Raw genomic sequence first — 144,179 nt, 5'->3', positions numbered from 1 at the left:
AGACAGCTTCTGGTCTCTCAGCTCCTCTGACGGACGATGACAATGACGATGGCAATGAGGATGACAATGACAACATATTTAGTGACTGTCTAAGTACTTTTAGTGATGAGAATGATAATTTTTTCAGTGACCTTGACAGTGAAAGTGACACAGACAGCCAAACAGACAACTTCAATGATCTGCCAGAAGAACTGGCTCAATGGGCAGTACAATGTAGAATGACACAAAATGCAGTTGACAGCCTTCTTACCATTTTAAGGAAACACATCCCCACCCTTCCAAAATGTGCAAGAACCTTGCTGAAAATATCACATTCATTCAGTGTCAAAAAAATTGGTGGTGGGGAATATGTACATTTTGGAATTTTGGATCATCTGTCAGGCAACGAACAGGGACTACTGTCACAAAATGACAGTGTCATGCTCCAGGTCAATGTAGATGGGCTGCCACTATTTAAAAGCTCTGCAACACAGTTATGGCCGATTCTGGGCAAATTCCCCTTTGAAAAGGAGCCTTTTTTAATTGGGGTTTTTTGTGGAGACAGCAAACCACATGATGCCAATCAATACCTCCAAGATTTTGTGGAAGAGGTTGCCCAGCTGGAACAAGGGTTCACTGTTGGTGGGAGGTTGTTCCACCTGTTGGTAGAATGCTTCATCTGTGATGCACCAGCGAGATCCTTCATCAAGCAAACTAAAGGGCATGGAGGGTACAATGGGTGTGATCGCTGTGTTCAGGAGGGATCTTACCTGAAACATAAAATGACATTCCCCGAGACATGCTGTAGGCGCCGAACAGACGAGTCCTTTGCAGAACAGCTTGATGAGGATCATCATAAAGACCGCTCTCAACTTTGACCTTGGGAATGGTGACACAATTTATTCTCGACTATATGCATTTAGTTTGTCTTGGTGTCATGTGGAAGATGCTAAATTTCTGGGTCAAAGGGGACCTCAAGTACAGAATTGGTTATCGAAGTGTCAGAGCCATCTCCGAAAAACTGCTTGCTTGATACTACTTGCTGCTCTGATACATAAGTTAGTATTAATCAATTGTTTTATTTTGTTTGCTCTTTTCTTTTGAGACTATTAAATAATTCTGTTATTACTATTCAGTGTAAAATATACAATTACAAATGTTACAAATAACATTTTTAATTTAAAGTTTATATGTTTTATTAACTGTATTTTACCTTTCCTCAAACATAAGATGGAATCCCCTTACTTCCATGTGGTGGACTTCTTGGGACGAGGAGAAGTCGAGGTCATCAGCAGTGTGTGGATGAGAGGAGAGGATACCTGCTTATGGCCACCTTATACTTACTATACTATACAAAACCGCATAAGCAGGGCACAACTCAACCACGAGGAACCAGGACCTGAATGGGTGACATATAAAGTGCGCTCACTGTACAAAACAAGTAAGTCAGTGGGGAAATGTAAATATTGTCAATTGTATTTTATGTGAATTTCAGTCTAGATGACAATTCCAGATTTCTCTGATCATGGAGCTGCGTTAGCTAACTCACTGTTTGTTATGTGGATATACAAACTTCACCATGTTAACACTTACATGAGGGTGAGTAGATGATGACCAGATGTTTATATTTGGGTGAATTGTTCCCTTATGACAATCCTCGATTTTTCCCAGAGTAGGGCTATTCTAAATTACTTCATTTTGTTATTTTGGTTGGTTTGGCATCATCAGTTACTTTTTACTCCTTATTGACCTTTAGAATGGACTATCAAAATTGTACTTTCTCGTATTTAGAGTGAATATCACTTTCAATCACAGGCCGATCAATCCTGCATCCCTAATAGCTAAGCATAACATTTAACTACAAGAAAGACATGTAGGATCACAATCCAAACATGACAAAGGCTAAAATGTTAAAGGCAAAGAAATCAAATTTGCATCCAAAATGATTGTCTTTTTAAACTAAATAGAAAATTAATGTGTAACAATGCAATTAAACTTTACATTTTCATTGCTTCAATCTTTCTCAGGTTGCAGTTTACTGACTGATGTGACCGTATGTCTTCATTTTTGGTTTGAACAGCTGGATCAAAAGTTACCAGCAGCTTCTCCTTTCCTCTAAGTCTGCTGGTTGCAGGTTTTATCTGTTATTCAAATCCAGTGCAGAGTATAATTTAAGAAACTTATTTTGCCAAGCAATCAATGATGACTGTTCTAAAATACCAAGTAAGATAATAACCCCAACACATCAATTAAGTGCAGAGTGAAATTCTCAAACAGTTTATAGCCTATCATCCTAAAACAGGCTCGTAAGGCCTGTTGTAACTCATTATTCCAATTTAAATTGAATAGAAATATCTTCCACAAAACAACAAAAAAAAAACAAAACATTAACCTGAAATGTCTTCACACACATTCAGGCCTGCAGACACAGTAATCTCTAGTTGATTTACAGGGGTATTCAACTGTGTGCCATGGAGGACCAACTGCATGCAGGTTTTCATTCCAACCAAAGACTACACCAAGTGATTTCACAGATTAGTTCCTTGGCTCTGGTTCAAGAGGAATCTGGAAGATTCAGCTAATCAGTGAATCACATGGTGTAGTCTTTGATTGGAATGAAAACCTGCATACACTTATGGAGATTTTTTCCTATCTTTATGCAAGAGCGTGGTCTTTCAATTTGAGAGCATGACTTATTGATTTCACGTTCAGATTTTGTAATGCTTTCCTTCAAACCTTGCCCTCGCACTCAAATATGTCCTGCTTGCACTTAGATTTGCTCTGCTTCTGCTCAAACTGTATGCTTGCACTCAGATATAATGTTGCTTGCACAGATTTTCTGCGCTCCAGCTTCAGCCCTTCTCCTCGCACTCAGGCTGCTTCTGTGCGCTCGTGAAACTTCTGCTCTCGGATTTCTGCTCTGCTCTCGGATTTTTTTGTGCAACAACCCTGTCAAAATTCCCCAACCAATAGAATGCCAGGTGTAGTGTTGACCAATGAAATGATCCCTGCCTCGTTGCGGGCGCGTTCGCTTTACTTCTTAGAGCGTCCCGTACGGGCGGTTACTGTTTAACCGGGTTCATCTACTCCCGCCCTCCGGGGCTTTATTAAATACGACTTTTGGAATAAAAGGACAGTTAATGTATATACCAGCACCCGTACTTTTTCTTTTACTATAATAGCTACATAAAATAGTAGCCGTGTAGCACACCGGCCTCCCGTCGGTGTGCTAGAGGAGAAAACAACGTCACCTTCATGACTCAGGAGCGGGAGTCTCGCGGATCGCTGGCCAATATGGACCGCCAAAGTCAAGGACCTCAAGTAAGTTTTTTATTTTAATGGTGCTATTACTTCCTTCAAATTGAATTGGTTAAGTCATATTTGCGGCACAAGAATGCATCCATGATAATATGCGTAAACACGTCCCCACAATTTAATTTAAGGATTTCCTCAGCTTTAACAGTAACAGACCCCTCCTTGTTCAACTGGAAAGCTAGTGCTTAATGTCTGCAATGTAACTGATTTAATTGTAGATATGTTACAGATATGAATATGATACCTGCAAGTGGGGACGTGTTTACCGTATTTCCAATATGTGAAACCTTTCTGATAGAGCAGAGTTTGACACAGCAACGGTAAACATCATTTGAAGAGAAGGATATATACACAACACACCAATTGCGTTTTTAAAATGTAGTTGCTCAGTGAATTTACTTTTGTTTTCTACTGTCTTAATGTGTCAGCTGGTTACTTTTGCTGTTGGTACTTTCCCCATTCCTAAACACTAAAATACAGGAAAAAAAGAAACACGGCGGTGTCCATTTTGTTGTTAGTTGCCTAGCAACAATGTTCCCATAACGTACAACACTTGAAAGCCAAGCATTTACCCGTTTAGAATAGAACATTTTACATCAACTTAATTTCTGGGAACAAGTGGAGCAATGACATATAATATTGACTTATTATTATAGATAGTATTTTATCAGTTAATTATAAGTTTAGATGGCATATTGATCCTGATGTTCCCTGATGGGAATTCCCCTGATTCCCTTTTTTTTTTGCCTTCCAAATAGATTTCTAGTGATTTGTTTGATGTTTGGTCGCTGTTCTAGTGATAAAAACTACAAGATCAAATTTGGACTCTCTTGGGCTGAGGTGTGGCATTTGCAACACCTTGCCATGTCTAACTGACTGACCCCCATGGCTGTGCATAGGGTTGCGCAATATGCTTGAAATCAATATTGTGATACTCATAAGATTTTTTTCAATATCATTATGTATCATGTTATGGCTCATGTATGCAAAATCGCATAATAATAATAATCTAATGTTGATCCCATTGAACCACAGTTTTTAGAGACAAAAATTTGCTCGTTATCAATTTAACCCAGATACTCGTCAGAAACAGACTGTTTTCAGACAAACCATGCCAAGGAGCCGTTTCAGAGAAAACCTGTGAGAATGTATTTTCTGTGGGTTGGATGAGCAGAGAGAGATGCTTAAACGCACATTCCAAGAATTCCATGCAGTACATTCACAATGATAGAACAATCCAATACCTTATATAGTTTGTTGCTGTTTATCATTTACTTTTTGCCGTCTTGTTTCTCAAGCGCATTTGGCAATGTGCCTGTAATATTTTATATAATCAAGTAATTGCACTAAATCCAGTTACTGGAATTCTTGGAATGCGCTTTTACGCAGCACTCATCTCACATTTCCTGTAGCCTACCTTACAGTGTTTAATGTCAAATATTCATACTATGAAAAACTACTTGTACTGGTTAACTGGGAACTGGCGCGCTGCAGGGTGTCTGGTAAGAACTTGAACCTAATTGTAAAATGAGATGAGTAACACTGAGCTAGGGTTGATTCAGTTAGGTTTATTTGCATTTGCCCTTGGATGTCTGTTACAACATGAATGATGGAGATTTCGGATGGTTACTGGGATTTATTGTTGGCAGACGATTGATATGGTTCTGAAAGTCAGACATAGAAATAGTCCATATATTACAATGCCTGTTAAATTAACATAAACATTATACCAAATAATAATGATAATTACAATCAAATAATAACGATTCTTATAATGGGCATTGACAGCTGTGCACTACTGACTCAGAAACCGAACACCAAATTTCTCACAAGAAATAAAGAAGCATCACTGACTTATTCCCTAAGGAAGTGTGACTCCCACAGTTTAATGTCTTGAGTCGCCATCTAGTGGCCAAAAAAATGTACCGTCTGTAAGGTCTCCTAGGGAATATATGCACGTGGATTAATTGGTAAACTAGCGTCAATATTAATTAACTTGTATCAGTGGATAGAACGGGTCAAATGTAGACATGGGATATAACAAAAAAAAGACCTAACTTTACACATTACAACATGCACATACTTAGCAAGGCATGTAAATGCACTAACATGAATTTGGATACTTAAATGACCTGCAACTAGAAATACAGTGCTAGCCAACATTACATTATATTACAGAGGTTTAAACAATATACAATGGCGATTTTCATCAAATTAGCACAGCTAAAAATGTATATGCATAATAAATGAAATATTTATGATGCAGAACTTCCGTTTTGTCATTTACACACAAGTCCCAACAATATGGCAACTATAGCAACTACCGACTTTGGTCAGGCCGGATTAGACTAAGGCAAACAGTGTGCCCTCAATGAAAAAAAACTCCGCTTGACTGTTCTCTCACGTGTCGGTGCATGCGCACGTTGGCCAATCAGACGCAAGATAACTTAAGTACCTAATAATTATTCTGTCCTACTATATTTATAACAATTACCAGTATAACTATTATCACACATCACACCATAACTAATTAAATGATTGGACATTGGGGCCTTTTCTACACTTATGTTACTTTGAATCCAAGGATATTTATTAAGAAACCAGTTGATGGTGAGGTTAAATGTGTATGTGTGCGGTTCTGAAATATATGCAAATTGACAAGAAATGTACATTACACATCATTATAATTACACAATTACAGGTAATGGTATTTCTATCCATAATATTTACATTACTCTATATGATGAAGACAGGCATCATTAACGTAATGCCTCAACATCTGGACTGGCGCCAGGCCTTCTACAGGTTGCATACTGTATGCATAGGTTCTATCACCAGTGTTGGGGAAAGTTACTTTTGAAACTAACTAGTTCATTTACTTTGTTACTTGCCCTAAATAGTAATTAGTTACGTTACTAAGTTAGGCTTTATTAAAAGTAACGTGTTAGAGTACTTTCACATTACCCATGTAAAATCATGCCTTTAAAATAGGCTACGTCTTCTGCTGATGTCATCACTCTTAATGTACAGAAATCATCACTAATCATCACGTCTGGGACAGCCTTCAGTAACAATCTACCGTTGTAAAGAAAACATCAAGGTAGTTACCTGGTTCCACAGTAAATACTCAGTGGGGGCTTGGACCGCCTTTCTGCCGTCACTGCATCACAACCGCAGGTGATTTTGACTTTATCAACACTGTGAAACATGGCTCAGTGTTCCTATCTATAAAAAAGCCTAATCTGAGAAAAAATATGCTATCGACACAGAGCTGTTGATGTTAAGAGGCGCATCAACCGGTGAATATCAAACTTCAAACTAACTTCACCTGGTGATCAACAGAGCCTTAACTGATCCGGTCTGGTCTCACAAAAAACGGCAGACTGCGCTCACAAGCGCTTTCAATTCAGATCTTCAGGTTAGATAGTGAAAGCTGAACTTACAGTTAACAGTAATGTTCTGATCCTTCTCTTCGATCAGTTCAAAGTAATGTGAATATTTCCAAGTTCTGCAGTTTATTGTTGTGTCCATTCTGAAAGCAAGTCCCTACAAGCCTCCACCGCACCGCCAGCCTGCTGCAGTCTGCTTTTTAATAACATCATGTAGCATACATTTTTTTAAATTTGCACTAACTAAACATTTAACCATTTGAAAGAAAACTAAAAGTAGCGAAATGTAACTTTGAGAAAGTAACTAATAACTGATTACATAAATTTAAAAACTAACCCTTAAATTCCTCGTTACCACAAAAAAGTAATCTAACGCATTAGATTACTTAAGTAAAGTAATGTGTTACCCCCAACACTGTCTATCACCCAAATATACTGTAAAGTTATTAAATAACTATGACTTACATTCCAAAGTAGAATAGCACTAAATATCAGACCTAGAAAGGGGATAAAGTCCGTTCAAAGCCGCTTGTCTCCCGTCTGCAACAACTGCAGTACAAGCAGAGATGGGCAAAGATCAAAATGTATCTTGTTACAAAATACAAGATACCCCTCAAATAAATGTATCAAAATAAAATACAAAATACTTGAGCCAGGAAATGCATGAAGATAAAATACATGTATTTTGTATTTTCAAAATACAGGAAAATACATTTGTAACATTGGGCATTCAGAATTTGTACAAAATGGCAGAACATTCATATTTTTATAATGTACACAAGGCTCACCACACCTCTAAGGGGCCTATAAGGGACTTCACAGAAGATGAACTTGATTACGGAAATACTGTGAGTAGTGTGGGCTTACAAAATCACTGTGAGAGTGTGTCTAAGTGTATTGTTCTTCATTTTAAGATGTATTTACATGAATTTTTTTTATGTTTTATGAATCATGGAGAAAGTATTTTGAGTATTTTGAAAATACAAAATTACTCCACTCTAAAGTATCTTGTTACAAATTACATTTGAATTTTTTCAGCCCTGTCAAATTACAAAATACTCAAAAGTAATTGAAATACATATTTCAAATAGTAACAGAAATACTGCCCATCTCTGAGTGCAAGTAATGAGTGCGAGTGCTCAATACAGCAATACTGAGCGCTGATTGGTCATACCTTAATTGTCTGCAATTAAGCCTGGGAGGGACACTCAATTAGAAGCCGGTTGCCATTGACGCTGCAAAGCAGTTTATTTATTTTTTACTTGCATTCAAACGTCAGTCACATTTGCTGATCGCCATGGCGGTATGTGTTAATAATATTACAACAAAACACATAGACAGCTTCATAGGCCTACCCTCTACCCTGCACAGCAATCATTAGGGAAGATTTCGGCCTTTTATCAATAACACAAATGAAAAGTAGGTCTACAACCTCTTGCTGCCATAAACTTTTTTCGGCTTTCATCCTTTCTAAGGTAGGCTACTGGTATTTTGATACGGGGCTCTCTCTCTCTCTCTCTCAGTGCATGAGGTTGGCCTAGATGCGCTGTCTCTTGGAGCGAGACCAAATTAATGATTCGTAATTGATATGTTATTCGATAGCCTAATTTTTATACAAGTAATATTCATACTGGTTTAAATAAACAATTTGATAGTATTTCCCATCTTTGCTGAGCAAGAGTTTTGTGCGAAAGGAATTAAAGGCCTGTCCCATATAGACGCCTGTCCCAAATACAGGCCGGTTGAGTTCAGTGTTTGAAGCAAATAAAAGCCTGGGCTATTAATTGAAGTTTCACGGTATATAATGTACCCGAAGGTCCCGGTACTGCCACCAAAATGGCATAGCGATTAAAAGTCGCTAAGAAAAGTATAATTATTTACATTTTTGACATGAGCGTTATGCTGTTTTGAAAACAGGGGGACTGGGTTTTCATAATCTGTAAACCAAATGTGTTTTAGTCCAAATTATGTCTGATTAGAAAGAGTTTGAATAATGTTGTGAAAGTATAAGCTTTGTAAATACAAGGGCCAATTGCGTTCAAAGGCACTGGGATAATTTTCTCGTCACTCTACAACGTGTGTGGTATCAAACGAAACTAGAGACTCCCATCTTTCCAACTACACCAAATGCATCACAATCCGAACAACACCCGCTAGCCTCAGGGAGTCACACTGACACAAATCTATATTTTGCCCTATTACTTCACCAAAGACTCCTGTTATTTTGGCCAAAAACGCCAGACTTTAGTTACTCACCCTCCTGTCGTCAATTCCCAGCCACTGACATAGTCCGCCATTGCAACTTGTGTCAGGGCAAGCAAAAGTGCAGCCTCATGCAGAAAGCCTATATGGTGAACTCATGGTCTTCATCGCCATCTGCTGGCTGTATCGAAGCACCCAAACTTTATAAATAGCCCTGCGTCACTCTCTGTTCCTGATCCAACATCATTACAATTTTTCTCGTTTTTTTTTTTTTTTTTTTTACATTTTTGTTATTTGTAACATGGCTAAAAGTTCTTTTTAGCTTTTCTATGATAGTTAGACTAAAAGTTTTTACTTCTGCAATTAAAATACTGGAGGCAAAAATGTGCTATTTGATTCGATTATTGTTTATTGATTCTATACAGTGCTTAATCATGGAACATAATGACGCATGAGAAAAATATGTTGTACTGTGTTCAGACAGCCTTCAGTAATGGAAATAAATTGTATTTTGAAGTAAAATTCCAAGTAAACAGGCAGAAAACCCATTTGGCACACTTTGGATATGCAAATGAATGACCGCCTGAGTATATCTTTAGAAATTGTATAAATTGTTGTATTATTTTGTCATCACATTTACAGTTACAGTTTTAGTCAAGGAGTAGGACAACACATTCAGTTGCATAATTATCCATGGGAGCTTGGTTATAATGGTGATATTGCCTTTGAAAATCAGATTATATACTAGGATGAGGATGAAAATATTTTTTCCTTTATTCCATCTCCATTTACTCTGGAATGGTAATAGATATAGGTTTACATAGGTTTACTTAGAATGGATTCATATTCCCTAGCTTTTTACCTATCAAAGGAGGCCAGAACCATGTACCGTCTGTTGTGTTGCAGGAAGCAAACTGCAAAAATGTATTTACAGTCCTCATTTGTCTTTTTTCAGATGTTTCACGGGAGAACGTAATACTTTAGCGAGGGAACGCAAAACCTTTATGAGGGAATGCAAATGTGTTTATTTTTTTTCTCCATCTATTTTTTTTCTCCTCCTACTTATGTTTAGCCCCGCGACAGCAGCGGCTCTATGGATGGCATTGCCGGTCGGTCGGTCGGTCGCTTTGTTCACCACTTTATGGGTCACGTGGCCCGCAGGGAGTTAGACTGCAGACTGCAGGTACAGTTTAAATAAATAGCTGTGAGTGGCGTCCACTGCATTCACAGATGGCTCATGGTCCAGGCTATTCTACTAACTAATTTGAACATAGCACCTGTACAATTATAGGTAATTCCATCAATTGTATCAGGCCAATCTAATATACAGTATACTATTTATTCAATGGTTAGATTGAATACTTGATTCTTATTGTCTGAGAAATGTGCATTATTTTTCCATATTGCTCTATATGCCTGACTAATCATCATTCTAAATCAAAGGAACATTTGTGATACTAAAATAAACAAAATGTTAGCCCCACCACTGAAAATCCAAAATGACTGAGCAAAGACAAATAGTAGATGACAGCGAAAAATGATTTTTTTTATGTACTGTGAAGTTGTTGAACTCTTTGGCATGGCAAACCAAGCTTTATCAACTGAACTAAACTGAAAGTGTTGCAGCAATTGGCCCATCAAGTCTATATGCTAACGCTAGATGTGTTTGGAGTTGCTAGTATTTGCTGGAAATATATATATATATATATATTTATTTTTTTTTTAACCCAAACACTAACCCTAACCCTAACCCTAATCTAACCCTAACATAAACCCTAACCCTAACCCTAACCTGTATTGGTTTTAACCAAAAAATTCCAACTGACTCCCCCCCAATTCACTTAATAGGACTAAATTTCATTCCTACTAAAGGAAGCAACAAATACATTATTGAACAAAGTAGATGGGATATTCAACAATATCATAGGAGATTAAAATTGGCAACATATTTTCAAAATGAACGAGATTCATCACCACCGCCGTTCACTCCCAAATCAGACTACTCCACAGCCATGGCCGCCCCCCCGCCCTTACAGCAGAGACTCCCTCACAGCCACCTGCTGCCATACCACCACAACCAATTACCACAACCACTACGGCAACCATGACGGAGGCAAGGGGTGATTGGTCACTCATGATGGAGGATGAGGAGGTGGATGTTGTCCCCCCCCGCCCTCGGGCTCAACTCTAAGGGCCTCTCCTAAAGAACAGAGGGCCCAAAGAAACCCGGTCAGGAGGCCTCAGCATCAGGCCTCTTCCACCCCTGATCCTGGGAGTGATACAAGCGAGGATGAGGCCTTTGCTCTCGCTGATTTGTCACCACAAGAGCTGGATGATTTGTTTCGGGACCCAGCACCGCCGAAGCCACAGGTCTCCCAACTTGCTGGTACTCTGACCCCGAGAAGCTCTAACAGACTCAAAACAACTGTTCGAAGCCGATTAAACCGCAGCTGCACACAAACAACACTACACACACTCTCCACACCATCCTCAGCACCACAAAGACCCACTAGACACATTAACACAAACAACAAGATGAAGAGCTGGGGGTTGACTGTGAGCAGGAAAGCACTGATCCTGGGTGACTCTAATTTAAGCAAACTCCCTCCTTTCACGTCACCGGACCTACAAATTGATAGCGACCCGGGAGCTACTTTCAGACACGCTGAGGCCATAATTACCAAAGCCATTTCTCTCACTGCAGTCGAGCTGGTCATCTTGTCGTTTGGCCTCAATAACAGACAACAGGATGTTAAACAGACAGCCATTAAACAACTACAGACTGGGGTCAGAGCAGCGAAGACTAAATTTCCACTGGCCGAAATCTGGGTGCCCATGATTAATTACTCCAAGTATCTCCCCTCGGGCGAACAGGGCAATTTGGCAGAATTGAACTCACATATCGCCAAATTTTACAAACACATACCAGCATTGCCAGTTGATCGTTTTGAAACAGAACGAGACAACATACACTGGACCCCACAGACTGGTCGACACATACTACAACACTGGGATGACCATGTAAACTAAGTTTCCCCATAAGCCTGCCTCAACAGGAGGGGTGTAAAAATGTATTGGTTTTAACCAAAAAATTCCAACTGACTCCCCCCCAATTCACTCTTCTTAATAGAGGACTAAATTTCATTCCTACTAAAGGAAGCAATAAACACATTATTGAACAAAGTAGATGGGATATTCAACAATATCATGGGAGATTGAAATTGGCAACATATTTTCAAAATAAACGAGATTCATCACCACCGCCGTTCACTCCCAAATCAGACTGGACCCCTCCTAATAGCAAACTGCCCACCGAAATCAATACTCTTATCCAGCAGGACATCAATCATTTTGATTCCAACTTTCGGATTAGTCGCATGCAGCCGAACCTCAGTCCACAGGAGGCCAGAGCCTTAAAAGAGCTCAGCGACAACAAACAACTTATCATTAAACCAGCAGATAAGGGTAGTGCAGTTGTTATTTTGGATAGAGAACAATATCTCTGGGAAGGATACAGGCAGTTAAATGATAAAAACTATTACTCCAAATTGAATAAGCCCATCTACTTTGATACAATACCACTGCTAGAGAAAATAGTTCAGAAATTGTATGAGAAAAAATTCATTAATGCCAAGCAAAAGACCTATTTACTGGGCAGCTCTGAACCCAGGGCCAGATTATTTTACATGTTACCAAAAATTCACAAGGATCCTACCAAGTGGAGTAAACCTCATGTAATCCCCCCTGGCAGACCGATAGTATCTGACTGTGATAGTGAAACTTACTACACAGCCGAGTTCCTCGATTACTACCTCAATCCTCTCTCAATGGGACACCCCAGTTACATTAAGGATACGTATGATTTTGTGGATAAAATCAAAAAACTCCACATCCCTCAAAATGCTATTTTATTCACCATGGACATTGATAGTCTATATACAAATATTGACATCAAGGAAGGCATACAAGCCATAAAAAATATGTTCCAAAAATATCCTAATAAAAAGAGGCCAGATAAAGAATTAGTTCAATTATTAGAGATTAATTTGACTAGGAATGATTTTGAATTTAATGGTGAATTTTTCTTACAAATTAAAGGCACTGCTATGGGCAAGAAGTTTGCGCCAGCATATGCCAATATTTTTATGGCCGAATGGGAAACTTCTGCCTTGGCCTCCTGCAGTAAAAAACCTTCCCACTATTGTAGATATCTTGATGACATTTGGGGAGTGTGGCCCCATTCGAGAGAGGATTTTGAGATATTTTTAAACGCTCTGAACAACCATAACAACTCCATTAAACTCAAGTCAACCACTAGCTTGACCTCTGTGGATTTTCTGGATACCACCACATACAAGGGACCTAATTTTTTAACCACATCCACACTGGATATTAAGGTATTTTTTAAGGAGACAGACACTCATGCTCTGCTTCATAGAACTAGTTATCATCCCAAACACACATATGCTGGTCTGGTTAAATCCCAATTGTTGAGGTTTTATAGAATATGTACTCAGAAAGAGGATTTTAAACAAGCCACTAGGACACTGTTTGCAGCTTTGGCCACCAGAGGGTATCCTCGCTTTTTTTTGAGGAGATCTCTCAAAACCTTCCTGCAAACTAAGCCTCATATAGTGACTGATATATTGCCTTTTGTGACTACATACTCTCCATCTGCAGTTAAATTGGTCAGAGTGATTAAAAATAATTTCCAGAATGCCATTAGAGGAACAGATATTCTACAAGATCACAGGGTGATTGCAGCCTTCAGGAAAAATAGAAACCTGCAGGATCACCTTGTCAAAGCTAGAATCAAGACACTATCGACCCTAAAGGTCAGAGGCCATGGGGAATTTTTCAAGCACCAAACTTGGTTGCGCAGCAAACACAACAACAATGTTTTTGAGACGATAGATCGGGGGAGTCCTCATTCCAAAAATTGTGTATATTTAATTACTTGTGCCAAATGTGGACTACAATATGTTGGGGAAACTGGTAACACTATGCTGGTGAGATTCACCCAGCATAGATATAATATTACGAGAAATAAGGAGACACATACTCCATTAGTTAAACATTTCATATTACATGGCTGGCAGTCGGTCCAAGCCAAAGTCATACAGAGCAATCCCAGATGGAGCACAGCCCAGAGACAACGGGCTGAGAGACTCTGGATTGCTAAATTAGGTACTATTGACCCCAGGGGCCTAAATGAGAAATAGAATGGGCACGGTCTGGGCAGGGACATGGAGCCTGGGGCCCTCTTCCTTACCTTCTCCCTTGCCTAAACCCCACCTTTTCCCTTACCTAAACCCAACCTAACCCCAACCCCTAACCTTTGACAGTGTGGGCTTTGACCCACACTGTTGACCCCACACCCAGATGGGCAGTGGGTAACTTTTCTGCATCAAAATTGATTGCGCTATACTTTAAACTACAACTAACAAGGGGATGATTCCCTATTCCCAACACTTTAGCTTGAGTTAAGGTATAAGAGAGACTACTCCTGCTCTTGACCTCTAGGGGCCTGCACCTCACCCCTATTTTTGACCCTAGGCCCACATGGGCTGCGGGGAATTTTTCAGCATCAGATTGATTGCACAAATATCTCACACCACAACACACGAAATCCCAATTTCCCACTACAACACTGTTGTCAGTCAATTGGATATGAGAGAGGCCTAGGTGGGGGACTTGACTTGTCTCGGGGACTTGCAGTGATGGCCTGTGCATCTACCAAACTTCTTTTTCACCTAACCCTAACCCTGACCCTAACCCAGCTCCACCAGCTCCACCAGCTCAACCAGCTCCACCAGCTCAACCACCAGCTCCACCAGCTCAACCACCAGCTCAACCAGCAGCTCAACCAGCTCAACCAGCAGCTCAACCAGCTCCACCAGCTCAACCAGCTCCACCAGCTCAACCACCAGCTCCACCAGCTCAACCAGCAGCTCAACCAGCAGCTCAACCAGCTCCACCAGCTCCACCAGCTCCACCAGCACAGCACCGGTGCACCACCAATACACCACACCATATCTCTATTCCTTCTTGTAAGTGTTGGTGTTATGTTTTCCAAGATTTTGTGTTTGCTAAGCTGTGTAAGCTGTGTGTAAGCTGTTTAATTAGAAAATAACTTGATGTCTCAACAATAACTGCATGTGCAAAAACTAAATACAGTTTGTTATACACCTACTCAGAACTTAAATGAACTTTCAGTAAAATATCTTTCTCAAGACAGTTGTTTTCTTGAGCTAAATCATTGTAAAGATACTGCCGTAACCTTTACATATTTATAATGGTAAATGTGTTACCATTATGATATCTCTACAGTAAAGTTGCCGCCTATACAAAAACTGTGTGTTATACTATGTTTTACAGCAGCAGACCGACACATTGTGGCAACGCTGGAACATCTCAAAGGAGAGATGGCAGTAATCAAGCAGATGCTACTTCAGCTAACCAACCATTCTTCTGCAGTGTCCACTCTGCCAACAGGCATTTGTTTGCCTTTGAGCAGCATGGAAGATATTGAGGCTACAGAAAATGCTCTTCGGGACAAGACCTGCCTCAGTGGAATGGTACTATGTAGTTTTTTCAAACATAAAATTATTCTTAAATCACAAAAATAAGAATAACCAAATAATCATTTTTATATATTTTCTCTTTCTGTTTTTAGAAAAAATACTTGTCCAATGTAGGTGGCGTGGACACGGCATCAAATACCAGGCGTGTTTTGGCTCGTGTCTTCAAAACAGCTCTTGCACAACAGTTGTGCTGGCAGGGCTCTGGCCAGAAAAGGCCATTCAAAGAAATGAGAATATGCAAAGCTGTCACAGGTGTGTAATTTAGAGAATTCTATGGTGAAAGTTGTACTGGGTGTAACCATTCTTGTTAATTGTTGCAGTAAGGACAGAACAAGAGTTATCATATAGGTCATCAGATTCATTATACATCCATTGTAGAGTATAGAATCTTTGACATATTGATAATTATACCATGGTCTGGGTGAATACTTGATTCTGATTGGCTACAGGGTGTCCATTAATTCCTGATAATGGACACCTACTAAGTAGTTCCAGTGAAACTGTGTCTGTTCACCGTTCTAAATTAATGTGCTGGCTACATAGTATCAGCCTGTATCTAAAATGAGTAACCATAGCAACAGGGACGCAGTCAAAGCCTCCGTTTACAATTTAATTTGTTTGTGAAAATCTTGATATTGATTTGGAGACAATGACATAGCTGGATAGCTAGCTAGTCTTGTTGTTAAACATACTGTCAAATAATATTTACTGTTTGTCAACCGTACGCAATGTTGTTGACTTTGAATCTTTACTTTGGCAACCGTCCGACACGCTCCCGTCGTCCATTAATTCCTGATAATGGACACCTCATCGGGGATTATCCCTTACATAAATCAATCAATAAATGAATAGATGCACAAAGAAATTGCAAAATAATTGTCATTCAGTCGTGAATTAGGTACAGCCCACATGAGAAATGAAAAATGTGTGGCAATAACTAATAAAATGAATTAATGTATGAAAAATAAAAATAACAATATTTAATTAAGAAGTAATATTACCTACAGGTCATTTTATTTTCTGTGCCAAGTCAAGATTTTTGTTAGTTCATTTATTCATTGTCTTTGCATTTAATTATTGATTGATTTATTCATTTGTTTATTTCCCGATTTCATTCTGCATTTTCTCATTTATTAATTGATTGATTTATTGTCAGGATTTGTGATTCCATATTAGAGCCTTTTCAAGGCGTCTCACACACACAGACACACACACACACACACACCACATACGCACAAACTATGAGGAGATTCAAATTCCACAAACATCTGCAAATTATTGTGCCATTTAATTCTACAATTCCAAATTGAGTGCATGCATTATTTCTACAGTAAATGACTGGTAAAACACATGAGATATGTTTGTGCACTGAGATCTACCACACATTAGACTAATTGTTAATAACATTTTTCTGTCAACACAGATGCTGTAATCAAAAGCAGCCGATGAGAAGGTGATAAAAACATGGCTGAGAAATGCCAGGGACAGAGATGGTGGGAGGAGGAACAGAGATAAAAACAACACACAATAAATGAGTAGAAATGAGTAGTTTTAAAGGGTAACAATTTTGTTTTCCTGTCAGCATTGCCCATGAAAAGCCTAAAACCATCAATGTATTTGCCACAGTCTGAAGCTAATACTGTCTGTGCTACTGCAAGTTTGCCGCCTAGAAGTTATAAGTTACTATTGTTTTCAAAAATACATTAAAAACAGCTTTCAGACACATACTGCTGCCATGACTAACGTAACATATATCAACAACATAATGAAAACAGTGGGAGCCTATGACTTATGGGAGTTAGGACAAACCTGCAGTAGAACAGATAGTAGTAGCTTCTGACTGGCAAATACCTTGGTGGGTTAAGACTTTTCATAGACAATAATGGAGATATGAAAAAACTAATATTACACAAATGTTATCCTTTAAGCCCCTTTATCTCCCTCCTCACCCCTGATATTTGTTGTATAGTTTGTTTTAATGTTGGACCTATGTATTTGTTTAATTATTGAGTATCTTACTAGCCCTACCTTTGCCTACAATTTGTTGTATAAGTAGTTTATTTTGATATTTAACATGTTATGTATTTATTGTTTATTATTGAGTAGCTTACTAGCTTTACCACTGCTACCATTTAATGTCTGCTGGTGGATGCTGACTAGCTAGCTTATTTGACTTTGTTAAATGTTCTTCTATGATTATACTAATTACTACATGTCTCAAAGACACTTTTCATTTTACTTTCATTTAGCTACCGCAGTTTCATGAACTTGTATAAAGAGTGGACCAACATAACTTTAATTACACTAGTTATTCTCAAAGATAGCTACAGTACAGCCATAAATAATTATTTTGTGAAGTGCAGTATGCAGAGATTCAGAATAGGCATGCTGCCTGTGTGGAATAATGATTTGAGAACAATACATGCTATAGTCCATGAAATATTTAGATCAATATCTAGACTGCAAAGAATTATTGCTGTAGCTAGCATTATTGATAATATAATATGGTAGAAAGGAAAACAGTATTGTCCTTCGTCGTCATTTCTTTTTAATTATATTTTACAGTGAGATGGCAACACCAAACATGACCGGGCTGCTGGTACCTGGACAGAGTGAGTCTATAACTTGATTAATCAGAATATGTCCAAAATAACTCATTTTGTATTGTTTGTGTGCCCCTTAATATGAGAGAGAATAGGCCTACACGTACTATTCATGAAGCAGTAATGTGATATGTATCCATAGAGTTTTCAAATTATTGCCCTCAAAACTAGCAGAAATTAAAGTTAATATCAATTTCTTCCAATTTTGTCTTTGGGATAATGACTGTAATGAGGTGAAGTGGTGAAATGAACCTGTATAAGTCAATAGGTCTATAAAACAATGGACAACTGCAAATAAGTCTAACCATTTTCTTTGTACAGGAGTTCTACTCACAATGGGCCTCATTCACGAAACCTTTCTTAAATTGTTCTTACTTTTGTTCTTAAGAAACATGCCTACGCAAAACCAATGTGGGATTCATGAAGCATGCGCAGAGTCTCGATTTTTGCGTATTCCAGGTGTATCTGATGATGAATGCCACTTGTTCCTTAATTGGATGCGCGTGCCTGTTGATGCTGATTAGCATAGGTAGACGCCCTGGCAACTCCATAAAAGGTCCGCTGTCTGAAGGGTCGTGCGCAAATGGAAAACATTACTGGAGTGGTGGAGAATGGCAAACAGACCCAAGAAGAAAAATTCAAACTCTGAAATACAAGTGTTGTATTCGGGAGTGAGAGAAAAAAATATATATACTTTTTAAAAGTGTAAGCGGTGGAGTGACAGCAACTGAGAAAGAAAACATGGCAAGAAATTACTGATGCTGTCAATGCTGCAACATCAGAAACACACACCTTGAATTAAATTAAAAAGAAACCGTTTGACTTACAGTTAGAATCTAAAAAGCGAGGGCGATAGTCTAACTCCAAATAGATGCAGTTCATTAGCTCCAGGCGGAGGGCAGGGCGCTGTCAAAAGGATTGGGGGAATAATATGGAGACTGTGCTGTCAGGTGTCCAGTCATCAGCGGAGTTGGACACTGGTTTAATTCAAGCAGCATCTCCATCTGATGGTAAGCTCAGACTTTAGGCTTTATAATAATATTGCTGGTTTTGACTGTAGCTCTTGACAGGAGCTTTCTTCCTGCGGTGTCCAAACTCATCACAGCCTTCCAGCTCAGTATGCTGCGCTCGCTCTGTGGCGGAGCGAGTGCACGTATGATAATTATATGATCTCTGCTGAGGGGTCTGAAGGTTTATCAGGTGTGTCATTAGCAATGTGGTCAAGGCATAACCTCTATCACCTAGAGACAAACTAGTTAGTCTTGAGACTCTGGTTAATTTAACTTCCATTCAGTCCTATATGCACCGTGCGTCTCCAGCAGCACCTAGTCAAGACGCACGACGCCCTGCTGTTCTGCAGCACCAACGAGTCGCGGCTCCCTCCTGGACAGGGGAAACCACATGTAGTAGGTTTAGGTTGGCGTCACAAATTAATTGAATGTTTATGGTGTGTTATTGTTTGCGATTTAAATAGGGAAAGCGTTTGGAGACGGTGCTTTGATGTGCACAGTCTATTGCTCCTGTGGTAAGATAAGATAGAACTTTATTGATCAATAAATAATATAATAATATAATATGATAATATATATACAATACTAATTAATGACATTTTTTTAAACAGCATCTCACAGTCCCTTGAAGCCACAATCCAGAGTGGGTGAAGCTGCCACTTTAACTTGTGATGTGGGGGAAGGGTGATTTCAGTGTTCAGTGTGCTCCAAGTTTGGCCTACTCCTACTCTGGATTGTAACTTCAAAGAGCTTTTTTTTCTGCAGAAAAACAAACTCATTAATAAACCAGAGTGTTATTCTTTTTGTGATGATTCACTTCCTGTTGTTGCTTATTTTCAAATGTATACTGTTGTTATGACCCTGGGTCATAGTTTGTGTTTGGGTGTGTATTTGTGTTGTTTCTCCCTCCCTGCCTGAGGGTGGCGGTGTTCACCCCGTTTGTGTGTTCTCCCCAGAGTGTCGAGTTGCAGGTGGCGGCTGGTGATTGGACGGGAGGCTGATGGCGCCTACTTCAAAAAGGGCGTCTGTCCGATGCCGGCTCACTCCTTCTCCTTCCTGGCTCCCAACCAGACCGTGCTGTGTTCTGCCACATGAATGTTGTCTTGACCTAGTGTTGTAGACTGTCCTTGTTGTTAAATCTGTATATACCTTCTGAGAGAGCAGTCCCGGTAGCCGTAGGGGTGAGAAGCCTTTTTCTTTGTTTTCTTTTCTCTTGTTTATGTTAGGGAGGCAGGTAAGCTGCTTGTTTTTTTGTTTTCGCTTACTTAAGTTAGGTAAGTTAGTTATTTTTTTATTAGAGATCGTTCTATTTGTTATTTTGGCTGTGCTCCCCCCGACGCTTTTGGCTACCTTACTGAAGAGGTGTTTAATAAATCAATTCTGTTTGGACTGCACCTGCTGTGGCACTGGTCATCTTTGGGAGTGGGGAAAGAGGGGAGTCACTTTTGTGTTATGCTCGGTTTCCCCTAGGCCGGGCGTAACATAAATTGGGGGCTCGTCCGTTCTTTTCTCATGTTTCGTCGGGTAGGTTCGGTAGGTATTTTGACCTATTTTTGTTTCATAATTTTGGTTGACACTTTTTTCTTGAGTGACACTATGGATTTCGATTTGGACGGTTTTGCAAGAAATCCTAGTTTGCAGCAAGTGAATAAATGTAGAAAAGTGGATTTGATGCTCATTGCGAATTTGTTTAATGTGCAAGTGCCGGTAAATGCGAGGAAAGAGGAGCTGAGAGAGCTCGTGGTTGAGAAGCTGGAGGAGGGGGGTTTGCTTGAGGGTTCATCCACTCCAGAGGGAGAAGGGAAAAGTGACGTGGAGCTCCGAGGTCTAGTGCCGCCCGTCACTCCCACTACTCCCACAGATCCTCCTATTACGTCGGGGATGGCGGCTGAGGAGCTCCGGCTGGCTCTCCGCATTAAAGAAATGGAGGTGAGAAATCGGGAGTTGGAGGTGGAGGCTATGCACCTTAGGGTGAAGGCTTTAGAGCTGGAACGCCAGCCTAGTGTTGCTCCCCATTCACCTGTCATGCAGCAAACCCCGTACTCTCCCCGTGGAAGCTTCGATGTGAGCAGGCACATTGCACTGGTTCCACCTTTCAGGGAGTCTGAGGTGGACTCGTATTTCAACGCATTTGAGCGCATTGCAGCCACTTTGACTTGGCCAAAGGATGTTTGGTCATTATTGCTTCAGTGTAAATTGGTAGGGAAAGCTCAGGAGGTGTGTGCCACCCTCACAATTGAACAGAGCTTGGATTACGAGATTGTTAAGGCTACTGTGTTACGTGCATATGAATTGGTGCCTGAAGCATATAGACAAAAATTTAGAAAATGTGAAAAGAGTGTCAACCAGACTTATGTTGAGTTCGCGCGTGAGAAGGGAGTGCTTTTTGATAAATGGTGTCACGCCAGTAAAGCTAAGAATTTTGCGCAGCTGCGAGAGCTTGTGCTTCTGGAGGAGTTTAAAAAGTGTTTGCCAGAGCACATTGTTGTGTATTTGAACGAACAAAAGGTTGCGTCTCTGGCTGGAGCTGCTGTTCTGGCAGATGAGTTTGCTTTAACTCACAAGAGTGTTTTTCCATCTCCCGTGCGTCGCGAATCCCCGGTACGTGACAATAGAAGAACGCGTTCACCAAGAGTTTCTCGGGGCAACTTTTCCCCCGGGGGTGAAAACCGTGCGTGCTTTTACTGTCATGAACCTGGCCACCTCATTGCAGTTTGTCCTGTGTTACAAAAAAAAGAACAGATGAAGGGTAAAGGGCCCTCTGCTGTTAGTCTGATTCAGTGTGGGCCAGTCGCTAGCCAACCTGAACTTTTGACAGCAACCTTGCCAACAAAAGAAATTGACGATGATTTTAAGCCTTTCGTTACGCAGGGTTTTGTTTCTCTGACTGACAATGAGGTGGACAGGGTTCCCGTTACTATTCTGCGAGATACCGGTGCAAAGTATTCTGTGGCTCGATGTGGTGTCCTGCTTTTTTCCGACCAGTCGTACTGTGGTTCAGACTTATTGGTGTGGGGAATTAAACTGAGTGTTTTACGCGTGCCGCTTCACACAGTTATTTTCTCCTCCTCCTTTGTGTCTGGTACAGTGCGAGTTGGTGTGCGTGATCAGCTACCTGTTGCAGGAGTAGATTTCATCCTCGGGAATGATTTGGCTGGTGAGAAAGTGTTTCCTACTCCCGAGGTCACTGAAATTCCCACTGCTGATGTGTGTGTTGTTGCTCCCGCTGCGCTCGATTTACCTCCCGTTTTTCCGGCGTGCGTCGTGACGCGTGCCCAGGCTCGTAAGCTTGGTGATTTAGTGGACCTTTCCGATTGTTTTTTGAACGCGTCTGATGATCCGGTCAGCCCCTCTTCTGAACCTGAAAGTGTGCCTGTTACTGTGGATGTGTTGCCTAATAATATGGATTTGTGTTTGGCAATAGATAAGGATCAGCTTATCCAGGCTCAGCAGTCAGATGGTACATTGGCTGCATGTTTGTCTGCAGCTCAGGAACAGAGAAATACTTCACAGCCAGTGTCTTATCTGTTTGATGAAGGTGTGTTGTTGCGTAAATGGTCGCCTGTGTCTGGGATGGAATGTGATGTGGTCTCCCAGGTTGTTGTGCCGAAAGAGTTCCGGCTCCAAGTGTTAAGTTTAGCTCACGATCACAGTCTGTCCGGCCATTTGGGGATCAAGAAAACATATCGTCGGGTGCTCCGATATTTTTTCTGGCCAGGGTTAAAATCCGATGTCACCAAATTTTGTCGATCTTGCCATGTTTGCCAAATTACTGGAAAACCAAACCAGGTTATTCCTCCGGCTCCTTTACATCCGATCCCGGTAATTGGCGAACCTTTTGAGCATGTCATAATAGACTGTGTCGGTCCCTTGCCAAAAACCAAGACTGGTCACCAGTACCTGCTTACCATCATGTGCGCAGCCACACGTTTTCCTGAGGCTGTCCCGTGTCAGGGCGCACTGGAGAGATTTCATCAGACGTTGAAGTCCATGCTTCGAAAGTATTGTGCTGGGTCAAACAGGGAGTGGGATGAGGGTCTGCCACTGCTTCTGTTTGCCATTCGTGAAACCATACAGGAGTCTCTTGGGTTTAGTCCGGCTGAGTTGGTTTTTGGGCACACTGTGCGCGGCCCGCTACGTTTGCTGCGGGAGAGGTGGCTTGCAGACAAACCCAGCCCCGCGCACAGCATTTTAGACTATGTGAGTTCATTCAGGGAGAGGTTGCACACGGCTTGTGAGCTGGCACGCAGTTCCCTTTCCGCTGCACAGTCTAAAATGAAGAAACAGTATGATAAGAAAACACTCAGTCGCAATTTTCAATCAGGTGACCGTGTTTTGGTTCTGTTACCTATTGTTGGGTCCAGCCTCCAGGCAAAGTTTTGTGGTCCTTACGAGGTTGAGCGCAAATTGAGTGACACAGACTACGTAGTTAGTACGCCGGATAGGAGGAAAAAGTCCCGTGTGTGTCACATCAATATGTTGAAGCCATATTTTGTTCGTGAAACCTCCGAGGTGCCAACTGTAAACTCTGTGCCATGTGTCTCTCCTGTGGCGACTGTTGTGTCACCATCGTACAGTCCCGAGGAGGACGGGTTGCGTGGGCAGCCTGTTTCAGTTCCATGTGCGCGAGTAGAGAATTCAAAAATTCTGAAAAACCTGGAGGAACATTTGTCGTATTTGTCTGAGTCGGCCAAAAGTGATGTTTGCCATCTTATTCGTTGTCACGCACCGTTATTTGGTGATAAGCCCACTCAAACTACAGTGTTGCAGCATGATGTAGATGTTGGTGACCATAAGCCCATTAAACAGCACGCATACCGCGTCAATCCGGTAAAAAGGGCTGCAATGCAAAAGGAGGTTGAGTATCTCCTGGAAAATGGCTTTGCTGTGCCAAGTTCCAGCCCGTGGAGCTCACCCTCGCTTTTGGTTCCGAAATCGGATGAAACGCCTCGTTTTTGTAATGACTTCCGTAAAGTGAATGCCGTTACTAAGCCAGACTCATTTCCTCTGCCACGTATGGATGATTGTATAGATCGTGTCGGGTCAGCCAAGTACGTCACTAAGTTAGACCTATTGAAGGGTTACTGGCAGGTGCCCCTTACACCTTGTGCATCTGAGGTCTCAGCTTTTGTTACTCCTGACCATTTCTTACAGTATACCGTTATGCCATTTGGGTTAAGAAATGCTCCTGCCACTTTCCAACGGTTAATGAATACAGTTCTTTCTGGTGTCAAAAACTGTGAGGCGTACTTGGATGACATTGTGGTGTATTCTTCCAGCTGGTCAGAGCATGTAGACAGTTTGCGGGAAGTATTCAGTCGTTTAAAGGGTGCTTCTTTGACTTTGAATCTGGCTAAATGTGAGTTTGGTAAGGCTGTAGTCACTTACTTAGGAAAACAAGTAGGCCAGGGGCAGGTGCGCCCTGTTGGCCAAAGTCCAGGCCATCCTGGATTTTCCTGTGCCAGAAACACGGCGGCAACTCCGCAGGTTTCTGGGAATGTGTGGCTATTATCGAGGGTTCTGTAAAAATTTTGCTAGTGTAGTTGCGCCCCTAACTAGCTTGGTAAGCCCCTCCAGCCAATTTGGCTGGACTGCTGTGTGTCAGGACTCATTTGATTCTGCCAAGGCTCTTCTATGCAGCGCGCCTGTACTGGCTGCACCTGATTTTGCACGTCCCTTTAAGTTGGAGGTAGATGCCAGTGCTTATGGTATGTATATATATATATGTATATATATATATATATATATATGTATATATATATATATGTATATATATATATTTATTTATTTTTTTTATTTTTATTTTTACAATATTTGTGGTCATCACACTGTCCACTCATATTTTACTGTTCTTCCTCATTCCTTTCCCTCTTTACCTTCTCCTCCCTTGGCCTTTCCTTCCTCCCCCTCCACTCTTTTTCCCCAGCCTTACCACCCTGTGGTGGTGTTCTCTCTTCTCCATGTTGGATGTAGCTGTTCCAGATTGAACTATTGGAAACTTTTTATTTTACTTTCATGCCAGCAAGTGGGTATCATTTTTAATCTCAATGTACAGTATATCTTGTAAATATTATATTCATTAAAAATCACCAATAACAAGTACTATAGGTGTGCAATTTTCTTAGAATCTAGGCCCAGCTGATATGAATCTTTTGTACATATATACTCCATCGAGCTAGGATTAGAGTCCAGGTACACTGGAGTCTGGTAGTTTAAATGGTTACGAATGGGCTAGCGATAACATTGGAGTGAAATGTATGTTGACAGCAATGACTGTTTCAGAAATGGTCTGAGACAAAACATTGAAACGTAAAACATAGGTATTTATTGTTAAACACTAGACATATTTTATGACTGAAAAGGAGAGGAAACAGTCCAAGATAATCGAGAATAAAGAGACTAGGCTTTGCAAAGTTAATATGAGCTCGTAGTTTTCAAAGAGTAGGGGTCACAGCAGAGGTTCAAATTGGAGATGATTGAACAGTGTGTCTTATTGGCTCCGCACAGGCTGAGGATGGATAGATGGGTAAACTTGTAAGAGCTCAACTCCACCGAGGACAGGAGATCTCTGGAACACAAGAGAGCTGAGTATTAGCAAAAGCAAGGAGAAAGATTATACCAGTGTACAATAAGCTGTGACAGGGGAAGAGTTACAATATTAAGTTGATTTTCAATATAAGGTTAGGCACTCTTTTTAGGCCAAAAATAGCAACACGTGAGCTTCAAAGTACATGGCACACTTACTTGCAAGTTTGTAAGAATGCCTTCATGTAATGGCTATGTATAAAATGTAAGATTAACAGAGGGAGATGCACTACCCATGCATGACAGCACTTTGATTTATAATGTGGCATTCTTAAATGGCAAAGGATAAATATATTCACTGAATTACAGGTGGAAATGGTTAGACAGAGGGTGAGATCAAACTCATCAGTCAAGCAATAACCACAGCAGAGTGGAGTGACACAGCATTAGAATTAGGCTTGATGGATCCATAAGAGTCTCGGGTTTACAACCATGCAAAATATAAGCAGCTCCAAAACTGTTGAGAGGTCACAGTATGCAGGAAATGGGCTACCATTATTAAATACAATAACATTATATAATAAAATATATATTAAAAAAATGTGGAAGTAACTGACAATCCCATCTTTGTAAAATATTGCTTTGTTTAAACTCCAAACTGCATTGTACTGTCATGAAATATACATAACGTTAGTTGTTGCGGCTGAAGCAGCTGAAAGCTTTGAATCAGCCCACTGTAGCTACATAACGCAGACGCAAACTGGATAACAGTAGCTGCCAGGCTGTAATCAATGTATGAACCATGTCACATTGAAAATGCTCAACATTAAGTTGAAAATAAATCTCCTCACCTGGTTAGCATGAGTAAAACCAGAGCCACAGGCTGCCTGGCTGGTGATGCTGCGTAGCATGAACTTCACTCCCTGTAAGAAACACAAGATAACGCTCAACACACAATAAACACGAGTGGAGCACAAATCACAAATGCAGAGTTTAGTCTATGATCTAGCGAACCTTTCTATCTTTAACTAAGTTAACTTGCCTAACCTTAGTCCATGGATGTGTTAACGTTAGCTGACTCCGTATCGTTATGCTAACCGTTATTACCATTACTAACGTTAGCTTAGCTCAACTTTATCCAGACTGAATCGCTTCACGTCGGATTTATACAAATAAAGCGAGATCAAGAATGTTACACTGTTCTTGAATAAACGATAGGACCATACCTGGATCAGTTAGCCCTTGACTCGAACGACGGTTTCCCCAAAGAGCCGGCGTGTGCTACAGCAAAAGTCACCCAGAACCAGGGGTTAAAGTGGGCCCGAACGATCCGGAACGGCGTTCCGGCACCTTCGATTAATAAGTAAATAAATCTGATTGGCAGTTTCATACATAATAATGTCAAGCGAGTTCACAGGGCTGCCAACTCTCACGCACTGACCGTGAGACTCACACAATTGACATTTTTCACACGCTCTCACGCCACAAGTCCATTTTCTCACGCAGTGAAAAACAAATTCATAACTGATAACGTTGCGGCGCAAAAAGAGACACTGACAGCGCACGAGACGAGACAGAGCAGCACCGTGCAGCAGCGAGTTATTCAGACCATCTGAATAGCGAGAAATATACACAAATCTATTATATTGTCATTTATTCCCATGCATGGTGCTCAGAGTAATCTCAGTCAGCGGCTCTTCTGCGTCTCTCCCTCTCCTCTCGCGCCGTGCGCACGCAGACAGAAGTGAGAGTGAGTTACTATGGTTACGGACGCTCTGTGTCTGTCGCTCTGAAACTTTCTCGTGATTCCCATTAATAGGTTTTTAGGTTAGTATGCCTATGCAAAATCATGAATGTAAGCACCTCAATGCTGAAATCTAGTAATATAACATAATTTTACATTTTTGGTTAACATTATACAGGATTGCTGTTTCTTGACTTAATCCAAGAGTTTAGGTGGTGTAGAAATGCAGGAAATTTTAAATTACTATTACTATTACTAACAGGGTTGCTGTTTCTTGACTTAATCCAAGAGTTTAGGTGGTGTAGAAATGCAGGAAATTTTAAATTACTATTTTTTTCATACCCCCCCCCCCCCAACAAGCTGCCGGTGCTCATGAACGCGCTGTCGTCACGTTCGCTACGAGAACGCGAAGGCTCGTTCATGTGGGATAGGCGGGGCCAAGAAAAACACTACTGCGCACGTGCTGTGGACATGGAAGTAGGAGTCGTAGAAACTTTTTCGGCGTATGCGCTGGGTGAGCAACTTTCATTGGAATGAATGGGCCGCCATCTTTGAATGCCTCATCCATCGTTTAATACATCCATAGTCCCAACTGACAGAAAAAAAAACGTGTTGCAGGCACGAAAGATACTTCCAATTGAAATACATTAGTTTGAAAGTCTGAGAGCTGAGTGTCACGAAAAAAATTGAAAAATCGTGTCCATGAACACAAATCAATAGATTAAATTACATGACTATTTCACGAACTGCCGTGAGACCGGGTTGGGTCAGCATCATGTCTCCCTTCTCTGTGACACTGTACATATTAAAGACAGTCATTATGCTGTTTTATTTTATTTGAATTAATTCAGAGTAGGCCTGTTTGACTCAAAGATAACAGCTCCGTCTTCTTAATAACTTTCTAAATCTGAAAAAATCCTCTTACAAAAGTTTAATAGGTTATTTACAATTTTAAAATTAAATGAATAATGTTGACCCTGAATTAATATTACTGTAAGTATTGAGGGGCTGAGGAATATGAATTTTTTCCTTCTCTCTCTGCTCACAGCCGCCCCTCCCCCACCAAACTGTTCGTTCCACACTCCTGTGAGGCGCCAAACCGGACAAAAGCTGAGCGAAAATTGCGAGAGGAAACGAATGTACGTGAGAGATGTTGAAGGACTGTTCAGGTGCGTGAGAGAGAACGAGTTACCGCGCGAGAGAGGTTGAAGGACCGTTTAGTTATTGTGAAGGGTGGAACAGCTGAACCTTAGCCATGAAGTGCCTCTGTTTACTCATTCTTCTTTTTCACATGATACAATGCAATGATTTGCAGCAGTATTTCACTGAAATTAAAACCTGTGTGCTGTTTGCTGAAGAGAGTGTGCAAACACGCAATTATAATGATCTTGAGCACAGCCATCGTTTCTTGCAGCAACACATTGAAATGCTGTCAACAATTTTTGACCACCTGCTGCAGAATCAGGTAAGGCAGTAAAGCCTCTTGATAACAGGCTTGTCATTTGAACCAGCTGTATTGGAGCAGGAAAAGATCTAACCCGCTCCTTTGTTAATCCGTGTATCATTTGTTCTTTTCATATTCAATTCAAAATCGGAAAATGAAAAAACGATTCGTTATTTCGTTATTCATTTATGAATCCAACACAAAAAAACTAATAACGGCTTGTTTTTCGTACTTCGATTTTATGCTCAAGTCAAAAATAGGAAATGAAAAAACGGGCCTTGGATTTTGATATTTAATGTGTCCGATTTGTGTGACCGGGAAGTTACTGACTTCTTCGTGTGTTGCACTTGATAGCCTAACTTCACAGCAAATACACTTGGGCGATGGTGCTACCTTATTTAATGTAATGAATATGAGCTTGAACATCAATACAAGTGTTTTGTTTTTTTCAACAAAGTATTTTGGAAAATGTCACGTTAAAAGTCTCCACTTGTGTTAACATAAACTTTTACAAGAAACAGGAAGTATAATGTTGCCATGGATACAGTGAGTTAGACTGTGGGCAGCAACGTGAGCCCCGTTTTATATTTGTTTACATTTTGGAAAATGAAGTTCGCCGAATTAACTATTAACAGTTCATTTTTTGCTGTGTACCATTGGATGTACTGACAACTATCACTGAATACTTTGATACTGAAGAAATCTTAAAAACCGGAGGATTCTCAGGCAAGTTCTGAAGCGTTCCCATTCCTGTCCCAGTACACGCATACAGTGAGTTATACTGTGTGCTGCAAATTGAGCCTCGTTTTTTATTTTCCAAAATACTTTGTTGAAAAAAAACACTTATGTTGATGGTCAAGCTCATATTCATTACATTAAATCAGGTACCGCCATTGCCCAAGTGTATCTGCTGAAGTTTATCAAGTGCAACACACGAAGAAGTCAGTAACTTCCTGGTCACACAAATCACACATTAAATATCAAAATCAAATTCGGTCTGTGGCCCGTTTTTTTCATTTCCTATTTTTGACTTGAGCATAAAATCGAAAGTATGAAAAACAAGCCGTTATTTGTTTTTTGTGTTGGATTCATAAATGAATAATGAAATAACAAATTGTTTTTTTAATTTTCCGATTTTGGATTCCCTATTGAATATGAAAAGTACGAATGATACACGGATTCTTTGTGCCCACCTTTTAAAATGATTTCTGTGGCTTTTGGCTGTTGAACTTAAGGCTAATGTCACCAACATTGTTTAGCATTCCAATGACAGTTTAAAGAATGTTTTTTCTATATAACCGTTGGCAACCTCTCTGGTCCTTAAAAAGAAATTACTAAATGGCTGTAACATCCCTCTTTAACAGTGGAATTGGTTGTGCATCCATGAAATAGATCTATATCAACAACAATGAAGAGGCAGGCCGATATAGGCCTGGAGTGACACAACTCTGTATTACACATTGCAGGAGGAACAAGTGCAGATGCCATCGTTGCCCTGACTGACCTCCAAAACTCCCTCACGGAAATATATAGTGAGATTGATATACTTCTCCCACCCCCAGTCATGTCAATGATTCAGCTGCGTCTTACCAGAACCCATGGAAGACCAAGGTGGTAGATGTTTATTATATATATATTTTTTAATAATGTAAGACTTTATAAGAAATAGCTTCTGACTCTACAAGAACAAATTTGTCTACAATTACCTACACCAGTCAATGTAGTCTTCTGTGATAGTATGTGAATAAATGGACTTGCCTATACTGTGTTGTTCATTCCCTAATATTTTCTAGGGAAATGCATGAAATATAACTTTTTATAACATATATCTGAGTTGGATTTCTACATACAGTATGTACTTATGATAAATGGTCAACTGTAGCTGAATTTTAAACCAACACTATAAAAAGGGGGTAAGGTAATATTGTGGAGTGCCATCTGTCATAATTCTTTATAGTTCTTTGCAGGGTGTCAATTGCGATGTGTTTGCATACACATGCAGGTATGATCTCACCCAGGATCAGATAATGCAACTGAGAGAGGCAGGCATGTCATGGACATCAATCTCTTTTTGGCTGGGGGTCAGAACTCGTACAATGAGAAGACGACATGAAGTCAGACTGGGTGACAATTGCGACACCATTTCTGATGAACACCTTGACGCCCTCATTAGAACCATTATTGCTCAAATGCTGGTGTTACACTTTGTCCAAGGTGAGGATACACATCCTTGCTATATAATAGACATTTGATTTCACCAGTCTATGACTTTTCCCCATTGATTACACTACTACAGCAATTGCATAAATTAGAAAGCTAACACATCTATAATGCCATAGGAAGCCTTCGAAGTAGAGGACTTTCTGTACAAAGACGACGCGTGAGGGAACGCTTAGCCACAGTTGACCCTGTAGGCACAATGATCCGAAGAAGACATGCAATCAGGAGAAGAGTGTACAATGTTAGAGGACCCAATCATCTCTGGTGAGTTTCAGGCCTTAATGTGAAATCACCGTAGTCTTGGTTTCTGTGGAGCCCTTTGTAGTTTACAAAAGCAACATCATCCATAAGTAAACCTAAAGAACAGAACAATTTGTGTAAAATGCAAATGTAAACCTTACTGGTGACAAATTAATGAACAAGTGTGTTTTCAGCAAGAAAAGAAAAAACTTCAAAACAGATTTAGTTAGATAACAATATACATAAGATTTTCTTAATATGTCCATTTAAATACAGTACACTATTGTATATGTGTTAAACAGTTAAGGTCTGTTAGATTTACTAACTGGATCCATCCTTTGCCTAGGCACATTGACTCCAACCATAAATTATGGGTCGAAGTGTCCACAATCAAAGGATTGAGCGTCTGTGGGCAGGTGTTAATAGAGTTGTGTCTGATTTTTATAGACAACTTTTCCAGTATATGGAGCAGACAGGGATCCTAGATTACACAAATGAAGCACACATATGGGCTTTACACTATGTGTTCTTGGAGTGAATTCAGCGATCTGCAAATGAATTTGTTAAACAGTGGAATCACCATCCCTTAAGTTCAGCCCAATCTTCATTACCATCGGCACTCTGGCACACAGGCATGCTTTCGCAATCTGATTTGGCTGATGTAATGCAAGTAGAAATTGACGAGTATGGTGTTGATTATGGTATTCCTGTTACTGAGAATAATTCTGTTGGTATTAATGTTCCTGAAAGCAACTTCATAGTCAACGCTGAACAACTGGCAGAATTACGACATCACTGCAACCCATCTCTTAATGATGGCAACTTTGGCATCAATCATTTCATGTATGTCCTTGATTTTCTGTCAAGAATGTAATAGGCCTACATTTGTAAATTTACCCCACCCCCACCTCCCAAGTAGATTTTTCTGTGTAAGGAAAAATAATTTCTGCTGAAATGTACTCATAACTTTTTGCTCCTCAACTATTCAGCAGAATATGATACAAACAGTCAACATGGTTTGGAAACATGGTTTGAAGTGACCTGTGTGTGTGTGTGTGTGTCCAGAAAGAAGAGCTCCCCTCTCCTATGAGGACATGCTAATATTCTGGAGCGGCGCTGATGCGGTTCCCCCACTTGGCTTCTCCCAGCAACTGGTGGTCATGTTTTATGACCAGGAGAGAGCCAGCAAGCGGCTGCCATATGCCTCCACATGCCCATTGACCCTCTACCTGCCCAGAGGTGTCTTGAACGAGGAAGATCTCACGGACATCCTCGTTGAGGCAGTTAGAGGGTCAATGGGCTTTGGAAAGGTCTAAGAAGATAACATGCATGCCAGAATACACACACACACCTCCTCTCACACGTTTCACCTCCTCTCGTGTTTCACCTCTGCTGTAGTGAGGAGAGGAGCACCACACTGATATCTGTCTGCAAGTGGTTTTCAGCTATAGATGAGGAATTACCTCTAGTCTGAACCAAGTTCAAGTTCACTGGCTGTACGAGACCCATATTCACATATACAGATGCACATTCACTGCACTGCTTACACACACACACACACACACACACACACAACCATATCCAGTCTAATCCATAAGTTTGATAATAATATAAATAAAGTGCCCAAACTGGCAAATTGTGTGTTCTTGTTCTTTAACGTTGCTCTGTGGAATTAATTAATTAACCTGGAATTATTCATAAGGGAACTGAAATCTGTTGTGGCAAGGAGACACGTTACCTGAACCTTACTGTGCGTTCACACCAAACGCGAAGCGAATCTTCACCTCGCGTTACTCCCGCAAGTTTGACCGCGGGTCAAACTTGATATTAAACGCCGGGAAAGCCAGCTGTGTTTTGCTAATTGGGGCTAATGCTTGTGCTAACTTGGTTCATAGTAAAGTACAACCGATAGCTGGAATAAAGTAACACACACATATTTTCAGAACTTACCTGGTAGTCCAACTTCCTCGCTGACTTTTCTCCAAGCCTTCTCCTTTTTGTTACGGTCTCTGTATGCCAGGAGACTTGTGTCATACAGCTCCGGGAGCTCACACACGGCTACTATTAGCGTATCCTCCATTTTGTGATTCAACGTCAAGACATCAGGATGTCAGTGACGTTGGGAGAATCTCAACGCTGATAGGCTTTCGCGACACAGCGTCACGCGAATTTTCCGCTCAAGTTGAAAAATTTCAACTCTAGCGAATACGCGGCTGAGGCGAATGTCGGTGGCTGGAGTGTGACTTCGTTTTTTTTTTTTTATCTTGACCCTCCCCGGAGCTACAAATATTTTTCCTTGAGCCTCCCTGAGTGACTGGGGGAAAATACATGACCCTCCCTCCACCATAAATAACCATATTTTATTATATTCACACCAAAGGTAGGTAGTTTGGAGAAAATAAAAAGCAAAGGCTGACCTTTTCCAACCATATGTGGATTGTCAAATTATGAATTGATATAATAAAATTAGAACTGATGACTTTTTAAATATTATTATTTAGAATATCATAGGCCCTGATGGTTCCCCTCGCCAACGTAGCCAACGTGCACTCTGGGTATGACAGCCGCTGAGAATCTGAAACGCAATGAAAGATAAACGTGGAATTTGGGGCCTCATGTATAAAAGACTGTGTAGATTTCATACTGAAAGATGGCGTACTCACAAAACTTGAGAAATACGTACGCACAGAAATTTTTGGATGTATAAAACCGTGCGATTCTAAAAAGTACATCTACTTACTCAAGTTGTAAGTTTTGCCTCAAAAGTGGAATAAATGGGATATTAGAAATAGATTTACATTATGGGGTAAAATGGGCATTTCTCAATGAATGGCCAACACGCTCAGCAGCTTGAACTTGAGCATTTCTTAGATTTTTCATTAACACTCTTTTTTTATAACCAAGGTTGCTTTTACTCTAAAATTGTGTGACCACTTTTTTTGTTTATAATGTGTATAAAACGGCATCAGCAACAGGGTACCGGAGGAAATGAAACCAAATGCTAGATCACAATGCCTGTCAATTAAAAATAAATGTATTATAATAAAATGTTTTATAAAAAATAAATAAAAGTGCAAAATAATACATACAACATAAAGTGCAGAGAAAAAAAAATAGGCAATACAATTACTTCAGATAACAAAAACCCTGCATTGAGCAAACAGTACAATATTACTCTCTGTCAACAAAAAAAAGACTTAGGCAGATATTGCCCTGTATGCAAACTGTAAACCAGTACTGTAAACTGCTCTCTATAAGATTTATTTCTTTTTGAACATCAGGCCCTGCAAACTGTAACCTGGTACTGTAAACCGGTACTGTAACCAGTGCTGTAAACGGTACTGTAAACTGGTACTGTAACGAGTACTGTAAACTGGTACTGCAAACTGGTACTGCAAACTGGTCTCTATAAGACTCATTTCTTTTTGAACATCAGGCCCCTGTTCCTTACAAAATCTCTTATGTTTTGAACAGTTCTTTCTCTCAAAACAGGGTCCTCAGCAAGCTTACACTGCTCACACTCCAACTTTGTTGCAAGGTGTCCCTTTGAAATGTGTGCTTTGAAGTGTTTCATGACAGCATCAACTTCATTTTTGCTCCACGGCCTTTTCACAGATCTTCTTGGGTTGACCTCTGCCGATCACAAGAACATATTTTCCTTGTTTAGATTGTGAAGACAACCATTATAAGTTTAGTTTAGATTCAATTTAGATTCAAAACTTTCTTGGAATAACTTTTAATGCACTCAAATGTAGCATGTATGGGTTATTGAGTATGTTATATACCAAAGTTACATATACTTAAGTTAAACTAAAATCAGTATAAAAACAGAAAGCATTATGATGACACCATGATGTACTAACTTGAACTGTACTAATAGTATTCTGTAAATATTCTTTCAATAACTCCTGTTAATTAACTTAAGGTTGTAACACAGTATACTTTTCAAAAATATAATTTGAAACTAATAAAATTCTAAATTGTACAAAAACTGAAAGCATCTGAAAAAAGAAGACTAAAACCGAATTCTTCAGAGTTCAATAGAAAGAGGCTCAAAAGTAGTGTTACTTAGTCAATACTACGTAAGTGTATTTTCAATAAGTTTGCTTCCAATTTATGTATTTATATACAGGAAGTATATTTTTGGAGAACAAACTTTGGAATTGCTTCTTAGATATTAAATTCGTAGTTGGGGGCATTAGTAATTAGGGAGGGGGACTACTACTGTGTTCCCTGACTTGCCAGCAATGTATGGTGGGTATGAGAAAGGAGTTTCAAAGTTGCAATAAAAAGTGCATTCATAGCTAATGTTTAGTAATCAAACTTTTACTTTGTTTTCATATATTCTATACAAATGTAACGTTCACCACTGTGCAGCATGACACAGGTTCCAAATTATTGGTTTAAGGGAGTAAAGTGTTAGCTGACTGACACTGATTTCAAGACTGCAAGATTATCACGATTTTCTCGGATAACGAGTTTCAACCAACTAAAGTTGCGTGAAAGTTTCACCGTGTAAAGCCAGCCTAAGGGTTCCTGGCAGTTGGTCTCGAGATAAGCATGTCTGGCAATACGGGAGTCAGTATATCCCCATAGTGAGACACCGAAACGAATGTTTGAAAGAGAACTTTAGGTTACCTTCTCAGTAACCCCGGTTCTCTGATAACATGAGTGAGGTGTCTCACCAGACCACCCTCCTTGCGTAAGCGAGGAAGAGGTGCGCTTATTTTGAATGACAAGTGACACTCCGTCAGCCCGTTATAAAGGGAAAGGGATGTCCCACCCCTGACGTGAGTGTCACGACTGCCAGCCAATCCTGGCTGGAGTTTGATATAAAAAGCTTCTGAGGATCACGCAGAGGGCGTTCCCCATAGTGAGACACCTCACTCATGTTATCAGAGAACCGGGGTTACTGAGAAGGTAACCTAAAGGTTTATTTTGCCAGACTTTTACAAGGTTATGTGTTGATGGTTAACTTCGCAAGCAGCACCAATAAAAGCTCTTGGGTTATACTATGTTGATCTTCCTGTCTTATTTCCTTTGACAACTGTAAACTGTCTACCCTCAATATTTTATGTGTAGTACTACATTAACTCATTAAGTGCAGAGGGTGACAAAGTGGCCATTGACACAGAGATGCGCTACTAGAGAGAGATGGAAGGATGCACCTGGAGGCGCATCCTTCCATTGAAGTGAATGGAGCTCAAAGCGTCTTTCTTTAGCAGCACATCTGTGTGAATGGCCACCTTGTCACTCTTTGCACTGAATGAGTTAAAGGTTGGCTGCTGCCCAGCACAGGTAATCAACTTTCTAAGAACAGAGGGGTGTAGTACGAGGCTGGCTAACTGAGTTAGCTGGCTATCTTGTGCTGACTAAAACCTGGAACCCTCCAAATCTGGAACATGGACTGAAGGAAAAAACACTGTTAGAAAACACAGAAGATCATAGTTTCTCTGTTATCTCTCTACCTACAATACAGACAGTCGTGGGACTCTGGACAAAATCATATCTGACAATAAAAATATTCTCAGATTTGGGTCCGAGAGACAAAATCTCATCAGATGGGGGTCTGTGGCTCTAATGTGGACTAAACTAGGGTCCTTGATATGAAAAAGGTTGAGAATCAGTGATATAAACTCAAAGCAAACAATGCTGCAGTAAACCCTGAAATTGCTGACAACACTAATCATTCTGCCCAGAAAAATATTGAGCAAGGGCCGGTCTCACAAAAAGTGGTTGTTCTCTCTCAGCTATTGGAATGTCCGGTGCATTAAATTCTGCAGGCTCCTCAGTGTCCTGCAACCAAGCATCCAAAAAGTCATCTTGCAATGCACACAAATTGTGCAGGACACAGCAGCTGCTGACAATAGTGGGGGCCTTCGAGATGTCAACTTCCAATTTCTTCAATAAACACCTCCATCTCCCCTTCAACCCGTCCGAAGGCACATTCTACTGTCATTTGCGCGCGGCTCAGTCTGTAGTTGAAGTGCCTCTCTTCTCTGTTGAGATGTCCCTTCATCAGCCAGGTCAATAGAGGATATGCAGGGTCACCAAGAAGCATAAGGGGCACCTGTGTACCTTCAATTTCCCGTGTATTCTACATGGAAAGACAAAGATGTTTAAAGGTATAGACTTTGTGCACAATATTAGGAACAGGGTTTTTTTTCCGCTTAACTGACACACCACTCATCTTACCAGTGAAAGAATATTATTCTGCACTTACAATAACACTGCACCACTGTAATAAAATACACACTTACTATATATAACATTTAAGTTTTATTCCCTATTCTGCCACCAGGAGACAGAAGTATCTGTGTTAGGCAGCACATTGTAAATTATTCATCCTCTAAATACTGTTTAAACCATTCACCATTTGCATCTGTATTACACGAGTGAAAATTGTGCTTTCTTGCACCAATTACACCAGTGAGTAGAAAATGTTATTTGTTAATTGCTATATGTTATTTTATGTTAGTTATTTGTAAAACATAGACTACCTGTTTATTGTTAAGTTTTAAAGTGGAGGAAAAAATAATTTGTAGTGTAGTTGCTTAATTATTGCGTACAGTATTTGAGAAAATTGTTGGATTTTCCCTTGAGAAAGGACAATTTCACGTTCTTGTTAACCATTCAGTTTTGATACAAATTAAAGTTTTGGATTCAGTGATAGCATTATATCTGTTCAATAGTGAAATGAATCCTGAAAAACACTAATTGCCTAGTAATTGTGCTTGCAGTGTAGAACTGATATGTATCTGCAAGCAAAACATTTTATGTGAAGAATAATGCATAGGTAAACTTGTGTAAACTTGTGAATAGTAGGCTAAAAGGTTTTTAAAAATGTCTCACCGGTGGGAAAAGGTTGCCACTCTCTGCCAGCTCAAACAAGGTAGAGTTTCGGAGTACTCTTGCATCATGGACACTGCCGGGCTAACCCACGTTGATGTTTGTAAATCTGTAGATGAAAAATACATCAACAGAATGATGACTACGTACTGGGACATGCCTGCATGAGAGAATAACAAATTGACAGATTATTGATATTTACAGCCGGGGGATTTGGGTTGTGTGGGTACCAGACTTATATTACTCACCGAGAGAGATGATCCACTACAGCTTGCAATATAATTGAGTAGCTCCCTTTGCGGTTGTAATAGTCCTTTGCATTATTGCTAGGAGGAGTAATTGGGATATGGGATCCATCCACCGATCCACAGCACTGAGGGAAGCCCCATCTCTCTTCAAAGCCGTCCACGATGTCCTGCAGTTTTCCCCCCTTAGGCAGACTTATGAATTGGCTTTGTAATGTCCGTATAGCAACGCACACCTCCCAAACACAGAAATGTACAGTTGCTTTACCTATTCCAAACAACTAAGACAGGGTTCTGAAGTCAGTGCTGCTTGCTAGGTACCAAATAGCAACAGCAACCCTCTTCAACTGCATGGTTTGGCGTAAATGCGTTTACCGTTTGTCTAAAAGCGGTCGAAGTTTTCTACAGAGGATATCAAAAGTGTCACGTCACATGTCGAAAATGTGCGAGCCACTGGTCATCTGTGAATGAGCGCTATTGTCTCCCACCAATGCTCAGATCGCGGTCTAACCCATATCGCTCTTCGGGGTCTTGTGGCTATCACAGCAGCGGCGAAAGCCACTGCTTTTCCAACATTCTTCCTTTTTCGTCTTGTCCTGCGCTCTTTTGCAAGTCGCAAATGACTTTGTCCTGTCAATCTCAACAGTTGGAATAGCCCGTACATGTATATTAGTTCTTGAAACTTTGTTGTTTTCTTAGCTAGCCCGTGCTAAACAAATCTGGCGCTTGTCTGGCGACAGACTGACGTAATAACTGCGCGGGGCCCTTTGACCTTCTAGCAGAAGTGACGTAGGCAGTAACGAAATCTGAACACAAGTGGTCAGCTGGACACCTTGGAGACGCATGATAAACACAGGTGGAAACGGCGATGTGTCTCGGCTGTCCACTTGTGATCCGATCGCCCAAGACGCATTTTAAAACCAAGTGTAAACAGGGTCTGAGACCCTTTGAGACTCCAGCCTGGATAAAATCAAGTCTTTTGATTTTTAAATTTTTTTTTTTTTACTTTGTCGTAATAAAAAGGACAACGTAAGCCGAGTAGCTTGTTGAAAGTTGTTGAAAAGTTTAACATCTCTCAGCTTTTGAAAGCGCTCCGCTCTGCCGAAAAACATGCCGGCTGCGGCGCTTTACGGGAGCGGCCGCCTTTTGTGCGCCTTGTGACCACTTTACTTTTAATGAGAAAAGGGCGCTGGCAGTTGGGGAAAAAACGCTATGTGTGAAGGAAGCAACATGATCTCACACAAATACGTGAAATGAACACGAACTCTAAAACGACGATTTTCGTTCTATGGACACGTAATATGGGAAAATAACGTTTGGCCACCATGAACTGAATTACATTCCCCCGCAACAAATTTAAATATGTTCCTCCGCCACAAATTTAAATACGTCCCAAAGGTTGGTTAACGGTTAAATTTAGGCAAGTAAAGCAAGTTTGGTTAGGGTTATGGTTATGGTTAGGTAAGTAAAACAACCTGGTTAAGGTTAGGGAAATTGTTTGGTCATGGTTAAATAAGAAAAGTGTTCGGTAAAAGATTTAATTTGACTTACGGTTGAAATGTACTTTGAAAACGCTGGGAATCGACCTCTACCCCCTTACTGGCCACCGTGCTGGTTGTCACATTACTACCTGTTTATAGTTGTGTCTCCTTCACTTAAAGGCTAACGCCGGTGTTTTTTAATGCATTGCTTACTGTCAACAAATCCTATGAAAATAACAAAATCAACAATGCGTTTGCTCTACTCCCGTTACTTTCCGACTTCCCACGTTCCCTTTTTAGCCTTCAAACCGGAAGTCATTGGCTCCAGTTGTAAGCTAAAAACCTTTAAATACAGCTCACAAAGACATAGTTTCAATTTTAAAAATTGCTAACTGTTACCACGAAAAGTCAGACTGTTGTAGTTATTACCAAATCAAATTCAAATGGGAACAAATTCTTCATTACGCCGGGGACTATTTTCAGTGCTACGGAACTACTTTCCTGCGATTGCAAACGTGTTTACGGGCGGCTTATTAAGTTGTTAGAGGAAAAAGTCGGCCGGCCCGCTGCATCACAATGATGAAATATGCTGCCAGAGCAACGGCATGGCTCTTTGACGTTTTTTTAATACAATGGAGTTCTATGGCTGCTGGGACATGGCTTCATTGGGCACCGGCTACATGGACGAGACTTGTTGACAAAACAAAATCATTGCTGATTTTATTATCATGGGATTTGTTGTTGTTGTTTGTTGTTTTTCTGTGAGATCAGTCTGGCCTTAGACTTCCGTTTAGGTATTGCACAGTAGCTGTTATATGCACTTGAGCTTTTTTTTTTTTATAAAGGGCAAGGATCTTTCCTATTTGATTCAGCAGGGGTGTTTTTATTTTATGTAAGGAAAGTTGTGGCACAGTTTGGTAACCAAAAGAAAAAAAAACACTCTAGAAATGGCATGGTTTGAGATATTAATACCAAATCTTTACCAAAGGTAGTAAGTACATTCAGGAACCAGAAACAAGCGTTGTTTTCCTCCCTAGCTGTTGTGGCTCATCAGGAAAACAATCTACAACTTGATTTTAGTTGTCTGTTTTTATTATTATTTATTTATTTATTTTTTACATTTTATGTACTTAAGTTGTTGAAAACAAGACTAGGTAGACCTAGTGCAAGCCGGGCCTCCTCTTGGCTTTCGTACCCTAGTACAATACGTGTGCTGTACTGCCCTCTGCATTGTAGTGATATACTATAAGTGTGGTGGCCTGCACAAACCCTTCACATGGTGAAAATTTGACATGTTTAATTTGTGATATGTTGATTTTGAGTTTTTTAATCTGTTATGTCTCTAAAGGTAAAAAGTGAGAAAAATGGCTTTATACATTCCAAAACATTCAATTTTCTCCAGTGGCGTTCCACCAAGTTAGTCTACAGGAGAGTGTAAGGAAAATACACAACAGCACTGAAAATAAATCCAATATGATTTGTTTACCTCATTTGTTTAACATACTTGGTCACTTCTTTACAGCAATCTGAAATCATAGGATTGTCTTCAGTGTGTGTCTGTGGATGTCCTTTACACCTAGCAGTGCATTCTGGTAGAGCCACGGTGTGTTTCGAGAGACGGCGTGTCACGTTGGCCGCTCAGCATTTGCATATTGTTGAGGTCTGGGCTACTTTATGCAAATCAGGGGCACCCAGCGTGACTCGCCGCCTCTGGAAACTCCCGAAACTCGCGTACAAACTTTTCAACTAGCCGTTGTCGTTTATGTAAAATGAAGACAGATTCAGCAACTGCATGGCTTATTTCTCGCCTCAAATGTTTTCAGAAACACATTGCGGTGAACTAGCCGCCATGTTGTGTGACAGCGTTCGTTCAATCAGGTGCAGCAAAGAAGTGTAGATAGAGAGGCACGCCCATCCCGCGTGAGAAATGACACCTTGTGGAAACAACGCAATATCACGTATACCGCTGTAACTGTGTGACGCCACACCTCGACTTTCAACAATGGGTAGTCAGTCAGTCAGCTACTTTCACTCTTCTAGGCCGGTCCCAGAGGCCCGGCAATAAATATCACATACTGCATTTCTGTGAATTCTGAGTGCTTGGTCAATATGTTGCATTTCTCTGCTTTATAAAAAGCTTTGAACTATACTTGTACCATTTATATTTTTGGAGATAAAGTTTTTTTTTCAACACTAGTGAAAATAGGTGAAAATTGGCCTTATTTGCCACCGGGTTGGGTTAGATTACTTTGAAATGTAGTCAGTTACTGAATACAAGTGACATGGCAATATTAGTAATTAGTTACATAATCCACTGGATTATCAAAAATAAGTAATCTAATCAGAATATTTTTAGATTGCCAAATTTCACACAGTCAGACCTGTCAACTCTCCCGTTTTTCCCGGGTTTCTCCCGTATTTTCATCCCCTCTCCCGCTGTGCTCCCGTTTGGTAATTTTTCCCGTAAATCTCCCGTATTTCCCTTTTTTATTTTTACAGTTATACAGAATCCTAATTGGCCCAATCAAGTTGTTTCGGTTAGATCCATAGACTATTTAACTTGGGAGACTATTTTCCCTTTCCTGACCAGAAGTATGTTGGGAAACATCCATTTGTTGAACTAGTTAACCCAATCCTTTTTGCTCTGAGATTACAGCAGGGCAGGCAGTAAAGGCACCTGGTGATTAGATCTCTGGAACCGAGAGATGAAACCCCTTTCATAATGTAAAAATTATGGTTGGGTGGGGGTCCCGGAAAATCTCCCTTATTTTCAAAGCCCAACATTGACAGGTATGCACAGTCAGTCAGAACAGACCAAATATAAAAATATTATTTTAATGACATCAATAATAAAATAATATATAGATTACAACATTATATTATATATTAAGCTTACAAACTCAGTGTCAAAACGGCGAATTCAATTTCGCCGAAAAGTGACTAGTTTGCAGTTATTTATTGCACACATGTTCTCTGTGAGGGTGTAATGGCGTTCACGTGCAAGACCTAAGACGGGCAGTCACATAGAGAAGTGATTATGTTGAAAATTCAGTTTTTCATTGTGACTCTGACATTGCTGCAGTCATTAACAATTTGGCAAAAGGCAAATGGATGACTGCGGCACAAGACTCTTATGGAGGAACTTAAACCTTTAATGGCAGAGGTTATTGAGTGCCGGCATCTTTGCCATCGAAAGGAGGGTTTTATGCTGTGGAAGAATTTCTCCTTAGATAACCTGAGAAAGTACTTGGAACGTATGGTGCCATTCATGTTTCACATCCTCTGCACTATAACTGGAATGCAACCCACCCATGCCTGTGCTGCTGCTGCAATTGCACTTCGAGGGAGAAAATAATCTAACAGCCTTTGCCTACAACATAAATAGTGTACTGCAATATGGTGGTACCAAGAAGGCAGTCTTTGAAAGACTAAGCAAGATGGGGATTACCACAACACATGCTAATGCTGTCAATAAGCAACATCGAATGGCAAAACTGTGGAGAAGATCTACATAAATTGAAGATAGACACAGAAAAGCATGCCACACAAAGAGGGAGCACAGGAGAACAGACTACTCCAGCTTGCAGGGGAGGTTCTATTTTCACATTTGTCACAGTCAGATCTGTCAGATATGGGTGTAGGTCTTTTGGATATCACATCTTGTAGTGAAGTGGCATGACTGCAACACCAACCCTCCCATTGTCTTCCCCTCAACCCAAAACACCACACCACCCTCCTATTCTGTAATATATTTGACAATCTAGATTTCTTTGCACATGTGAACCACCAAACAACTAGCAACAGTAATAAATACATACACTGGACCCACCATGTTGCTGTGGAGGACAGAATCCCATGTCATCATCTGAGTGACAGAGTAGAAATCTGTAGACTCCCGCACACCGTCTTCACTTGCAAGAATTTATTAAATGACACAATGTTTCAGTCAAGCGACCTTCGTCAGGTATCTGAATAAACAATACAATGGGGCCTGTTTACATTGGGGAACAGGAAATAATAAATAAATATCCATTGCAACAATAGTAGTCAAGTATCAAGCGCTATTTATCCAAATGTGGAAAGAGAGCTAACTGGGTTATTTTGACCATCGGGATCACACAGCACCATGCAACCCAGCAGCTCCCAACTCAACAGGGAATTCTCCAATTCTGTCACCCAGTCTGCTCGACACAACACGCGCCAGTATTTCACTGCTATGAAATAACAATACTCCACTAACGTGAGCCGCCGAGTGCGAAACCATGGTCAAGCCAGCCGCCGTCTGAATTTCGTTGCGCCTAAAGTAGTGTAATTATGGTAAGGACGGCCTCTGAGCGAGGCGAAGGTCCTGAAAGATACATATACGCGTTTACTTTCATGTTCTTTCTGTGTTCTTTTATGAACATAATACTGACATCGGTTTGCATTGTACTTTTTCCTCATGTTTGACCTGTTTAAGTTTTATTTTGCCAATGGGTTATCAGATAAATCCTAAAGATTGCTGTTTCCGATGTCCTCTCTAACAGTATTAAAGTCGAGTCATCCCACTGTACCTGTTTGTGGAAATTGCAAAATAAAATAACCTCTTAGCTCTGTAGGCAGTCTGGTGTGTTTGTTTCATCTATTTTGGGCTTTGATGAAACATTTTTGCATTGTTTCGCAGACACTTCCAGTGCACCACACTTTATGGTGTCTTATTAAACTGTGATCAAATCTTACAAGAAAACAAAGCCAATCCGTTCACAATTGGCTTAGCATCATCTTTGTCAATCATTTGATTGGATAAGAGTACATTAATATGTTGTGGTTGGATGATGGATAACAGGGTGTTCAAGCTGTGGAAACTACTTGTATAGCACAGTTTTCTAAATGGTACGATTTCACAATGCAATGATTGCATTGTGAAATTATTATATCTGTAAATAATAAAATGTATAAGTAATGTGACACAACCAAGTACGCTTAACATAGGTTTGCACTTGGTCATCTTTCTTCTGTCAACTCAGTTTTAAGTGTGACATCCACAATTTTTTTAGTAGCTTAGTTAATAGTTGTTGTGGTTGCTAACTCCTAATCTCCTCTTCTATCATTGCATGAAATTTTGAAATATTTTTCTTAAAATCTTTGAAGAATCTCAGTTCAAATTAACCTCCAAGACAAAAAAAAAAGCACACATAAATTTATCTGAACTTTGACCTTTCACCAAACTAATTTCTCAATAGGTTAGTTCACCGTTGTCATGGCATCCGATTCCTAATGTCATATTCTATCACTGGTACAAATTTGGTAACATTTTAAGACATTTTAAGAATAAGACATTAGGAAGCGGATTAGGAACCTTAACATTTGATATGTTTTAAAAGCTGCATGCTGTCCTAACATTACGCTGCTACTAAGCTAACATTACTGAGCCAATTCCTCTTCCAAAGCATCAAGCTTTGAATTGAAGGTACAAAGGAACTAAGCTACTGACTTCCAGTAAAAGAAAATTAAGGATGAAGTATGAAGTATAAAATGGTATATTTATTAAAATGTAATTGAACATTGAATTTAATTGAACATAATTTAATAACATTTACTTTAACATCATAACTATTAACTACTATCGGGGCCGGATTAACCAATCACAGGGCCTATTGGGGCCCCCCCTCTCCCCAGTACACACCCACACACTTTAACTCAAGGTGCTAGGCTGTTCACAAACAATACAAACGTAAACCATTTACAGGTTAAAGTAATCTGAAACTAATTTTTACAAACTGCCATTCCTTCTATCTAGAGTGATAACATTTGTCCAACCCCAAGGCTAGCCTTAATTTTAGATGGTGGGGCTACCCTTTGTTTATATTTGGACTGCAGTTTGTGGCTTTAAGGAGATAAGGTGATAGGTGGCAGGAATGAAGACGAAAAAAATGGTTAAATGTTGAAATTTATTGAAAAGGTTTGACTATGACTGTACATAAAACCTGGTCACAAACATACAATCAATAGGTAGCACAAACAGGAATGCACGCGGGACTCAGAATCTTTTGGGGCCCCTGGTGGTCCAGGGCCCCGGGGCATGTGCCCTGCATTCCCGGTCGGTAATACAGGCATGACTCCTACAGCTATTGGCTACATTCAACATGGGGAGGAGAGAGAAAAGAGAGCGAGACAGACCATAGGTTGGTATGGCTGGAGTGGAAGAGTGGATGGGGAAGAGGGATAATGAAGGAAGAACAGTGAAAATATGAGTGAACAGTGTGATGAGTAAAAATGTTATTTTAAAAAATGAAATATTTATAAACCCTTTTAAATGTGACCAATTGTTAATCGTCACATAAAGAATTATTCCCTGGCCTATTTATGGGCTTGTTTTCTGAATAAATAAACCTCTGTAAAGTCACAATCTGGGGTTGGAAAAACTGTCAGGTCCACTTGGAACACTAAAGAAAAACTCACAAGCTTCAGAGGCAGTTTTACCTACTCCAGATGGTAGCTTTCAGGGACTGAGTGATGCTGTCTAAAAAAATATCATTTCCCAAAGGGGTGAAATGAACTCCATCACCCAGAAAGAGGCCAGGGCTGTCAAACTTTTAGGCGAGGATGATGTACCACGCTCCCACCAAAATCCCGGACAAAAGCACCCATCACACTGTTCACCCATGTTCTGGCCTTGTTGAGCCTCCTCGGTTTAGCAGCCCTCCACCGGCGTCTTTGAGAGATGGAAGAAAAGATGATCTTCATCCTCGGGAAGTGCTGGTGGAGGTCCCGCAGGTCCCACTTCATCGCTGCGACGAGCTCGACACCTTTGATCTTCCCCAGGTCGTTGCTGCCGCAGTGAATCAGCAGGACATCCGGGGCTGTTCTTCCTTCAAGGGACCGGTGGAAAAAGGGGAGAAGTTGATGCCACTTCAGTCCACCCCAGCCAAACCACTGGACCCGAGCATCCAGTCCAAGGTTGGTACCCATGGTCTGCCTCGCCCTCTCTTCCTCACGCCAGATGTAGCTGCTTCCAATCAGCCATACTTTTTTGGTCTGTGGATTAAAAATAATATTATGAAAGTTCCTACTACTGAGTTTACCTGATCAAATTGAGATTCCACACTTAAACATTTATCCTCTCTCATGAAGGGCAACACAGCAAATTTACAACAAATTATCCAACAATGATGCAGTCTTTTTGGTCAATACAATCTTTATAACTCTTTTACATTGAATGACACAGCTATAGAATCACTTTGTTGACGCCTCTCTCTCTCTCTCTCTCTCTCTCTCTCTCTCCCTCTCTCTGTGTGTGCCGCAGTGGTAGCCATCTCAAACTAGAAGATAATGAGAAAGGGCTTTAATACATTAATGTGTGCTTGTCTGCCTTTTTCTCCATCCATCTGTCTATAACTATTAATCTACAGTACTGGTGTTGCAGTGCAGATACTGATTTAAACATTTCATTGACTACTTTTACATGTATTGAACACCACATTATCTGTCAAGAACTCTCATACTGTATATGGGAACATTACATTAATTCAACCTTTACACAAGCTAATGGAAATATACAGTATATGCTATGTAAAATCAATGTCTGTGAGACATACCATCTACCATATAAAATATCCGTATTTAGAGTAATCCTAGTTAACAGTTTTAACAAGGCTTATGGCACGTAGGCTTTGCTAGCAGCTAAAGTTAGCATCCACATGAAGACCTTCTAACTCTCATAACATTAAGTCTTAAGTCTTTTTGTTTTGGTTGGAATTTTGTGAAAAAATATAATGAACACCATGCAGTGCACATTTTGTAGGCGACAGGTTTCTATGAACTAAAAATCCTACCTTTTTCGGTTCAAAGCAAGGAGGTTCTGTCTGGGAGCATTGGAGTCCAGTGTTACAGTAAGCAGGTGCCTGCAGGTGCACATCAAGTGGCCGCGGTGTGGGGGATGGGCATTGTGGCGCCAAGAGCCCCTTTATAGAGAGCCTAAGTCCCTCCCCTTCCGCTGTCCCCCATGGGACCTTATTTCGGAAAAAATATGTACGGTAGTCAACGGCGAGAGACAAATAATTGTTTGATCCCGTTTGAATTGTGCCATGACTTACACATATGATGTTTTGTCAATTTAAAAGATAATTTTGCAAGTCAAGAAAGTCGCAGTTTGTTGTAAAACAGTAAAGTAACGTTTAGTTTTGTGTGAAACCGCTCAGTGAACTACATCTCTCGTCTCGCACAATATACGTCACCAACACCAACATGGAACGAAACATAGGAAACACACAGGCATCGCGTTAACGTTAGCCCCCACTGTACTAAAACTATCCTAAACCAGTTTAAATCCATTCTTACTGTCTACCTTCCAGGTTGTGTATAATACTCCTGCTATCTGAGAGGGACTTAGCTTCAGCGGCTCTGGGTAGCTTGTGGAGAGAGGAAGTTACGTCACTTGCGCGACTTTTGGGTGTGTAGTCTTTCTAATTACGTATTTTTACAGTCTTATAGTTAAACAGTTTTACCACAAACTGCGACTTTCTTGACTTGCAAAATTATCTTTTAAATTGACAAAACATCATATGTGTAATTCATGGCACAATTCAAACGGGATCAAACAATTATTTGTCTCTCGCCGTTGACTACCGTACATATTTTTTCCGAAATAAGGTCCCATGGTGGTCCACCGGAAGGGGAGGGACTTAGGCTCTCTATAGAGACACTGCGGAGCGCGTCATACTTCGAAAGCCACGCCCACCGTGGGGGAAAACAATATCGTTAACAAATCGGCAAAAGCGGCGATCGGGAGGAAATCTTTTCAGATATGGACAGCCTGACAAGGATTTTCCTGTTTTCGAGTAGACAAGTCTGTCAAAGAATTATTTCGGCGCACTGCCTCCAACAGAGAGGGAAATGTACATTGAAAAAATGAACTTAATTGGCCTCCATCAATGTCCTTTTTCATTACTCCAATAAAGCTGGATAAATTCTCCCACACAGTGACCTGAAGTGAAATACTTCGAGATTTACCACTACTTAATTTAATCACCAGGTAAGATAATAAATTGACCTTGACCTAATTTCACTAAATATTTAAAAATCTGAAATACAGCTATGCTTTTCAGACTATAAGTTTGAGCGACGCTGACGTGACATTGGTTGTTAAAGTGGATTGTTGCTAAATTAACTATCTTACGTTAGCTAACAAGTCAGTGAGATTTCTCATGACTTTTGCACCCTGGACTGACAGAGACTACAGAGCAAAATATCCTGAGACCCACACATGAACACAACTCATCTGTTAAAAAGTGACAAGTGATGCCAAGATATGCTTCAGTTGCCACACTGGTCCAGGCATCAGCTGTGAGGGCAATCTTGTGTTTGGTTGCTTTTATGGCATCTTTAACACAAATGGGTGTTTCTTCATATTTTTGTTCCATCAGCGATGTGAAATGAGTTCGGGAAGGTGTAACCCGGATGAAATACTTGAACCATCTTCTTGAAGCCTTCATCTCCAACCATCGATAAAGGTCGCATGTCAACAACAAGCATGTTGAGGATGCTCTTGGTTAATTCTTCGGCCATCTGAGGGGTGTATGTGCCTCTCCTCAGCACAAACTCATCCACACACCTTTGTTTTTCACTACAAAGAAAGAGATAACACTTAGAAGTAATACAATATTACTTTGTTTCATTATAAATTATTTAATTCTAAGCAAATGTTTTAATATGAAATTAAATTTTGTATTGCTTTTCTGTTTTCTAATAATGATATATGTTTAAATTATATTTTTAGCACAATAAACATTAACGTGCAGCTGAGTCAAATTATTTTGTTTTGATCCTTCTGCCTTGCTCTCACACACATAAGAGTGTCCTGTGTAGCTCTGTAATTCTGCTTTTATGTTTATTGGAAGTAAGGACACTACCAGCTTAAGTTTGGCAAATTTGTCTTGACAATTCATGTTTTGACACTGTATCCCCAAAATAAATGCAATCTTCCTTAACACAATATACCCACATATTTGGTACAAGAATAGCCATTTGTACATAGATATGCATTATCAGGCATCTTTGCCATTGAGTGTAGTTAGGCTATTCTTTTGATGTTTAATTTACTGTTAGTTAGGGAGAAATGTCTTTCATTACTTACCCATGGTTCGGTCGGAGGACATGGCTCCAGGATGTTTAGGTTTCAGATGCTCGTGCATCGCACTAGTGCTGCCGTGGAAGGCCATTTCGATCTTGCACAGAGTACATTGTACTCTTTTGTTTGTTTTTTTGTTGAAGTCCTCCCGTACTTTTGAAAATGTTGTTCTGGACTTTTTAGACTCCTTGCTGCATTCCGCCATGTTTCATTGTTGTATTCTCACGTGTTCAGTTCAATTCAATGCACTGAAGCATTACAACACTAATGTTAGATACCACAGGTAATAACGTTACCTAACGTTAAAGTTTATAGGGCAACGGAAGGTATATAAATGAATGGCAGAGAGTGGGGCTCAGTGTGTGTGGGAGCAGTGCTCGGCTAGTGCAACACGTTTATCGGTTAAGTTACCTAAATCACCAACGTCACATACCACAGGTAATAACGTGACCTACCGTTAAGGTTTGCAGGACAGCAGAAGATGTGGATGTCTGTAAATTGACGGTGAAGAGTGTGGCTCTGTGTGTGAGATCCAATATGGCATTATCAGTGTATGGGACTGAATGCATTTAGCCTGTAGGCGGGAGGCCATCTCTTAGTCAAAGACGCCCTCTAGAGGCCATCTCACGAAGCGACATCTCACTAAGCGTCACCTGACTGACTGATTGAATGCATGACCGGAATTTGCCTCGTGATGCCCTCAGCTGCACCGTGGGAAAAACAAGGAACGTGAAGAAAGGTACTTTCAGGTCTTATTCTGTCAAATACAAAACAGAAAAACACTTCTCTTGTCATTTGGTGTTCAACTTAATGCAACCAAGATCTGTAGGTTCAACTGAGTGGTACAGTTGTGCATTTTGTAGATTATGCTATTCTGGTTTCTTAAACTATGGGTTTGGACCAGGTTGAAAACATAAAAAACCCTATAGGGATCTTTTAAATCAGCATTATCTGCATTGTATTTAATTGATGTAATATTACAATGTAGATATTTTAAACAATCTTTTTATACCATGTGAGCAAACACCAGACTCTGGGCTCCTTTGAAACAGGTCAACAGATTTTCTTGTAACGTTAGTCAGTTGTAGTCGTATTAGTTGCAGCAACCAATTAGTATTATTATTATTATAATTAGTAGTACTAATAGTATTCAAATGAGACCAGTTATACAGGTTTTAGTAGTACAAGTTCTATCATTATTATTATTCGTAGTAGTAGTAGCAGTAGTAGTACCAGAAGTAATAGTAGTAGCAGTACTGATGTGTAACTGGGTAATTCAGTATTGTGTCATTCAGCTGAAAATCTTTTGGGAATCAATGGGAATTATTGTTAGTTTTCTGAGTGTATAACATGTATATATAACCACACCATACTGTGTTTGGCCAAACAATATTCAAATTATATAAACACTAACAGAGTGTTATTTGTAGCAAACTGCACCCATACTACAAATGGCACAGGAACTTCTTGTTCAGGATGCACAGTTCTACCAAGAACTACCAATTTCAAAGGATAGGAATATACAGAAATGGTAATAATTAGTCAGATTATCAAATGATGTTGAAAGGCTAATGTTTTACTTGTGTTTGTAACTGCAGAGAGAGGATATCGGATCATATCAACGCCCACCATACAGCATACGTGCACACATATAACATACATACAGGGAACAGTAACAGTGTTACTTGCAGGTAACTGCACCCATAGCCACATGGCTATTCTACAGACTCTGGACAAGCTGTCAGACTGGCAAGAGACTTTTGCCAGGCTGACAGAGAGAGACGAGGTGCGAGAGCACACGTATCAGATCTTGTCGGAGAAGGTGGAATACGAGAGACAGCGCAGCGTGCAAGAGACCGCTGACCTCAAGCTCACCATCAAGGAGCAACATGACACCATCATGGAGCTCCGGACTGAGAACGCTGCTCTGAACAAATCTCAAGAGGCGGCTGCGGCCTTCAAGAAGAAGGCCAAAGAGATGATGGCTGAGCGCAAGAGGACCATTGAGGAGCAGTCTGCTACCATCAAGATGCTCCACAGTGTGATCGCCACTCTCCAGGCAGAAACACCAAGACCTGGACCGACAGAGCTGAAACAGAGGAAGAGGGAGGAGAGAAAGAGGGAGGAGAGGGAACGAGAGGAGAGGGAGAGGGAGGAGAGAGAGCAAGAGGCGAAGCAGAGGGAGGAAAAAGAGCGAGAAGTGAGGGAAAGGGAGGAGAGGAAGAGAAAGGCGAGAGAGAGAAAGGGGAGGAAGGAAGAACAGGAGAAGCTGGAGCTCGCTAAGAAACTGGAGGAAGAGCAGAGAGCTGGAGGAGAAGAGGAAGATTGAGGAGCAGCAAGCGAGAGAGGCCATGCTGGCGGAGAAGAAGAGAGAAGGGAAGGAAGAGGAGGAGAGAGAGAGGGAGGAGAGGAAGGGAGGAGAGAGAAAGGGAGGAGAGAGAGAGGGAGGAGAGGGCGAAGCCGGAGACAGAAGGCGAGAAGAGACTGAGGGAAGAGCAGAGGGAGAGGGAACAAAGAGCTCTTGAGGATGAAGAGATTACAAGGCAAGGCTACCTCGCAAGAATCAAGAGGTGGAACTTCAAGAGGAAGAAGAAGGCCAACACGGAAGATCTTCAATGGACCTACGTCATGGAGAATTTCAAATGCGATTGTGGCGGTAAGTCAGTTTACTTATTTTACAATATAAGAAGTAGAAGTACACTATGTCAGCGCTGTCTGCTGTAGATACATGGCTGTTTATCTTTTTAACTTGTATGTAAAGATTCTAAGATGTGACTTAACCTCTTGTTCTTTTTGTTTTTTGTAGACGCAATTTGCGATCGCCAAGTCGATACAGTGCGCATAGCGCTGGAGGATAGGGAGAAACTGCTGAAAAGAGAAGAGAAGAGGCAGAGGAAAGAGAACGAGTGGAGAGCAAAAATGATGGAGAAGGCACAGAAGAGGGTGAACTCATAAGGGAAAGAAATAGACCAATTAACCCCAGTTAATTGGTCCCCAGTTGAGTATTGGTTTCGCTTTCCAACAATTTTAGTTTAAAACTCGCTGCTAAATCTTTAGCTAAGTGTGTAATATTAAAGTAAGTAGTATGTTTCCACAGGCGCCTTAAGTTTCCGTTAGTTACATGACTAGATTACTAATGTTACCAGCCCAGCTAACCATCCAGCTACGTTAGGTAGCTAACCTAAGTTACTCTTGTCCGCTGTCAGAGGTCCAGTCTCCGTGCTTGTTATCGGCTGGTCCTCTTACAATGTCGAAAATGTCACCTGCTTAAATATTTGCTTCTGTGTTTAGGGAGCAAAGAACAAATGGGCCGTTTCATCCGTCTCAGGGCGGAGAATGACAGCCTCTTCCCGGGGGCCAAAAACTCTGCCAGCTACGGCTGGAGGTAACGTTAGGGCAGTACTAATGTAGTTAACAGTAATTGTCTTGGGTAGATGCTTCTATACAATATTGGTACCTCGTAACAAATGAAACTTTATAAATATATCAGTCAGTAATAATGAGTTACCTATACAAAGCACATGATAATTAAGATAGCCAGTAGATTGGGCATAAACCTTTTATTTTATAATTGATTGATTGATTTAATATCTGCTTCCTATTTTTTTTTTTTTACTTGTTTTCTCTCTGTGTGCTATAGGGTCATCCTGGAGAAAATGGGTCTGCAAGGGAAGGTGACTCCCTTGCAGGCCAAAAAGAAGTGGGACAACCTTAAAAAGAAATATAAAGTATGTAGCCTAGACTGATTCTAAGAAATGGTCAGTTGATGATGCTTAGAAAGTATGTAAGTATGTCAGTAGGTCTGTGTGTTATAATAGGTGGAGGGGCAGGTACAACCTCAAATCTACTTTAGGAATAGACTAGTAGATTTGTCATGCCTGTGTGACATTAGACAAGTATGATGCATTCCCACTTCCAAACAGAAAGGCTGTGATTTGGGGTCCTGGATACTGCCAATAAGTTGTATTTGCTTGTGAAGGTATTTAGCCTAGTTTTAGTCTATTCATTTAGTTCAACCCCAAAAATCATCAGTCTTTCAGTAGAGAATGTATCACAACCTCAGTTCATAAGGTAAGTCCAAAAAAGAGAATGACATGGGATTATAACAAGCCGTACAATTAATCAGAACATACCAACTGGAAAACTTATTTTGCCAAAATTTGTAGTGCCTAAAAAAATAAAAATGGTTGTTAAACTAAAACACCGCTTTCTCGTTTTGCACATTGTATAGTAACTTGAAAGCAATAATAATTGTTACAATCATGGAAGTTAATAAAGACATTATTGTAAATGTGCCTTGAAGTTGTGACATTGTTTGTTTTTGTCATGTTATGAAGATTATCCTCTATTTTAGGATTGCAAGTGTCCCGGGTCAGGAGAGGGAGTCAGCGGTGGGAAACCCACTGCTGCTACTTGGACCTGGTTTGTCCCCATGGATGAGGTGCTGGGACAGAGGCACTCCATTTCCCCCCCTGTTCTCATTGCCTCTATCCAAGAGGACAAACCAGGGCCAAGTGCAGCAGTGGAGGAGCAGGAGGAGGAAGGAGAGGCAGGGACATCTGAGGCAGGAGCATCTGAGCCAGGGCCACCAAAGCGAGCTAGGAGGGCAGACGACGAGTTGCTGGAGCTCATTAGGGAGGATATGAAGTTCCAGAGGGAGGCGGAGGAAAAGCGTGCAGAGGAGAGTAGGGCAAGAGCAGATCGCTTGTTGAAAAATTAATTGAAAAACAATGAACAAAAAAGTATGAATTCTGTTGTTAAATATTTTTATTTAAAATAAATTGTTTATTTTATTTACACAGCACAACATGCAATTGATGCAAATTGGAATGTCAGAAGGCACAGTGAACATCAAACTATGGCCATATGTATAGATTGGTAAATAGGAATAATGAACATTGAACTAAGGCCATATGTATAGATTGGTAAATAGGAACAGTGAACTAATAAAAATGCGTAATAAAAACACTGAACAATTAACAAACTGGCAACAAAATGGCCTGGAAAGAACTGATTTTAGAAATGTTTCAAAAAACGAACAACACTAAATTTTTCAGTGGTCTGATGGTGCTGCTTGACTAATAACCGGCGACATGGATGGGCTGCCACAACAGTTACCCTGGTGTTTCTCCCTCTGTCAGCGGGACATCATTTGGGGTGGTCTCCAGAAGAGTTTGGGATGCCTCTGGGCTGTCCACTGCATCGTACAAGGAGTGAGATGGGTTTGCAGGGCTGGCATGCTGCAATCGACGGCTGCCATGTCTCCAAGATGTTTCTGAAAGGAACAAGAATAAGAGGAGACAGTGCTATACAAAATACAACCTTAACTGCCATGTAAGAATATGCCATATATTGTCCTGCTGTTCAGCTTTATAGTCCTTCAAATACACAAACAAACAAACAGTGACCTCATGACCCTCCCTAAATTACCAAGCTTCCTTAAAATACTGCATCTCAGAAAGTGATATGATTATCTCCACCAATCATATTGTAGTCAAAATGAGGTCTAGGTGTTAAACAGGGGAATCAGGGCAGGGATGTCTGTCCCAATTGGCAAAATAGAGTTACTACTCAATTGGTAGAATACAATTACTGCAAGGCTTTGTAAGTAAATCATTGGTGTACAGGGCAAAGTAGGAATAACAACTGAGTTCTGCTAATTTAGATAAGACATAGCTGTGCATCCCCGCCCTGATTCCCCTGTTGGACACCTAGACCTCATTGTGACTGGGATTGTGATGGGTGGAGATAATCATACATCACACTCTGAGATAGTGTTTTCAGGAAGCTTAGTGATTTAAAAGGGGATCATGAGGTCACTGGAGGATGGAATATAACAGTTTAGTGCTTTAACTTGCCTACTGAAAATAATTATGGTCAGGGGGCACCTCCTCCAGGGTGGACACCTCCGCACACAGCTGGTTACGCCAGGGAGCACCACTTGCTGCCTCCAACTCCTCACTCTCATCCTCATCCATGTCCTTCTCAGGCTCATCCTCTGGTGCTATGACATCGCCAGCCCCGAGGCAGATGTTATGAAGGACGGCACATGCTGTTATCACCTGAAACAAATTGTTAGACAACAAAAAGATACACTACTGTTAGATTTGTTTATCTAGACAGATTTATGTATGTAATTATAGAACAAAAAAACATCATGGAGTAATTACTTACCTGAGGTACAAAGGTGGGCTTGACCTCCAGCGCTTGCAGGAAGATGACCCGGAACCTGGTCTTCATCATTACAAAGGCAGTCGTGTGAGTTAAAGCGCTGGGCTGCCACACCTTGTACAGGCCTCTTGTAGGGGGTGATGAGGGGGAGTGGGTGTTGGAGGCAAGGGTACCCCCCCATCTGCAAGGAGGAAGTTCCCTGGAGGAGGATAGACAGCCCTCTGGTACAGTGGGCTGTGACGGAGCACCCTGGAGTCATGAACTGACCCAGGCCAGCCCACATAGGTGTCGATGAAGCAGCCCCGATGGTCACACACAGCTTGGAGGATGATCGAGGGAAACAGTGGCTTGATACGGACATGGCAGCCGTCGATTGCTCCCACAGCCCTCCGGAATGCCTGGTGTCTTGCCAGCCCTGCAAACCCATGAGACACAGCTTCAAGGTCTTCCGGAGTCTTCGGGAAGTGGATGACCCTGTGCCTGATCGCCACCACCTCTGCTGTCACTCTGTGGACGATGCGGTGGACAGTGGAACAGGGCATCCCAAACACTCTAGAGACCCCCCGATATGATGCCCCACTTGACAGCCAAAAAAGGAACACCAAGGTTTCGATTGTGGCACCCCATCCATGACGCCGATCTTGGCTGAGCAGGTCAAGCAGGACTGCCAGGGCCTCCCGACACAGCCGGATATCCGGACGGGTGTCGTGGTTGTCAAAAAACCTCTCCAGCACAGGCACTGACAGGTTTATCCTGCAGTACTGGGGTCTCTGCATTGGAAGAAAAGTATCAAAGTTATCAAATAAATCATGTTAAATTGTGGAGAGTTCATATAAAATTAGTGTTGTATCTTGACAGTTACTAAAGAAATAGTTTCTTCAAGGTAGTAGATTTTGTTTTTCCTCTTAAAAGCCCAACATTACTACATGTATGTACATTCTAGTCATTAATCAAATAGCCTACAGTAGTAGGCCTATTGAACAACAGCACAGTAACCCAAATACTGGTTGTCACAATCATAATCAAGTCTGTGTCACCACATCAAATACATATATATATATGTCTGTCTCCAATATATAGATATATACAGTATATACTGTATACATATACAGTATTCTGTATATACACAATATTAAAATCATCTTTTATGTCTGTGTCATCACATCAAATATACAGTATATGTACAGATACATATTTGATGTGGTGACAGACATAAAAGATTACCTCAGTGATTTCCTGATTGCGATAACCAGTATTTGGGCTACTGTGCTATTGTTCAATAGGCCTACTACTGTATTTGATTAATAACTAGAATTATTACTTGAATGTTACTAAACCATGACTAGAACTAAACTAAAACATTTTCTAGTGTAACATTACATTGTTGCCTAGGTTTAGTGGAAACTGCCACACAGCAGCTAGCTAAAAGTTAGCTGTTATGCATAAAGCTTTAAATAACACTTGATTTATCTAGCCTCCTTACCTGACCACGGTCTCCTGCAGAGCTCATCATCAGGTAAACCAAGTGACGGCGAGCCTGGCGGTTCTCAGCCAGTCTCTCCATTTCCTCCACTATGAGGTAAATTAAATAAGTAACCAAAACAATCGTGAGATCGCTCAACTCCATTTTTCCGTGCTTTTGTAGCGTAGCGAGCGACCGGTATTTACTGCTGTTTATCGTCTGGAGCGTAGGGGCGGGAACTCGCTATGACGTAGAAGGGAATCCTCTGTAGACCGTCCCATTTTGGGCAGTTGCCGCAGGTCCAGGTCCAGCCTAGCCTTGCTCCTCCGTAGGCCACACCTACGTGGGCGCGTCCTTCGAAGGAGACGGCCCTGGAAATGGGACACAGCTTTTATCTAGACTGTACGGTTCACCACCAAAATCTAAACTGATTGGGTCAAGGCTATCTCCCACCAAACTTCAGCCAAATCTGTTGGTAACTTTTTGAGATATCTGCTAGTAACCCTGTCCAGGGGGATTGGTACATGTGGTTAATGTTTGTGGACATGGGGTTGAGCAGAAGGAAGGGGGGACACATCCACTGCACAGATAGACAGTGAGGTCACCAGACTGAGACTGACATACCACATAAAGGTCTAAGGTCAAAAATGCCCCTACTTTGTAACCAACAATTAATTAAAGTCGCGATGAAACGGCATTTCGAGAGTATCTAACTTCCGTATCGTGATGTATTTCCGAGTGAAACAGGAAAGACAGGCGGGACACAACGTTGGGAGGAATTTGATTTGAACGTTGAAAAGTGGGCGTGTCATAACACCCGAAGACACACCGAAGTACCATGCTGTTGCTAGCTAGCTAACTAATGAATCTTAGCTCTGTGCGCTAAAAGTTGAAGGGGTTGGATGTCATGATATTATTGGTTGAAATTGGTTGAGTCCTGTTTACGTAAGCACACGGCATATTTTGTTTTACAGGAAGAAAATATGATTGAATTTTGATATAAGAATACAAAGAAATTGATTTTTTGTATTTTTTTTGGCATATATTGTTAAATAGGTGCACAATATGACCGGGGATGTGATCTAAAAGGGTTAAAAAGGCATTTTTCATTTCATCTCGACTTTAACAACTTAACATGTAACAATATTAAAACTATTAAAATGTATACTTCCATCAGATGGGTGTTCTATTTTGAAAACAAACATTGATACTCATTCATTTGATGCATACACTATTCAAATCTAGAGAAACAAACTTTGTTTTTCCCAGTTGCCTAAACTCGCTTTCCTGGTGTTTGATTACTAGTGTAGTGTTACTACTACTAGTGTGAAAAATGCCATAAAATGTGCCATTTTTAACTATAAACGCTGCATATATTACACTGTGCACAATACATACAGAACAGAGACTTATGTGGACATCAAACATTAATATGGGTGCTGACTTATTGAATTTGATGATTAAATACAAAGTAATTGGTTTAAAACAGTATTTCTACCTATTTTCAAATCTCACGCTTTTATTTTGAAGGCTAAATGGCCAAACCAGGGCTGTGGCCGGAATGGATCGCTATTCCCTCATTTGTATTTCCCTATATAGTGCTGCTCTATTAGTGCACTAATTAGCGGTAAATCACACATGATTAAGGAGTGAATTCGCATAAACAAATGTTTCAACTAACATTTGACAAGTTACCAATATTCCTTCAAAGCCAACCATATATGTGTCACTAGCTGACATTAAACAGAAAAAAAATATTCACCGATGTTCTCATCTAGGCGTTTTCCGACCTTATGTCGGTGAATAAATATTCTATGCATCGGAGTTGTGTGCGGCTACTTTTTTCTGTTTATTTTCACACAGCCAGCACTTCGCCAATCCAGGTGTGCGGTTTCCTTCACGTTTTGGACTTCTCACTAGCTGACATTACCAAAAAACACATTACAATAAGCTATGTACCGTATAACTTGCAGCTAGAGATAAATACCTACCTGAACAGACCTTCATGTTAATGTTAGCGTAACAAAACGTGCACTTATAATTAATTATGAATTGGCAGTTACAAGAAAACATCTTTAGAATAGCTTGACATCTTTTTGGTACCAAAAAAAGTTTATTTACTTGCATTTGTAAACGAGGTTTAGTGAAGAAGAGGATGCCATCATTATAAAACCACGGAAGGGTTACAACTTCGTTGCTTGGTAACGGCCAGGTGACGACAGACTCGCAATGCATTTTGGTATACTTTCACCGTTTTATTGACCAGGCTTGTTCACTAGATATTACAGTGCATTGTGGGAAATATGTAGTGCCCTCAAAATCATTCCACAATATCATTTTGCGATTCGGACACTAACAAAAAATGTCTGACGTACGTATTAGTGCCCTAAAACACAGATAGTGATCCATTCCGGCCACAGCCCAGAAGTCTTGTTTCTGCTAATTCAAGCTAGTGTGGGCGCGTGCACACATGACGTATTTTGAAATAACAGTTAGAGTGGCGATTTCAGCTAAATAATGGCGTAAATGTCTTTTCGAGTCACTTTGGGATGTTTTGGCTTCCGGAGACTTGCATTATGCTGGACGAGCTGCATGGAGCTATTTTATGGTTATTTTCCGTTATTTTTTGAACCGTGAGGTCAAGTCAAGTCAGGTCCCCAGCAACTTAAGTTGTTTTGGAGAAGGCTTCTACGCCGCTCCGCCGTGGAGCTCAGGGCGCTGTATGGACTAACATACTTCACCTGAGTTTCAGCTGGTATGGGGGTGAGTAGATAATGACTGAATTTTCATTTTTGGGTGAACTATTCCTTTAACAACTTTACTCGCTCGCTTCGTTGATTCCGCCATTACACATTTTTTTTTGTTTTTATTTCAGGAATGGGAGGGGATGAGAGACGCTTTTAAACAACGAGGGAGGAGCCATGGTGAGCTTCGTTCAGGAGCGGAATTTTACAAGTTTTAGAAAAGAGGTGAAAACAGCAACACAGCTGCTGCTGTGTGGATATTGGTTTATATCATTATGTCTCAATGAAATCTCCACATAGCACACACTAGTTTCAGGATTGGTTATAAGGTCTGATATCACTTATTGCAGGTTTAAGCCCCAAACGTTTTAGATCAGTCCTGAATATTTTATGATGAGGAAATATCTATGAGTCAATTTTTACATAGGCCTGGTTGATGATTTGAATTGAGCACAATGTCAGGAAAAGACAAGGCAGGATACCCTATATGAATCTTCTTCACTTTTTTCAGAGGAAGAAGGAGGTGGGACATTTGTTAGATTTATTTAAACAAGGGATTGATTATCCAAATATATAAGTTCATGTCAGGTCCATCCTCCTATTCAACTCTGTTTGGGCTGCTGCATAAAAACGACTTCCCTCCATGTGAAACATTTATATTATTTTCAGCATGAAATGTTTTTTCCTTGAAAATGTGTTTTACAATGGTATTTTAAGTTTGTACTTATATATATTTTACTGTTGCATTCTAAACTCCCCCAATTACTTAGAATGGATTAGGCCATGGCGTAATGATCTTTGTTATTACAGCTATGATGTAACATGGAAAAAATATCAGCTCTCTAAGAAGATCAGAGGTGAAATCATTTGCTTCTAAAAAGATGTTACATTTAAATGTAACAAACTAACAAAAGTGGCTTGCCTTAGGTTACATGTTAGTGAAATACATGGAGCCACAACCTTTGCTTAAAGGAATAGTTCACCCAAAAATGAAAATTCAGTCATTATCTACTCAGGTGAAGTTAGCTCTGCCATGGTTTGTTGGCCGCAGCCTCACTATAACTTCAATGGGTTTTTGAATGTGGTTTTGGACTGATGTCGAAAATAAGCTGTGTTTAATGCAGGCCTGTATCCTGTCTGCCTGTATCTGTATGTAATCAACAGTACTTTAATTAATTTTACAGCATAATTGTAATCCATATTAGTAAAATGCTAACGGTCCGCTAACCTGTGGAAAAAAAACTGAAATACAGCAGAGGTGGACTATTCTGTGTTATGACGTGTTATTGTGTGACAAACCCATTGGAGTTCAATTTGTAAGTCAGTTAGCCATTTGTTAGCAACTTACTTTATTAGGGTGCATAAAGCCTTCAAAATTCAGGAATAGGATTTTTAATGGTTTATTTTATCTATTTATCTTCTGTATCTATCTATTTATTTTATGTTTAATGGGTTATTTTAACTTTCTTAAGCTTGTCTTACCCACAGACCTTATTTTTAGGCTTTTAGCCAAAACCCCATTCAAATTCTAATCACTTTTCAGCCGAGGGAACACATGGCTCAAAAATGCTAACTCACTTACAGGTTTTAGGATTCAAAACTGGACCACCCTATTGGGCATCGCTGATCTTGGGGCAGGAATAGTGTACTGTATGTACATATATATATATATATATAACATGCATGCTACCCTCATATCAGTTTATTTAATACAGGTTATAAAATGCTGCTCTTGGGGCAGGAATAGTGTACTGCAGGTGTATGACATGTTATCCACCATCAGTACCACTATCAGTCTATTGTATACAGAGTATTGCTGCTGTTGGGGCAGAAACAGCGCTCTGGGAACCAGTTCATCTTGACCATTATGTGTCCTGCAACTAGATTCCCTGAGGAAATTCCCTTACGCAGAATCACCGCTCTAGTTGTCAAAGCCCTTGTCAAGTTCTTTTCTACCTTTGGTCTACCTAGAGTTTTGCAGACAGATCAAGGCACAAATTTCAAGTCAAATGTTTTTAAGACACTGGACGTTAAACTCAAGGTATCAAGTGCATTCCATCCTGAATCTCAAGGTGCACTAGAATGGCTTCACCAAACCTTGAAATCAATGCTTCTGCCTTGACTCTCAGAGTTAAGGCAGAAGATTGGGATGAGGGCGTTCCCCTTGTCTTGTTTGCAATCAGAGGAACTGTCCAAGAATCGTTGGGTTTTAGTCCGGCTGATCTGGTGTTTGGTCACTCTGTTAGGTCCTGCTCAACTCTCAGGTGTGTCCCAAAAAGATACCTGAGCCTCTTTTGCTAGAGCCCTTGTTTAGCCTGTCCCCCTTTGATGATACCTTGTAATCAGTCTGTCCTTTGTGTTTTGTGGGGAGGGACTAGGTAAATTGGGGTACCCTGTACATTTAGCACACACAGGATTGTTTCTGTTAAAGACACTCGGTAAGATTGCCACTCCTCTATTTATGTTTAGCAGATAGTGTAGATAGCCTTTTGTTTGTTTTAATTTAATAGGTAGAATCTTTATGAGGACTAGTTAGTGTGGGTTTTGTTTTATTCAGTTCTTTGATTTGTGGCAACACCTGTGGTCCTTTCCCCTTCCCGCCCTTTCTGTTTTGAAGTTCAGTGTCTCCGAACCTGAATCTGTGTGCAATGGTCAATTTGTAAATAGAAGTATACTTAGTATCACTATCACTGGGCACTTTAAATAAATCCACTAACACCACTCTTTTTGTATATAGTAATCTGTAATCTGTTGGGTTGTGCTACCCCCCCTTATCCCCCTAGACCCAACTAGGGGTCATATCAGTCTACTGTAGACAGGTTATACAATGCTGCTCTTGGGGCAGGAATAGTGTACTGTAGGTACACCATAGTGTACAGACCCAGTCACCTACCGTTAAAGTTTGTAGGGCAGCGAAGACGAGTTTCTGTCTACAAATCCCCGTTACTGACTGTGGAATGTTAAAGGATAACACTGGTGTTTTTTAATGCATTTCTTACCGTCAACAAATTCTATGAAAATAACAAAATCAGCAATGATTTTGTTTTGCCAACAAATCTCGTCCATGTAGCCGGTGCCCAATGAAGCCATGTCCCAGCAGCCATAGAACTCCATTGTATTAAAAAAACTATTAAAAACACGTCAAAGAGCCATGCCGTTGCTCTGGGCAGCATATTTCATCATCACGATGCACCGGGCCAGCCGACTTTTTCCTCAAACAACTTCATAAGCCAACCGTAAACACGTTTTCCATCTCAGGAAAGTAGTTCTGTAGCACCGAAAATAGTCCCCGGCGTAATGAAGAATTTGTTCCCATTTGAATTTGATTTGGTAATAACTACAACAGTCTGACTTTTCGTGGTAACAGTTAGCAATTTTTAAAATTGAAACTATGTCTTTGTGAGCTGTATTTCAAGGTTTTTAGCTTACAATTGGAGCCAATGACTTTCGGGTTGAAGGCTAAAAACGGTACGTGGGAAGTCAGAAAGTAACGGGAGTAGAGCAAACGCATTTTGTTATTTTCATAGGATTTGTTGACGGTAAGAAATTTATTAAAAAACACCAGCCTTATCCTTTAAGTTTCACTTTTGTTTTCACACTGACTGTGGATTGAGCACATGCTGCTGGTCTGCTGTCTGTACATCTCCAAATTACAGACATGACATGATGCGACATCAGGTGCATTAGAGATTTAGACCCATTTCTACACATTGACCAACTTTTGATTTAGTGCCTCTGAATGGGAAACACTGCATCTCACAGTCAAAGACGCCCTCTAGAGGCTATCTGACGAAGCGCACCATCTCACTAAGCGTTACCTGATTGACTGATTGACTGACTGACTGACCTGAATCTGCCTTGTGATGCCCTCGGCTGCACCGTGTGAAAAACATTATTCTCCACATCCCCTCTCACGGAGCACAGGAGCAAACGGATAACAGAAAATCGCTGATTTTGGGGTCATATAATGGCCAGGAAACTACACAACCCAAAGTTCAACATAATTTTAATTTATAACATGTTAGCTAACTAGCAACAGTAGACCAAGAAGCAAGCACTAGCTAGCTACATTGGTGTGCAAAGTTTCATCCAGTGCCATCTGGATTTTTATAAAACATAATCTGCCATGTGTATCAAATTTTCAGCAATCTGTTTTAACAAAAACCGAAAACATAACTTAATGTGCCTCACAATTTGCAGCCATCGCGGCACTTTTACTTGCTGTGCAGTACAGATGCAGCAGCGACGAGCCTGAACTGTTCCTGCAGCCTGGTAATAGGTGTTACATCCTATGAATTAAACTACAAAAACAGAGACAAAGTTAAGAGTGCTGTAAGCCTATTTTAGTTTAAATGAAGCAGTATTTCTCCTTGATAATATATTGTTGATATATTACCTCCATCACCTCTTTCGAACTGTGTCTGTGTTCTCTACTAGATGGGCATTAGTCAATATAGACCTTACTGACTGGCCAGATTCTGTAAGATTGTTTGAGTTGTGCCATTTCCCCATAGCAGGAAAGTGAAGGGCCATTTTGTCCTAATTGGATAAAAATGAAATTAGAGGGCTACAGTTTTTCATCACATAGAGGAAAGTGCCGTTTGCCAGCCACCACATCCTCACTGTAGCATGAAACGGATTGCATTGGGCTGATATCATCGGGTCCCATCGTCAAGTCCCTACATGGCAGCCTCCTTTCATGCCGTGCCATGAGCATTTGGAAAGTGTCACTTTTAATCAAAAAACGGCAGTGCTGATGATTGTAATCGGTCCACTTGTCACTCGGATGCCCTCATCAACCAGCTAACTGAGGCATTATAGATCCCCAACTTTGAACTGACTGAATTGCTTAACCGCAGCCTTCCATATAAACAGTGTAATAGCTAGGAACTAGTATAAATAATAAGAGTAATATGGCTGCAGAATAGATTGAGGTTTGTATGCTTGTTAAAAATGAGTGAATTAGATCACACCCTACCACAGTACCACAGAAGAATCTAGAAAGCAGTGTGTGCCATATAATTTTCCACCTCGTTGCTATTCTTCAATTTGTTGGTGAATTCTGCCAGAGGGCTTTATGTGTTGTCCAAAAGTTCTTTGTGCTGTTTGAGCCCATTAGAGAGCTCCCAGGTGGCCGAGCGCTCTGGTTTGGTGGGGCATTAGTAACTTGATTTATGATCTAACAGGGCTTTTTGTGTTGAGTGAAACCTCTGTAAAGCCTTTCTGGTGATGCCTACACTGTCCTCCTCTTTCAACAGATGATCTACTGCCACTGGCCTAACCCGATATGTGATTTGCAACAGTATATAGCTTATTTTTAAGAAGCTTTAGTTTTTTTAATCTCTAGAATTTTTTCATGATTTGACAAGAATTTTAGGAGAACATCTTCACATTTCAATGTCTACCTCAAGTAATGATGATATACAGTAGTTTGGATTTACACTATAGTTACTGCTCTGTTCATGGCATCCATGCTATGAAAGTGTCAATAACTTGACAAATTTGATTTGGTTGTGTCCTATAAATAATGTCGAAATCAAGGCCAGGTTGGGTTGGATATGGCTCTAGTGTGTGTGTGTGTGTGTGTGTGTTGCAACCAATCAGATCGCATGGATTAGGTGTCATTTCCTAAATGAGGCTCATCCTCTCTCAAGCAAAGTGTAATTGGAAGGAGGAATGGATATCACAGCCAAACACCATCATGTAACGAGAGGATGATGAATGGATTGTCTTGAAGGAATACCGTGAATTTTTTCATTGTCCCATTGGTCCCATAGCCATAAAGAGATAATAATACAATAATATATTAATAATACAATAATACAATAATAATACAATAATAAATTAATAATATAATGTAAAGACATAGTAACAACAAGTACCTTGCTAGTGTGTGTGTGTGTGTGTGTGTGTGTGTGTGTGTGTGTGTTGGGGGATAAGCAGGATATGAACCCTGGTTCGGGTCAGGGAGGTTGGGGGAGGGCTCGTCAGGATACGAACCCTGATAAAATCCACCTCACGAATGTCTAGGAAGAATACTACTATGTAGGCTAACTAGGGTTTACAAGCTCTGTTCACACGTTGAACATGTTGGCATCTATGAGACAGACCTCCCCACTGACAAGAGTGTCTGTATAAATAGCTGCTGTAGTCAGAGGATTAGTGTGAGAGAGAGCAAGGTTTAGATTAACAGCCTCTCTCAACTGGACAAGCAACGAGTAACGACTATCACACACAAACACATACACAGAAATATTGCTTCAAAGAGTTGGTATAGGGAAGTATAGGGAAAAAGGGATCACAATCACTTTTTCTCCATATGTTTGGCCATAATGGTTTCACTGAATCAGTCCAGCTTTTTGCCTGCCATGTTTTTAGCAGCAGATGAGATGACAGCATGGTGGTGGAGCACTGCAGTGTCAGGTGTGATCTCCGCATCCTTCCTTGTTTGTCTCTCTGCTCCTAAAGCAAAGGCTGGTCAGAGACTCAGTTATGTTTGTGACATCCAAATCTATCCTCCTATGGAGTTTTGATAATGAAGGAGCTATTTTATTTGTGATTGTTAAGTTTTGTTAATTCTTGTTTGTTGCACTGGTGTATTTTATTTTTCTGTGTATGTATACATATATGTGTATATATGTATATATACTGTACGTATGTGTATAGGTATGTAATGTGTGTATGTATGTATATGTGTATATGTGCATGTGTTATGTATCAATTCACAAAAGCATTGTCAGTAATATTTATGTGGATATTGCAGCAGCTAATGGGGATCTAAATAAACAAACAGGCTGTAACAGGATTACTTGTAGCTAATCCTATCAGATCTATTCTAAAGATAAGATAGCACTTTATTAATCCCCTTGGGGAAATTCAGGAATTCTGTAACATGTAGAATAGAAGCAAGGTTTCTTTTTTCCTGATGTAAGACACGATTGTTAAATTGTCGACTCTCACTACCATTTGTATTAATGCTGATTTGAACTTGATACTGTGGTGCTGTAACTCTCAGACACACAGATGTGGTAGTCACATTTTTTGTTTTCCTCTCCACTCGCTCCAGCTAGAACTATATTATGTGCAACTTGGGACCAGTGGTGGACTGGGACAAACAAAATGGCCATGGAAGTTTGACCCAGACTGGCCCACCACAACCGACCCACAGATACTCCACCCACCGCCCCACTTCTCACAATATGGACACATGTAGAACAAAGTATTAGTAATCTTGAAAAAATAAAAATTTAGTATTTTATCTAGGCTATGGGGTGATAGATTTTAATTGACCATATAATAAAATAATCTGCTCCTTTTACCATCAGCTGTTGACAAGAGTAAGCAAAAGGATAATGCAGATAGCCAACTGCCTACAAGTGTGATGCAAGTATATGTAGTGCATAGCTTTAGGCAGCGGCCAGACAGAAATGGCTGAAACATATGACATTCGTATATGGATCTGTCACTTTCCATTCTTTGTCCAACTGGAATGCTCAATGGAGGTGTGGTGTAAAAGGCAGGTGGATAATCTGTGAACACAGAAACACCTATAGCTACGCTTGCTAGCCAGCCAACTAAAATATCAACATCAGATTTCACAATTTGAACATCGTGTTCCTATACAACCAACCTGGAAGAGCAATCGCTGCACTAATATTTTGCTAGGCCATACTAGTCCTGTTTCTGGATTAGGACTAGAGTATGGACCGTAGACTGTAGGTATGGACTAGATTATGGACATGAGAGTGTGCAACAGTGATAGAGCCTCTGAGACAGCTGTTACATCAAGATGCTGAATGGAAATGGACTCCAAAGCAAGACACAATAATATAGATAATTCAGCTGTGATCATTGGAGATAATACTCACTGGGATCACAAGGGTTGTATATCCCATAACTAGGTTGACATGGGTGACTCAATCAGTAGAGATGACCCAGGGAATCCCTAAGGCTTAGTAGCAAATCAGGATGCAACCCCTCTCTCTAGCATGCAAGGCGAATGAAAACATGCGTGCAAAGGTTACTACAACAGCTTTCCACTTAAGTATTAGAAAGCAGTCTCTGTATTGGTTTACAAGGAATCTATTGGATTATATCAAGCCCTTGTGCAAGGTAAAGCACTTTAAACTCCTAATGAAGGAGGAAAGCCAAACACATGATAATTTCCTATGACTTATGACCCTATCTATGGTCAAAACGAAATTGAGGTATTCTGAGGCCCTTAAGAATCTTTTCCCAGCCACAGGAGTGCACCTGAAGCACACCTTCTTTCCCTCTATATCTAAAATAGTGGCTTCAACAGCTGTCTTTCCAGGCTGTTCACAGCAGTCGCGAGTCAGGATTTGATGTTGCAGTCCTTTGTGCCATAATCCAAGGTCAGCATTCATACAGAATTCCAGTTCAGTTGTCCAACGAATGATGTACTAACTGACAAATATATGACTATAAAGGCGATGTCATCATAAATCTACAGGACCATTATTTGTTTGACTTTAATATGGATTCACAGGACAAAACATAATTGATAAATGTGTTTTCTATTTTAAGATATCTGGTAATTTGTTTAGTAGTTGTTTTTTTAGCTTCTTTAACACATTTTGCTGAAATGTCTTTGATGGTAAGTAGACCCAAAGATGGCATTTTGAGGATGGGGGATCAACAGATAAATTCAAGTGACATTTCTTGCACAATAGTAATTTACAGCCGTTTGCATAGAGTGAAACTATTCAAATAGTAGTGACACCTTTTTCTCTAGATGATATTACTCAATACTGTATGATCTCTGAGGGTTAGGGTGCTTCCTTTCAAAAGGAAATTGCACATTATTTGTCACCTGCTTACAATTGTAACCAGTAATTCTCCAACTCGGTAATCTGATTGCTTTCAGTTACTTTTGGGTTATTTTGTCTCAGAAATCTTTGTAATATGGAGTTAAACAAAAAATGCATTCTAGTTGGCAGACTGTAATTTGAATGCTCCTGTTATGATCATCGACAATCAAACCATTATTTCAACATATGGGACTGCATCATTAGTGGGGGATGACATGTTTACGGTTGCCTTGTTATTTATACCACTGTTTATGAATAAATAGTTTACCTTTTGCATGAGAAGTGGTTCTTCTTCACTTATTTTTCAATAATTAACATTTGGCACCCCATACTGTAGCATACAGAATATGTAATCATTTTTTAAATATTAATATGAATCCATTATTTAATCCAGTAATATTCATCTATTAACATTATGCTCTGTATATGTTTCTCTTCCACTCTCAGCCAATCTCTCCAGCCTCTGAATGTTCATAAGGTTTGTGTCCATAAACTCACAATAGAAACATTGTTCTCTCAAATATGTTTTTAATAAACTCACCTACTTTTTCATAAGTATCTGTACGCTGATTGCTGTTTTTTTTATGTACTAAGATTAGTGTAATCCCATTACAGGTAATCCATTGCTCCCCAAACCTATTTGTGAGGTAGGGCTGGGATTGGTGAGGACATTAGACCATACAGATAGAAATATGATGATATAATCTATGGTAATCCAGGAGCATACATTTGGCTAGGATGCAGGGCACACAAGCTTGAGTTTGACATAGCTCTCACCGCCAAGCAAGCATTTACAAAACATGGTTCTTGGGTTGATTGGCTGAATCACATTGTCAAAACAAGGTGACATATTTGTTGCTGATTTGCCCAGATAGGCCTACTCCATCACTGGTGGGGGACAGCATGTTTACTTTTTTATTTTTGCCACTAATGCCACTAATTTCACTTTGTGTTTGAGAAGTTTTTTTTCCTCATATTTTCCTTTAATTTTGCCTTCTTGGGAACTATCTGCCCTTCGCATTCTTCCTGGTTGTACAGGCTGTGGCATATAAAATATTTTTTCAAAAATATTTTGTCCATATTTAAGTTTGTTTCATTCAGGAATATTAATCTGTTGTCATTCTTAAAAGTGTGCTATATGCAAGTGTTGCTCTTCCACTCTCAGCCAATCAGCGCAATGCCAGTTACAGTCTTCAGAAGCACGGCAGCCAATCAGAGTCTTCGAAACTTCGTTTCGACGTCATTAAGCGGCTTATTGGAGCAGGTGAATGGAGACAGAGACGGAGACAGGCTGGTTTATACCGGAGATAGGACCGGACCATGACAACATACTCAACAGGACGCTTATGTGTGTGTTGTAAAAAGTAGATTTTGTTTACTTGACGGGATATCAAGGGGCCGTTCTTGCGTTTTTCCAGAGCCTGGAAGCAGAGATTGTGAGTTACCTCAGCAGCCAGCATGGAGTCCGGGGACAAGGTAAGTTCTCTATAATCAGTGTAAGACATGTTGGCACTTAATACTGACATTATTAACTGTGGAAAAGAGGCTAGCCTAGCTGTTGACGAAGATGACATGTGCCCTCATGTTTCAGTTAAGGTGGCAGGTAATAATACTAAGGTAATACTGAATTATAGCCTACACACACACTTACACCCTTGGGTAATATAATACTAAGGTAATAGTGAATTAGCCTATACCCTCGGGTAAAATAATACGAAGGTAGGCTAATAGTAAGTAGTTTACACCCTCAGGTAATATAATACTAAGGTAATAGTCAACCTAGCCTAACTAACTTTCTCCCAAAAGTAAATAGGCTACTATGCTGTAATGTTATTAATGTATACCATGTCAAGAGTTACAGTATCAGGCCTGTATAGTTTGCTTCATGTACAGTAATATACACAGTAATAGTACACTGGTTGTACTTTCAGTTGAGACAAGATGTTGCACCTTTAAACTGTTTCTCATGTATAATACAATGCTCTCTGAAGATGCCTGCTTACGCTTTTTCGCAGGAAAAAAAAAAAAGCACCATTTCCCCGCTAAGTAACATTACACACCACAAACAAACAAACAAACACACACACACGCTATTAGGACATATATATTAGGACATCCTTCTAATATATATATATATATATATATATATATATATATATATATACAGTATATTCATTCTACATTCCAAGTTCAAACATATTACATATATTCAAACATATTAATCTCAAAATGGAATTCAAATCAGTGAGTAATTTTTGGATGGGTGAGTTTGAGGATGTTGTGTGAACAGATCTTAGCTTCCAATGGATCCAGATGGATCAGGTGAATTTAATTGCTCTCCAAATTTCCTCACTCAAATATAATTTGAATGAGAAGGCTGTTAATATCTGCCAGTCAGTATCCAACACTGTTCACACAACCATTTAGAGTTGTATTGGTGTAGCACTTTATAAAATCATATATTACTTTACCAAGGTAAAAAGCACATGAAATAGTGTGATGTTTTCCAGCAATTCAGAAAAACTGAAATGAACCTGAAAATGAATCAATAAGTCACTTCCCAACATCATCATCAGATATTAAATGAAACTTGAAAGATTCCACAGGGAAACTGTGTAAAGATATCAGCTATCTAGAATGTCTCAATAATGTCTCAACCTAAAATGCTTGTTCTTTCACTTTGTTGACCAGATCCTCAGACACATGAAATAAGGAGTTAATCAAACATGTATAATGAGTGTTGCAATGTGAAACACACTCCACATAAACACACACCCAGCAAACGCATCAGGGCTTTTGAATGGCGGTCTGGACATGACACATCAGTGACAGGCTTGATCCTGCACAAAGCTGCTGCTGCTGGTCAGAGAGCATGCAGCCAGATTAAAAGCTGATGTAACCCTGAACAGAGCCGAGGGCTGTGAGGGGAGCTGCACACAGAAGACTTTACAACTTTACAACTTCACAAAATTACAACTTTAGTTAGGCTAATTATTGCTGTGTCCAGTCATCCCATTTTATAGGATGCATCTTTGGTGGAACACCGTGACAAAATAAAAATAGCAGTGGTGTGGAGAACGGTGTCTGAAATCATGGGTGTTGATGGTGGATGAAGAGAAATTTACATGCATATATGGTCTAACGTTCAATCAGTATTTATTTAGTAGGCAACCCAAGGCTTTACATGTCCACCACCAACACTGCTTCCCTCACTACTCTTCTGCATCTTACCCATGTATAGTAACTGAACAATTAAGGGTAGCCTAATTTAGTGTTGCCTGCATCAAACTCTCCGCCCTGATGTGTATATCCTAAACTAAATTCTCACCTGCCATGTAATGTAGGACCAACTGAACTAGACAAACTCCTCAAATGCACCGTTTCAGTTTATGCATTGTAGACTAGAGTGACAAAAAAGGTGATTGACTTGCATGCCGACATTGCTCTTTATCTTATCTTTATCTTCTCATTTTGCCCTTGGCAGGTCTTCTGTAGGCTCATTGCCCACAGATAGGGCACAGCGCAAATGGACACTTGACATTCACTTTTTCTAATTCTATGAACTTCTTAATAGACGATGAATTAGGCAGATAAATCAATAAGAAAATAATTTCTCACCATATGTAATTCAGACTATAGTGTTTCTATTTTATGTGTTTGTAAATGCAATCTGATGCTCCTGGTTAAGAAGCAAGAACTCAATTTCCTTTGGAACAGAGCAGAGGATTTATGAATGGATTCATTAAAAGAACCTTGGATCAGAAAATGCACACGGAACTGTGTGACAGAATAGCATTAACCATTTAAAATTTTCACATTTTGTTAATTTACCGCTGTGAAATGTCTGATTTCTTAGTCTAGAAAGTGAAATAGTCTTATTTAAACAAAGGATACGATTATTAACTGTAGGACCTTTATGCTGTTAATGTGTAACTTTTATTTTAAAATGCAGACTTTTATCTGCGTTTTTCTGGTCATAACATCAGGTGACACTCCCACTGATGATGGCGGTGGGGACAGCTGTGATTGGCTCGCTACAGTTTGGCTACAACACTGGTGTCATCAACGCTCCACAGAATGTGAGTATCTACCATTTTCCATGTTAAACATAGCACATACAGTACATTCAGCATGAAAGGAACCTATATGTAGAACCATTTTACACCACTAAATATTATCATTGTGAGGGCCAAACACTAACATACACTGAGGACATGCAATAGTTTTCTGTGATTGGTTAATCTAAAAAAAATGGTAAAACCAATATGTAGTATTTTCCCAATGTTTTGTTTGTTCTTTGTTCTTTAAACTTTCTTTTAAGTTTGTTCTTTAAAATGTGGCAATAAGTACACACACCTGGCAGTGAATTCATGGAAAACAGAGTGTCCACATGTCTCTAGCTGGATTTCCATCCAATATTTTTATGTGAATTATGATATATATTAAGTTAGAAAGGCTCAATGAAAAAAGCTTATTTCTTAGTATTGCAAAAACTGGTTATGGTCACAGTGTGAACACAGTAAAAATCTGGTTGTAGTCTGGCTTGGGCTCTCAAAATGCTGCTAATGTGCAAGCTCTTTTTGGGGTTAGGGTTAGACCATGTGGGGACCATGTGGACCAATGCGGGCTCCTCTCCTGCTTGTGATATTCATGGACAGGATATCAAGGTGCAGCCGAGGTCTGGAGAGTGTCCAGTTCAGTGGCATCAGAGTGGCATCTCTTCTGTTTGCAGATGATTTTGTTCTTTAGGCTTCTTCGGACTCTGATCTCCGATGTGCATTGGAACAGTTTGGGATGAGGGTCAGCACCTTCTAGTGGACTCTTATATTCCAGAGTGCTGAATGGGCAGTTAGGAAAAGGATCTTGACTTATGAGGGGCGCGTGTAGTCAGGGTGTCTGATAGGCAGGGCGCTGGGGCATTGGATGGGGAGACTTTGGAGGGATCCCATGCTCAGGCTAAGCAGTATCTTATATGCACTAGGGTTGTGCACATCATGTGGATAAGTATAGATGTTTATGACGTATGTATGATGTCTAATAGTCACGTATATATTTATATAGGTGCAACTATGTGAGCCAACTGTTGTGTGAACTGTACTGCTTAGGACGCAAGACAAGTTTATTAGAAATCAGACATTAAAGTTTTATCGTATCTATCGTATCATGAAATGTGAGGCCATGGTTCTCTTCTGGAAAAAGCGGCCTGTCCCATTCAAGTGAGAGGTGACCAGCTGCCCCAAGTGGAGGAGTTTCTTGGGATCTTATACATGAGGGAAGGTAAAAGGGACTGAGAGATTTACTGCCAGTTGGGTGCAGCGGCTGCTGTAATGTGGGCATCAGAATATTACCAAGTGCATTTCTTTGTTTTTATTTTTGGACAGCATGAGATATGGCCAACATTAGCTGAAAACAAAGAACAACAACTTGCTCCATAATAATCAGTTATTTCAAGCCTTTCCATGTTTCTGGTTGATGTTTTTTTTTGTTTTGTTTTTTCAGCTAATGGAAACACATCTAATTAACATTTTATTTTTTGTGACATTTGCGTAAAATTTGGATGAAATATAGCTACTGTTGACATGTGTAAAGCACATCAGTGTGTATCTTTGGGAAATACTGCGAATACAATACAATAAAATAAAAAAAACATTTTTCCTGTTGCTTATGGTATGTCCATCGGCTACATTAAGTCTCCATATTTACCATCATTGTGTGTTGGGAATTCTCAACTTCAAAATGACTCTTTCCCTAAGCTACTGACTCTTTTCTTTAGCACTAAACTGTGTTTTGTGTGCACATGCTTGTGTGTCTGTGTGTGTACTTCTTAGTACACCTGACTAGATTGGGGCCTATAAATAGAGCTGCGTACAGATGACCTCAGCCTGTGCAGGGATCAGCAAATACACAAGCTGACTGGTCTCTATTCCTTCCTGTAAAGCAGTGGTTCTCCATCCTGGGCCTCGAACACCACAGCCCTGCTGGTTTTCTATCCTACCAGCTAATTAATTGCATTCACCTTGCATCCCAGGTGTAAATCAGTCCCTGATTATATGCAGCGAAAACCAACAGGACTGTGCTACTCCAGGACCTGGATTGAGAACCACGGCTTTAAGCTTAAAGCTTCTGTCCATTATTCTGATTAATACTATCATTTATAAATCACGCACATAAAAACCCAGTCATGGTGTTTGTTGTCCTTTCAACTTCAGTTGTATGTTCCTAATTGGCTTTCCAATGGAAGACAAGCTCATTGTCAAGTTTATAGGATTAAGGGGAAAGAATTATATAACTGCTGCCATGATACAGCTAATGCATGGTGACGTTCTTACACACACCTGATTTACGGTACTAGTGGGTTTTGGAATAAACCAATGCACAATGTCCACTATAGAACAGTCCTAATTTAAATTTTGATTATCTATGTTTTACCTATCACTGCAAAGAGTAGGTTTTTCAGGGGTGAGGAGAAGAATTGAAGAGATTTTCTTCGACAACAATGTAGACCTATATTTAAAATTGTACAGGGATACTATTCAAACTTCAAATTTATTGCTAAAATCACACATGTTTTTTTTCACATGGTGCTTCATGGGGACTACAACCCACAATAAAACTAAACTAAAACTGTAACTGAAGAGGACAGGGCTGTTTGAAAGGCAGTTTCTTTTAGATATGATTGAAACCGCATGCAGTGTTTCTTTCTTTTGACCTTAAGCGACCCTCAGTGAATAGATAGAAACACTATGTGGTGTTTAATGGGATACATTTGCCTTTAATCTGATTTAAAAAGAACTGGTCGTTTCAGTCCATCCAAAAAGCACATTGACTTAGATGGTATTGCTAACACATGCCAGCAACTTCTTGCCAGCCCTCACCCACCCACAAGTATAAATAGTCATAGATTACTGGATCTTTGGCCCACTGTTACTATGTTAGACGTCTAGTCAGCTATCCTCAACCTGACCTCAACTATATCAAGAGCAGTTTCACATTCTTTTGTCAACACTGAAAGTTTTGTTGAATATTCTCACCATCATCTCTCCACTTCTGGCCAAAACATGTTCAGTGTAAGGTGAAGATTCAGAGAACTAAATCTGTGCATGTATATATATATATATATATATATATATATATATATATATATATATATACATAATATTTTCCACCTATATACTTAGAGAGCAAGTGCTCAATGTTCAGTTTTAAGTCACTTTAGCATTTTTTATCAACTACATTCACCTCTTTAATCTACTACCCCATAGAATCATCTATATATACCAGGAAATGCTTTTGGTAGTCCTCTATGGGATTGAGTCAAAATATGGGCGATTCAACAATCAGATGCGAGGAATTGATGCAAATAGTCATAAATGAGACTCTCAAGGATGAAATTTAGCCAAGTTATAGTCTTGTTTACCTTGCTGCAGATACAAACTGGTTTAACGTTATCTGTTATTTTTAACTGTGATGCACAGTGAGCCTCAGTGCTGTGTTGTCTTGTGATTCAGATCATTGAGAGCTTCTACAACGAGACGTGGACCAGCAGGTATTCAGAGTCCATCTCTCAGAACTCTCTGACTACTCTGTGGTCCATCTCCGTGGCCATCTTCTCTGTGGGAGGAATGTTCGGCTCCTTCTCCGTCGGCCTCTTTGTCAACCGCTTTGGCAGGTAGGACAGTTCATTTGACCGACAACATTATTCATCATACCAAATGGACAGGTGCTAAAAATGTGCCATGAATGCTATTCTTTTAAAGGAGGAACTCCATGCTCATGGCCAATGTGCTAGCCTTTATTGCTGCTGCGTTTATGGGCTTCTCCAAGCTGGCCGCATCCTGGGAGTTGCTCATCATTGGACGTTTCGTAGTGGGCCTCTACTCCGGCCTCTCCACCGGCTTTGTGCCCATGTATGTTGGAGAAGTCTCGCCCACCTCCCTCCGCGGAGCACTAGGCACTTTGCATCAGCTTGGCGTTGTAATTGGCATACTCATGGCACAGGTAAGCTCCTTAAAACGCTATTAATAATGTCCTGTTGCGGCAACATGGTATTTGCTTCATTGTGTCTGGGATGTAATTTAATGGTGGCATTTGTGCTTCAGTTATCTAGCTGCAACAGTGCAAGAGCTACGGTCTTCTTGCAGTTTTCTGTAAAAGAATTTTGCAGGTTTTTGCCAAAAAACACCTGAATGAAAGTAAACAGCGGTGATGGTCTGATGAAATTTAATTTGAGAATGACAGACATGAAAATCCTACTGGCAGCAGCTTTAAAATATGAATGATGTCTATTTATATCACTTCATTGGAACATCATTAGTGTTTAAGGAATGTTAGGGTTTAGGCTTTGGGATTCCAGTGACTATAACAGAGGGAGGCAGACCTGTAACAAATGTGGACCGCTGTACCTCTGTGTCTTCTGGATGTACTGTGTTGTGTATGTGTATGTAGTGCATGTGTCTTTTGTGCAGATTTTTGGGATCGAGTCCATCATGGGGAATGCCTCCCTGTGGCCTCTCCTGTTGGGTTTTACCTTCATCCCGGCCGTACTGCAGTGTGTCCTGCTGCCCTTCTGCCCCGAAAGCCCCCGCTACCTCCTCATCAGCTGCAATGAGGAAGAGAAAGCCCGGAGCGGTGAGATGCACGCACACACAACGACACTTTGCTCCGTGGTCACTAGGGACACAACAGTATGAGAGTATCATGGTACCATTATAGTCTGAGGGAAAATCAGTTTCACAGTTTTACGATTATATGTACTAGGTTAGTCTTTTATACCTGGGACATCAGTTAATCGCTGCATCCCTAGTGGTCACCTCTCTAGTTGACTAATTTATTGAATTTATTTGATAGTGGGCTGAAAGAAGAGAGAGAAGCTGGTTTAGTGTCACAGGGTCAGAAGAGTTCAGGTAAACTAGCACCAAGGCTAGCTCTACCGCCTCATCCATGGGCAGGTAATTGAAGGAAAATACTACCTAGTCCAGGTGCTACAGCCTGTAGGATCACCAACTTGGACACACTACATGAACATAGGACAGGTAATTCATTAGAGTTGTGAGCCCACAAACAGAAGGAGAACCAACCAACCAAGAACTGTTTTGCACCTGTGTTCCGAAATTAGCCCTTTGCTGTTATACCTCCGAAATGACCTGTCTACTGGCCACACTGCTTCTTGTGTTATGGCTTTATGACCAAGTTGAAATAACCAGAAAAGCTATTTTAACTGCTTCGTCTCCCATATTTTTTCGCTCCCAGTCTTAACGAAGCTGCGGGGCACCGAGGAGGTGAGTGCAGCCATGCAGGAGATGAAGGAGGAGAGCCAGCAGATGATGAGGGAGAAGAAGGTGACCATCCCCGAGTTGTTCCGCTCCCCCCTCTACCGCGAGCCCATCTTCATCGCTATCATGCTGCAGCTCTCGCAGCAGCTGTCTGGAATCAACGCTGTAAGTCAAAGGGACAAAGAGTGTTGGAAACTGTATATCTTACTTCAATGTCAGATGAATGAGAGCCAGACAATGTACACAATCGCAAGAAAGTATTTGAAACTTGACATAGTACAGTTTAGTTCTGAAACTATTGAGGCAGGTTTAAACAAATGTTGATTATTTGTAAGTGCTGTTTCATCCAGCTCAAATGCTTGCGTACAAGTAAACACATGCACATGTTCGCTCCCACACATGTACACAACAAAACAAACATTAACTCCAGCTGTTCCCTCTGTCGTCGGCTGTAGGTGTTTTACTACTCCACCGGGATCTTTGAGCGAGCAGGAGTGTCTCAGCCTGTCTATGCGACCATTGGGGCCGGAGTGGTCAACACGGTCTTCACTGTGGTTTCTGTAAGTCCCAGGAGGAAGACGTGGGCATTTGAGGCATAAAACAAGTTAAACATTTCACTTCTCCATTTTAAAATGCTAATTTCTCTCTTTCTGTCCAGTTGTTTTTGGTGGAGCGTGCAGGCAGGAGATCGCTCCAGCTCATTGGTCTATTAGGAATGGCTGGGTCAGCAGTCCTTATGACCATTGCCTTGGCATTGTTGGTAAGTGTGTGACAGTGGATGTAAGACGACAGCATTATGTGTCATTGAATTTCCCCTTAGAGGGCTAATATATATTATATAATTTAATATAGTATAATTTTTAAAATGATTGCTAGTATGAAAGTAGTAGCGGAGTAAAGTATGAAGCTATCTTAAGACATTTACTTTCCAAATTACTAACACTTTAAAGGATGTAATTATCTATATTTTTATTGAGCATTGAGTATTTATTGCAATGAATGGATAAATACAGACTACTTTGATTTGAATTAAGCCCTTCATTTCAAGTGGCTGAACGCATCCCTGGTGTTTCTGCCCTCCTCAGGACCAGCTCAGATGGATGTCCTACGTCAGCATCGTAGCCATCTTCTGTTTTGTAGCCTTCTTTGAAATCGGCCCCGGCCCCATCCCCTGGTTCATCGTGGCCGAGCTCTTCAGCCAGGGGCCCCGGCCGGCAGCCATCGCAGTCGCTGGCTTCTCCAATTGGTCTGCCAACTTCGCAGTGGGCATGGGCTTCCAGTACGTTGAGGTAAGGAGGCGCAGCGTCAAGTCTCAAATAAATTAAAAATTAGAATAGCATTTTATCATAACCAGGCGGTCTGCATTTACCTTCATTCAACTCTAACTCTCATGTATATACTGTAAATTGTGCCCAAAGGTATAACAGTGATTATGCTTTGCCTGTGACCTTCCCTGTAGAAACTGTGCGGCCCGTACGTGTTCATCTTGTTCACCGTCCTGCTGCTGGGCTTCTTCATCTTCACCTACTTCAAGGTGCCAGAGACCAAGGGCCGGACCTTTGACGAGATCTCGGCGGGCTTCCGCCAGGCGGCCGGCCAGTCCTCTGAGAAGTACTCGGCCCCTGAGGAGCTCAACACCCTCACGGGGGCCGAATCCCCGCTTTAACACACACACACACACACACACACCTGCGTACAGCGACGTGTCCTTGTGAAGAGATTTGGGCTACATTTTTAGACCACTGGCATAAACTAGTGTTAGGGGCAGCAGCTCTTTCATATGGATGCAGTGGCATTTTGAATTTAAATCTGTTACACAGATTGTAAAAATAGATGTATGCACTGACGATGTCACCGTTGGTTCCTGTGGGCTGAGTTTGAAGTCCAAGAAGTCTTATTTCCACGCCAATTATAGGCTTTTGGAAACATTGAAGCCTTGTGCTGTGATCATCAATCCCAGTCCTCGAGGGCCAGTGTCCGCCAGGTTTTTGTTCCTCCCTGGCAGTTAACGAGCCACACCTGGTCTCAGGTAGACACAGACACAGGTGTGGCATCATTAGTAGCTACCTAGCTGAATGGGGTAGGTTACACCAGACTGTTTTCATAGAGCTATTCATCACAGAGTTGGTCCAACAAAAATTAGCATGTGTTCACTTTGAAGTTTAGCTAGGCTACCTCAGATCTGCCTCAAATATATCAATCAGCTGTAATAAGTTAATGGAAGAGTCTAAAAAATTGATTGACAGTCTTTTGATTATGTATACATTCCAAATTTCCAGTGTCAATTATATGAAATTATTAAGAAAATATATTAAGTGTATTTTCTGTTGCTTTATGAAATGTTTTATTACCTGAATTGACTGTACAAATGTTATCTTACATTCATCTCATAAGAAATGATGAACTATCAACATAAATCTATTCAGAAATGTATTACATTTATGAATACATTTATGAATTTATAAATGTATTATCACCATCTACCAAGGTGATCTATCATTTTGTAGTTACTAATTTATTAGTTATTCATTTCATAAGGTAGTCCACTTAATGACAGGACACTAATCTTTAATACTTGTTTTAGGTTGTCATTATTTTCTGTTGTGTGAAATTCCAATGCCACATTTGTCATTAAGACCTGAATGGCCTCGCTATAATTTATTCACTTTACTGAGAAACGTGAGAGAATTTGTTCAGCTGGTATTGATGATTGTCACTCTTTAAATTCAGGACAGTTTTTCACATACTGGTTATATTTGAAACACTGACTTTATCATGGCTCTACTGATGGAATCGAAACAGTGTTATTCCTGTGGTAATTCATGTTCAACATGTTACCACCAGACATTGAGTATTAAAGGGACACCTTGAAATTTTGCATTTTAGAAAAAAAAATCCTGATCTAGGACTGCTGAGGTCCCATCCAGGGTTGGGGAGCAATGGATTCTGTGTTACATAATTATAATAATCTGATTACCAACAAACACATTCCATTTACTGTAAAAAAAAAATAAAAAAAAAATTAGATAACAGTGGTTACTTAAAAAAATAGATGATTACTCAGAAACATAAACACAACATGTTTGAAAAGGGCATTTAGATTGGGAGGTTATAAACACATTAATAATGCTATACAGTTTGCAAATGGGAACAAATTGTTTAACTGCATACTCTCTAGCAAAGTTGACCAAAATAGGCGAGGTTAACAAAAAAAATACATTCCTGGCTATGAGAATCCTTGTGAATTACTCATTACATTTTAAAGCAGGTAATCATGTGTAACCTTTAATGGATTACATTTGAAAATGACCCTTTAAGCCTTGTTGCCACATGATTCATTTGAGCTGAAAGGCCACTCAGGTCCTACTTCACTGGCAGTGGAGTGTAAGAGTTTCAGAAAAAGGTTTATTCTGTTTATCGTCTGTTTATCGTATTAAGTATTCATGTAATTGACTGACATTTCTGGAACTAAAGGAGATTATTATGGGGTGTGTTTATTGATATCATCTATTCTTTGAGTTAAGGATGGAATTTGATTCTGCACACTAAAATCTGTGCACTGATTTGGTTTGGTTTGAAGATGTGTGTGTATCCACAGAACATTAGCATCACAATGTACTTTATAGTTGCTTCTCTTTTCCACACACTGAGAAACATTAATATTTTTACAGAACTTTATCAATAGTGTTTACAGGCCTGTTTTGCAGAGACAGCTCATGCGTTGACCTGTAAAGGTCTATGCATGTACCTATAGTTACTAGTTACTAAGTACTGAACAAGGGCTTTACTGAGCATGGTGTGTTAAAGAAGGGTATTTTACTGCAAAGGGCAAAAATATGAATCTACATGCTTTAAGAGGGATGTGTAATAACTTTGTCAAATAAAAGTGCCAATATGTTTTGTTGTCCTGAAAGATGCGTTGTATTGATAGCATAACTAATAAATAAAAGAATACACAAAAAATCTTGTCATTGCTGCTCTTGTTCCTGTAGTTATCAAGTACTTTCTATTAAGCAGAGAAGGCCCAGGCAGCATGGACCTTGGCTGAGGAAATTGGTTCTTCGCATTTCAAGTTAAACTATAACTGACACGGCTTCTCTAGCAGTCTGTGTAACAATACAGAGCAGTATTGTAAGATATGTCATTTTCTTGCTCCAAACATTTTAAATGTGGATAGTCGTAAGTCCTGATGTTCTGAAACACAAATGCATTTTCTGCTCAGTACAGCACTTCTCTAGCTGTTTATGACTATTTCATTAAAGCTGAAATTTTTACCTGAAACAGTAGTTTTCCAGCAGTCTGTATGACAATAGGGCCTACTTAGAGGGATTTTAAGATAAGTCTGTATCTTGTTCCAGTTTAAATTAGGACAATAACACAGTAAATGTGCATAAGGCATGCATTAGCCTAATAGAATGCAACAACTATTCAGCAGAAACGGTTGAAAAAGGATTTCACTGAAATGGTCGTTAATGAATTTTCTTTAAAACATTACTGGGAGATAATGAGGAAAAAAACAGAATTGGAAAGAAAAAATACATCAACACTGCAAAATTCAAGCATTTAAGATAATAAAATGAAGTAGCCTGCGTTATCCTGTGGAGGGCAGCAACACTCCCAGTCTACCGCGAAATAAAGCAGAAGAAGAGGAGAAAGATGGAGTAGACAGTGTCAGTCATGGATGTATTAAACTAGGCGTCAGTGCATGAATGCAGCAGTTTTATCGTGATAAGTATTATTGTTGTTGTTGTTAATGTTAGTGTAACTATCAGTCGAGTCTGGATTAGTATAGTTGACTCAATTGTTCACAGAAAGAAGTTCTCTGCAGTCCAAATGGCCAACGCTGCCTGGTCAGATAAAATGCTGCAACTTCTCCGCCGAATGAACAACTTCCATTCACCAGGTATCCGCGTGACACTGTGTGAAATAATGGCACGAATGTAGCGTGCACGACGAGTAGAAATCTGCTGCAACCAGTCACAAGATTAGCTTTTGACCAAACTGTTTTCACCGTTCCACACAGGCTCCTGTCGTGCCAGTTGCTTTCGCTTTGAGATTTCCGGACAACAAGTTGGTTGGATTCCTCCCCAGTTTGCTTCCGTATTGGCACGTTACCCAGAGGTCTTCAGTCCGCCGCAGGGCGGCGCGATCTCTCTCTGCCAGAGTCTCGACTCGTATGAGAGCAGGTCAGAGGCTGTGGCCGCTGTCCTGCAGACTGTGCGACAAGAAGCTGAGCTGAGCTGCCTCAGAGGATGGAGAGATGAGGTCAGGACCGGCATGCAGGGGAGGGGTCAATTCATGAATGAACTCATCAATTAAACGGAGGAATTGGAATTTGGAAAAACCTACAGGAAACAGAATTGGAATTGAACTGGAAATTCAGGGAGTTTAATCTAATTCTGAAATTCTGTGTATTATTTTTGTTTTTTCTTACCACATATCAGAGATTACATGTACTTTTATATATTATCAATACTGAATATCATATTATGTTAAAGGTACCGTTCAGCTGGTATGTGATGCATAACGTAATCGTAATACATACATTATGATTGAATGTGTTTGATGTTTGACTGTCTTTTATTTGATTCATAATGTTTGATTTATAGTCAAGACAACCTCTCTTAGAAGTGGAATTTCATAGAATTTGGAATGACAGGTTTCCTGTCATTCCAATTCAATCCCAATTCTGTTTCCTTAGAGCTGAGTGACATTCCAATTCCAACTCCAGGAATTTAATTGGATTTTACCATGCATTCTCAATTCTATTCAACCCTGATACATACACAAATGTACCTGTGTAAGATAGTTGTGACACAGTGAAGGATACATAAACCTCAACTACACTCTACATCTTTAATGTATGTAGTAAATTTAAAACAATCTCTGCTTGCAGAAATATGAAGTAATGCCAAGGTTCTGTGACCCTCCTTTGATGTGGATGGAAAGAGCAGCCACCAGTAAGTACCTGAGTACCATATGAACTATACATGCACTCAATATTGTCATGGTTAGTGGTGCGTGAGCCAACAGTCATGCCATTGAGCAGGTCTTTTCGGGGTGAAGCGGTACGGAGTCCACATCAACGGATACACCGTGCATGAAAGTGGGGAGCTCAGCATGTGGCTGGCCCGGCGCTCCCCCACCAAGCAGACCTACCCAGGACGACTGGACAACCTGGTGAGTCCACGCCGTCCCGACCGGCCATATGAGACGGGGGATGAAATGAACTTCCAGCTGATATGTGTGTCCCGTTGTATCTCCAAAGGCGGCGGGCGGTCTGGCTGCGGGTATCGGCATCAAACGCACTCTGGTGAAAGAGTGCGAGGAGGAGGCGTGTATCCCAGAAGCCCTGGCTGAGAAGGCTCAGCCTGTGAGCACAGTGAGGTGAGCTTCACAAAAAACACCTCCAAACTCAATTGTGCAGCATTAGTTTTCATCTGTAATTCACTTTATCTGTTCTTATTTAGTTGTTTCTTCACTCTAATTTTGCATTTTCATTTTTAAGTAGTAGTGCAGTTTATGTAAAGTGGCTTAGAATAATGAAAAGCGCTATACAATTAAAATGTATTATTATTATTATTCACTTTAACTGTCTAGAGAGACTTTAATTTCTTGAATGGATTCTTGCCTGGATTTCATATTGGCATGACATGATGCCCACCAACTAGGTCAGTGATCTCTATCACTGAAGATCACTCACACTAACAAATATTAGAATGAAATGTTAGCGGATCTACAACTGTATGAAATGTGTATTGTGTCTAATATGATCTAAATTCCTCTTCAACATTTGTTTCCAAATTGTTAAATTCTTGGAAATTATTGATTTCGTTTCACACTTTACCAGAGAAGTGTAGGAACCCTGTCACTATGAAATGAAGTAAAAGTCTTTTGATTTCTAAAAGACAAGTTAACAGCATGCATCTTGCCATTCCATAGCTAATTACCTAAACCCATTTTGTAGCTACACCTATGAGGATGAGGAGGGAGTCTTCCCAGAGAGTCAGTTTGTCTTTGATTTGGAACTTCCTCCTGACTTCAAGCCCAGAATAGGAGACGGAGAAGTGCAAGACTTCTACCTCCTGCCAATTGACAAGGTTAGTATTTTCTGGTGAAGGATTCTCTTGAAAGACACATTGCTGTCAAAGTGATGATCCAAGTGTAAAGATGCATGTATAAAGATGTCAAACAAAAGACAATAGACTGAGCATGTTGCCTTGGTTTCAGGTGAAGGAGCTGCTGGTCGCTGATGAGTTCAAACCCAACTGTGCCATGGTGGTCTTGGACTTTCTTATCAGACACTCGTTTATCGAGCCAGACACAGGTTTGTGGCTTTCTACAGAGATTAGCTGTAATGACAATTCTGACATCATCTGCTGACATTTCCAGATCCCTTTTAAAAGTAACTGGTAATCTTGTGTCTTTCATTTCAGAGCCATTTTATCAGGAATTTATCACAGGACTCCATCAAACATTATAAGAGTGAACACCATCTGATACACGCTCTGTAAATGCCAAATACATGGTTTGCAAATAAACAGTGTGTGTAAAAATGAACCGTGACACATTTGGTCATTCCCTGTTACAATTTATTTCCTTTAGAATACATTTAAAAAGACAATTGGAGAAATGCGAGGATAAATTTGTATACAAAAGACTTTCTTCCTCTCACAGATAACCAATCGTTTATGAGTTACTTGCATTTTGCATTCCATAATTTGACATCATGTTCTTTTCAAATATTGAACTCGTCTTTTTAAGTTGATTTTTTTTTTCAAAATATGTGCAACTAATACAAAATGATAAGCCAGTAGAATATCACAGAAAGTTAAAAGAAAGTACAACAGAAAATGAAACGGGATAGTTCTAGACACGTCGTGAGTGGACTGGCAGAAAGGCAAAAACAAGTCCAATTTTAAAACTCCCAATAACAGCCTGGCACGCAGGCAACAAATCTTAAAAGAGGAATATGCCAATTTGTAAAAGCTTTCATACCTAACTGTATACAAACGCATACCCTCCTCTCAAACCCTGACGGTGTGTCTGACAGTCCACATCAACTCAACAATATATTCTGACTCGAGAGCCTAACTAAGGATCAACTAAATTCTTCATTTATACAATACATGAACAAGCTTATAAAACACTTAAAAATCAGTTGGTCTCATTATCCAAGTATGCATTTAATATGTATTTATGGTCAAATGCAAATAAAAACTTTTAGCTTTTTTTAAATTAATGAAAATGGTATCAAATGAACTATAATACTGGACCATTGGTTCATAAAAGAGAAAGGCCGGTCCACATGAAGTTAGGTTGGTCTATTTATCCATAGGGAAAACAAAAGAAAATAAAAACACCTATGGAATGATTGGACAGAACTGAAAGACAAGCACAGACAGACACACTGCAAGCCACGGAAGTCTGACAAAAGCTGGGCAAGCATACTTTTTTTTTTTTTGGATGCAATGATGCCCCTGATCTCTTCTGGAACTTGTCTCAACCAGAACAAATAGTGCTGAGGCGTAGGACCACAGAGAATATCAATCTTCATCACACTCCCAGCAGAGAATGGGCAGGCCTACTGAAGTGCACTGCCACACTTTGAAAGGTTTGAGTGAGAGAGATGTTCTTCTCTTTACCTTCTCTTAGTTGAGGACCTAATAAAAAATCTTAACCACGCGATTATTTTCATTTGAAAGCTAATAGCAATCACCTTGGCCTTATGTTTATATACTCCATTTTTCCCAATACATTTGACCTCTCATCTCTTATTTCCTTTGGCCTGGTTTGACTTTTTTCTCCCCTGTCCCTAATCCCCCTGTGAAATCTTGCCCACCTTAGTGTGAAGGCAGACAGAGAAGAGGGATGCATACTTTTTCCTTGGCGTGGTTTGTTTTCCCCTTCCCTCCCGCTCCCGTCTCTCCCAACACTCTATAGCAGAAGGCAGCCGTTCTTCTTGCCTCGTTTCTTGGCCTGCAGCGCCGCCCTGGTGGCCATCTCAAACACCTCCCTTACACCGTCTTTCGTCTTGGCCGAGCACTCCAAATAACCAAAGGCATTGATGCGGTTAGCCATGTCCCTTCCCTCCTCTGGCTTCACTGGTTCCTGTTTTGATGGATCAAGCAGCAAAGGATTAACAGCTGAACCGAACAAATATGACAATATGACATATTTACAAAAAAAACAAGTACAGGGTTAGTGTAGAAAAATATGTCAAAGGCAAAAGAAGTGATAGGAACATTCTCAAAGATAATAAAAAAAGGACATGTAATGTTGTGTCTGCAGTTGCTACCTCCACAATATAAAGCTACAGCATGGCAAAGTGACAAGTATTATTGCCTGGACCAGTCCAGTTGATATGTGAACAAGTCTCCCTCTACGTTAAATTTCAGAGAACCAAGATTTTAATTTGTGCTGAACTTGAACCGAGTTGTATAGCCTGGAAATCCTGTCAATGAATATGAGACGCACTTTGTGGCAGCCCATTTGAATATTTCAATCTAACTTTATACTATAGCAGTGTTGGCAGTTTCAAACAACAAATCATAATCTTATCCCCAGAAAGTCATCCTGGGTCCAGTTCAAAGGCACTTTTTCCCAATCATAATCTATGTAGAATGTACATCTGAGTAACATCACAGAATAGAGGATGAAGTAAGCTCTTGATCTTTCTCTTTCTTTCCAGGCTACAGGACAACAAAACATTCTAAGAAATAACATGCTTCTGCTGCACAATTAACTGTGTATAAACATATATACATTTTAGTTTCCATCCTTAATAATGGTACAATACATATGTAAAAGTTGGCTAAGACGTATGCCATGTAGCCATGACATCCCAACTCTCAATCTTTCTTGTTGCTCTCTACACTGAACTGTCTAATAAAGGCAAAATAATAACAATCTGGAAAAAAAAATGTAACAGAGCTATGGCTTCTTCTCTATGGCCTCGGGCCATGGACTTTTCCTGTCTGTTTTTCTGTTGAGGCATTGCCTTTAAATACCAAACACCTTTAATCAGAGTTCGAAAATAAGGATTGCCCGATGGCCCGGGGCCACTTAGAGGTTATCTTGGGCCACAGTCACTGGCCTGATTGGGCCAGTGCATTTCAATTGGATGACAAATTTCCACTAATTCTAATAAACTAATTCTGACTTAAATTACCTATCATAACTATTTATAATAGAATTAAAATAAACTGAATGCATTTAAATGTATGCAATTTGTGCTCATGATGCCAATGCACTGCAAATGTGTTTGTTTTGCTTATGTCTACACTTGAAACTATTTTATTTAATTTGTTTCATTCTGGCTGATATCAAACCAAACTATTTTGGATTGGTTCGATTTTATTTTCTTCTATTTTATTGAAATTATTTTATTGAAACTTATTTGGAAATAAAATAAAATTGACTTACTCTTTTTCTTAATGCCTAAGAGTGTCCATGTTCATTTTTTGAGTGTATATAGGTAATTAACTTTTAATTGTGGAAATTATCTTTCAAACACCAAATAATCTTGTTATCTCTCAGTACACATTCTCTTGTGAAAGCCTGTCTAATTATATTGGTGCCTTAATCTATTGGCACTTCTCTGAGGAAAGGAGCAGCCATGTCTGGAAATGAGTTCATTGATGGGCTTAAGGAGCTGTTGCCTTGGTAACAAGTTAGATTACATTTTAAGCTTGCTTCAAGGAACAGAAAATCCCAGGCTTATGTCAAATTGTCACCAAAGGTATCCAGCTAACTAACTCAGTTATCCACATAGGAGGAACAGGGCCCAGAGACACTAGGAAGGTCTGGGGACATGATGCTCTGCTGTGGAGACATTTTTGAATTCTGCCTTTACAAAACTCATCTCTGGTGAGTTTGATGCATTGGCATGTACATACCCTTTCAAGTGACATTTCTGACCTCTCACTGAGATTAATATGTAATCTAATCTACAAGGTATAAAATGAAGTACAATATGAATTTAAACAACTTTGAAATATCAAATAGGACCCTACCAAAGTAGATTCTTTGTTTAAGAAAAAATACACTTGATAAAAAATACACAAAAATGCAAATCTCTCACAGGACCAGTGACACAGAGTGAAGTCATCTCTGGGAAGTGCACTAATGCACTCCAAAAACACCACAGCAATGACCACTTGGCTCCAAAGATAGTCATAAATAAGCAAAAAATCTTGCAGATTACCACTTTAAGAAAAGACAAAATTCCAAAATGCTGATGAAGATTTCACAAGCCCAAACGGTAATGTTAAAACATTTAAGATAATCAAGGATCAAGAGCTGTATGAATGCTAATAAACAAAAGGATGTCATGACCATTGCAGGTTTTATAGTGATGGGGACCTCCCTCTAACTGGACAATAAATTACTTAAATTTGGTGTATACAATCAAAATAGATAGATGCCATGTTTCAATCACGTTGTGCTAACCTACTTAAGAGTCCCACTGGTTTTAACCCCTAAAAGTATTTAAATGAGCTCCATTAACTAGGTAATGCCCTTACTAACCTGTTTCATCTTTGCTAACTCCCGACGTGTGTGCTCATCATTTCGCAGGTCTTTCTTGTTTCCCACCAGAATGATGGGCACATTAGGACAAAAGTGCTTGACCTCAGGAGTCCACTTCTCTGGGATATTCTCTGTATGAAACACAAGGTATACATTTTGAACATGTAGCAATCAAAAACAGCCAGAACACGCATGACAAAAACAAGAATCAGAACGACCGAGGTTTCACCTAAACTGTCAGGGCTATCGATGGAGAAGCACATGAGGATGACGTCCGTGTCAGGATAGGAGAGAGGCCTTAGTCGGTCATAGTCCTCCTGACCCGCTGTGTCCCACAGAGCCAGTTCCACCTGCAACAGCCAAGGAGATCACATCCCATTCATTACAGCTTTTTCTCCAGCATGACTGTCACAGGCCACAAGTCAGTAAGGTTTCAACAGACTGTCTCATGCCAATTTCATTAACACTGCAGGTGCATTTAACAACAGTACATTGTTATTCTTTGATATAGCTTTACTAGAGCTGTAAGTAAAATACGATAATAACAGCCATTGTAGTTAGGTGTAATTACAGTTGGGAATGTTTTTAATACCACCTACTCCTTATTGATATTCTGTGCAGTTCTGCATGAAATTTGATGCTGTACCTCCCACACTCAATGAGTGGTGATATGAATCCAGCTGGAAATAGCATGCCAACAGCTCTCACCGCCAGGATGGGCATTTCCAGCTGCTGCCTAGAGCAACTTACCTAACAATACTTCATAAGACCAAGTATTACTATATGAAGTGGTATAACGACTCTACACTGAAGAGTGCATGTTGATATCCTTATATTGAACCAGCCCTACAGCTGGCTGCCTAATCATCTCTTTTACCAGTTTGTCTCATCATTATATTTTCTAAAATCTGGACATTTGTATGCATCTTTCTCCACATTTAATGACACCAACACAAGTTTACGCGCCATATGGACCACAAATTTGATTTACATTACTTGAGAATCTTGGTTATTGGGTATTGCATGGGTTTTGTATTTTGATTCTTGAGTATTATGGTACCTGAAGGATTGTGCAGCCCAATACAGTAATCTGACCAGTATTAACAGCTATGACCGATTAAAATAGCCCCAGCCCTGAATGCAGTGTACTGTCTGTCCATTAGAAAGCCATGTGGTCAGTTTCTTAAAAAATAATTGGTAGGGCGCGATGGTTACTTGGCTGACCATCTCATTCTAATGGCCGATTACACAAGGTAAACAAGCTAGACTGGAAATTAATTCCCATTGCATGGAATTGTCTAGTGTTTACATACAATGTCAATATTTGGGCAGCCCGTCCAGGTAAATTATCAGCAAGCTAAGTACTTTTTTGTTTTGGATTCATTTTGGGTGCTGTGATGCATGAAGCTGCCAATTCTCACCAATGTAGTTTTCAAACAATCAAGATTTAATGCTCAAAGTGTGTTGGTGAACTACAATGACCATAATTCATTGCACCGATGATGCAACACATCTGTGCCATTCTTTCATCACAAATCAAGAGCCTTTACACAATATGGAAATTCTGATTCCTTATTTCAATGTACTTCAGTCAGTGAACTACTTCTCTGGTCTGTGTGACCTCCAATACTAAGGGTTTTGTATTAGCGATGTACCATAATTTGCAGGGTGTGTATGCCTAGCAACAAAATTGTGGCTTGTGGCATGTCCATGCATTATAAGGAAATCAACATAAACTCTAGTCAGGACACTGCTCTGCTTGTGTGCATATTTATTACACTACTCACAGCTACAGTTGAAGAAATACAGAGAACCCTGTAAATGGCACTGAAGTCAGACTAGCAGAACAAATTGAGTGTATGCACTAATTTTCAGAGGAGCTGCACTCAGCATGGGGAGAGACTTTAGGACAAAGCACCAAAGTTCAGAGACTCAGACATTCCATGCTTTGTAATTGGACTCATGTAAGGCTGAGGAAATAAATATTTGGACTTCAGATTTTCTTATAATTACAAATAAACAGCTTACCTGCTTACTGTCCACCTCAATATCTGCCACATAGTTTTCAAACACTGTGGGCACATAAACCTCAGGGAACTGATCCTTGCTGAACACTATGAGAAGACAGGTCTTCCCACAAGCTCCATCGCCGACTATCACTAGTTTCTTTCGGATTGCAGCCATCTGAAAGAAAACAGCTGGGAATTAAGATGGAAATACTTAACACAGTCAAAACATTTACCAATACACAGGATCTGATGTAAAAACGCCTCGTTTTGTTTTGGGTGAGCACCAGTGTAGAAACCTAGCATGGATTGATGCGCCAACATGCCAACTTTTCGACTTTCCAAAACTCTCAACAAGTATTTGTATTGATAAAGCAACAACGCTGAACACAGCTGTCCCATAATTTGTTTGTGGTCTCTCACCTCTCACTAAGTGCAAGTGTACCTGTGGTCGAGTGTAGAGCACCCCTTCCACATATGCAGAAACAAGTAATGTTTTCAATAATGCAATCAGCACTTGCATGACACTAGAAATTATTAGTGGATGCTCAAGGCCTTGACAGATCGTATCAAAGTGCAGCACATAGTTTTCAGCTGTGGAAAAGCACCTGTGCCCTGATTATGAATGCACTGATCCCCTCCAAATGATGGTCTTGTGACAACTGGTCAAAAAACAACATTGCCCTTCTGTAGCCATCTCCTTTTAGTTTTCCTGAATGTGTTCCAATACACCTTACTTTGAGATGGAAGAAAAAATGAAAAGGCAGTGTGAATGCAGGCAACATCAATGTAAGGAGATGAACGGAGTGAGATGGATGCAACTTCAAAAATAAAATCAACTCAAGCGTGAAATTGGCCTGACACAGTAAAGCAAAGACCAATCAGCTTCAAGCAGGACTTTATCCAACCACCAGTAAATTTCTACCCCCTCCCATTTAAAATATACAGCAGGAAAAATGTCCATTAGGTATTTCTGACAAATAACCAATGACATCTCAACAAAAAGTCTATAAAAGCCACATTACCCAAAGAAGGCACTGGTGGTGTTGTCTATCAAGCCTGCACCACTTAAAACTGCACCAATCTACAGTGTCTCATCAAAACTACTAATCACGCCAATTTCGCTGCTTATTTTTCAAGTCAAGCGTTCAGACTCAGGGAGGTTAAAGCTTCCTGTCTGGCCGTAGGCTCGGGTTTCTTCCTTAAGCACTTGAATGAATCATCACGTCCCCGACAACCACGCAGAAGTCATCCCACTGGTGATGACACCACCTCAGTGTCTCTTAAAATCAGGGAAAACGGTGTTGTCAGATAGTTACAAAGTTTCTGACTGGCAAGCTACCTAGCGTTGCCTTGTAAAGTCACAGTTCGGAAGTTAGAACTTCACGTTAGCTGTAACATAACCTGGTTCACTGGTTTCTGTGAGCTGACTAACCACCTATGAGAATGACCTGAGCTAACGTTAGATAGATGTGCTAAAAACAGTGTTGGCAAAGGTAGCATAATGGCACTTACTGTTCAGCTAAGCTACTTGACCGTCGTAGTTAGCCAATTTGGCAAGCTAACGTTGCGTTAATTAATTAACTTTGTGCTATTTATCTCTACTGTATAGGTTAATATTACATCTACCAACTTAACCCCTAATGAATTGCTTTACGTTACAGCTACCAACGTAATGTAATATTAACGCTCGGTAGTTTATGGCCTATAACGTTAGTCTATGACAAAGACGTTTGTCACTGATTCAGTAGTGTGTCAGCTAACTTCTAGCTAGCAGCAGTTCCCATTCCGTCACCATCACAGATAGCTAACTGTTAGCTTGCTAACTTTGCCTAGTTTCTCGGGACAGCGGGCCTCTTAACAAGTTGGCCACACAGAGAACAACTTTGAGATCTTAATTCAATCTTTGGCTTCGGCAGGTACCCCAATATACAAAGTAAACAAGCAGAGATGTATTATAAGTAGTTGTTTAAACATCATTTTACCGTTTTGTCTGAGACACTCGCCTTCTTTTTCTTTTCCTGTCCGACCTGTCAGTCCCGCCCCCGAGGGTGCCACGCCGATAACATCCGCCCATACTGCGCACTTCCAACCAATAGGACGCGGTGAAATCATGACTGAAGGCTAGTTTAGCCAACCAACCGAAAGACTGAATCACCATACTCAGTGCTCCTTTACCGGTGTAGAAAACGGAAGTAAATTGACTACAGCAAGTTAAAAAAAAAGAATAGAGCCAACGGCTACTTATATGAGTATGTCTGAAATCAGACACTAACCTATTACACACTAATGTACTGCATAGTGCGGACTTAGGTGACGATTCAGTACACCATTACCCGCGGCCATTTTTTTGTTATGTTTGTTTTTATTTACCAGCAGATAGTTCAGATTGAAGTATACTCAAACAATACATCACATGACCCAGCCAGACTGGTCATGTGATCAACACAGATTAAAAGCAGCATTAGCTTACCTTTTCCCAATATTATTATTTATCATTGTATACATTATTTATAATTTTATAAACTTTAGTTATTTTAACATTTATTAGACTTTAAGTAGGCAAATTTTTCTCTGCATAAGTATTTTATTTAGGATAATCGAGATATTTGGTACAGAAATAAATCAACCTTTTTAAAACATTTATTTGATAAAAAAAATATTTTTTGGGTGAGTAAGCTGACTCAACAGGTTTTTTTTAATTCTGCTATGATTAATTCCTTTCCCAATTTTAATTTTCATGTTACTACTAGAGAGTTATTTGCCAATGTGATTGGCAAATAACTCTTTTTCATTCTAGCCATCTAATCAGAGACTGTTTTACACCTGGGACACCAGGTGAATGCAATGAACTGCAATTAACTGGCTGGTAGGATAGAAAACTGCAGGTGGTAAAATCTTTTCTATCCAAAAGCATCCCATCTTCACCACCAAATTCTGTTGTGTTGACAACAGCACACAGTTAAAGGTGCACTCAGTATGAAAAATGACAAAACCCAAGCATCTCCAGAATATGATGGCTTTTATTTTACTGACAGCTAAACATGGCTTTCCCTTGGTCTACCATCTGTATACTGGCACCCTGTTCTGGGTTCAGCTGGCATTGAACTTGGCGCACCACCAATTAGGGCCTATCAATTTAGGTTCAACCAATCACAGTACACCTTAACTTTTAGTGCACAACATTGGTTTTCTTTCATATAGTACATTACCCACTTTCCATCAACTTGCCTTATCTACTTCTCCATCAGTTAAGGATTTTCTCCATTTCCCAGAATGCCTTTGGACAACCCCACAGAATGGGCGTGAACTTGTGCATTCAGCTGTGGGTTATACTTGTGGTAGTTGAATAGAGTAATAGTGTGATAGCAGAGTGAGTTTTTCCAGAAAAAGTGTTGCCCTCTTACTCAAAATGTAACCAATCTTGTGACTGCATTGCATTCTGGTCTATTGAGGCTGTTGTCAGTGGAGAAATTGGTATCTTTTCCTAAAATTGGGAATTACCAGTCGCATGCATAGGCAATGGCAGTAATGTTGCGGAGGGTGTGGCAGCTCCCATTTATTGCCTCTGGTCTCCTGGTTTAGTTCACATGCGTCTGTGCACAATTATCCATAGTTGATTCCATTTTAGGTGCCACACTTACTTCCACTCTGTGTATAGTGTAACCCACAACACAGTTAGAACCCTTTTTTGACAGGAGATATTGTTTTATTAATTTCATAAACCCACAAAATGGCTGTAGTTGTGCTGGGAGCTGCCAGGTGTGAATGTGAATAAAGAACATGGCAGGATGCACCTTTTATTCTGGGGAAACGTGCACAGCTGATTGAAAAGTGCTCAGTTCCAGAAAACGAGTCAATTTAATGAAGACTTGCAATGTGGTATTAAATCCCCACTGTGCACACTCAACTGAATTGCACCAAGTATGCTCAAAACACTCGGGCAAACCCTTGGCTTGGTATTGCCATACAGTACATAACAGATGCTACCAATAGGTTTTGTTGATGTTCACCCATAATTTTGTGTAATAAAAAGGACATGGATTTCAGAAAGCAATTGCTAAAAATGGCAAACATTCTGTGTTAATTACAGTTGAATTAAATAATATAAATATGCTTTTCCCAAAGGCACAGTGTGGGATACGACTGGGAAAATAAAGTTAATAATCGGTCTTATATATGTGGAAGAGTAAATAATTTTATAGAAATTCAAACAAGAGAATGAATCTAAAAATGCACTTGGATATTTTCATCATTATCATTTGATCATATTATATTCACTTTTTTATATTATACTTTTAGTAATACAAGATATTATTCTCTTTCTTTTTGCTTATTATTTTCCCCTCTGCTTTAGTAACACAGATGTATTTACATGGCATGCCAATAAAGCAAGATGAAACAGACAGAGAGAGAATACAGTGTAGTCTACTGAAACAAATGAGCTTTATATATACTGGATTATAGCTTTTTCCAGGTATGTGAGGGATAAATGATTGCAGATTTACCGTTGCTTAATAATTAATAAACATTCATGTTGCAGCTGCAAGAAGTAATTGTCCACAAAAGATTACACAATTACAACAGATACAGCATTTATTACATACTATTGAAATACAATAAGCGGATGTTGTTGGACATCCTACTGGTGTCCAGCAGAACGGTCGGGCAGAACGATCTTATCGGGGTTGTAGTAGTTCTCCTCTATGAGAGGAAGACCCTCCAGCTCCCTCTGGTGGACCAGACGCTCTGCTTCCCTTCTGGCCCACTGCCGCATCCTGAGAGAGAGAGAGAGAGGGGGAGAGAGAGAGAGAAAGAGAGAGAGAGAGAGAGAGGGGGGGGGGGGGGGGGGGGGAGAGACCAGGCCACCCAGAGAAATGTTCTTTAAAAAAAAATCAACTTCAAAGAGCTTGGACAAGTCCAAAGTAGGAATTGTCCGAGGAGAAGTAAACACAGTAGATCTGAGCGCACAATGTATTAACTTGTCACAAACTGAGGAACAGTGAGTGACCAACACACACACACACATTCAACTTCTGTTTTTGATCCTTGTTTTATTCCCGTTTTAACTGTATTATTTAGTGTTGATCTGTTGTGACTACTGATAGTCATCATAGGGTGGAGTGTCAACTCAGCACACCCACACACACACACTGATACAAAGTGTGATCTGTATCTTAATGCTTCAGTAGGGATGGGACGACATATCGAAATGCAGTATATCGCAATACAAAATGTAAAAATACGTATCGTGGGGGAGAAAACTGAATCACAATAATCACAAATGAGACAATTTCACAAGCTCTCAGATCTTTTCAGATTTTCACAGCTATCAGAATTATGTTATTTACACTTTGTAATGCCATTTTTACATTGTTGTTTACATTCTGGTGAGCCAATGCAATTGCTAGAAAGAGTTGTGGCTCAGAAATAAACATAATTCTGCACAGTCATACTTTGTTGTCACTGAACTTTATTTATTACATCGTATCGTGGTTGTATCAAATTATGAACTCCATATCACTATTGAATCGTATGGTGAGATAAGCATATCGTCCCATCCCTATGCTTTGGCAATATTGGGCTTAACTTTCATGCCAACAAAGCCTGTTGAATTGAATTGCGACTGACACAGACTGCAATATTGGAAAATTGGAAGTGTTGCCTCCTTTTGCTGCTACTTTTTCCCAGGATTTTCTACAGACTGGGTGACCGTCCTCAATCACTTTCCTCATTGCATCCTTCTGAAAGCCTTTATCTTCCTAGAAGGTTAAATAGTGCAGGAAGCTGGCTGCCTTCTGCCATAACGTTCGTCAGCAGAGGGGCGCTCCCTCCTTTGTGGCTATGCAAGATATACACAGCTCATAATGACAGCAGCGCTATGCTGTGTTCAAGATGTCGTCTGAAAAAGTGGGTAATCACGGTATTTCTCTACAAGATTATTTTCCTTTGGGGAACACAACAGAAGCTGACAGACTCAACATGTCAAACTCAGCAAGATTAAAGGAATAGTTCACCCAAAAATGAAAAGTTATTATCTATTCACCCTCATGTCAGTCGAAACACCGATGAAGTTAATATGTCAATATAATGTACAGCGAGTTAGCTGGCACAGCTTTGTGTCAGCCTTCTCCAAAATAAATAGCTGGGAACTGCTTCTTTAGAGTTCCAAAAAGGGAAAAGAATTACCATAAAATTTCTCCAAACAGCATAATCCAAGTTTTCTGAAGCCAAACAATTGCACTGTCAGCCCAAAAGTCCAATATTTACCTCATCATCTCCATTCACCCAGATTCTTCCACCAGATCACCCAACTAATAATGAGGTAAATATCCCACAGTGCGATGGTTTGGTTCAGAACACATGGATTATGCTGTTTGGACTAAGTTCATGGTCATTTTTGCCTTTTCTGGAAGAACCAGGACCTGGACGCTTTAGTTGTTTTGGAGAAAGCTGACAGGACGCTGCAGTCCACGGTTCACATCATGCACTAAACTTGGTACGGAAGCATGCCACTTTTACTCAGCAGAGCTGTACTGTCTTGCAGTGCTCTCTGTCCCTGTCAATGGTTTAGTAGGACGTTTACCATGAAAAGACGTTTAATTAAAAAAAAAAACACTTACCCATGGTCTGGTAAGTAGTGGATAAAGGTGCCTCCAATAACAAGAACCACTGAGATGCCAAAGAAGAAGGCTACCCTCATGTTCCACGCGTCAACCACAGGATCACTGGAGAATCCATGGAAATCTGGATTCTGACACAAGAAAAAAGGTTACAAATTATGTATCAGCAGTGCAAGCTACAAGATAGATTTTAAATTCATATTCATATTCATACCTGAGGTTATGACTGAGGGTATGACAGCAGTGACTGTCAGACACATTTGGACCCAGGCAAAACAATGTACTATAGAATGCTTGTATAACAATACTTATTATGGTTGGGAACTTACATATTTCTCCGCCAGCATTAATAAATATGTTCATTCTTTAAATATTTCTAAACTGCCAGTGTTTAGAAAACAATGACAACCATATTCACCCTTGTTCGTAAAAAAGAGACTACAGTAAGCCGCCTTCTACACATCCCCAACACTAAACAGTTTGATTTGGGCTTCAATAAATGCAACCAATCCTATCCAAAATTGTTTGAGCATTCAGGGGAATGTACTGCAGCTTGACTTACAGCTGTATTAATCATGTTAGAAAAAATAATGAGCTATATGCATTGACCCCTGCCAACACTGAGCTGACTGGACAGCCGGATCTGGGCCAGGGTTGCCAGATCTTTGGAAGAAAAACAAGCAACATAGACTATGTAAAAGAAGCCCAAAACAAGAAACCATGTTTTCCTTCTTTTAAGCACACACTTAAACAGGGCTATGTGGTGAAACATTAATCACTTACTGGGTTACACTATACACAGAGTAGAAGTCAGTTATAGACAGTGAAATTTATTATTTGGGTATTTAGTATGTAATTCTTTATATTCTGTAGCCTACATCATTTTTACATTCAAGTGTGGTCTTCACTCTTCACTTCTTGTATGCTGTTAAAAAATAAAGATTGACTATACACTAGCCCCTAACAACTGGCCATATCTAGAACAGAATACAGATATTTTGCCCATTTTGTAGGCGGCATCTTGCGCTGTTAAGATAGCTGTGCCTGCTAACATCAAAACATCTCTGGAGAGCTGTAGAGGCTGCTCTGTGCACGCGGGTGCTACAGTTTGTGCAGGTAGCAGAGGTGAGCACTGTGGGCAGCAGGTGGGAATGATTGACAGCTGGTATTTCATCTGAGATATCTGAGTCTCACTGTTATGTTTCAACAACCCCAAAAGACCGCAACAGTCAACTGTCAAGCGACTTTCTGAAACAACCACCCCCAAAGTCGCTTATAATAAGCAAACATGGCAACCATATTTTGGGCCACAGATTTAGCTAGCCTATCCATTTTGCGAGCCAGGCTAACGCTATGTGGAACATTTTCGGTTACATGTTCGGTAACGGTAACGTTAAGGCCACTGTACGCCCGTCTATGTAGAAAAAAAAGTTATTTTGCGTTCGGTGACGTTAACGGCAACGCCAAGGCTGCCGTATATCTGGTGGTGGTGAACTCACCTTGACATACTGGCTGACCTCGCCGTGTCCATGCGCTGCCGCGGCGGGCTGCAGCTCCGTCACAGCGGCCGTGCCTGCGGCGCCAGTCGGTTTCGACTGGGAGACGAACCGGGCCGCCTGATGAAGGCGAAAACGGGGCAAAGCGGCTCCGAGCCGTGCCAACCGGGTCAACATTTCGGTCGTTATGATTTACACAGGAAACTGGCGACCCGGAACAGGAAGTCACGAATATTCTCCTCCTTTGTTTTTGTTTTGATTTACCGCCACCTGCTGGACAGAAAGGGGAATTTACCCTGCCTGCCGACCCCGGCTGAAAAAGGGTGAGCAGATCTGAAGATGATCCCTGCAATGAAAGTCTTGGTATTCATTTCTTGACTTCCTATTCCTCTCAAGCTCTCTCTCTCCTCTCTTTCCCTCTCATACTGTCACATTGCATCTTATGCCATAAATCAAAATAAAATATTTTGAGGTGAAAGTATGCATGCTTTCTATTGTAAATATGTATAGGCCTAATACAAACTGTAGGTCCTGCATGTTTAGAGAACACAGGGACATATACAAATTCCATACATTAGAAAAAAAAAAAAAAAAAAACACTGAATGAAAAATTAAACACTAAACACAAAATTATTTCCTGTTATGTCCATGTCGCTTTCCCCTCTTCTCCTTGGTGTTTTGAATTCTCAGATGCATGATGTTTGTTAATAGGTTGCATCCTTATCCCATTTCATTACTGCCTTTGCAAGACAACCAGTGTAGCCATCTTGCATTAGGATTATTCGGTTGTTATTTCCCTAATATCTGGCACCATCCTATTAGAATCATCAGGCTAAATATGCTCTTTTGGAAATTGAGATGTTTATTTAGTTACATTTCGTCTCCCTTCCTCTCCATCTCATTTTCTTTCCCACAATTTATATATTCCTCATCCTATAAGGCTACATTCTCAAAATAAGGCAAATATTCACACAATGTAACTCATTTGTATTAACTTTTTTCTGAAAAATATTTTGCTTACTACAGTGTGAGCAGCTATGGTGCCAAGTGATAGAAAGTGACATCACCTGGTACCAAAGATCAGCCAATAGCAGATGGTAATTTCAGTGGCATGCTTTTTACCATTAGATGTCAGGCTTTACACAGATTTAGGTAATTAATAATTTAAGTATTTTCACCGTTGCAAGATTAAAACAAGAAATGGATTATTGGCAAATTCAGATTATTAGATTATACACTTCAGTTTCAATCAAGGATAGTTCAATTCAAAACTTCTGCTAGCATTTCAAAGGAAACAAAAATATGCAGTTATACTTAACCTAAAAAATCCCTTTGCAAACTACTTGCATTGAATAGATATTTATTTGTGTACGATATACAATCAATGATACATTGGTGTGTTGTATGATTAAAAAGTTCAATTTTTGTGCACATATATAATTTAATGAGATAAACAAGTCCGTTTGAGTTTATACAAATGCACATATTGCTAGCTTTTAGTCCAGCAAGTTTCATCAATTCTTTCTAAATATTTAAATAGTCCTATTAAATATTAATATACAAAACAAGGAGGCAAAACAAGATATAACAGTAATTATCGCAATAATCACAAGGGTATTTCTAAATACATGAGTTGGTGGCAACTTTTTAGTCTGAATGATTTTTCATCATTGCTTGAAAACAGAAGCACTAATAAAAGTGAGATTCCACTGTTGGAGGTGAAGGGTGTTCATGTTTCCTGTTTCTTCAGCATTTCTGCAGGACAGACTGAATCAAGTCTATTGAGAAGCAATTAAGACAGGGGGATTTTGAAATGAGCAAAACAAATTACTCAGAAACAAAAGAATCATTTTGAAAGATAAGCATTGGCAAGAAAAAAAGAGCATTTGAGGAGAATTCAATAGCTACATTCCAGTATACGAACATAACATCAGATAATCAAATGGACATAATGGCTCTGGTGTGTTGATCATTAAAGCCCCAACTAAATTACTTTGATCCTGCAATGGCATTCTGGATTATACACTACAATGTGTTTCAAAAGTAGGTATACAATTTGTAATAGTAATGAAAAACAAAGCTGTTTTTTTTTGTTTTGTTTTTTTTACTTTGTCAATTTAACAAGATATTTCAACAGATTTAAGCGTCAGTAATACCAGGAAATAACATGTTAGTAGGACTTAATGTCCTCGCAAGTGTTCAAATTGTTCCCCATCATTAACTCATTTTTGCATTCTCTCTGTGATGCTGTCACAGTCCTTTGTCTGCACTGTATTTCATGTATATAAAAATGTAAACCTACTTTTGAAACACTGTATACTGGCAAGAAGTAAAAAAGAAGTTACGCACACACAAAGGAAACAAATCAAGGCTACTGATTAACAATAACAATTGGTGATAATGAGGCACTTCTCTGCCAAAGGTTGCACATAGGCTAAGGATATTGTAATTTGCCATGTCACATGGCATCTCCTCATATTCAATTTGGTAGTTTCAGTAACTATCTCATTGAAGACGCACTGGTGAAACTGACCATGAATGTTTTAACATTCACAGTTATTCAGTCATTTTATGGGTGATTGGCCTGAACCACACAGCTGTTAACTTCACATCAGCAATCACATGAAGCTAATACAAAGGCTATCCATTTGAGACACCTCTGCATAGAGAATTACAGAAGCCCCACTAACATCTATTCGTCATATAGCCTAGTTGCCTACAGCACAAGTATTATCATGGTTTCTTTGGGGAAAAAACATATTTTTAACCCAGAACTTAGCATAGAACATAGAAAAAATGTCTTTGGGAAACAGCAACAACCAGAGTGCTAACATGATCACTTCTGAAGGACGTAACAAAAGCAATAAATAACACACTTTACTATTAATAATAGAGTTTAAATGTCAAGGACATATGTCAGCAGTATGGTATCTGATGCAGATAAATCCTGCACTGATCTCAAGTAGTCCTGCATCCAAATAGTTTCTACTGCAACATGGTTAGATGAAAAGATACAAAAAATTCTGTTTCAGACACAGAATTTTTCAAGAATTCAGCTAAATATAATGATTTAGTGTTCAAAAAAAGATGATTGGTATGTATTACTGCTGGATATGATCAAAAAGAACCAGGGAGGTTGGACTATTACTCAATACATACCATATCCTTCACAGATTTTCCATTTCAGAACAATATGCCAAGCAATACTGAATGTTAAGCAATGTTGAAGTGACATACAAATCTCATACACAGACACTAACCAGGTTTCAAATGTGTTTCAATGAAATGGCAAAGCAACCAATTTTAATATTCCAAGAAATTTGTGAAAGTCTACTCTTTGTGGGAACAGTGGACACCCTTAATTCCACCATATGGAGCCAGATATGAATAGACTGATGCAAGTAGCATCTGTTTAAAGGATTCCTCCGGTGTTAAAAAACATAAAAACAGCAGCAATTTCATAAGGGAGAGATGCAAATCTGAAAAATGAGGCTAAGTTTCACCAACACCAGAGGAACCCTTTAATACATACTTTGATACACTTGGTTTGGATGCTTCAGAAAGCCCTGTCAGCCACTCCTGGCTATGTATCTAATTTGATACCTTTAATGAATTACTGAAAACAGAAAAAGTGAAATTTTTTTCTCAGTTAATTAACTTAGTTGTGGTCCCCAATTGTGACTGGCTGGGTCACAGTCAAAGCCATGTAAAATACCCAATAAACACCTGTGACTGCGTAACAGTTAAAATATAGATGTAATCTTATAACATATAAAGACATCTGTGAACATACAACTGATATATTAATGCACTAACCCCAAATCACCTGTCATATCGGTGCATATGTTGCTTAGCAACCATGTTTAGCTACTACTCAAAACTACATTGCTAGGTGCAAATATGACTTTTTATGATTGATTAGAGAACAAAAGCTCTCCACAGTCATCGAACCCTGCCACCAGTTTATACCAGTTAACATTAAACTTTTATACTTTCTTACTGTTTTGTTGACAGCTCAGCAGCTGAAACGGCAAAATAGGTCCAATTTGACATAACTAAAATGATAATAATAATAACAATACAAAACGTGTTGAATTTTGGCTCATCAAGAACATAAAAATAAGTGGTTTGGTAGGAATCTCGAGTGGTAGAATGTATAAGCCACTATAACATTTTTTCTGCTTAGCCCCATCTCTCCCTGGGCATCTATCCCATTATGCCATCATGTCCACATGCAATGCCACTTTGGAAGTGTTAAAAGGAAAAATCCACCCTAAAACATTTTAACATTTTGTCCTTGTCTTCACTGAGGGTCTAAGGTTGGTGGTGTTAGGCTAGGCCTGTTATGTCTTTCCAACATGTTATTTTGTGTCTTGTGCTTTGTTTCCTTGTGTTTCATTTTGTTTACTATATTGCATCATTTTGTTTTGATTGATTGTTGATTAGTTACATCTAGGCTCGCTCTCTGTAAAGTCCTTTGAGACATGCTTTGTGATGAAGGGCTACATAAATAAACTTGACTTGATTTAAGAGGGTGGATTTTTCCTTTAAGTTTTCAGCTGAAATGTAACTTAGGTTCTTTAGTTAAGACACTTTTGTGACTTATTTGAAATAACATGCACTTGTAAACAAAGAGGGCAACACAAATGTGCTAAATGGCTAACCATTTGTTGTTAATCAAACTGGCATTTCAAAACAGACAACCAAATGGCTGACTGTCAAAACATCGACATCGCAAGGTTTGCATCTCAATTTGCAAACAGAAACCTCAGAATACACAATGAAAAATCACATTCAAATGAACAGATGTATCCGTTCTCTCCGCATCAACAAACACCCTCTGAGATTCTGTTTATCTTTCTTGGAACGTCATCGTCTTTCAATCATTTCTTCAACTACAGACTGACAGAAAATCTTTATATGTGCATACCTTTAAGGATGATCATCTCTGAAAGTTAAAAAAAAAGTTGTAAGGTTAATGAAAAAAAAAATCAAATATGATGACTACAGGCATAAGGAATATATGTTTTGAAGCGTACATAGAATAAGAAAGGTATCATTAGTAATAGCCCAATTCAATGTGGAAGGCTATCAAAAAAAGATAAACACCTCCAATAGGCCACAAATAGTCTAGTGAGGAGTTTGCTGAGGATGGGAGGTCAATGACACGAGGAAATCAGGAAGAGGGAGAAAGGGAGACTTGAGCTGTTGGGGAGGGAATTGTGGTTGCAAGGTTGTAAGTTGAATTTGGAGATGAAGGCTGAGGAGATGCTAAAGGGGTGAAAATGGGCCGGGCAGAGAGGGTTGAAGAAGGGGAGTGTTGAGCAGCAGTAGCTATGGTTGGAGAGTCCGAGCTAACCTCGTCCCCTTCTTCAGAGTCCCACACTTCACTCTGCAAGTAGTCTGCAAACAACGCCTTGGCTCGCTGCAGCACCCTGCTAAGGTTGTGGCGCCGAACAAGGCGATCAAAGTGCATGGCCAGCTCGTTGTAATCCAAGCTGTTCTTGATGATGTGGTCTCGATGCTCCAGCAGGATGGACAGGCACAAGAACAGCATGAAGGGATTCCCTTTGCCAAACTCTTGAGGCGGCGGCAGAGAGCATGGTTTGATGCTGGTGCTCTCTGCCTTGGTAGAATTGGGTGTGTTAGCTGTGGTGCTGGGGGACTTGTTGCCAGGTGAAGGCAGATTGTTGGAAAATGGCCTGCCACCAGGCAATGAAGGGCCTCTTCCAAAGGACAAAATGGGTGAAGAGAGCAGAGATCGATTCTGAGGATGGGAAGGAGAAGCAACAGACGTTTTCACAGTGGGGGAAGTGGGCGAGTTGGTCCCGGTGCTACTGAGCACCTGGGCAGAGGAAGTCAATAGTCTTGGGACTGTTCCTGGTAAGGCGCCTCTTCCGTTGGTTGCAGTTGGGGATGTGGATTTTGGAGAGGGAGAGTCTGGAGAAGCACCTGGCCAGCTGGAGGGTGAAGCTGAAGATGTAGGAGAGAGAGAAGCGCTGGTTTTCCAATTTGGGAGGCCACTAGGAAACAGGCTGGGTGATAATAGTGTTTCCCCATTGGGGGGGTTCCTCCCCTCACTCACAGGAGAGGAACTACTGTCATGATTTTTTATGAGAGGCGCTCTCTCTCCGGGGTCGTCCTCACTGTCCACTGTGGACTGGCGACTTGGGATGCTTGACGTAGGCTGCGAATCCATTAATTCAAGGGGTGGCTCAGGCGGCTCAGTGTCCTCCATATCAAAGCTATCCTCATTCCGGGCTGTGTAGTATTTAAACTCACCAAAACTAGTTTGCTTCTCAAAAGGAGGAGCAGGCGAAGCCACCTTTTCCTTGGCCACACAGGGCATATCACAATCACCCTCGCCCTCCTTACCAGCTCCTATGTACTGCCTGTCTTTTTCTTCTATGCCAGCCTTCCTGCCTATATCTGCTTCCTCTCTTGAAGGCCTCAGCATGTGGCGTCTGCGTTGCCTCTCTTTTTGTTCCTTATCATCTCCGAGGCAGCTCTCCACCACCATGTCTTTGTCTGTGCAGGAAACTGTGTCATCCGTCTCCAGCGGTGGTCCCAGAAGCTCCACTTCTGTTTCAGGAGGATCTGGGGGCAGCGAGCTCCAAGTAACCTCAAGCATCCTCAGAGCATCATCAAAGGCAAACTCTCGCTTGAGCTCCAGAAGCAACCAGCGGTAACAGAAGAAGAGGTCGTCGGCGCCACGGGAGACCAGATAGGAGTAGAATTCGGGATCCGAGTACTGCAAAAGCAGCTTCAGATGTTGGAACTTAACAGACATGAGCTGCCCATCGGGCCGGAAGTTCCCCTCCAGGCGTTTCATAATGCCACAAAAGCAAATGAATGCATGAGCCTCATTGTCCATTACTGCAAGTATTGGGGAGGCGATGTCACTCATGCCCTGACAGTATGATATCTGCAAAACAAGTGTGAATCAGTGTTATATCAACACAGCAAAGTCTACATGTTACCAAGAGCAAAAAAAACAACTTACAAACAGCTAAAATGTTGTTTTTTTAAGATGTACACATTAATATTGTAAGTCATCAGTTTCATTTGTTTGTCACCTTCCTTCTGCATACCCAACACTGAAACAGAATTCTAAATCATATACACATACATATGCTTTGCAGAGTAGTTTGTATTTTTCAAAAACAAAAGAGGTTAACATAGGTCTGTTAGCTGTCAAGTTCCACTGTACGTTTGAGCTGCTGTCAATGAGTACATTAACATGCACACTAATTCAATCTTTACCCAATTAAGGCAATACTCCAATTATGACCGTGCCTTGATTAAGGTAATCAGATAAAGGCATTTACATGACAATTTCAATAGTCGGAGTAAGCACACCCGGTTAATGCAGCTAGATTTCTGCTCAATCTTTTGATTTATTGGGCCGTGACAACACCTTGTCAGATTTATTTTGTTTTTTTCAAACTCACCAGACGCAGTAACCTGGATGTTGTATTTTTTAAAGCAAACATGGCGCAGTGCACTACGTTAGCCGAGAGTGGCTGTGGTTGCTCATATTTCCCGTTATCTTGGGATCAGACTTAACTATCTCGTCATCTCGAAGATAAATTAATGGTTTTGCCAAGCCTAGTAAGCGTGATAGCGTTGCCAATGCATAGAAAGACTAAAGTGGAATTGACAATGTCAGAAGGAGAGATCACAATTTATCAACACTTTTACCTTAATGACCCAGGCAGAAACTGCGAACTCTTGAGAAAAACATTTTTGTTATCTCATGATAATTAGATAATTAACTTGCAGTCACGAGAAAACAAAGTTTGATATCTCAAGGTAATTAAGTTGTGATCTGGAGATAACAGGATTAAAAATATATGAGCAACCACAGCCACTCTCAGCTTCCAGAGTGCAGTGACAAGCAATAGGCTGATTATTAAGTGAATCCATGTAAACCAGGTTATTAGAGAAATCGCGTTACATCAAACCACGTAAATGTTTTAATCAAAACATTGCCTTCAGTTGATTACTACCAGTAATTGGGGTATTGGTGTGCAGTCTTTGTTTAAAACTATACATGTACAATCTAGAGCGAACAGCTTTACACACCTGTGGATGTGTGATGGCAAAAGTGGTGAGCAGGTCAGTGAGGGCAGTGAGGTGAGGACCGTCTTCTGAGCCTGCATAGTAAGGATGGGCCCGGTCCGTCCTCAGGACGTCTTTCAAAACGTTCCCACGGATAAATTCAAGGTCCTCATGGCTGACCCTGGCAGTCCACTCCCCCTTCAGCTGGTCATACTCTCTGGTCTTCCTCTTCATGTAGTCCATCCTTTCCTGACCACTCAGTCCGTCGGGGTACACGTTAAGGAGGTACCGCCAAACAACCTAACACAGCAGCAGGAAACGCAAATGTTAAAAAAAAAAAACATGAAAAAACATGACGTTAAAAAAAGTATTTATCCTATCTATGGCCTATGCTCTCCAACTGATGTTTCTTTTGGCCAGAAGAAGTAGGCTATTTAAATTCAATGAGTTTCATTTCAAATATGTAAAATGATATTTTCACCGCAAATTAGAAAGTGGCAAAAACAATAGCAAAAACTCTTAAGTAATATCAAATATCCAATATTGAAAGTGACATGTTTTTTCCAGAATGTCTGAACACATTCTCGCACTTTTAGTTGACTGGTCTATATTTGATACAAACTAGAATCTCCTTCAAGATCTAACACGCAAATTACTGTCATCCAAATGAGAAGGATGTTATAACTTTGTGAAAATGAAAATTAGGTTTGTGCTGGAAAATAGATTTAAATAATGTAACACCAAAGACTTTTGTGTATTTGTGATACAAAAAAATCTTTATGTGATACAAAACGTTTGGGCAGGGTTCTTCACCGAGCCTTTTGAATTTTGAGTGCTGTCCCTGGATGAGGACTAAACTAAACTCCATCCTAGACCACACCTCCCAGTCCCACCCACTATGGTGAGCTGATGCAGCTATGAAGCATCTTCAGCATCCACCTCAGCACCCCAAGGTGCATCACAGAGTGCTTTGGGCTCTTTTGTGCCAACAGCCATACAAAAGACTGTACAATCTTGTCTACTTTGTAGTCTTTTTAGTCAAACTTGTTGGTTTAATAGTATGCAATCAACCTTTAATTACAGTTCTGGCCATCATCTTTATTGTTAAGTTAGTAAAAATAATGCATACATTGACATGGTGCTATCCATAAGCAGTAATGATAAAAATCAAAAATCATAAAGATATGATGTGTATAAATGTTTATTAATAATAATAATAATTATTATTATTATTATTATTATTATTATTTATATTTATTTATATTATTTTCTTCTGTTTAGGTATTATTATTTATCTCCGAGGGTCATGTTTTTAACATTTAGCCTACATTTGAGATGTTTTCGGCAATGCTGGCAATTTTTGTTAGCCTGGTGGTGCCACTTGTCCAAAGGAAAAAGTGAGCAAAATGCTCACACAGGAGAACTCTGATGGGTATGAAATGCTGGACAACACAGCTGCTCTACCTTACGTAGTGAAGGGTCCACACCACCATGGTAGATTCGTAGCCTCAATTCCTCAGGCCGTGTCAACTGGCCCTGTCCATTGAGGTAACTGTGAAACTCAGCGTCACTCAAGGGGGGCTTGAAAGGCTTGATCTCCTCCCCATAAGACCAGCTGAAGGCCTGCTGGACTCTGGACAGGGTCCGGCCCATCTGAAAAAACAAAGAAAAAGACTGAGCGTGTAGCCTGCCAACTTAAAGACAGAGACAAGTTAAACAACTGCATGAGCAAAGGACCTGACTCAAGGCTGCAGTGAGTGGCGGGTAAAAGAGCTGGCTGACTGGATGAGGAAGGTCATCAGTAACCTGGGACAGCAGGGACTGGGTGAAGGGAAGAGCAGCAGATGCCAAGGACCTAGTCTTCTCCCCAGGAAGCTGCTCAGAGCCAATCACATCTTTGGGGCTTATGATGTCCCAGTCCTCCATAACAGGACCTGCAGATAGACAGAAAGTGTCAGGTTAGTCAATGTAGATGAGGCTTTCTTTAGTGGATATTGGGGCACATTGGTCTTCTTACTGTCTTCTGAAGGTTTGATGTCCATCTTGAGCTGTAGATAGGGTTTGGCTGCGCTGACAAACGCAACATCCAAATCCCAGTCAGACAGGAGAGACAGGTACATTTCAACACCACTTCGATCCCGAGACAGGTAACTGATCCCAAAATTTCGTTTCCTAGTTTGAAAAACAAATAAAAAATTGTAAGCAACAACAACAAATTCAAACTCTTGTTAGGGCTACTTCTGATAGCCTCCTAATCTGTGCAGCAGTTTAGCCAACTTGTCAATCACTCTTACCCATTCAAGTCAAAGGCCCTGATGAGTATATGCTGTAGCACTTCCAGCGATGTTATCTGAGGATCGACAGCAAAGGAGCGAAACTCGACAGGAAGCACGCCATCACATTTCTGGAGAGTGTTGAAAAACAATCCATAAAGCATCTGATAAACTTTAAAATATGATATATGGAATCAATATTTTATAAGGCTTATAACACCTTGGGATGTAACAACAAAACACCAAAATACAAATGCCATGACTCAAAACCATTGCATTATTAATGTTAAAGATGTTGACTTAAAGCTGCTACCAGTAGAATTTGAAACTTGATGCCTTTGGCAACCTTTTGTCCCTTGGTCAGTGTGTCTCATACATATGCTCATCTGTGGTGCACCGCCACAATTTTGGCATGGCCGCCACAAAATAAAAAGGTGGTCAATGTATAGAAATTGATCTAAATCTATCTCTAATGCTAAGAGGTGCGCATCACCTTATGCTCTTTCACACCAGAGACTAATCTCGCGAGGCTGAGGTGCTCACTCAGCTGTTGCTTGTAAACACACATGCCTTTTTATCTCATCCATTTGTGTGAGACATCTCCAGACCACTCCTGGGCCCCAAGGAAAGACATTCATCTTTTCCATGACTCTGCGAGGGGACCAGGTTCTGGGGCACTCCTAGCTAGGCGCCGGGGGACTGGACACCATTTCTACTTGTCTAGGCCTATATACTTGTTTGGCTATAAACAAGTAGAGTGAGTCCTAGTGTTTTGGTTGAGGCCCCTCTTTTTGTGCCATAAATCAATACGGTACAGTTCGCGGGAAATCATACCCAGGGACATATAGAGTAAACGCATACAAACAACAAACAGACTATACCAATTTTCACAGCGATGGTCTCATTTTTCTACAGCCATTATTGATAGTAACATATAAAAAGGTAAATATTCCACACGTAGGTGCTTTAATAAATTACTCACTAGATGAGTCAACCTAAACTGCTTAAAAAATTAAAGCAAGTGAGCTAATTGAAACTTAATGCCTCAGCTACACCAGTTTCTAAAGAAAGCAGCTAGCCTGGACTGGCAGCCAGGGTTCCCCACTATTGTCACGACTGCGACAGGCTGGTTATTTACCCTTTGAGACATTGTCACAATATTGGCTGTAACCTGCAGCTGGCCAAGCTAGCTGTTGCCGTTTAACGTTAACGGTGTACAGTGAAGAATCACCAGCTGTGAATGGCACCGGATTGCAGCTAGCTAAAGGTTAGCACCTCAGTCAGAGCCAGCATACATCGACAAAATCAGTTAGGTTCACAATAATGGCGATAGCCAAAATGTTAGCAACATTAGATAATACCCAAATAATGTAAACAAATGCTTTGCTCTATTCAAAGTTATCTAAGAGGAACCTACAGACAATGTCAAAGATGGTGTGCCGACGTTTTCTAAAAGTACAATAGTACAGTGTGTGTCAGTCAGACAGCTGGCTACAGCGACCATTAACATTCAGTAAATAGGCTAACGGCGCTGCTAGCTAGCTGACGTTAGCAGACTTATCACTAAAACCACTATCGTCTTACCTTGACTTTGACTCGTACCACCCCCCTCTCCTCCTCGCATGCCATTTTAAAGACTCCGTTTCGGAACAGGATGGTTGTATTTTAGTGTTTTTCCCCCTACATCGACATGGTGATCAATAACATGAACAGATGTGGCGCTAGCTGAGTTCCTCTCCTTCCTGTTTAGGAAGCGTAGGTGCTTTCAGAACAAAAGTCCCATTACTTCTAGTCTGACCTACTGGTCACATTAGTGACTGTCAAGAGCTGTCACTCATCTGTGCGCAGTCTGCATTCAATGACTCAAAATGTGTTTTTATTTTATTTTTAATTTTTAAATGTATTTATTGATTGTGACCAAATTTGATTGATTTCTTGGAAAGGGAAGGCCAGACAAATTCTAGAATACAATCACACAACATAACACAAAACAACACAAATAAAACAACAAAACAAAATAGCAACAAAAATAAATAAACATTATGAACTGTTTCAAATGCATGGCTCATCCAGCCCTCCATCATATTTAAACCGACTAGTATCGTTCCCCTTCCCCTCTCTGCAACATTCAGAGGCACCACCAAACTCCATACATGTGGCTCTCCACTCTCCACTCACATCAACAGGATTTGGAGATATTTTGACATGCTCCATTTGGACTACATCTTAGCTGAGTTCACCGTTTCAACCGACAGCTGACTCTGGAGTCAATATTGTCTGCGGGTATGTAAGAGACAGTAGCAAGCGATTACTTGACTTGACTGACAGTGACGTTCGGAATTAACTTTGGCAATGGTTATGACAAAGACTACAGACAACTGAGGGGGATGCTATTGCCACTTTATGGGCATTGCCTTTCTCAAGATTAACTTTCAGCAAAAAGGTGGGTATTATTCAGCAAGGGCAGCCAGCATTGGCTAAATCCCTGAGGCTGTACTACTGTATCCGCATGTTGTGATTGGAAAGTTCCTGAATGAAAGACTCTGCAGTTCTGCCGTCCAGGATAGGCAGGCTCTGCAGAACCTCTGAGAAAGAGAGAAAAAAAACCAAACTATCTACGATGACACCGTGGATCTGACTGGGTCTCCAACCGGGAGAAGAGTTCAAGCACATGGAGACATCTGCTCAAGATGCTGCCAGATGCATAGCGCAATCATTGACAGCCTGCTCACTCAGCTCAGAAACCGATTAAGCAATCACAAGGAGCTGTGTTTTGTGGCCCTACTAGATCCACAACAGTTCATAAGATACAGGGACATTTCTCCAACACTGCTTTCTCAAGCCTGGTTCAGAGCTATCACTGATCAAAGCCATGACTCCATACCAAACTCACGGTCATGTACTCCATGTCTGACGAGCCCAATCAATTTTCCGCACTTTCTTCAGATGAAGGCACTGAAAGAAATCATGCACCAACTTTACAAACTCTTGACCGTTCTGTGTCCACAGGCTCTGTGGAGAGGACATTCTCTACTTTAAGACAGATGAAGATCTACTCCAGGAATATGACAGGACCCTCCCTCAGTCTTGGCTTTGATTGCCACAGAGTGAGCTCTTTATTTTTGGAATCAATTGTATGATCCAACAATTACTCACTTCATCAAAAAGGACAGGAGGATGGACATCAAATAATCATCAAATGGTGAGTCTCTTGTTTAGAACATTTTGTGGTTTGGAATTATAGATAGATCGATATAGGTAGATACCGTAAGCTACTTTTAATTTTCCTTTGTGTTGAACATTTGCATTCAGCGGTAGTTTGGGCTATTTACTATTCTGTGTGGTAGGCTACGTAAAATCCCTGGCAAGTAGCCTGATGATTCCACTCAAGTCCCCACTAACTCTGTGGCAAAATGTGCTCTAGTGGTGGGCGACTGAGTGTCGTTTTCCTTTCTGCACCAGGGGTCCATCACATACCTTGGTTGTGTAGTTTGCTCAAACACCGTGGTCGTTGTTTTGCTGAGCAGTATGTTTTATGGTCTGTCAGGTTCTCGTGCCAGATGGCAGTGTCATTGATCGTGCAGCCCAAACACGTCTCATTGTGGCATTGCGAGTAAAAATAAAAATAAATATAGAACAAGCTATATAATAACCTATATATAAACTATGCATGTGCACTAGTACTTTATAGGTGCTTGGATAGAGGTGTACAGTATGCACTTTAAAAACTGCACCTGTTAATGCCGAAGTGCTGTGGTAGATCAGTGTTCTAACAGAGAGAATCGCTGAACAAAATATCTAGTAGTCCATGCATTGACTTAGACTTGACTACAGTTAGAAAATCACTGAGCTACTTTCTGGTATGTGAATGTACCACGCACCAACCTAGAGTTGACTTGGCTCTGTGTGGCTGAAAGAGTGCATACCGTAATTCCCCTAAACACTACGCATTTCAAAAAGCATTAAGCATGAATGAGCCAACAAGCCAAAAGGACACAGCCTGGTCCTAACAGAAGTGCTCCTGAGCACCTATAATAATTTGGGTTTTATCAATTTTAGTGATTTATTTACTGAGAATTTACTGGGACTGAGAATAGCTTGTGAACAAGTTCAGTCTTAAAGAAAAAACAGAAAACAATTCATTCATCTTAATTTTCTGCAGTGGCAACCTTTATGCATTTAACAATTTTACAAAGGTCAGTTGATGTACAATGAGCCGGTAAATCCCACAAGTTTGGGATCATTCATATAATATTCATTTGGTTCTCTATTCTACACAAACATCTGATGGTTAAAGTAAAACAGGGCTCCAGGGACAAAATAATACTGAGCCGACGACAAAGACTTGAAGCGGCACTTGATTTAAAGGCAGTTTAAACTAAAAAAGACAACAAATTATCTTCATACTGATCCCATTACAAAACAAAATCTAGCACACCCCTCTGCCCAATTCAATGTAATCTGTGTCTGTACCAAACCACTGATTTGGTCATCAAAATAATTCATAATCAAGTGCAAGACTACTGCAGTGCACTAAAAACATACAATTGAATAAAGATTCCCAACAATTCCACAATATTGGTTCTGAGGTGATCAATAACAAAATGTGGGTCACCTTGTAAATAGGCCAAAATACTGTAAATTTAACCATGAGCAGTTAAACTGTATGACAAGGTAATACTTTAGGCTTAAGACAATAATTGGGGTCTCAAAATTTGTAAGGCATCTTTATTTAAGCTGGTACCATATAAGCAACAATACTTTGCTGATGGGGCTGGATAAAACAAATGGACTAGATTCAAATGCCATTCACTCAATATATCCAATCATAGTCATAACATAAAGGAAATAACCACTAATGTTTGAAAATGAATGGTGGAAATGATTGCTGTATTGCAAATTACTGGTTGAACTTTGATCATCAAGATATAATATATGAAAGCAATTCATACATCAACATGAATGACTATACACTCTTGAATAGAAAAGGTCTGAGAGCATCATTTGTTGTCAAATGTTCTTTTATAAATGGGTATGGAATTATGAAACCAGTGCATTGACCCTCATGAAGCTTGGCCAGCACAAGAAATCAGTTTGAAATGCAACAGCAAATTGTCATCTCATCCAAAGTGGGGTTGTGCATTAAAAATGTCAAGTCAATTTCCATAGTACAAAAATCAGCTTGTCTTCCTTAAAGAAAAGCAGAAGAGTTCTCCAATGGCAAAAGAGGGCGGTGGTAATGAACAGCAACTGGTTCAGTCTGCAAACTGGAGTGTACTGTCTTGACCCCATACAGGACCGTCTACGGCTCAAGGCTTTTGCTCTGACCTGCAGACACCTCAGTAGGCAAGGCGGCAGCGAACAAGGGTGTCCCCTCAGCCCTCTCGGACTTTGGCGGCCAGTGCAGAGTTCTCCTGTCGAATAGCCTTGTAGTCCTCCAGAATCCTCTCCAGGTTGGCCACAGTCTTATTACCATTTTCTGTCTCAATCTATGGAAGGGTTTAGATTTCAGATGCCAGTGTGTGGTTATGAACACTGCATAGATTGTATTGTATAGCTAGAAAAAGTGCTGTTGTATTTTATACACCTTCAATGCAGGATGTAGAGAAATAAATAAAATAGCAAATCATACCTGCTCCTCTAGATCTCGGATCTCCCTCAAGATTGTGCCTGTGTCTTCAATTGTTTGAATCAACTGACTGCAATTCTATGGAGGGATGAAATTAGGTAAGTATGACAGAAAAAGTTACCATATAACAAATACAGGAATAGCATGATGACATTATGTTTGACCTTACTTCATGCAATGCAGCCAAGTACTTGTATGACTTGCGGACGGATTCATCTTTTTTGGCATCCTACAAATTATGAAAAAAACAACATTTATTTAATTTATTGGATACATACTGAAAACAAAGACCATTTTAAGTATACACAAGATCTGGTGTGTTTTGGGAAAGACCTATGTATAAATGTGGAATAATTTGCATATTATGCCAAAACCTAAGGCTCTTGAAAGGCTGAACAGATTTTATTTATCACTTGACTAGCGATGTTCTCACTCCCAGGCACTGCACACTCACCGATACGTTACATCAGTGGTTGTGTTGTAAGACAATTTTTTATAGCTGGTGTCGATGATCAGGTACAAATTTAGGTTTAATGCTGAAAAGATGTGTAGCCGATGTGATACATATAGAACTTGATACATAGTGCTGTTTCTTATAACAGTGGAAGAATTCATTTCTATTCATTTGGTCATTTCAACTGGTGCTGTTAATGACTTCACTACTTGGTCACAAGGCCATCATCCTTGTGAAAAACAAATCCTGACAGGATGTACAGTATTTGAGCTTTGCCATTCTGAACACAGAGGACATGAGGGGTCTTCGCCTAGCTACAGGCTGAGGTGGAAAGTCTTACAAATTTTTCATTTAAGCAAAAATTAGTTGGTGGAAAAGACACTCATGGGCAAATAATTGAGACATGAGAAAAACGCATATTAGAGAACTCCATTTCTTGATCTGCTACCTTGAAGACAAGTTCATCAGTCACAGCAAAGGTCCTGTCCAGTTTTCCTGTCAGGCTGTTGATCTCTTTCTGTAGTTCCTTGGTGTCCGACAAAATCTACAAGCAATGACAGCAAAAGTGGTTACACACACCAGACTGCAACAGTGTTTCACCAGACATTGAAAGAGTCAGCAGAGTGTTGATTAGGGGTGCAACAACTAATGCAGGCCACATGCTTAAGATGTGACAAGTCAATGCAAAAATTCCTAATTTGTATCATATTGGAAGAGTTTAAGATACAGTTGTGTAATAGCATCCCAGTTGGTAAAAATGATAGCACACTTCTCTGCAATGAGCTGACCATTTGGAAATGTACAAACTGTAAGAGGGGATGCAGTAACAAAATCTGACCAGAGTAACAATAGAAGTGTGCTCAGCTTGCAATCATGCCAATTAACTGTCAAGAGAAAATTCAACTTCATTCAGCCAACTTCTTGCATTCTGTGGCCTATCCTATCTTTTGACAGAACAATCAAGTTGCTTTGCCTCCAGGATGATCTCCCCATTGTTAGATGAAAGACTCTGAAAACCACCTTCTTGTAATTTGCATCTTGACATACCTTTGTAATATCCTCCTTCTGTTTCTTGATGTTGCCAACAATCTCTAGAATCCTCAGCGTGTACGCCGAACGAGAGACATCTTGTGGGAGATTTTCTAACTCTGTTATCTAGTTGATAAGAGACATGCCACAATTACAGGGAGTCAGGCGTACCTTTAGGAAGCTATCCTGATACAATTATGCAGATAAATGCTCTCAAATGAATCTGAATACAAGCTAATACCAGTTGTTTGTACAGCCCTTCCTTCTTCTTGGCTTCATCTGCAGACTGACGGATTTTGTCATGCAGATCCTTGATTTCAGACAGCTTTCTGGATGATTCCATCTGGGGAAAATGAATGGACACAATCAGATAGTGTACTTGCAGTCATAAATAAACACACTTGCATCCATCTTGGCAGGTACTGCTTACATCCTGATTGCTGCAGAGTTCTTTGAGTCTGCGATGCTCATCGATGAGTGGAGCACGGTGTTTCTCCCACTGAGACGCCAGGTTCACCACTCGCTTGGCACTGCCCTCTACCAGAGCCTGGTGGATGGAGCACAAACACACATACACATATAATCATCCAGAAAAGGTTCTCTTACTAATTTTGATTACGCATCTCTACAGAAGTAGAATTGCCTGGAGAAATCAAGTCAAATCAGTCTTCCTACCTGAAGCTTTGCCAAGTTGTTCTCAGCGTCTGGCAACAAGTCAATGGTTTTCTTCTTCACCCGCATTCTCTCCTCGTTTTCATTGTTCCCCAACTCTCTCTGCTTCAACTCATCCCACACCTAAACAAAATAGACAAACAAAATATCAGATCAATTCGAATGACAATAATACAGCCAGGCAAAATACATACATAGGGGACAACTGAATTCACTTCATTCAGCTCTGCTCAGTTTGCTCTTTTTGAATGGCGTTATGCTTGGCCTTTCCTTCTCTGAAAATTCCCAAACTGAAATAATAATCCAATACTGCAGACAATGTCTTGCAAAGTAAATGACCTTTGAAGCTGCATAAAAACTTTCTATGTGCAGAGCTGTTCCCCTGCTGGTCTGGGATCAAATCCCACCACAACTTTCTGTAGTCTGTCCCCCTCTGTTTTCCAACAGAGGGGGACATTGCAACTGCTGGTAACATATTCAGTGTAAGCCTACACAGTCTTTATTCTTTACCCTAATCTGACAGTGGAACTCCTGTTTCTTTTATATTCTTTTATGGGTGTATACATCGATCAAGCCTATCAAATTATTATACTGGCTACATGTTCTGCAAAGATAGAAATATTGGGCATGCAGTGGAAGGCACAATCATAGGGAAGGTTAAATTCTCACTCAGTACCATCTAACCATCAGAAACTGAAAGAAAATGATGCTCACTGTGTTAGAAATCAACATCAACTTTTCCTAACTGAGTTGAAATCATTGCACTGTATCTTTAAGCTCAGCAAAGGGGTGTGTATGTCACCTGTGTATTGGTGACATTCATCTGCTTCATGTCTGTGGTTAGCTGGTCGACATCGAGGCAAAGCTGCTGGAGCTGCTGCTGCAGCGATGCCAGCTCCTCCTGTTGGCAGACCTGGACATCGCCCTCTGACTGCCGCCCGCTGGGCATGGAGCTGGCTGCTGCTGGCGTCTGCTGGAGCACACACACAAACACACCACTAACAGAATGCTATGTTCAACTCTTGCTGAGAGAAATTTGTGTTTGATCATTACTGTATTTTTTAAAGGGTGCTATTCACCTGAGCAAAGGTGAATTTCTGGGTGTGGGTGAAGTGAGTGCCCTTGGTCAGGATGTGGTCGGTGGGGGCAGCGCCTCTAAAGGACTGGAGCAGCTCTGATAAGTCGGAGTTGGAGCGAGGGGCACCAATGGCACTTTCAGGGCTGAGCTGGGCAGCAGAGCGAAGCTGCTCCTCGATGCGTTTATGCAGGCGGGTTAGTTTCCTGGATCGGTACTCCTGTTCAACAAAAGTGCAACAGGTTAGGACAGAAACAGGTGTTTCCCAATACGTAACATTTATTTGTATCACAATATCAGACCACAAAGAAATTTCCCCTCCTGACATAACATTAATAGTGCTTCTTGTGTTTTTCACAGTCTTTTCTGATGCTGGCTAGGTGTAACACACCTTGCCACCACCACACAACCTAAGAACCTGTGGCAAAGAAGCCAAGGCACACAGGTTGTTTCTGTCAAACTTATTTAAATAAACAATTTTTAAGTGCATAGATTAAGTATTATTCATCAATTTACAGTTTGAATATGCATTCCACCACTTATCTATGCTCAATCTGCTCACACACACAAAGATAAGTAAGATTTGTGTTATAGTTCAGTGAGATCATAACAGAAAAACAACTTGATAGGACTACCATGTATTCTATATTACTTCTCCCAGCTATGCCACCAATTTGTATGTCTAGTGTCTAGTGAGTCTTCATGGAGCTTTCCACTGGCTGTTAGAGTGTGTTAGGAAGTCTTGAGGAGGTTAATTTTCTCTCTGGCTCCTATTCCTTTACCTTGTGCTTTTCTGTGATAAATATTCAAGTAACACAGAATATTTGTTATATTTACTGGTAATGTGGCTTTGACCATAGCAGCAACCTCCTGGCTGCTTGGTGATCTAAGAATCATAGCTTATTTTATTTTAATTTGAGTACCTGTGGTGTGAGGCGAGAGAGGAGTCCCTGGCTGTTCCACTCATTCTCCCACTCCTGAGTGGCGCTCAGCTCAGCCATGTGCTGCTCTAGTATGGACGCCGCCACTGAGGCATGATGGGAAGGCTGGGCAGTCACAGGAGGAAGGATATCCCTCTGGTAGTCATTCACCTCTGAAATTAGGGCACGGAAAACCAACACACACATTTTATTCTAATCTCTTCAGCACCCATCCTCTCTAAATTAAATATCAGTGTTCCATTTTTTTTTACTTCCTATCAACACAGCGACTTCACCAGTAACCTGATGAGTTCATGCAACTATACAGAGCCTGAAAGAACCAGGATTCAGATGCTTCTTGATGTTGTAGGTAGGACACAAATGCTTCTTTTGAACATTTAATTATCATTATCCAAAAAGCAGGAATCACTGCAGGAATCAGTGCATTGCATTAGAAAAACAGAAATGGGCTGCCACAGGATTTTACATCAATCAGATCAATTTCAAGCATACAACAAACATCTGTGCAGTAAGAGGCATACCTTTCAACTGCTTCTTCCCTGAACATTTAGTGCTGTGTGGTAAACTTAGAGGCTGAATGTGGAAGTTGTGCAATGGTCCTGGGCTCTAAAGGGCAACAACAACAAAAACATTTTCGTAGTAATCAGATTCCGAGTCAATTTTTTGCTCCACAGGCGAGAATACCAACAAACGAACAATTTGCTCCAAATCTTTTTTGCAATGGAAATCACTCTTTGGCTTTAGGGGCAGGTAGCAATGGCCTCTCTCTGGAGAGCTTACATATTATAATAAACAAGTTGACATCATCCCTCCCAAGGCCAAGACTATGGCCACAATCAAGTCATATCCATGTAATTATCACGTCTTTCTTCAGTAACTGATGTGCAACTGAGTGAGTTTACCTGTGTTTCACAGAGCAGCGGCAGTCTGCAGTTGGGAGGGAGCCAGGGCAGCGCTAGCTGGGCTTTGATCGCAACAGCGATGGCTCTCTGGAGGACCACCGATTTACCTGGAGGAAGAAAGGAAAGAACGCTCTACAGTGAAGTAAGTGATGAAATTTTGAACACAATCAATCGTCACAATGGCAAAAACTAGGAGAATAAGGTTGAAATAAGGTTGAATATTGCATGGAAATTTTCTGTAAAGTTTCCAACCCTTTGTAGCCCTAAATGCATGTATGGACAGAGAAAGACAGACTGGTGTAAATGTACCTGCTGGCTGGTCTGACGCCTCAGCACTCTCTCTGGGCAGCTTCTCCACCAGGAACATCAGCAGGGAGCGGATCTCCGGTTCGTTGCTGTACAGAAAGGTCTGGTAGCCTATTTCTCCTTTATAGCCAAGGTCCTGGAAACCAACATTTTGACATGGTATTAATACTGCTACTAGGGAGCTAGAGACTCATTAACTTAACCCTTATATAAGCAGACACACACACACACACACAAGTGATCGGTGTAACCCCAATAGTTAATGCTATAGTGTTTTGGGGCGCTATCACCCGACTTAGTACCCAAAAACACACAAAGTCAAATGTGATAGCTCCTTCACACTAATTAGAGAAAAAGAGACAAGCAGACAACCTGAACTCTATGATTAAGTGTTTCATTAAGTTCTGTGAGATAAATTAGTTCAGGTAAACTAGGTCAGCCTAATTCTGCCAAAGGAATGTAATTCTGTGGATTCTTGTGACATAATCAAAGAGCTGTCAAGCATCACTATCATTAGTCACCACTAACCTAAACAACAACCATCGTTCACATGAACAGTTGTCCCATTGTCCGGGACAATTTTTTAAGACATGTGACACAGAGGCTATTTGTCACTTGCCTGAAACCACAAGTAAACAAACTCAACTCTGAGGAGACGGGTGAGAAAGAAAGCATGAGAGAAAACCAAAACCATTTAGGAGGAGCAAAACGGAATAGAGGAATTATGAATATTAATAATTGCAGAGTGCAACACAACATGGAAGGGGATGAAGAATCTATATACTGCACAGCGTGAATTACTTCTAGCTAACCAACAGAAAGATTTTCCATTATAACTAAGAGCAATCGGCTATTGCCTCGACTGACAGCTGTGCTGACATGGTGGTAACACAACACAGTGAGCACTAGTTGTACAACTAGTACCAGCTACCTGCTGCTGTAAAGGTTTCAGATTTCGAGTCAGCTACAAATTGTCAGGACTTCTTTGATACTGTATATTAGCAAATTGTCTACCACAATGTTAAACAGGGTTAGCTGGGGCTTACTTATTAGCCATTTGTCCACTATAGGACTAAAATGAATTGCCTGGGTTTACTCATTATCTGTCTTTGAAGTTCCTCAATGACATTTAAGCAATATGTTTTAGATTTTGTTGCAAACATATATAATTTTGAATATGGACTTGTTTCAAATGAACACTTCTTGAGTTTTGATACTGATTTCTTGTGGAGAGTGAAGAGCTGAGCTGAAGGTACTGATCTATGTATCCTCTTCTGTCAGCCTGGATTTCTGTGCCTGGTCTAGTCTAATCAAGTCTAGTCCGTTGTCTAGTCTAATCAAGTCTAGTCTGTTGTCTAGTCTAGTCTGTAGTCCTTTTAGTCAAACTGGTTGGTTTAATAGTATGGAATCTACATTCAGTTGTGGTTCTGGTCATCATCTCTGTTAACAAGTTAGAAACAAGAATGCATACATTGACAAAGTGCTTACCACTGGCTACTGTTCTGTCGTTTCTTCTTCCTCCTCCACACTGTCTTCATCTCCCCTACCTGTCTGTGGTGCTGCCTCTGCACCTGTTGGTGGCAACCCTTCCTCATTTGTACCATTTTGCATTTCCGCGTCCTCCCCCACTTGAGTTAAAGGTCTGTTCCTGGTGTTGTGATTATAAACCCGGTCCCTTCCAACCATTTCTCCTCAAAGCCTCAGCATCCTGTCACTCTTGTCGGTTACCACTGCCGTGTTCATTTTACACTATTCATGTTTATCATTTGACAGCTGTATTTTTCAGCAGTTGCTGGGTGCTTTGGCCAGTTACAGTGAAAAACCGTATCATACTCCAGGCTGATAGTGACTGAAGGTGTCTTACCTGACAGGCCTGTGCCAGGCTCATGCCCACTCTGAAGCGGGCAGACATGCCAGGAGGGAGGGAGGCCGGCAGCGCGCCGCCCAGGCCCGGATCGATCACCCGCACACATCTGACCACCGCCTCCACTATCAGCTCACTGCTGAACTGCTTGACACTCTGGATGTCCTCACTCACCTCTCTGTGGATGGGACATTAAATATAAGCGTCTGTCCTCAGTCAGTGGAAAAACTATACCAAACTCACTCACGTTATCGAACTTTTTCCCTTGACACACACACACTCACTCATGTCAGGTCATATGATGGGCTAGCTGCTGTCGAGTTGAGCTACGCTTAACTCCATGGCCGCTTTCAGACCACATAAGGAGGTTGAAAGTTACCCACCGAACTTTTTCAGCCAACTAACAGTTAATTGTAATATATGCATACAACGTTACAACTGCAAACTAATAAAAAGCTGTTGTGAATACTTACGTGCCGGCCTGTCTAAGAGCGTGAATCAAAATCTTATCAACCTCCTCCATCACTGTAGTTTCTCTGAAGATAGACTGACAGGCTTGTGACAGGGCGCCTGATGCTAACAGGCTTGCTAGCAATGAGTTAGCTAATTTTTACAGTAGGGTTTCCCATTGATTGAAAGCAGGCTAGCTAACTAGCTTCCCTGTTCTGTTAGCTAGGAACTACTAGTTAGCTGGCAACAATGCCACTCCTCATCGCCTAAGCAAATCCGCTGTAATTCCCCAGTGCTTCTGAAACGTCTCCGCTGCAAATAACCTTTCGTTGTAGTGAAAGCGCCTGTTGTACACACTATAAACTGAAACAACAACAAACGTTAGCTGCTACAATCGTAACAAATCTGACATTTCTGCATCTTGTTCCGCGTCACACGGGAGGAGTGCCGCGGTGTTTATGGGAGGTAGAGTTTCGCTCTACCTCGTTCGCTAACAAAATGAGCGACCAAGAACTCTGATTCCCAGCATGCACTGGGTAAGACAGTCTCATGACTGGGAAGACGTGTTGCATTGTGGATCTTTCGAGACTCCTTCATTATTACTCCTCTGTGTGTAAAAAATCAGCCGTACTAAACCTAACTTCACATTTGTCAAACCTTTGGACACCAAAGGAAATGTTAGTATGTCAGAGTTGACAGGTATTTGGTGTATTACAGAATTAATACCAATCACTGAGAGCAGGTGTTTCAGTATTGTAGTTTTACAGTATAGAGAACATTATTACGCGATGCCCCTGGGGCCAAAAACAGGTGTTTGGTGTATTAGAGAATTATTTCTATTAGAGAATTTGGTGTATTAGAGAATTACTATGAAACACTGAGAACTGGTCTTTAAGTACCTGTTTTACATTATAGAGAACATTATGACATGAAGTCTCTGGGGCCAAAGACAGGTACTTGGTGTACAAGAAAGTTAATATGAATCACTGAGAGCAGGTGTTTCAGTACAGTTTACCTGTTTTACATTATATTATATTTATCTGTTGTACTTTATATTATTAATAATGTCATGTGTTCATGTCATGTGTAACCAGACAAGATTCATCCTAGCAACGTTTCATACCAATAGACCCTTTTCACAAACATGGCTGACGAACTTCCGCTTCATCCTAGTAAGGTATGGATCGGTTCTCATCATTGCCAGCACTAACTTTCTGTCGCCTCTGACTCTGTCTGTGATCACTTATTTTGTGGTGTTTAAAACTTAGTATATAGCACAATACAGGTGTTGTCATTGACATAGGCTATCTTTCTGTTTCTGTTGTCAGACAACTGCGCGACTGTAAAAAAAAAGAAAAAAAAAAGTGATTTGATCGAGGGTCACAAACTGCTAACAGCCCAGAAATTACCGTTAGCCAGTTAGCATTTTGTGACTCTTGATCAAAGTTGTCAGATCGACTCTATCAGCTAATTTAAACCCAGAAACTAATCTTTGATGCCGATCTTAAGTTTGATGTTCAGGTTCATGTACAAGAGTTGTGCAGTCCGAAGAAAGTCATTCACACTTTTATTTCCTCACCCCCCAGATGGCTGCAACTCTATGCATTCTCCTGCCTCAATCAAAAGTTTGTCCAACACTCCCGCTTGTGCAGAATGCAGCAGATAGGATTTCAACGGGTCCTAAGAGTAGTAATCACATCACCACAATTCGGTATCACTTCGCTGATTACCTGTTAGTTTCAGAATTGACTTTAATACTTTGCTGATCACTTTTAAAGCACAGATGAGTTTGGTCCCCAGGTTAACCCCTTATGAGCCTGAGGGCAACCCTAGCGGTCTGGGCAGGGTTCTCCTCATTCCTAAAACTAGTCTAAAGGAGACTGGAGCTCTGTTCCAAACCGTTCCCTATTACAGAAATAGTGCACTATAGTTTGTCTGCCATTTTGTACTAGTGTCCGAATTCTCAACGGTTAATTTGGTTCACCATATAGTTCACTATAAAATACCCAAAATGCACTGCAAATTGTAGTGAACAGACGATGTACCCTACAATTTCTCCTGTGTACCACAATGCAATGCGATTGTGTCTCAATAGAGGACGCCATTTCCACTGCAACCCACACTGCCCTATCCCACTTAGAAAAGAAGGACACTTACGTCAGAATGCTGTTCATCGATTACAGTTCAGCATTCAACACGATCATCCCCTCTAAGCTAACGGACAAACTGCACATCCTCGGCCTAACCCCCTCCCTCTGCAACTGGATTACAGACTTTCTCACTGGCAGACCACTGGGACTCTCACTTCAAAGACACTGATTATGAATACTGGCTGTCCTCAGGGCTGTGTGCTGAGCCCCCTGCTCTAAACACTCTTTCCCATGACTGCGTCGCCTCTCACGGGAGCAATACCATCATTAAGTTTGCTGACGACACCACGGTCATAGGCTTGATAACCGGGAATGACGAGTCAGCCTACAGGAGGGAGGTCTCAAGCCTAGTGACGTGGTGTCATGACAACAACCTATCTCTTAATGTCAGCAAAACTAAGGAGATGATTGTGGACCTGAGGAGGAGGAGGAGCAGGGAGCATCAACAACACCAGCCACTACACATCGACGGTACCGAGGTTGAGAGGGTGAACGCCTTCAAATTCCTCGGTGTTCATATCAGCACCGATCTCACATGGACATTCAACACCACCCAGAAAGGCACAGCAACGGCTGTATTTCTTCAGGAGACTGAGGAAATTCAGCATGCCACCCCGCATCCTCTGCAACTTCTACAGATGCACCACTGAGAGCATCCTCACAAGCAGCATGACAGTGTGGCACGGCAACAGCACAGCCCAGGACCAAAAGTCCCTGCAGCGAGTCATCAAGAGAGCCCAAAAGATCACAGGGACAATACTCCCTTTCCTGGAGGACATTTACCAGAGAGTCCGCAGGCGGGCCCAGAACATTGTGAAAGACCCCACTCACCCCCATATGGACTCTTCACACTCATGCCGTCCGGCAGGCGGTATCGAAGTGTGAGATGCACCCCCCCCCACCCCCCACCCCCCCTTTCAGCCCACCCCCAATCTGCCCAGCCTTGACCTGTTAAAACGTGCACCTGGAACTTGATAATGTACATGCTACTATGTAATTTGCACATTTCTGTATTGCACATTTCAATTGCACTGACATAAAATTGTAATAATTGCAATAATTCTGTACTGTAATAGGTCAAGTCTACTGTTTACACTATTGTTTACATATACACTCCATTGTATTTTTTTAGTCACTTTAGTGACTGTATGTGTTGCACTCATGAATCGTGGACTGGATTCAGTGGCATATTTTAAAAGAAGATGTTTATTCTGAAAAATAATTATAAATACAAAAGTGAGTCGGCTGGCACGGCTGGTACATACAGTTGCCAACTGAAGGACCATCGCGAACTCACTATTAACGGCACCTGCCTGCGTTCTAAATTCTAAAACTAACTGCTTTCCCAAGTAAATTTAAGGAAATGATTGGTGGTGTCTGCTGAAGCAGAGATAAATATAAATCAGAGGATTTCAACATGCCACATATGCACTTTAGCTACTGCATTCACTTATTGTGGATTGTGTCATATATTTTGTTTCTTCTCTTGTTATATTGATATATTTGAGAGATTTATTTTTTATCTTTTTTTGTACATCTTGATATTTCTTTTGCTCTTTATACACGGCAAACAGAGAGGACTGTAAAGTAAGAATTTCATTGTGCAGTGCAGCTCGCTCTCTGTGCATATGACAATAAAGCCTTTGAATCTTGAATCTTGAATCTTATCGAAGAAGAAGAAGAAGGGTAGCTAGCTAGTCGCTAGCTGCTAGCTTGTGAGCTAGCTAACGTTAGTTCACGCGCTTATTGTTTGCCAAACCAAAACAGCTTGCTACCATTAGGAGACAGCACGTTATTTAACAAAACCACACATGATTAGAATTTCAACAATTTCTTTGTAATTTAATGTTCAAAACTTCGCAAAATCAATACTACTTGACTACATTTCAACCCGCTGTCATGAGTGCTTGGTTTGTTTATAAGATGCTGGGCATCTCCGTGTGCGTCACACGAATATGGATTTTTTTGAAGCAATGATGTTTAATGTAGTGTCCGACACTTTGTTCGGTCATTGCCCATATAGTTCACTATATGACAAACACTGCATAGGGAATAGTGAGTGAGTGAACAAGTGAACCATTCTGAACGCAGCTGGTCTTTGGCATTAGAGCATAAGTCGGTGATCAGGCAGCACAATCATTGTCGTCTTTTCAATCTTAAGACCTATTTCTACAGACGTGCTGTCATGTAATGATGTTTCTCTTTCCACTATTGCTCCACTGTTTGTTTGTTGGTACCCCCCACACTACCATTCCTTACCAACAGTGTCCGTATTTCACCATGCTGCTAATGCTGCTTGTTTTTGCTGTCCTCCACCGTCCTCTTTCTTGTGCAACCTTGTTTCTGTGTCTTTTGTTTGTCTTGATTGACAAGTGATATTCAAATAAAGCTATTAAAAGGTAGTATTCATAGGCATGTTGCTGTGTTAATCTGCCTGTGAGCCATCTTAGATCCTCGCAGACTCAAGGTAGCTATACGGAATCATAGGCCCTAATTATAAAATGTAGGCTATATTTGTGTACAGCAGGTTAGGGACCTACATGACACCATAATATCCTCAGCCTCCCTGCTATACATGTACATGTAAAATGCATCTCGTACATTGTGTAAATCAACAATGTTATGATAATAATAATGCATACTCATGTCATGAATATTTGTTTTTGGTGTAAGTACACTGAGGATTTCATGTCATATGCTAATGAGATGAAATAATATTGTATTACCTGAAATAATACAGTATAACTCCTGTTAGAGTTCACGTGTCATGGCTTTATCCACTGTAGGGTGTAGCCTAAAATCTGAGTGAAATGTGTTCTTATATTCTGTGCCTGCAAAAATAATTTGGTCCAAATTGGCGGCAAACTGTTTCGAGTTTAACAGCTGTTTGCTCCAACATGTGACGCTTTATGCAGATCGGCTTTGGTCTTTTGTCCATTCTCTTTGGTTGGCTTTGATTCAGTAGGAACCATGAAATGTTATGTGGGCTACATAATAGACAATGCAATAATGGATTTAATATACTGATGAAAATTTCTCTTTCTCTCTCTCTCTCCACACACACACACATGTGCGCCCACAGCAAAGCATGGAAGACTGCTGATAGAAATGTCCCCTGTATAGAAACCATACACCAAAATAGCCATGGGAATGCCCGCATCCTACACCATCTGTTGTTTCAACAGCTTAGCTCAGCTGCAACATTTAGACCGCTCCGGCCAGTTCAGGGTATACAGCTTATATATTTACCTTCCTGTGGTACTTTTCCACTTTGTTTCCAATGGGGGGCCTGTTGTCAGTCATACCACTGGGCCAGGTTCTTATGCAACCTTGGGTTAATCACCTCGCCATATTTATTTCCACTGTTACTGCGACTGAGAAGACAGTCTGAACATGGAAACAATTCAATAGGCCCAGTGTGCTTAAGTGGGCCATAAGGCAGCAGTGAATTCCCCACAGAGCAATCCATCAGCAGAAAGTTGTGAGAAAGTCATAGTTAACGTCTGTTTTCCTTTTTTTTTGAAAGAAAGAGGAGTGACTGTTTATGTGACATCACCAGAAACTTGAGACCATCATTTTGAGTAGCCCTGCCTCTTTACTGCCTTCTCCCACATGTGCTCCCCTCCCTAACCCTCTCCCTTTTGCTTGATTAGACACTCTGTCCTCTCTGCTTGGCTCCAAACACAGGCCAGCTTCAACACCACCCTGGGCCCGCAACACCTTTCATTACAGGACAATTTCCCTCTGCTTCAGAGAGTCTACTGCGCCTGGTCTTGGAGGTAGGTGACTCCATTCCTTTGGTTGAGCTGCGGTTACTGTCTTGCCACGTGGTTTTCCTACTGGAGGAGGTCTTGTTAGGAAGAGTCAAATACCAAGGGAGAAGACCAGAGCTTTGTTATAGGCACCATCTGAACTACTTGCCAATGTCTGCTCAAAAGATCCAACCTTGATCTTATTTTTTAGAACTGACCACAGTCATTAGTGTAGTGGTAGGTTACAGGTTTTGGAGACGTGTTTTTCCCAGATCTGTTCCAAATGTTTCACCAGTTTCTGAGGGTTAATTCTGATCTCTAGGAAAACCTTTTATTTTTCCAGTAAGGGGTTTCTGTCATTTATAGCAAGTTGCAATTTGGTAGTTTGAAGATGATCATTTTAATGCTCAGATGAGCTTGAGATCATGGTAGCTCCTCAACATCACAACTCAAATGCCACTATCGGCAGATTAAGTGTTTTCAACTACATGTTTATAGAGATGTGTTGCTGGCATGTGCAAAAATGGTGTAAAATATCTGATAATTGCTCTCTATGTAAGTTGTTCATGTGTATGCAATCTTTAACGTCCTCTTATCCTGATGTTTTCCTAAACTAGCGCAATGAAGAGTCAATGCACAACATATGGAAAAACCATAAAGATAAAATATGTAGAAAAGATAATGTTAGGCTTATGTTGAGGTAAACCTGAACCTTCATAGATCTTTAAAAAACCCAAATAATGAGGTAGCAGCATTACAACCTTAAAAACTACTCAGCCAAACAAAAAAAAAAGTGACAGTATTACATAAGCTGTAACTCTATACATCCCCCTGCTTGGGAAAAAAGCCAGGGGCTGTTACTCAGAAAAGGGCCTTATGATCCCTTTTTCCTTCGAGCGCATGCTGTATGTGTTCCTTCTTCCCTCTCCCAGCAAAACGATCGAGTCAACTCTCTTCCCCATAAATAAAACCTGTCTCAATTGAATATTTGGCATATATCTGGGTCCATAAATTTGCAGGGATTTTCTGCAGGAAGTTTGTTCAGCCAGTAATGGAATCTGAGTAGTCTAGTTGGACTTTTGAGCTGTTGTGGACTGGAGAGTCAAAACACACATAAACCTGTGATTCAAACAATGTGTTTTACACCAGGGCATCCTGCTCTGGCAGCGGATTTCCTAGCTGGACATACTGGGTTACAACCAGCAGTGCCTGGAAAAGCACTCTACTCCCAGCATAGTATAGGAACACTGTAAAAAAAAAAAAAAAAAGAAAAAGAATGAAAGGATGTATACTCAGTTTTTGCCCTGGTTTGTGACTTTTAGTTTAGTTTGGTTAATTTGACAATTAATGATAAAAAAAATAATTTCCATTCTGGTCCTTGGTGGATCTTTATGGTACAGCTCTACCTCATATATGATGCCCAGACATTTGATTCCCAAGGCTCCAGTGAAAGCTTAAGCTTGCATACAGAAAAGGCTCTATCATAAATAGAAGCTTTTGGTTAGAGTTATAAATGAGACCTGGGTCAAACAGTATTTGCTAATAACTCTTCAAGCTGATTGGTGTACAAGATGGGTGGGTTTGCCTGCATCAGTTCAATTCAGATAGTGTCAGGTAAGTTGCCAGTTACAGAAAACTGACTTTCAAATGCTCTCCTGTCATTGTTTATTATTTTTTTTAGCATTTATTATCTGGTATTTAAAGTAGAATATTGTCTTATGTGGAAAAATCCATCCACCTAATATGCCAAGTAGGTTTGAACAACCATTTATTAATAGTATTTGACCTCGGTCTGTTATAAAAGTTTAGTAAGAAGCTGTGTAATTTTTGGTATAAAGATTTCACCAAACCGCAGTAGGGAGTCATTCAGAGGGGAGAAATAAATAAACAGCTACTGTCTTTTGAAAAGGTAGAGAGAGAGAAAGAGAGAAACAGCAGATGGGTGGGGCAAACAAAAACAGAGACACCTACTCATGCAGAAGCCAATAGGGACTGTTGAGTGAAAGTCTGGATATGGAAAAAAATAGATGAGCATGTTGAACTGAAAGACTCCCAATTTCCCCAATCCGCCCTCCCTGCTCTGTGTGCTGAGAAAAGCCAATGACATGGTGGCAAATGGACCAATGATAAGCTTTAATCAGTCAGCGGCCACAACAGACACATGCCGAAGTTGGATGACAATACACAGAGATTTTAAAAGAGCTATGAAATGGTCTGAAATTGATTTCTGGCTTTAAAGGACATAATGCACTTACACTCATGTGTGCGGATTGTAATTTGCATTAGCAGTGTTGCACCCAATGGTTAACAAGTAAACATGTCGTCCCCCACAAATAATGCACTTGGGCCAATCATACCAACATGCATCATCCCTCCAGGTTTTGTCAAAATTGAATTACTGGTGAATCAGTTGCGGTCTTTCAAAGTTAGATCAGTGCATTTTTCAAACACAGCAACATAATGCAAAGATGCATCATCTGTCAAATTTTCATCAAAACCAGACTAGTGGAGTCTGAGAAATCACGTTTGACAGACAGACGAGCAAACTGATGGAAGGACAAAGCCTGATCCGTTGCCCCCGAACCCGCTGATTGCAGCTCATGATGTAGTTAATTTACAACATCATAACTCAAGCTTCCAAGCAAACAGACAAAAACCCTAAATGAATTGTTTAAAGTCCAGACTGAGACTGGGACAATATTGGGATAAACCCAAACTCACTGTGCAAGATGGGCATGTAAACATCTGTGTGTTTAACAAGGTATGCCATTTGATCACCTGAGCCACATGACGACATGTGAATATATCTTTTTTTTTTCCCATAAGGCAACACAAATATATGTACAATGGTCATGTATAAGCGCATGAGAACGTGAAAATGTAAATGTCCCTGTATGTCCATATGACAATGACGGGACAAAATGTCAATGTCTGAGGAAACAGCCCAGTCATGTTTGTGTTGGGGGGAGGTGTGTGTGTGTGTGTGTGTGTGTGCATGTGTGTGTGTGTGGGGTCGTCCTCAACCGTTATCAGGCCCACCGTCAGCACTGAGGCCGACAGGAACGAGATATCCAGCAACTGTTAGGGAGCCGCTGGGCCACTGGGCCTTGGCTCCGCTCCAGGCAGTGAGCTGTTTCAGCCACGTTGCCTTCTCCAGGGGTTCGGGGAAATATTTTGGCCCACCGATGCGAAAAAGAAAATTCCAATATATCACGCTGCTGGCAGCATTAACACTACCGGGAGGGTCAAGCAGTTCGTGCTTTGAAGTATTGCGGTCATTTTTATTTCATAAAGTACTTCAAAAACAGAGCTTTGGCCATCAACGCATGTTTTAAACACACACTTTTGAAACTTTGTAAGATGATTACCACAATTCAGTGGATAGAGAATGTCAAACTGAGCTGACGCCTTCTATGGATTAATGCTGAGATGCTTGTTGTTTTACGGTTGTTTCCATTGGTACATTTGGACTAAAAGTAAGCAGGAGTAAAGGCGTCCTTGGTTGAGGTGTGTACTTTGCACTGGTGACACGGGGCTGAATACAGCTGCTGAACTTTGCATAATTCACTTTCTCTCTTCATCTTTCTTATCTCTGCACTGTATGCTATCTAATAAAGCAGAAAAAACCTATAAAATAATCCCAAAATGTAACTGTTGAGCCAGATTGACATGGAGAGAAGCTTGGGATTCTGGCGGTGTTTGTAAAGTCTGCTGGATGAAACCGCTCAGATGTATAAAAAAAAAGTTATGTAAGTCACAGATAGTCCTGTTTGCTCAGCCAACGCTTGCTTGTCTCTGTTTCTCCCTGTTTACGACAAGGCAGAATTTTCCTATCACTGGGCATAGCGTTGGCATTTTCACTGTTAACCAATAGCAGTGAGGTCAATACCCTCAATATCTCACATCTTATAGATGGATGACGATATAGAGAGTGCTGATCAGGTGAAATGGACAGAAACAGTTACTTGCCCGACCATTTTGCAGTTCTGTTTATCTGAAGTTATTTTTATTATATATTTTTCTAATGCATGGATGACAGCAGTGACTTAGGAGCAAATGAGCAAGCTACGTTTACATATTGCTTGTATTTAAAGACGCCCAAGGATAGAGGGAAACTTTGTCTTTTAGAATGTTAAACTCAATGGCATGTGTAAAGAGATCTGTCTGTGTGCACGTGTATGTCTGTGTGTATGTGGTTGTGTGTGTGTGGGTGGGTGGGTGTGTGTTTCTGTTTCTGTCCCTGGGATGCAGACATATGGCCAGCATAGCCATATAAACTGACCTGACAACTCTAAATGCAGACTTTGGAAATAGCTTCATCATGAGTTTTGAAAAAAAACAAAAACAAAGATTTATTAAGCTCCTTTATCCTTTTTGTTTCTTCTTTTTCAGATTTCACCTCTCCACACCCTTTGATCCTTTTACTATTTCCCTCAGTGTGAAGAAATAAGTATCAGCCACCCTACCTGTTATAAGTATGGAGCTGCAGAAGGCGTCAAATGGTAACCACCACCATGACTTTGCCCCTTTGGAAGGAGGGTATGTTTCCTATTTGTTTCCTTGCTGGTTGTATGAATTTATGCAAAATCACAAATAACATTTCTAATAGTTTCTCTTGTCAAACACTGAAACTGACTCAATATATGAAGATAACTCTTAAGAGATGCCAATGTTATTTTAGGTTTGATTTACTCAGCGTGGAATTGTTTTCAGAAACTGTAGAACTACAGTGTGTCCTTTTTATTTGTAATGGATATTGCAGAGTCCCGCCAGAGGCAGAAAAGTTCCTACCACACAAGAGTGACGGGACAAAGAACCCACAGTTCACAGATGTGAGTATGTGAAGTTGAGCTTGACGTTTATACATAAAACCTGACTGGATGCGATGGACTTATATATTTCTTTCTGTCTTTCTTCCTGTCTTTCTGACTAAAACTGCCTTCCCATGAATGAAAATGCGTGGCGCTATAGCAATGGTCCAAAGTTTAAAATGTCAGAAATTGATTAAATATCAGCCATATGTGCTATTGCAGGTGTGCAATTGTCTGAGAATGTAAGCCCAGGTGTGAGAGGAATCTTTTGTACACTGCTAGTGGAAAGTGTGAAATTCATCACTAGTTTACAGTATATCCAACAGTAAGTGAATAGCTAAAGTTTGACCTCAACTGATTTACAATATAACTGTAATGTCGCGTTACGCAGTCTACCACTAAATCACTTTTATTGTGTCTTTAAAGTCGATGTTACAATTTTGTATTGTTGCCAGTTTGAGGGTAAAACCTCCTTCGGGATGTCCGTCTTTAACCTGAGCAACGCCATCATGGGGAGCGGCATCCTGGGTCTGTCCTACGCCATGTCAAACACCGGCATCATCCTCTTTCTGTGAGTATCACTCAGCTAGTACACACACACGTGTACAGGCCGCCAAGCAAACATATGATACAGACAGACAGGAAGACTCACACACACACACACACACACACTCACACACGTGCTCTGTACCGCAGTGGTTCCCTGAAAGGACAGTAGACAAATGAGTACATTCACTGCCATCAAGGTAAATATTACACAAGACTTGGCCAGAAAAACTTGGCAGGGAATATTTGTTTGGTTTTTTGGTCAAAATATTGGAGGTCATTTTAGTCTGTTTATATCCCCTTATGGTACACATTAACTTTGTCGACATGGCAGACCACTAAGTTGCTTTAAAAAAGATATCATTTTGAAATGTATGTGAACTTTCCACATAAGTTTAAAACAAAATAAAGAAGCTGTCTGGTGGTGTCATGTGTTGCCACACTGGTGTGAACCCTAGCACCTGGGTTTCATCCCATATTGGATTTGGAGAAGTAAATATACTGTGGTGCCAAATGCTGGACGTTGAAACATGGCCTCATCTATTTAAGGTACTGTTGGTGTGCTAGCACAGCCGTAAGTTATGATTACTTAGTTGGGAGAAAAAACATGTCAAATGTAATATGGTAGTGGCAGTCTTGTGTCTTTATGTAACTTCATAAACATGGTTGGGAGGTGACATTTATGAATGCCTACACCTATCAAACACACAATATTAATACATTCTGTTCAAGGAAAGTGCTTTTGAGGCTCCAGCAGTGTACTTGGCTGTATTATGGTGTGATCCTCTACTGCTCCACAAGCTGGTAGACATTTCAGCAGGCAAGAGCTTGATGATACAAGCTTGAATCCAAGTCCTCCAGTTGAAGGACAGTCTCTCGAATAACTTATATTGACTTAAAAGAAGTGTCAGAATTAAAGACATGAATAGAGAGCATAAAGTAGTATTTAAATTCCAGTTGAAAAATTGTCAGTAACTGTCAAACATCATAATTGACACCAAAGGACAACATCATGAGGGAGAAAGGGCAACGTTATGCAGAAAAGCAAATGAAAGTGATTTTGATATTTGAGGAGGAAAAAAATGTAATCTCATTTTCAAGTATGGTTTTCAAGAGAAGGTGACCAGAATCAGAAAGTGTTTTACGGTGATATACTATATATAGTTGCAAAAGAACATATTCATATAAATGCAGTTATTGCATTGATGTGTCAAAGATGACGGTGTCTGTGTTTTATAGGATCCTGCTGACATGCATCGCCTGCCTGTCCTGTTATTCTGTCCACCTACTGCTGCGCAGCGCAGGAGTTGTGGGTAAGGCTTCTGTAACAAGCCAGTAATCCTTAAGAAATCCAGGCATATACAGTAAAGTAGGTTGGCATATTGATGTGAACAGACACATATACCCCACAACTTGGATATCGTATGAGTCCAAAACTCATATTTAATGCTCATTCAGCTGTTCCTCTTGCGTCAGAGTCTGAATGTCCGATGCCAATTTGCTAACATTGTTCTTTCTTACTGGTCTGTCCAGGTATTCGTGCCTACGAGCAGCTGGGGCTGCGTGCTTTTGGACATCCAGGGAAGATACTAGCGGCCGTCATTATAACTCTGCATAACATTGGTGGTAAGACCCCCTTATTTGAATATGATATATTGCTTGATGTAGCTTGGTGTAAACACACTCCAGGGTTGAAATACAGTGCCTCTGCTGTAGCACTTGAAATGCATTCTTTTCAAGTGGCGTATTGGATAAAACAGTACATATTCCACTCTCATGTTCACACCATACACTATAAACCTGGTGTTGTGTATGGGTTGCAGACTGTTAGAAGTCATTGCATTGTAATACATTGGGGAAAAATGAAATATGGGACCATGTACAAGAATGGCTGTAATTAAAATTCAAGATCAAAGTAAAGCTGACAGTCTGCATGTTAATGTTGCAGTCACTGCATGAATCCACATCCAATGTCATGAGTACAAAAATCAGTGTTTTGCTGAAGTTGCTCACTGTATTTTTCCTTCCTGAGGCCATATATCTCTTCTTCCTCCCCAGCCATGTCCAGTTACCTCTTCATTGTGAAATATGAGTTACCGCTGGTCATCCAAGCCTTTCTTGGCCAGACTACAAGCTCTGAGTGAGTACTGGTAACAGCTTTGAGATCAATCTACAACAAAATGTATCCAATTGAATGATACAATTTTTTTCCCAAATGGAGTGAATATTATTTTACGATGACGTTTTTTTCTACTACCTTTTAATCCTCGATAAGAAACTCTCTGAACATGTTATGCCTTCATGAAGCAAATTTGAAACTGCCCCAATATGGATGTCATTTAGTCTGCTTATTAACATACATAGGTTATTACAAGCTATTATTTATATTAATAACCAGACTTATACTGCATTAGGATTTCATTAAAACTGTCCTTACAATACGTTAGAGATGTATTAAGTAAAGTGTTACCCAAACTTAATATAGCCTCACCAACACCAACATCAACATCATTGCTGTGAATATTAGTGTTGTTTACTTAGCTGAAGTTTTATGGCTGTTGTGTTTCACCTGGTTCAACACTCTCAGACCACAGAACCATCTGAATATCACATGAAACAAAGAGGAATTCTATTCAGAATCAGTATTCAATTTTGACAACCTGCCCCTTAGATCAAAATGGCTAATCTAATTTTACAAACCAAACTAGCCATGATTTTGATCTAACCACTACTTCGGATTCGGTGAACTTTATGTTCCAGGAATTTTGGCAACAAACCAAAAGCCAAAAACTTTGAATGCCGACCTCTTCATAATTATTCAGGTACACATTTTTATCTTTCCACAGTCCATCTTTGGGTTCCAAGTTCAGACCCACTCTGCTTTAAACCAATCTTTTAAAAATGTTTGTGTGTGCGTTTGTGTATGTGTGTGTTTAATGTCTGGTGATTTGCATCTAGGGAATGGTTCATGAATGGAAACTACCTCATCATCATTGTCAGTGTCTGCATCATCCTCCCCCTGGCCCTGATGAAACACCTTGGTATGTCACTGACCTCACTTCCTTTCAACCTCACCTTACTACTGTTGATCTTATTCTCTGCTTTCAAAATCACCAACTCCTGAAACTAAAGCTTTGGACAGTTATTTTACAATGTCTTGGCTAATGCAGGAGACAGTTAATCATTTTCTAAAGGGCCTTAAGAAAGTATTCAACTCCTGTGACTTTTTCCACATCTTGGTTTTTCTCACACAATAACCCATAATTTCAAAGTGTTTTTTTTTTATTTATTTACAAATATAAACAGGTTATCTTGGTTACACCAGTGGCTTCTCCCTCACCTGCATGGTCTTCTTCCTCTCTGCGGTGAGTCTGACCCACAGTAAAGGAAGAAAAGGAAAGAAAAGAATACTTCTTTTGTCATCAATGCCCATGTATTTTTGAAGTGAAGTTGCAAAGGTTCAAAGTTCATGAAACTTATTCAACATAACTGCCTAATAAAGTGATCGTATCGTGAGATAAGCATATTGTCCCATCCCTATAATGTAATGCAATATTATTTTTCATATGTATGTAGTTTTAGATAAAAACTGAAACATATATGCTTCCGTTTATTATAATGCAGTATTTGAATTTCCCATTACAATATCAGAATGTTGCTGAAAGGAACAGCTCACTCCAAAATGAAAATTCTGCCATTATCAACTCACCCCCGAATTTTCATTTTGGGGCGAACTGTCCCTTTAAAATGCTTAAAATAGGACTTCAGCAGTTAGCCAGAGATAAGTTACAATCGTCAGTTGCTCTATATTGTTCTGGTACCTCTGGCATCTTTATTACCACTTCCTCAACCCCTGTCACACTCCCTCAACCTCTATCCTTCTGTCATTCGCATAAAGGTCATCTACAAGAGATTCAACATCGCTTGCCCCCTGGAGGCGTTCGGCAACTACTCTGTGAACTCCACCATCCCAGAGGGCACATGCCAGGCCAAATTCTTCACCATCAACCAAGAGGTCAGAGATGAGCTCTCAGGGCTCCAAGGCACAGCCACAGAAAAAGAAAAAAGATTTCAATTTGAATTGTTTCTTTATCATCATCCCTGGTCATAGGATTGAAGTGTGCTCTGACCCCATATGGTCAGAAGCTATTTGCGGTCGGGTCATGTTACACGGGGCACCCGGTTGGCCATGTGAAGTGAAGAGTTCATGTGTAGCGTGACTTGACCCCACGTGCACAGCAGCCGAGTTTAGTTTCCCTGTCGCTTGATTTTCAGACGGCGTACACCATCCCCATCTTGGCATTTGCTTTCGTGTGTCACCCGGAAGTGCTTCCCATCTACACCGAGCTGCGCAAGTAAGACGCCGAGAAATGTTCTCGCTCTATTCAATTCATGCAACGCCACAGCACATAACAGCATCAGTGAACATTTCAGGTGAAAAATACACGCAAGTTCATTCAGAAAATGTCAATTTGTAGTGTGGATATTCCATAACACCCATATGTACACAAGTCTCCAATTTACAGTCTTCAGATTACACGATTTGAGATTTGAGAACATCATTTAACTGAAAACCTAAAAGACTCAGATGGCTCCTCGTCTGAATTGTTCATTTAGCAAAAATCGCAAGCTCAGAAATGTATTTAGTAGATGAAAATACCACATGAAATAGGACTTTAGCTTTGAAGTTACTAAATCACAATTCTAGCCGTGTACCACACAGTCCAGTCTTATTAAGTTGAATTCCAGTTAGCAGCATGTGTCATGGACAGATCTAGTATCAAAAATGTCAAAGACATCAGACACCATTGGCCTACAACAGTATATTTGCTAATATTTTTTCATTAGGTTAAAACACAAATGTTTATCCCTCATCGGTGACAAAAAGAGATAAGATGGAATAGTCTTTTAGTTTAATTCTATTCCATTTCTTTCTAAATATGACTTCTTTTTTTTTAATAAACAACTATAGCAATAGCTATATCCCTCTCTCAACATATTATGTACTGTATTCCTGAAAAGTTCTGCCGTCTTTTTCCCCTAAAGCCCAACCAAGAGGAGAATGCAGAATATTGGTAACGTCTCCATCCTCGGCATGTTCGTCATGTACCTCCTCACAGCCATCTTTGGCTATCTGACCTTCTACGGTAATGCCAACATCTCAATGAGCATCAGTCTATTGAAAGTTTAGGTCAGTTTAATGACAGTGAATGCTCACGGGGTTCTGTACCTGTGTGTGTGTGTGTGTGTGTGTGCAGAGAACACTGAGGCGGAGCTCCTCCACACCTACAGTAAGGTGGACCCCCTGGACACTCTGATCCTGTGTGTCCGGCTGGCCGTGCTGGTGGCCGTCACCCTGACTGTACCGGTGGTCTTGTTCCCTGTAAGAAAACCTCTGGCCTTCTTCCAAACATCTATCTCACACACTTTCCATCAGTGGAAAGCCGCTGAACTCTGTAGATACCTACGTTTCTTAGTACTAAACTTAAAAATACTGGCAGTCTTAGAAGTTTGGGGTCATAAGACAAGAGAATGTACAAAATATTAGGAACATCTTCCTGAGCCCCTTTTGCACAATCCACATCTCTGTTGTCTCAAACGTTGAAAATTCTTTAACTCATCTGCCTGTCTTTATGTACATCTCTTCCTTTGTGATTGATTTAATAAGGGGAATCAATAAGGGATAATGGCTTTTACATGGATTCACCACATCGGTGTACTTCATTAAAAAGAGCAAGTGTCATTATTTTGTACTTTCAGTGTATAGTGTATTTTCCCCCTGTATGTGTGAGAAAGGAAGGGGATAAAGTTGTCTTGCTTTGACTTCTGACACATGGTTCTTGACTCTGGACTGTAGGGCTCTTTGATACCTTACCCTATTTTAGCCTTGAATTGATCTGATATGCCATTATGTCATTGTATCCCTAATGTCATTTTTCTGTCAGATTCGACGTGCGCTTCTCCAGCTCCTGTTCCCAGAGAAGCCCTTCCACTGGGTCCGTCACATCGTCATCGCCCTGTGTCTGCTCTTCGCCGTCAATCTGCTGGTCATCCTCGTTCCCAACATTCGCGACATCTTTGGCATTATTGGTGGGAAACCCGCACTATACATACAGTTGTACAGTCGAAGAAAATGCTACAGTGCAGCTTAAATAAGTTTAGACAAATGTACATCAGCAGTATGAAGTCCAGGAGTTGAAAGTCAACTTGAATGAAAGATATAGTAACATAACACAATAGTCCACAAAACAGTACAAGGTAGCCAGACATCCTGTACTAGTCAACTTGATTCTAGTATCTTGCTTTGCATTTGCTTTCAAACTGGTAATTTCTGGGTAAAGTGGGGGTTCAGCAAAGACATGTTTTTGTTTATGTATTAACCTTATTCACACGGTGGCCATTTTGAACAGTCAGGGTGGGAAACTTGGAAGATTGGCATATATAGCATTACTTCAACACATAATTGAGGACTTCAGATGGTCTAACAGCTATCAAATTGACTAGTAATCTTGGAAACAACAACCACAACAATTGCTTGAATTTAATAGGGAAATTAGCTAGCAAGCTACTAGCTAGCTCCCTAGGCTAGACTCTGTAGGTATAATGGGCCATATTTATTAAAATGTGAACCTATATCCCTCTGGATTTTTGAGTTCCATTTATTTCTAATGTTTTTCAGTGGGGAATCTGTGAAATGATAAATGTTTGTATGATGTGTATTTTGGTACACAACAGGACAGCTGGGTTGTATTTGCTCGTCAAGGTAGAGTTTCACACCCCAAGTGTTCAAAATGGCCGCCGTGTGAATAAGATCAATTAAATAAGCTCATGATATAAAGTAGCTTTATCCATTATAGCCACAAGGATGCTATTTATTAGGTAAATGTTTCACAATAAAATAATGTATTGAGACTCCTCTGTGTTTCCAGGGGCGACCACTGCTCCCAGTCTGATCTTCATCCTCCCCGGTCTGTTCTACATCCGCATCGTCCCCACGGACCAAGAGCCAATGAACTCAAGACCTAAGATCCAGGTAGGTTACTGTCTCCAGATATATTTTGGAATGGTGAATAAATGTTAAACCTTGGATCACAGTGGTCCTAGTGATTCCATTTGACATGTCTTCTTCTCTGGGTTTTCAGGCTGCTTGTTTCACAGCTTTGGGCTTCATATTCATGACCATGAGCCTGACGTTCATTGGGCTGGACTGGACGAGCGGGGAGAAACGAAGCGTCGGCGGCCATTAAAGCACATCCCGAAGCCGAACAGCAAGAGCAGCCCACCGCCGTGCCCCTCCTCCACTCCTCTGTATGGGGAACAAGATTCAACTACTGCTGGAAGGCTAGACTACATTGTCAAGGGGCTTTGGTAAGACCGTTTTCACACCCGTTCAAATCAAAAGGACACTCTGCTCTTCCATGGAGAGTCTAAGAGGAACCCAGTGGTGTTCCATCCACCCAGGAAGATGTGCGCCACGGAAATTGATCACAGGTTGCGTTCCTCGATTACGCCTGAGGAGTCGAGGAACATGCTGACCATGGAAGCCCCTGAACCACTAAATGCGATTTGCCTAAAAAGAATGGAAGCTGAATCTAGGTTATGTGGTTTAATAAGAGCAATATTAACAAGCAAAGCGGGCAATTGTCCCAACGCAAAGAAATTTGATTGTTCAATTATTGGTATGTTTTGTTGGGGGGAAATTGTTTTAGTATGCGCTTTATGAAAATGCTTCAATAATACATTTCTCATCGTGACATTTCACATTCTGTTAATTGTTATTCCTGCTCCCCAGAGAGTCATATTAGGTAGCAGAACAAGATGTGTTTAGATAATTCACTTAAATTGATGACAATTTAGCAGTCTTTTCTCATTGGCACTTGAGAACAATTACACAACATCAATGAGAAGGAAATCATTGAGATATTTTCTGAGCATTTTATTTATATTCTATCATATTGCTTGATGCAAGATAATAATGTTTTATAGCCAGTAATAGTGCAGTGAGTCTGTTTTGTATGGCAGCACGATGATGATTGCTATACTTTCTTTGACACACTATTGGATTGATGGTTCAGTCTCTTTTTGCTACATTAGTAGCATCTTCTAATTCTGCAGGACAGTATTTGGCAAACTGGAAAAAAAAACATAGGCTACCAACAGCCAATACCTAACATTACATTTAAACAACTGTGAACCAAATAATTTGGTATAATTTAATTCATTCATGTGTTCTTTCTTCACACCACGTGGATATTATTTAATAAAGATTCTGAAAAATATCTTCATTGTTTATTCCAAATACATGATACCTGTCAACAGAGAAATATTTAATTTTTTTATGTAATGTAAGTCTTATTATCAACTGGTGATGCAGATGGAGGTAACACATGGAATAGCAGACAGTATAGGCAATATTAAGTAGAACACATTTGGCCATTTGACTTGAATATGCACTAAATTGATTGTTAGGAGATAACGGCCCATTTAGACAGGCTCAAAGCTAGAATGACTTGACTAGAATCAAGGGAGGAGCATTATGAAGGGGTGAGACCCAGTCCATTTGTCGGTTGCTAACATCTTAGGCATGTGTGCCAAAGCATTACTGTTATACCGTTATCATTGCCAGGGTATTCCATTTTCAATAAAGAAATGGTTGTCAGTATTACCAAGGTATTGCTTTAATGTCTCTTCTTTTCCTTTCCTTACAAATTACAACTTATAATACTGATGTGGAGTAGTTTTTCACCAGTTGGGTGGAAGACCTGAAAGTACAGCAGCTTTAATAACTGGCTACTTCTATCATCCAAATGGAGTGGATAGGGACCAGAAATTCATTTATTCCATGCTGCCTGTCTGTCTTTCTATTTATCTTATTTTTCTCTCTATTCGTTTCTGCTCAAAACGCCTTTTGCCAGTATGTCATTGTTAATAATGTATTCTTAAGTGACCTGTCTGTAAAATCAAGGTAAAATAAACCATTTTAAAAAATGCAAAAAAGGCAAATTTTATTGGGTGCTACGTGAACATTAGTGTGGAAACTCTGTCTGAGGTCCACAGCATCCCCCCAAGAAATCACTATACACCTGCAGAGGCTACATGAGGGGGACAGACAGAGCAGAGAGGTCCTGACTGTCAGCACTTCCTCACACTGTTGTTCACCTCCTGCTTCCTCTGTCTTTCACCGTGAGACTC

At 40.4% G+C, this 144,179-nt stretch overlaps 7 protein-coding genes across 13 annotated transcripts; 3 read left to right on the top strand and 4 right to left on the bottom strand.

Annotated features, from left to right (window-relative positions):
- Positions 1–63,550: 63,550 nt before the first annotated feature.
- Positions 63,551–80,084, top strand: LOC139912737 (solute carrier family 2, facilitated glucose transporter member 1-like). 2 transcript variants are annotated; one of them, XM_071900636.2, is made up of 10 exons: positions 63,551–63,559; positions 73,133–73,225; positions 76,655–76,815; positions 76,904–77,144; positions 77,612–77,774; positions 78,396–78,583; positions 78,874–78,978; positions 79,077–79,178; positions 79,504–79,707; positions 79,878–80,084. In XM_071900636.2, the coding sequence occupies exons 2-10, from the start codon at positions 73,148–73,150 to the stop codon at positions 80,082–80,084; spliced, it is 1,449 nt and encodes a 482-aa protein (XP_071756737.2). In that variant the 5' UTR covers positions 63,551–63,559; positions 73,133–73,147. The 2 variants fall into 2 exon arrangements, with proteins under 2 accessions (XP_071756737.2, XP_071756728.2); XM_071900627.2 differs by lacking the exon at positions 63,551–63,559 and adding an exon at positions 70,605–70,622.
- A 3,089-nt stretch (positions 80,085–83,173) lies between these two features.
- Positions 83,174–85,987, top strand: tpk2 (thiamin pyrophosphokinase 2). Its single transcript, XM_071900649.2, has 8 exons — positions 83,174–83,321; positions 83,442–83,683; positions 84,315–84,378; positions 84,468–84,598; positions 84,687–84,805; positions 85,386–85,518; positions 85,649–85,745; positions 85,855–85,987. The coding sequence occupies exons 1-8, from the start codon at positions 83,252–83,254 to the stop codon at positions 85,899–85,901; spliced, it is 903 nt and encodes a 300-aa protein (XP_071756750.2). The 5' UTR covers positions 83,174–83,251; the 3' UTR covers positions 85,902–85,987.
- A 9-nt stretch (positions 85,988–85,996) lies between these two features.
- Positions 85,997–94,000, bottom strand: LOC139912759 (rho-related GTP-binding protein RhoA-C). Of its 2 annotated transcripts, none has more exons than XM_071900661.2 (5): positions 93,939–94,000; positions 91,976–92,131; positions 90,177–90,297; positions 89,948–90,078; positions 85,997–87,529 (listed from the first exon to the last, which is right to left on the bottom strand). In XM_071900661.2, exons 2-5 carry the CDS (start codon positions 92,129–92,131, stop codon positions 87,356–87,358), a joined length of 582 nt encoding a protein of 193 aa, XP_071756762.1. In that variant the 5' UTR covers positions 93,939–94,000; the 3' UTR covers positions 85,997–87,355. The 2 variants fall into 2 exon arrangements, with proteins under 2 accessions (XP_071756762.1, XP_071756770.1); XM_071900669.2 differs by having other exon boundaries at positions 93,960–93,992.
- Positions 94,001–96,523: 2,523 nt separating this feature from the next.
- ndufb11 (NADH:ubiquinone oxidoreductase subunit B11) lies at positions 96,524–100,286 on the bottom strand. Its single transcript, XM_071900781.1, has 3 exons — positions 100,076–100,286; positions 98,577–98,707; positions 96,524–96,731 (listed from the first exon to the last, which is right to left on the bottom strand). Exons 1-3 carry the CDS (start codon positions 100,247–100,249, stop codon positions 96,596–96,598), a joined length of 441 nt encoding a protein of 146 aa, XP_071756882.1. The 5' UTR covers positions 100,250–100,286; the 3' UTR covers positions 96,524–96,595.
- Positions 100,287–101,447: 1,161 nt separating this feature from the next.
- tbc1d25 (TBC1 domain family, member 25) lies at positions 101,448–112,105 on the bottom strand. 2 transcript variants are annotated; one of them, XM_071900725.2, is made up of 7 exons: positions 111,991–112,105; positions 110,428–110,537; positions 110,151–110,305; positions 109,871–110,067; positions 109,598–109,786; positions 108,158–108,433; positions 101,448–106,997 (listed from the first exon to the last, which is right to left on the bottom strand). In XM_071900725.2, the coding sequence occupies exons 1-7, from the start codon at positions 112,033–112,035 to the stop codon at positions 105,249–105,251; spliced, it is 2,721 nt and encodes a 906-aa protein (XP_071756826.2). In that variant the 5' UTR covers positions 112,036–112,105; the 3' UTR covers positions 101,448–105,248. The 2 variants fall into 2 exon arrangements, with proteins under 2 accessions (XP_071756826.2, XP_071756832.2); XM_071900731.2 differs by having other exon boundaries at positions 109,940–110,067.
- Positions 112,106–115,409: 3,304 nt separating this feature from the next.
- ccdc22 (CCC complex scaffolding subunit CCDC22) lies at positions 115,410–124,149 on the bottom strand. Of its 3 annotated transcripts, none has more exons than XM_071900740.2 (16): positions 123,752–124,149; positions 123,279–123,456; positions 121,418–121,550; positions 121,109–121,215; positions 120,728–120,812; positions 120,189–120,358; positions 119,270–119,485; positions 118,993–119,163; positions 118,194–118,313; positions 117,949–118,065; positions 117,760–117,861; positions 117,537–117,644; positions 116,938–117,033; positions 116,205–116,264; positions 116,039–116,113; positions 115,410–115,895 (listed from the first exon to the last, which is right to left on the bottom strand). In XM_071900740.2, the coding sequence occupies exons 1-16, from the start codon at positions 123,799–123,801 to the stop codon at positions 115,782–115,784; spliced, it is 1,902 nt and encodes a 633-aa protein (XP_071756841.1). In that variant the 5' UTR covers positions 123,802–124,149; the 3' UTR covers positions 115,410–115,781. The 3 variants fall into 3 exon arrangements, with proteins under 3 accessions (XP_071756841.1, XP_071756851.1, XP_078144408.1); XM_071900750.2 differs by having other exon boundaries at positions 118,993–119,160; XM_078288282.1 differs by lacking the exon at positions 123,752–124,149 and adding an exon at positions 122,903–122,985 and having other exon boundaries at positions 123,279–123,399.
- Positions 124,150–129,529: 5,380 nt separating this feature from the next.
- slc38a5b (solute carrier family 38 member 5b) lies at positions 129,530–143,955 on the top strand. Of its 2 annotated transcripts, none has more exons than XM_071900614.2 (16): positions 129,530–129,657; positions 134,068–134,169; positions 134,393–134,462; positions 134,897–135,012; positions 136,227–136,300; positions 136,521–136,613; positions 137,046–137,127; positions 137,946–138,028; positions 138,294–138,352; positions 138,886–139,002; positions 139,263–139,342; positions 140,034–140,134; positions 140,246–140,370; positions 140,933–141,077; positions 141,917–142,020; positions 142,130–143,955. In XM_071900614.2, the coding sequence occupies exons 2-16, from the start codon at positions 134,108–134,110 to the stop codon at positions 142,232–142,234; spliced, it is 1,416 nt and encodes a 471-aa protein (XP_071756715.1). In that variant the 5' UTR covers positions 129,530–129,657; positions 134,068–134,107; the 3' UTR covers positions 142,235–143,955. The 2 variants fall into 2 exon arrangements, with proteins under 2 accessions (XP_071756715.1, XP_071756707.1); XM_071900606.2 differs by having other exon boundaries at positions 129,531–129,657; positions 134,023–134,169.
- The last annotated feature ends 224 nt before the right edge of the window (positions 143,956–144,179 follow it).

Source organism: Centroberyx gerrardi, chromosome 14, assembly GCF_048128805.1.
Source record: "Centroberyx gerrardi isolate f3 chromosome 14, fCenGer3.hap1.cur.20231027, whole genome shotgun sequence".
NCBI lineage: Eukaryota > Metazoa > Chordata > Actinopteri > Beryciformes > Berycidae > Centroberyx > Centroberyx gerrardi.
Note: the sequence above shows the minus strand (reverse complement) of the source record. Positions and strands in the feature narration are given on the sequence as shown.

Excerpts from the sequence above, each read along its gene's own strand:
- LOC139912737 (XM_071900627.2), top strand. Across the intron at positions 77,775-78,395 it reads GGAAGAGAAAGCCCGGAGCG|TCTTAACGAAGCTGCGGGGC; the intron begins GTGAGATGCACG and ends TTTCGCTCCCAG. Across the intron at positions 78,584-78,873 it reads AGCTGTCTGGAATCAACGCT|GTGTTTTACTACTCCACCGG; the intron begins GTAAGTCAAAGG and ends CGTCGGCTGTAG.
- tpk2 (XM_071900649.2), top strand. The coding sequence starts at position 83,252 with ATGGCCAACGCTGCCTGGTCAGATAAAATGCTGCAACTTCTCCGCCGA. Across the intron at positions 84,599-84,686 it reads CAGGACGACTGGACAACCTG|GCGGCGGGCGGTCTGGCTGC; the intron begins GTGAGTCCACGC and ends GTATCTCCAAAG. Across the intron at positions 84,806-85,385 it reads CAGCCTGTGAGCACAGTGAG|CTACACCTATGAGGATGAGG; the intron begins GTGAGCTTCACA and ends CCCATTTTGTAG.
- LOC139912759 (XM_071900661.2), bottom strand. The coding sequence starts at position 92,131 with ATGGCTGCAATCCGAAAGAAACTAGTGATAGTCGGCGATGGAGCTTGT. Across the intron at positions 90,298-91,975 it reads TTGAGGTGGACAGTAAGCAG|GTGGAACTGGCTCTGTGGGA; the intron begins GTAAGCTGTTTA and ends TGGCTGTTGCAG. Across the intron at positions 90,079-90,176 it reads CGATAGCCCTGACAGTTTAG|AGAATATCCCAGAGAAGTGG; the intron begins GTGAAACCTCGG and ends TGTTTCATACAG.
- ndufb11 (XM_071900781.1), bottom strand. The coding sequence starts at position 100,249 with ATGTTGACCCGGTTGGCACGGCTCGGAGCCGCTTTGCCCCGTTTTCGC. Across the intron at positions 98,708-100,075 it reads AGGTCAGCCAGTATGTCAAG|AATCCAGATTTCCATGGATT; the intron begins GTGAGTTCACCA and ends TTCTTGTGTCAG. Across the intron at positions 96,732-98,576 it reads CACTACTTACCAGACCATGG|GATGCGGCAGTGGGCCAGAA; the intron begins GTAAGTGTTTTT and ends TCTCTCTCTCAG.
- tbc1d25 (XM_071900725.2), bottom strand. The coding sequence starts at position 112,035 with ATGGCATGCGAGGAGGAGAGGGGGGTGGTACGAGTCAAAGTCAAG. Across the intron at positions 110,306-110,427 it reads AGGGCCTTTGACTTGAATGG|GAAACGAAATTTTGGGATCA; the intron begins GTAAGAGTGATT and ends TTTTCAAACTAG. Across the intron at positions 109,787-109,870 it reads TCACTGCAGCCTTGAGTCAG|ATGGGCCGGACCCTGTCCAG; the intron begins GTCCTTTGCTCA and ends TTGTTTTTTCAG.
- ccdc22 (XM_071900740.2), bottom strand. The coding sequence starts at position 123,801 with ATGGAGGAGGTTGATAAGATTTTGATTCACGCTCTTAGACAGGCCGGC. Across the intron at positions 117,034-117,536 it reads AGAAGGAGGATATTACAAAG|ATTTTGTCGGACACCAAGGA; the intron begins GTATGTCAAGAT and ends CATTGCTTGTAG. Across the intron at positions 116,114-116,204 it reads ACTTGGCTGCATTGCATGAA|AATTGCAGTCAGTTGATTCA; the intron begins GTAAGGTCAAAC and ends ATCCCTCCATAG.
- slc38a5b (XM_071900614.2), top strand. The coding sequence starts at position 134,108 with ATGGAGCTGCAGAAGGCGTCAAATGGTAACCACCACCATGACTTTGCC. Across the intron at positions 138,029-138,293 it reads GGCCCTGATGAAACACCTTG|GTTATCTTGGTTACACCAGT; the intron begins GTATGTCACTGA and ends AAATATAAACAG. Across the intron at positions 139,343-140,033 it reads ATCTACACCGAGCTGCGCAA|CCCAACCAAGAGGAGAATGC; the intron begins GTAAGACGCCGA and ends TTTCCCCTAAAG.